Source organism: Salvelinus alpinus, chromosome 22 (assembly GCF_045679555.1).
Source record: "Salvelinus alpinus chromosome 22, SLU_Salpinus.1, whole genome shotgun sequence".
Lineage (NCBI taxonomy): Eukaryota > Metazoa > Chordata > Actinopteri > Salmoniformes > Salmonidae > Salvelinus > Salvelinus alpinus.
Genome location: NC_092107.1, coordinates 20438988 through 20581993, shown reverse-complemented (window position 1 = coordinate 20581993; position 143006 = coordinate 20438988). Strand labels below are relative to the sequence as shown.

The following is a 143006-nucleotide window of genomic DNA, read 5'->3' as shown; positions in this document are numbered from 1 at the left end:
CCTTGTCACAACACTTGTCAGTGTTGTGACAAGGTAGGGGTGGTATACTGAAGATAGCCCTATTTGGTAAAAGACCAAGTCCATATTATGGCAAGAACAGCTCAAATAAGCAAAGAGAAACAACAGTCCATTACATTAAGACAAAGCTCAGTCAATCCAGAAAATTTATTCTAGTGCAGTCGCAAAAACCATCAAGCACTATGTTGAAACTGGCTCTCATGATGACCGCCACAGGAAAGCTAGACCCAGAGTTACCTCTGCTGCAGAGGATAAGTTCATTAGAGTTAACTGCATCTCAAATTGCAGCCCAAATAAATGCTTCACAGAGTTCAAGTAACAGACATCTCAACATCAACTGTTCAAAGGAGACTGCGTGAATCAGGCCTCCATGATCAAGAAACCACTACTAAAGAACACTAAGAAGAAAACTTGTTGGGCCAAGAAACACGAGCAATGGACATTGGACCGGTGGAAATCTGCCCTTTGGTCTGATGAGTCCAAATTTGAGATTTTTGGTTCCAACCGCCGTGTCTTTGTGAGACGCGGAGTAGGTGAACGGATGATCTCTGCCTGTGTGGTTCCCACCATGAAGCATGGAGGAGGTGGTGTGATGGTGTGGAGGTGCTTTGTTGGTGACACTGTCAGTGATTTATTTAGAATTCAGGGCACACTTAACCAGACTGGCTACCACAGCATTCTGCAGCAATACACCATCCAATCTGGTTTGCGCTTAGTGGGACGAGCATTCATTTTTCAACAGGACAATGACCCAAAACACAACTCCAGCCTGTGTAAGGGCTATTTGACCAAGAAGGAGAGGGATGGAGTGCTGCATCAGATGACCTAGTCTCTACAATCACCCGACCTCAACCTAATTGAGATGGTTTGGGATGAGTTGGACCACAGAGTGAAGGAAAAGCAGCCAACAAGCGCTCAGCATGTTCTTGTGGTCCGTCCACACAATGAACGGATGTTCTGCCCCCTCCAACCAGTGTCTCCACTCCTCCAACACCATCTTCACCGCGAGAAGCTCACAATTCCCCACACCGTAGTTCTTCTCCTGGCATTTAGGCGACGGGAGAAGCCACAGGGATGTAACTTGAGGTCCAGGGCAAAATCCTGGGACAGGACAGCCCCCACTCCGACATCCGAAGCATCGGCCTCCACCACAAACTGACGAGACAGGTCAGGATTAACCAATATGGGAACAGTGGTGAAGCGGTGCTTGAGGTCCCAGAATGCCGAGTCAGCAGCTGGGGACCATGTGAACAGAACCTTGGGAGAGGTGAGTGCAGACGGGGGAAGCCAGGGTGCTGTAACCCCGGATAAAGCACACACACTAGTCTCACTAATACAGTACAGCTCTGCTGTTGTTCAGTGTATGCAGCATAGATGGCTAAAGCATTACCTGAGAACATCTCCCCCTGTACTGTGTAGCCCTTGTCCATCACTGTCTGGACTATGGTCTCTATGGAAACACTGAGGGGGCTGTGGCAGGTGATCTGCCATCCATAGATCCACCAGACCACATCTACACGTAAAAACACACACACCTCAGACAGGGGTATGTACCTCAGGAAGTATAACATCACATTTAATGACAAAACTACCAACAAAAGACATCAGCTTAGGGAAGAAATATGAATTCACACGTATTAGATCAGTGATTACTTCAATGGAGGAAGACTCCCTTTTCAAAAGCCGAAATAAAGCTTTACGTGACTTAATGTGGGCCGCCTTGGATGAGGGAAGGCACATAGTTGTTGAACAGCATCCACTGCAGGTCTTTCCTGAAACTACATCAACCAGTAAACAGTCAGCCACACCACAAAACAGACTTTCTTACTGCCACCTGGTGACAAATGAGTTATTGAACAATGGATATATCACAGTAGTCTGTAGCTTGGTCTTGATGGGATAGCTCAGCGTCATCTCTTTTCTTGCATGTGTGTTCTATTTGTAGTGGCAACTCCCACATGATCACCACAGTGCTGCTTTCATGGACAGAAACTGTTCTAAACTGAACGCCCAGGTGCAGAACACCCCCACCCCAGTGCACTGACTATAAAGGTGGAGAGTGTTACCCATTTTGCGACTGAAGACCCCATTCCAATCCATAATCTGTAGGCCCGATTAAAAAAAATAAAAAATTACACACTCACAAGTGTGAACTGTGTAGATATTTTAGTCATTTAGCAGATGTTCTTCTCCAGAGAGAGTGAATTACAGGAGCAATTACAGATTAAGTGCCTTGCTCAAGGGCACATAAGACATATTTTCTCACCTAGTCAGCTTTGGAATTCCAACCAGCCACTTTTCGGTCACTGGCCCAAAGTTCTTAACCGTTAGGCTACCTGCAGAACTCTTCCAGTGGTTTTCCAACCACCATGTTGCAGATCTTGAATAGCTTTAATCTGCAACGCTTGTCTCATAACTTATTTTTATGTAGACAGTTCGCCTCACCTGCTCTCCCTCTGAATGAGCAGCACCGGGCCTCTGCGTGATCCCCCTCGGCAGGGGTCTTTCCTGCCGCTATGGCCTGGTACAGCTTCTTCTTGCTTGGCCTCGAGGCAGCTGTAGGTGGTCCTGGTGGTGAAGGAGGTGGATGCTCCATTGAAATACCCTCTGTCACTGCAGTGCCATTCTGGGTGATAAGAGACAGAGAAGGGAATTGATAAGGGCTCCACACCATGACAGGAAGCTATTGAAATAACACATATCACCCACTGATGGAATAAAGTTGCATTAATGATTAAGTGAAATTTGCTTAATTTGCGTACATACATTTTTTAAACATTACTGTGTAGGCCTATTAATTGAGCTCCTTATTGCTTAACTTACTGTCAGAGCTTCTCCATCTAATGCCTAGATACAGTGCATCCAAAAAGTATTCAGACCCTTTACTCAGTACTTTCTTGAAGCACATTTGGCAGCGATTACAGTCCCGAGTCTTCTTGGGTGTGACACTACAAGCATGGCACACCTATTTGGGGAGTTTCTTCCATTCTTCTCTGCAGATCCTCTCAAACACAGTCAGGTTGGATGGGGAGCGTTGCTGCACAGCTATTTTCAGGTCTCTCCAGAGATGTTCGATCAGGTTCAAGTCAGGGCTCTGGTTGGGCCACTCACGGCCACTCACTCCTGCGTTGTCCTGTTGGAAGGTGAACCTTACAAAAAAACTATATTTTCCTCAATCCTGACTAGTCTCCTATTCTCTGCCGCTGAAAAACATCTCCACAGCATGATGCTGCCACCACCATGCTTCACCGTAGGGATGGTGCCAGGGAGTTCAATCTTGGTTTCACCAGACCAGAGAACCTTGTTTCTCATGGTCTGAGAGTCCTTTAGGTGCCTTTTGCAAACTGCAAGAGTGCTGTCATGTGCCTTTTATTGAGAAGTGGCTTCCGTCTGGCCACTCTACCATAAAAGCCTGATTGGAGGAGTGCTGAAGAGATGGTTGTCCTTCTGGAAGGTTCACCCCACAGAGGAACTCTGGCGCTCTGTCAGTGTGACCATCAGGTTTTTGGTCACCTCCCTGACCAAGGCCATTCTCCCCCGAATGCTCAGTTTGGTAAGGTGGGCAGCTTTAGGAATAGTCTTGTTGGTTCCAAACTGCTTCAATTTTAAAATGTAGGCCACTGTGTTCTTGGGGACCTTCAATACTGCAGAAATGTTTTGGTACCCTTTCCAGATCTGTGCCTCAACACAATCCTGTCTCGGAGCTCTACGGACAATTCTTTCGACCTCATGGCTTGGTTTTTGCTCTGACATGTACTGTCAACTGTGGGACATTATATAGGCAGGTGTGTGCCTTTCCAAATCATGTCCAATCTATTTAATTTACCACAGGTGAACTCCAATCAAGTTGTAGAAACATCTCAAGGATGATCAATGGAAACAGGATTCACCTGAGCCCAATTTCGAGTCTCATAGCAAAGGGTCTGAATACTTATGTAAATAAAGTATTTCTGTTTTTAAAAACCTTTTTTTGCTTAGTCACTATGGGTTATTGTGTGTAGATTGATGACAGAAAATAATAATTAACTTTAGAATAAGGAGTAACGTAATATGTGTAAAAAGGGAAGGGGTCTGAATACTTCCCGAATGCACTGTATGTTACATCATGACTAAAGTTGCAAAAAACATTTCTGAAATATGTGCATATGACATGTAGTTTGATTAACACTGACTTTATTGCATGTCTGGTTTAGTTGAGTTTAGTAATGACACGACTTCAAGTGCAGACCTGAGAGCTATTTTCAAGTTTTTACATGTTAGGACTAGTAGCTGCTAGCTAGGTAGCTGAATAAAGCTTTCATTTAAAGCGGCTACAATGTGGCATTTTCTACAGAAAGGTTACAGAACAGAATAACTACTTAGTTAGCTAGCTATCAATAACAAAATAATGTAAAAGTAGTTCATCTTTTGAACCGAATAATAGCTGTTTGAAACATACGGATGGCTCTCAAACGCAATAGATTGCACGATGATAATATCATAAGGATATGTTAAAGCCTATTTCTTTGGATGTGTAAAAGTAAATCAATATGATTTACAGATTTGATCATCTGCGTAGCATCTTGCTTAGGTTGATTCTCGTGAATGAGCAGCAATAGGCGGGAGCGTCTGAAATGTAGCACATCATATCCAATGATGTTAACGGGGTGATAAATAATCCAATGAAAACCTATTCTGGACAGGATCCGGAAATGACACCAGCCAATCAAAATAGTTGGCTTGTTAGCTATTAAGGCTTTATACGTCCACTACGTTAGCTAGTAGCAAGCTGCAGCAGAGATAATAAAGTGGGTTGTCGTGTAGCTAGTTTCATTCATTTCTTTCGAGGCCGATTATATTGTGCATCCCAGTACTGAAAGGTAAATACAACGTCTTAATTATTACATTTTTCTAATATGCAAGTTCGATAAGTCACCAGTTTGTAAAAATGAGTGGACATTGATGGCGTGCGTCTGCCAACTAACGTTAACTTATTTGTAGTAGCTAACTTAGCCATCAGCTAACATTAGCAAATGGTAGCTAGCTAGTTATCTTTTTTAGTTAACTGTCTACTTTTTAATTGTAAAACACTTGGTTAATGGTTAAAACTAGCTAGCGTTAGCTACCAACTTATTCTACATATAGCTACGTAAGTTAGCTAGCTACTTTAAGGAGGTTATAAGGGGCTAACAGTATCGTTAGTTGACATGTGTTCTAAATGACCAATTTGTTTTATTTCACAGAAGATGGCTGCTCCGGATATGCGTCTCAACCACACCATATACATCAACAACCTAAACGAGAAGATTAAAAAAGATGGTTAGATCTAGCTAGCCCTTCATTTTTGTTACTATTTTTCCCTCATGTCGATTTGTTTACCCATCAACCATGCCAACGGCTCCTTGCCTAAACATGTATTGTTTGTACCCTTTGTCCCCCAGAACTGAAGAAGTCGTTGTACGCCATTTTCTCTCAGTTTGGTCAAATCCTAGACATTTTGGTTGCCCGCTCCCTGAAGATGAGGGGTCAGGCCTTTGTCATCTTCAAGGAGGTCAACAGCGCCTCCAATGCCCTGCGTTCCATGCAGGGGTTCCCATTCTATGACAAACCTATGGTGAGCTACTGCCAATAAACACATGGTACACATCCGCTAGCTTTTGCCTGACACATGTTTAGCTAGAGAATGAAGATTCTCTAGTGTGCAGCCCTGTCCTTTAAATAGTCCTGTTGTCAACCGTACCGCTTTCTCATCACAGCGTATTGGGTACGCCAAAGGGGATTCTGACATCATCGCTAAAATGAAGGGCACCTATGTGGAGCGCGACCGTAAGAAGGAGAAGAGGGCCAAGGTCAAGGGCCCTGAGGCTGCAGGGGCCAAGAAGGGTGTGCCAGGAACCCCTGTAGTACCTATGGGCCCTGGAGTTCCAACACCCATGCCTGTAAGTGATCTACTGTGAGACAGAACCACCTTTGTAGCCACTGTTAGCCATTGTGCTTAACATGTTTTCTTAAAGACAAGTCTATCTAAAATGGCAGATTGTGTTATTCCACGTGTATCGCTAATTGATAATGCGGCTGAGTTCATTGGACATTCTTTTTGTTCTTCTGAAGGGAATGCCACCCATGAGCGGGGCTCCACGTATGATGCAAATGCCCGGGCAGCCCCCTTACATGCCCCCGCCAGGCATGATGCCACCTCCTGGGATGGGCCCTGGGGGGATGCCCCCTGGTGCCATGCCTCCCGGTGGGATGATGCCAGGGCAAATGCCCCACGCCCAGGTATGGATTACGTGTGTTTATCAGTGTTAGTTTATATCTTGTCAGCGCCCTTTTTTATTAACTAAACAGCAGGTTCGTCTTACTGTATAATCTCACTAATTTATTATGTTGATAAATGTGATCTTACCTCCAGGTTGCAGAAAACCCTCCCAACCACATCCTTTTCCTCACCAACCTCCCAGAGGAGACCAACGAGCTCATGCTGTCTATGCTCTTTAACCAGTTAGTACCTCTTCATTTTATTCCCCCCTTCTCATATACTCCTTGGTGCTGTGTGAAAATGTAATGTTTATTCTTCCATGTTCTGTCATTGGAACATATCTGTTCTGTTTTCAGTTTCCAATATTGTGGTTATCTACTTGTGTTTGTGTGTGGTGAGATTGAATATGTTGACAAGTATAGACCCTTCATGTGTGTCTTTTTGACAAGTCTGCCTGAAGTTCTGTCCTGATGTTGACTGTTTTCCCACTTCAGGTTCCCTGGGTTCAAAGAGGTGCGTCTGGTACCTGGTCGCCACGACATCGCCTTTGTAGAGTTTGATAATGACGTGCAGGCTGGAGCGGCCAGGGAGGCACTACAGGGCTTCAAGATCACCCAGACCAACGCCATGAAGATCTCATTCGCCAAGAAATAACACACCAGAGAGCTCTTAAATGGTTTACAATCTCACACACACACACCAGAGAGACCTCACCTTACACTACCAGCACAGAGCTGACTACTAACCTGTCCTTTGCCAAGAAAGCGCAGTGCGTTACTTGTCCACGCAGAATAACTGGAGATGACTTGCCTTGTGTCTGATTGTAGGGTACCTACCAGGTTTAGAGCACAGACACAGACAGGTCAGCATTTTGATGATTGAAATGCTGGCACTAGGCTCAAACGATAACTTGTAAGGAATATATTGGTATAGTGATTTGGTGCCAACATAAAGGACAGTTAGCTGACATTTGTGTATCCATAGCTCTGGTTAAGAAACATTTAAATTCAGTCAGTTTCTGCACCCATTCTTTGAGGATAATATCTGGTGTTTGTATGTAAGTATATTTACATTTTTATGATTTGTCTGTTATAAAGCATTGCACCCAGGGTCTGTTTCACCCAGACATTGTACCTGGAGCTTTTCTGTTTGATTAAAATTTGCCTTTTATAATGACTAATGCTGTGGGTGTTCTCTGCTTTTATGTCTGGGGAGACACCAGGGGATGTATTGCAAACAAAACTATGGAGCAAAACAGGCTGGGTTGGCTTAGATTGTTGACAACTATCTATATTTTGTCTTGTTTATTGAAAACAAATACATTTGTTCAATGAGCACTTCTCTCAAATACGTTGTTGGTTAACTAACAAATTTGTATATTATAAACGCCTCCAGACCAACAAACGAGCCACCTTCGGTTCACCACATGGCAGCGTCTCATTGTTGCAGGCTGACTTCAAAATCATAACGCATGTCTGCCGGCTCCATCGGTGCGCGCATTTTTTTTCTAATGTCAATTAACTTGTCTTATGATTTAAGCCTTTCCTTCTCGAGCACAATTTAATATTACATGGAGAAGAGGGACCTGGGCCGCTATCCACAAAAGCATACGAGTGCTGATCTGGGGTGAGGTTTGCCTTCTAGATCATGACTATGATTATATAGACAGATCCTAGATCAGCACTCCTACTCTAATATGCTTTGTGGATACAGCCCCTGGTCTTAGTTCAGCACACTTATTCTGAGATGTTTGTTTCATATGGCCCCAGATATGGGTTCTTGCACATTAATGTCTCTAGACCAGAGATGTAATTATATCTATAGTGATTCAAACAACCTACTACTGTAACTTCATGAACATCTTACACTGAACCAGTGTTTCAGTATCAAGACCACCACTATGGCTGCAATGATTAACACCCTGATGAGGGCAGTGTTTTCCATGGCGTGTCTAGTGTAACCACATTGAATGATAGTGGACTCCCGTGCCAAAAGCCAGTTTCAGCATGGGCAGTGCCATTGAGGTCTTTCACCATTTTGAAGTAGTGAACTGGGTGGGTCTTCCTATGGGTTAAGGAAGGATAACATTTCATCCAGGTTATCAGGAGGGATCAGCCTATAGAGAATGATCAAGGCCTCTAGTGGCCAAAAAGACTTAACAGCGGCAGCGCCATTGAGGTCTTCCACCGTTTTAATGTAGTCAACTGGGTGGGACTTCCAACTTCATTGGCTGATCCCTCCTGGTGACCCTGTTGGAGTCATGTCCAACTGGGTCATCAGGAGGGGTCAGCCAATTGTGAAGAAGAAAATGGACTACTTCAAAATGAAGATAGGATGTGCAGCGCCTTTGAGGCTGTCACAGACACTATAATGGCACAAATATAAGGCCTCTCCATCTCTATGGATCAGCCAATGAATTATACTTGTGAGCAAACCTTCCATAACTGCAGGTGGCAGTAAATTGCCAACCTTGGCTTTATACCTGTTCAAACAACCCACTCCAGCTGGCAATATGTACCCTTTCAGTTTGTTTACCATCTCATAGAAGTAGTAGTAGAAGAAAATAGACTGCATCAAAATGTCGATGCCCATGCTCTCACAGACACTATAATGGGACAGATACAATGTTGTGTCCTCTAACTATGTGTCTAACTAACTAATGCAGTGAGAAATATTATGCTTTTCCCAACATGTTGCAGTAGGCGGACTGGTGGGACTGTAGTCTAAACTTTGATTTGTCCTCTTGTCTACACTTTTGCAAGAACTTGAGTTTGTGCCATTCCCTTGATAATTCTGCAATCAATTAAAACATTTTGGGATAACGTTTCCATTTGATTATTATAACCTATAAAGTAATGCGATTTCTTTCTTTCTGGAGCATTGTGTCATAATCAAATGACTCTGTGCTGCCACGTAAATCATCATTGCTGACTCACTCTCTGCCCTTTCTGGCCTCAGCCACTGCAGTTTCATCTAATTTCTACCATGAATCAGACAGCAATGCCTGGATAGCCCATTTCATCAATGCTATTTTCCCTTTGTGCTCATTTCATTTAAAGACGTTTTGGAGATTTCATTTAAGACGTTTCCTCTTTGAATGTCTTTAGCATTGATTGTGTCTGAGTAGGTGGGCTGTGAGCCTATAAATCAGCACAATCTACCTTTTCATTTCTTCAAATTGCCGCTGTCTTGGAGCTAGAATTGGGACCATGTATACTGTGCTACTGCCAATATAAAAAAAAAAGAGTAACTGAGAGCATTGTACACTACGGCGAACTTAGCAAATTAGGCATTTGTGATAAATACATGGGGGCTGCCATCTTTATGCACCTTCGCCATTAAGCCTTTTCTTTACTTACCCAGAGTCAGATGAACTCTTGGGTACCATTTTTATGTTTGAAGGAAGTTGAAGGTCGTTTCTACAGCTATTGCTAGCTGTTCTTGTAGACTTCCAGTATTGCGCTAAACACTATTAGCGTTGGCTCCAGAAACTATCTTCAACTTTCTACAAACTGCACGCAGTGACATAAAAATGATATCCATGATTGACGGAATTTATTACAGAATTAAAAGCAGTAGACTGCTCCAGCCAGAGACAACATTACATACATTTAAACATTATCGAGGATAAAAACACAATAAAGCCCAGAGAATTATTTCCATTGTGGTCCTCATCAAGTTCATTTGACTCTGGGTATGTAGAAAAAAGGGCTTAGCTGCCAAAACGTCGTATTATGCCTTTAATGGCCGCTGATCTGAAAGGTCTTGATAGAAGAAAGCAATGAGTGGGGTTCACAGGATGACAGAAAGGACAGAAGAACAGTTGGATAACAAAGCAAATACTTTATCACGTACGGACTATCTTCCTTTATGTGCAATCAGTGAAAGCATGACCGTGTTTATCTCAATTCTACAAGGATAACACAAAGGAAGTTTAGTCCAGTGCTGTTGGTTGGTTATCTTCTAAACACATATACATAAGGTTTACATCCCAAATGTCATGGCCTCATGTCCATCGGTTCACCCCTTATAGCCCTATATAGTGCTGCTACCTTGTGGTGTACCGTGGCCAAATTTGAATGCAACAACTAATCGTTCTCAATTCAGTTTATATACTACATCTGGAGTCAATTTGATTTATGGGTCATGAGAATAGAAAATAAAAAAGTTATTTTAGCATTAGCATATGTGCTAATGTGCATCTATGGGTATACAGCCATGATTGAATGCAGAAAAAAAAAAATGTTTAAACCATGAAAGACAGATGTAATGAGTCTAAATACAGCATCTGGAGTGAATCTGATCTATGGTTCATGAGGAGAAGATGATTGCAGATGATTCTGAGCATTAGCGTTACATATGCAAAGAATGAGTTGTTAATAGTTTCCTTTTTTTTTATATCAATACCTTTATTCAGGGTGGTTGATCATAGGGATGTCCATGATAGCGATTGCAAGTTTCAAGTTGATAGGGCACTGGGAAGTGGATTTACAGTGGTTTCAATGGACATGTGAAATCTGATTTTTGATTTGTCATTCACTCAGCCATCTTTCGACCAATCCCTTAGAGGGAGGGGTGGGGGGGGGGGGGGGGGGGGAGAGAGAGAGAGAGAGAGAGAGAGAGAGAGATAGGAGAATTAGAGGAAGCATACAGTACTTAAGATCACACAGGACACCAGATAAGACAGGAGAATTACACCAGATAGGACAGACTGACCTTAGCCCCCAGCACGTAGACTATTGCAGCGTAGATACTGGAGATATCAACAGACCACCAACTTACTACCTGTGAAAAGGCTGAGTATAGCCCACAAAGATCTTCCTCGCCGCACAAGCCTGAGGGGGTGCAAAACCAGACAGGAAGATCACGTCAGTGACTCTTCCCACTCAAGTCGAGTATAGCGAAAAAAGCCTGTCATGACGTGACGCACACCTCCTAGGGACGGCATGGGAGAGCACTAGTAAGCGCTCATAATAGGGTCAGAGGCAGAGAATCCCAGTGGAGAGATGGGAGCCGGCCAGGCAGAGACAGCAAGGGTGGTTCGAGATGAGTCTTCAGTAAAGACTTAAAGGTCGAGCCCGAGTCTGCGTCTCTCACGTGGATAGGCAGACCATTCCATAGTAATGTAACTCTATAAGAGAAAGCCCTGCCTCCAGCTGTTTGCATAGAAATTCTAGGAGCAATATGGAGGACTGCGTCTTGTGATCATAGCGTACATAGGTAGGAGCAAGGTCATGTAATGCTTTGTAGGTTAGCGGTAAAATCTTGAAATCAGCCCTAGCTTTAACAGGAAGCCAGTGTAGAGAGGGTAGCTCTGGAGTATAATGATCAATTTTTTTGGGTTCTAGTCAAGATTCTAGCAGCCTTATTTAGCACTAACTGAAGTTTATTTAGTGATTTATCCATGTAGCCCGGAGAGTAGACCGTTGCTGTAGCCTAATCTAGAAGTGACAAAAGCATGCCCTTGAAATGTTTTTGGGATGTTCGTCAAAAGAGAGATCAGGGTCAAGAGCAACGCCAAGGTCCTTCACAGTTTTGTTTGGGATGACTGTACAACCATCAAGATTAATTGTCAGATCAAACAACACATCTCTTTGTTTCTTGGGCCCTAGAACTAGCATCTCTGTTTTCTCCGAGTTTAAAATGAAAACATTTATCGCCACCCGCTTCCTTATGTCTGAAACACAGGCTTTCAAGGGAGACAATTTTGGGACTTCACCATGTTTCATCGAAATGTACAGCTGTGTGTCGCCTGCATAGCAGTGAAAGTTGACATAGAATATATAGTGAAAACAATAGTGGCCCTTGACGAATAACAAAACTTACCATTGATTTGTCAGAGGACAAACCATCCACAGAGACAAACTTATATTTTTCCGACAGGTAAGATCTAAACCAGGCAATAACTTGTCCGTGTAGACCAATTAGGGTCTCCAATCTCACCAAAAGAATGTGGTGATCGATGGTGTCAAATGTGGTGGTCGATGGTGTCTCAGTACTATGATGGGGTCTAAAACCAGACTGGAGTGTCTCGTATATATTATTCGTCTCCAGGATGGCAGTGAGTTGCTGTGCAACAGCTTTTTCTCAAATGTTTGAGAGGAATGGGAGATTCAGTGTACTGTAGGACAATTGTTTTTTTAATTTTCCAGGTCAAGGTTTGGCTGTTTCAGGAAAGGCTTTATTACTGCCACTTTTAGTGAGTTTGGTACACATCCGGAGGACAGGGAGCCGTTTATAATGTTCAACGTAGGAGGGCAAAGCACAGGATGTAGCTCTTTCAGTAGTTTAGCTGGAACAGGTTCCAGTAGGCAGCTGGAAGGTTTAGAGGCCATGATTATTTTCGTGAATGTGTGGAGAGATACAGGATATAAAACACTTGAGTGTCTCCATTGATCCTAGGTGCTGGCAGTTCTGTGCAGACTCAGGACAACTGAGTTTTGGAGAAATACGCATATTCAAAGAGGAGTCTGTCATTTGCTTTCTAATGATCATAATCTTTTTGTCAAAGAAGTTCATGAACTCATCACTGCTGAAGTGAAGGCCATCCTCACTTGGGGAATGCTTCTTTCCAGTTAATTTTGCGACAACATCAAAACTAAATGTTGGCCGATCGAGCAGCAGTGAGGGCTTTTCGATATTGCACGATACTGTCTTTCCAAGCTTGTCGTAAGACTTCCAGTTTGGTGGAGTGCCATTTCAGTTCCAATTTTCTGGAAGCTTGCTTTAGAGCTCGGGTGTTTTCTGTTTACCAGGGAGTTTGTTTCTTGTGACAAATGTTTTTTTTTTTTAGAGGTGTGACTGCATCTAGGGTGTTACGCAAGGCAAAGTTTAGATCCTTGGTTAGGTGGTTAACTGATTTTTGTCCTCCAATGTCTTTGGGTAGGTGGATGGAGTCTGGAAGGGCATCAAGGACTTTTTAGGTTGTCCGAGAATTTATAGCGTGACTTTTTGATAATCCTTAGTTGGGGTCTGAGCAGATTATTTGTTGCGATTGCAAACGTAATAAGATGTTGGTCCGATAGTCCAGGATTATGAGGAAAAACATTTAGATCCACAATATTTTTTCTATGGGACAAAACTAGATCTATGTTGGATAGATGTCAAAAGAGGTTACAGAAGATGGAAATGAACAAAGTGCCCCACTTATTCCAAAATCACACTATAGTGTGGCCATCTTTGAATGCATCAACATTATTTTTTTCAAACTCTTTAGGGACTATTGTGTCCGAAGACCACATTTGGAGTGAATCTAACTTTCAGTCCATGAGAAGATGATTCTTTATGATTATTTTAAGCATTAGCGTTACATAGTCAAAAAGTGAATTGCTAATAGTCCCTTTCGGTTCCATTCGTTTTGACCAAGTTGCTCATAGCCTCTAGTTTCTGTGTGCCGAATTAGAAAAAAGGTTACCAATCTATGCTTTGGTTATTTGACCATGTCAAAAAAATTGAAATTTCAGATAATAATAATTGGTGAACCCTTAATTAAACACTATTAATTTCATAGCACTGTGAGCTAGCCAGACAAGGCCTTTTAGGGGTCTTTTTAGCACTCTGGTGGTCACTGGCTTTTTACTGATGTCCTACTGTCAATAAATCCTTTGTTTTCTTTCCAGGACAGCTTTGCTCCCACAAAACTATAAACGTTTCACTGCTCTCTATCTTTAACGGTAGCTGTTCAAAAGTGTGTAGTTCATGAAGCGTCTTAAGTGCTTGTGGTTACATTTTTTGGTCATTCCAAGGCAACATCAACCACACTGTTTTACCTGTGCTATGACACATTTATGTTTCTGAACCATACCAGTTACCCAAGTTTGTTTATTCATGAGTTAGAATTGGTGGACCCATGATTTTCCCCTGGTTTAGCCGGAGCAGGCCCTTAAAAAGATAGTGGAGTGTAATTGCTAGTCAAGAAGGAGCACCTTCCCCTCTCCAAATGGATTTAAGAAGGGAGAGCAGAGCGACTTGTGAATTAAGCTTGAAAGGGTTCATTTAGGCCTGTACCATCAACTGTATCCAGTGCAAACAAGGGCCTACTGTTGTCGACTTCCACTGTTCCCTGAATACAGTAATCCCTCGTTTATCGCGGGGGTTACGTTCCGAAAATGACCCGCGATAAGTGAAATCCGCGAAATAGAAAACTTTTTTTTTTTTTACAATTAGCAACTATTACATGTATACAAATACAGTGACTCACGTGTAGGCCGTTTCGTCGACATTATGGGTTTAGGAGATGTTCGAAATTACAAGATAATTTGGCCAACTTAATGTAAATTTGCCAAGCTGTTTTATGTACGTACACATAACTGCACGAGACGACAAAATTATAGCACAATTCGTAGCATGTTTTGATACAAGAAGCGGGAGTGAGTTTTTAGCGAATCAGAATGCAGAGCACAATGCACCAAAAAAAAAAAAATAATGCATTATGAAAATCCGCGAAATAGCGAATCCGCGATAAGTGAACCGCGAAGTGGCGAGGGATCACTGTAATTGTCTTTAGGTCAGCTCTTCAGTGTACACAAAATGCTTATTCTTCTGCAGTTTCCCAAGCCTTTCCACACTCCCTTATTTTGCCTTGAGAAAGCGCTGACCTTAGCCGATCGGGCACGGTGTGTGTGTGCGTGTGTGCGCGTGTGCGTGTGTGTGTGTGTGTGTGTGCGTGTGCGTGTGCGTGTGCGTGTGCGTGTGCGTGTGTGTGTGTGTGTGTGTGTGTCAGTGTCCCATGCTCTTGGCGACATGCCACTCCCCATTCACTACACTGGGGTCTTTCAGCCGGGGAACTGAGGCAACTTATCCGCCGTCTGCGTGGGGCATCTCCGAGCACATCTACGTATATTAAGATCAGAACATCAATAGCATTCCAAAGACAATAACAGTTTAGGCTAACCCTGAATTAAGTAAATCACCTTTTTATGTTTAAGGGGTGTTTACTGTAGGCTACTCCTGTCCTGTTGAAGGGTCTTTCACACGAAGCCTACTGCTCATCTCTGTAGGACTTGCTGCGTCATTGGGTAGCACTGGTTGGCCATCACTCACTATCCAGAGTAGATCTATCTGTGGCTGTAGCTCTCTTCAAAGCACTCTGGCCGTTCTCATGCTTTGACACTTAACAGTAAACTGGCTACTGTGATTGCTCACATTTGTTATTGCTTTGACGTGAAGTAGCCTATGAGGTTATTGAATGGTCACATAGCGACAACTAGACCTATTATAAGGATGGCCTAGATCCTGTCGAAAACAGCCTCCAATGATGCATGGCCCCTATATATACATCCTTCATTTGTGCCCATCAAATGTCCCAAAACATCATCAGTTAGAACGACTATGCGGTTAAAGTCGTAGATAGTTTGGGGCCCCTTGGTGATCTCTCATTACTTATGTATGTGTCATTAAGACGGTCACCATCAGATGGCACCAACCACCCAACCACTAATGTTGGGTATTCAAAACGATTATTGACCAAGTCACTTTGTACATTCAGCTGGAAGTGTAGATGATAATAACAGGCCCTTCACTCTTCACCAGGTGCCAACATAATGCAGAATCAACCTGCAGGTCGCTTCATTCTGGAGGGAGGGAGAATGATTCAAATTCAGCACATGTCTCGGGGTCACTGCTGCTCTATGCTAATGAGCACAGAGCGCCTCAAGAGCCCTCTGTTCTGTCCACGGGTCGCGGCGCAGCACGTGGCAACGGAGATACTAGGCCTACTGGTTGCCAGGGGCGTCAGCGTAAGCAACATTTCCATCCCTGCTCTCACAGAGAAGGGAGAGAAAGAGAGGGGGAGGACTGGGGTCACTAAAATTGGCTCATTATATTTCAGGCATGAAGCGGACACATTGTCCTGTAGTCTTGGTTCCAACGGACGCGCGGAGAGGAACTAGATGGACAGTGGAAAATATTTACTGGAACTAGTGCCAAAATGCAAAAAGACGCAACCCACACTTCTCATCCATTTGTATAAAATGTATTCAACGTCAAGATGGCTACATACAACGTTACCTTTATGCACATACAGGAAACTGGATACTTTGGGTAGTTGACGTGACACCCCTTTTTATTACCATGATGTCAAACACAAATATAACTAATTAAATTGGCTAAAATTACAATAGCCTATAATACTAAAAGCTTTTTAATTGTTTTACTTGGATCATTTGTAAATTCATGCATTATTTGTTTTCTAGCTATTTTTAACCAAACTTGACAATTGTCCAATGGTGTGACTGTCCCAGGTAAGGTTTTGGAACATTGAACATAAGTAAATTAATAAAAAAATGAATGACATTCCCTCCACCATTTCTTTTAGTTATATTTCAAGAGAGTCTATTCATGTCATTTCCAAATAGTTCTGATTGACAACATTTTGACACTAAAAGCAATGTCCACTTGGTGTGTGACACAACTCTGTGATTTAACAGCAAGTCAGCATTTGGGCACCATTGCACCGGGGAGGGTTCTCTTGCAAAAAGGAAGTACAGAACACATGGCTGGAGCACATGGCACGAACAGGTAGTAAGCTTTATAAGAAATATTTAGCACTTATCTGCCATTGTCATAAAAGGGTACATTTCTTAGTCCTTTGGTGTGACGCTTTTTGAATGTACAGTACCAGTCAAAAGTTTGGACACACCTACTCATTCCAGGGTTTTTCTTTATTTTTACTATTTTATACATTGTAGAATAATAGTGATGACATCAAAACTAAGAAATAACACATATGGAATCATGTAGTTACCAAAAAAGTGTTAAACAAATCAAAATATATTTTATATTTGCGATTCTTCAAATAGCCACCCTTTGCCTTGATGACAGCTTTGCACACTCTTGGCATTCTCTCAACCAGCTTCATGAGGTAGTCACCTGGAATGCAATTCAATTAACAGGTGTGCCTTGTTAAAAGTTCATTTGTGGAATTTCATTCCTTCTTAATGCGTTTTAGCCAATCAGTTGTGATGTGTGAAATTAGGGATGGTATACAGAATATAGCCCTATTTGGTAAAAGACCAAGTCTATATTATGGCAAGAACAGCTGACATAATCAAAGAGAAATGACAGTCCATCATTACTTTAAGACATGAAGGTCAGTCAATCCTGAAAATGTCAAGAACTTTGAAAGTTTCTTGAAGTGCAGTCACAAAAACCATCAAGCACTGTGATGAAACTGGCTCTTATGAGAACCGCCACAGGAAAGGAAGACCCTGAGTTACCTCTGCTGCAGAGGATAAGTTCATTTGAATTACAAGCCTCAGAAATTACAGCCCAAATAAATGCTTCACAGAGTTCAAGTAACAGACACATCTCAACATCGACTGTTCAGAGGAGACAGCGTGAATCAGGCATTCATGGTCAAATTACTGCAAACAAACCACTATTAAAGGACACCAACAATAATTAGAGGCTATCTCGGGCCAGGAAACACGAGCAATGTACATTAGACCGGTGGAAATCTGTCCTTTGGTCTGATGAGTCCAAATGTGAGATTTTTGGTTCCAACCGCCATGTCTTTGTGAGACGCAGAGTAGGTGAAGAGAGGATCTCTGCATGTGTGGTTCCCACCATAACGCATGGAGGAGGAGGTGTGATGGTGTGGGGGCGCTATGCTGGTGACACTGTCAGTGATTTATATAGAATTCAAGGCACACTTAACCAACATGGCTAACACAGCATTCTGCAGCGATATGCCATCCCATCTGGTTTGGCTTAGTAGGACTATCATTTGTTTTTCAACAGGATAATGAGCCAAAACACACCTCCAGGCTGTGTAAGGGCTATTTGACCAAGAAGGAGAGTGATGGAGTGCTAAATAAGATGACCTAGTCTCCACAATCACCTGACCTCAACGCCAATTGAGATGGTTTGGGATGAGTCGGACCGCAGAGTGAAGGAAAAGCAGCCAACAAGTGCTCCGCATATGTGGGAACTCCTTCAAGACTGTTGGAAAAGCATTCCAGGTCAAATCAAAATCCAATTTATTGGTCACATACACGTGTTTAGCAGATGTTGGTGCGGGTGTAGCGAAATGCTTGTGCTTCTAGTTTCGACAGTGCAGCAATATCTAATAAGTAATATCTAACAATTTCACAACATATACCCAATACACACAAATCTAATTAAGGAATGGAATTAAGAATATATAAATATATGGAAGTGCAATGTCAGAGCGGCATAGACTAACACGTGAGTGCGTCCGCGCGCGCCATCGGATGTTTATTTTGTTCACCCACACCAGAAGCGATCAGGACACGCAGGTTGAAATATCAAAACAAACTCTGAACCAACTATATCAATTTGGAGACAGGTCAAAAAGCATTAAACATTTAAGAATACATGTTTGCCTAAAATGACATACCCAAATCTAACTGCCTGTAACTCAGTCCCTGAAGCAAGGATATGCATATTCTTGGTACCATTTGAAAGGAAACACTTTGAAGTTTGTGGAAATGTGAAAGTAATGTAGGAGAATATAACACAAAAGATCTGGTAAAAGATAATACAAAGAAAAAAACAACTGTTCTTTTATATTTGTTTTGTACCATCATCTTTGAAATGCAAGAGAACGGCCATAATGTAGTATTCCAGCCCAGCTGCAATTTAGATTTTGGCCACTAGATGGCATCAGTGTATGTGTACAGTTTTAGACTGATCCAATGAACCATTGCATTTCCGTTCAAAATGTTGTATCAAGACTGCCCAAATGTGCCTAATTTGTTAATTAATAACTTTTCATGTTCAAAACTGTGCACTTTCCTCAAACAATAGCAAGGTATTCTTTCACTGTAATAGCTACTGTAAATTTGACAGTGTAGTTAGATGAACAAGAATTTAAGCTTTCTGCCAATATCAGATGTGTCTATGTCCTGGGAAATGTTCTTGTTACTTACAACCTCATGCTAATCGCATTAGCCTACATTAGCTCAACCATCCCGTTAAACATGTATGGCAATTTAGCTAGCTTGCTATTGCAAGCTAATTTGTCCTGATATATAAACATTGGGTTGTTATTTTACCTGAAATGCACAAGGTCCTCTACTCCGACAATTAATCCACAGATAAAATGATAAACCAAATTTGTTTCTCGTCATCTCTCCTCCTTCCTCCAGGCTTCTTTTTCTTCTTTGGACTTGATATGGCGGTTGGCAAACAACTTTACAGCATTACTACAACCAACCGGAGTGTGGACCAAAGTTAATCTTTCATTCACCCACGTGGGTATATGCTCCTAAAAACCAACGAGGAGATGGGAGAGGCCTGACTCGCAGCGCATTGAGCGTCACAAATAGAACCAATTTCTATTTTAGTGCCTGGCCACGCAGACGCTCGCTGAGGCGTGTGAGCAGTATGGGTACAATGATTGAATAACATGTACAGTTGAAGTCGGAGGTTAGCCAAATACATTTAAACTCAGTTTTTCACAATTCCTGACATTTAATCCTAGTAAAAATTCCCTGTCTTAGGTCAGTTAGGATCACCACTTAATTTTAAGAACGTGAAATGTCAGAATAATAGTAGAGATAATGATTTATTTCAGCTTTTATTTCTTTCATCACATTCCCAGTGGGTCAGAAGTTTACATATACTCAATTCGTATTTGAATGCATTGCCTTTAAATTGTTTAACTTCGGTCAAACGTTTCGGGTAGCCTTCCACAAGCTTCCCACAATAAGTGTGGTGAATTTTGGCCCATTCTTCCTGACAGAGCTGGTATAATGAGTCAGGTTTGTAGGCCTCTTGCTCTCACACACTTTTTCAGTTCTGCCCACAAACTTTCTATAGGATTGAGGGAGGGCTTTGTGATGGCCACTCCAATACTTTGACTTTGTTGTTCTTTAGCCATTTTGCCACAACTCTGGAAGTATGCTTAGGGTCATTGTTCATTTGGAAGACCCATTTGCAACAAAGCTTTAAGTTCCTGACTGATGTCTTGAGATGTTGCTTCAACATATCCACATAATTTTCCTCCCTCATGATGCCATCTATTTTGTGAAGTGCACCAGTCCCTCCTGCAGCAAAGCACCCCCACAACATGATGCTGCCACCCCCGTGCTTCACGGTTGGGATGGTGTTCTTCGGCTTGTAAGCCCTCCCCCTTTTTCCCCCAAACATAACGATGGTCATTATGGCCAAACAGTTCTATTTTTGTTTCATCAGACGAGAGGACATTTCTCCAAAAAGTATGATCTTTGTCCCCAACCGTAGTCTGGCTTTTTTATGGCGGTTTTGGAGCAGTGGCTTCTTCCTTGCTGAGCGAGCCTTTCAGGTTATGTCGATATAGGACTCGTTTCACTGTGACTATAGATGCTTTTGCACCTGTTTCCTCCAGCATCTTCACAAGGTCCTTTGCTGTTGTTCTGGGATTGATTTGCACTTTTCGCACCAAAGTACATCCATCTCTAGGAGACAGAACGCGTCTCCTTCCTGAGCGGTATGACGGCTGCGTGGTCCCATGGTGTTTATACGTGCATACTATTGTTTGTACAGATGATGGTAGATGTGGTACCTTCAGGCATTTGGAAATTGCTCCCAAAGATGGCTTGTGGAGGTCTACCATTTTTTTTCTGAGGTCTACCATTTTTTTCTGAGGTCTTGGCTGATTTCTTTTGATTTTCTCATGATGCAAAGAGGCACTGAGTTTGAAGGTAGGCCTTGAAATACATCCACGGGTGCACCTCCAATTGACTCAAATTATATCAATTAGCCTATCAGAAGCTTCTAAAGCCATGACATCATTTTCTGGAATCTTCCAAGCTGTTTAAAGGCACAGTCAACTTAGTGTATGTAAACTTCTGACCCACTGAAATTGTGATACAGTGAATTATAAGTGAAATAATCTGTCTGTAAACAATTGTTGTAAAAATTACTTGTGTCATGCACAAAGTAGATGTCCTAACCGACTTGCCAAAACTATAGTTTGTTAACAAGAAATTTGTGGAGTGGTTGAAAAACAAGTTTTAATGACTCCAATCTAAGTGTATGTAAACTTCCGACTTTTGCAACTCTTGTGTACGGCACTCGAGCGGTGTGGTCAGCATTGTTAGATATAGTAGAATAGTATAGAATACAGTATATACACACGAGAAGAGTAATGCAAGACATGTAAACATTTTTAAAGTGACAAGTGTTCCATTTATTAAAGTGGCCAAGCTGGTTGAGAGAACGCCAAGAGTGTGCAAAGCTGTCATCATGGCAAAGGGTGGCTACTTTGAAGAATCTCAAATATAAAATATATTTTGATTTGTTTAACACTTTTTTGGTTACTACATGATTCCATATGTGTTATTTCATAGTTTTGATGTCTTCCCTATTATTCTACAATGAAGAAAATAGTAAAAATAAAGAATAACCCTTGAATGAGAAGGTGTGTCCAAACATGTTGTGGATAGCTGTATTGTCAAATGAGTGGCTGTACTGACCCAAAAATGGACCATACTGTCACGCCCTGACCTTAGAGAGCCTTTTTATGTCTGTATTTGGTTTGGTCAGGGTGTGATTTGGGGTGGGCATTCTATTTTTCTGATTTCTATGTTTTTGTATTTCTATGTGTTGGCCGGGTATGGTTCTCAATCAGGGACAGCTGTCTATCGTTGTCTCTGATTGGGAATCATACTTAGGCAGCCGTTTCCTCTTTTGTCATTGTGGGAAGTGGACTTTTGTTAGTGGCACTTAGCCCTTGTGAGCTTCACTGTCGTTTATTTTGTTTCTTGTTTTGTTGGCGACATTTTAAAATAAAAGGAAATGTACGCTCACCACTCTGCACTTTGGTCTTCCTTGAACGACGGCCGTGACACATACAGCCTGAGATTTCCAACAGTGTGACAGCTTTGCTTGCTTGGTGTGAAATGAAGTTGGTGTCACACCAGAGGAAATAGCTGTCAATCCAGGGGACATAACCAATTAATAAAATAAATCTGTATTCTGTTGCAATTTTTATCCTTTTAAGTGGTTATGAGTGCATTATTTATGTATTTATTCGCCCACGCCTGGTTTCTCACTCTTGGCAGGTGAACATTGCTCCGGCGACCTCTGGATCTGTCTCTGCCCTCTGGGTAGGGTCTAGTTATTTTACCTGGCCCCAGTGATGGTGCAGGCAGATATTGGGGGCTGGCTGTGTTGCTCCTATTCCTGGTTCTCACTGCCTGCATTAGAGCATCCATCCCCTTGGTCCCTCTCTGTCTTTCCTACCAGTGCCACTCCTCCTGACCTATTGGCATACGTGATCCACCTTGGGAGGGCCCCCATCAGCTTGCCCCTTGCTCTCCAATATACCCGGCTGGCCTCATTCCGAGCAAGACCCAGTCAACCCGTCTGTCTCATGGTCCTCCGATTGCGTTCAGGTGCGGGGCATGGCACGCCTAGGCCAGCCTAGGCCAGCCCAGGTTTTCTACATTAAATACATGTTTAATCATGTGGACAAGTATCCTGCCTCTATTGGTGTTGTGTTTTGGAGAAAATGGGGGTCATGTTTGCAGTAACTGCATAAGGTTACTGTGAAGCCAAGGTAAATAAAAGCCATTTTTTATATATATATATTTGCTTGGTTGGGCAGTATATTGGTCCGCTAATACAGGACTAGCAAAGGCATAGTGCACTACTTTTGTGAGAGAGAATTCTTTTTAAATATTTTTTTTATTTCTTAAAATAATTTATTTTAGGTGGTACTGCAGCATCTCTCAGCACCCCTACTTCCTGCGGCTTTGCAGACGCGGGTGCTCTCGCTTTTTGGCACAGGCTTATCATTGGAATGTGTGCCTTATCAACTTTAAATGGGAGTTTATGTGCTGATCATGCATAACGGGGAATCAGGGTTAGATTTCGCAGTGGCTACCACGTCCGATGGAGGCAGCAGGCACACAAATGATCCACTCCCGCAGGACACTTTTGTGTCCCTGCAATTGGAATGAGTAGGTTTCACTTCAAATCCTTTAATGAGGATCCATTACGGATGTTTAGAACGGATGTTTTGAAGCATTTTTACAGTGGTCAGAAACTTCTGAAAGTGTCATTAGTTATGTTTAAACAGTACAATTTGACTGCCTGTTGTGTATTGTTCATCGGTGGGACGTAATGTCTTATGCGGTGAAGCCAATAGCCCAAATGAAAGGAAAAAAACTTGTTGTCTAGGACAATTTAAAAAAATAAGTGTTAAGCATGAAGCAGATAACATAATAATACATAAAGTAAGATCATTGCTTTTTTATCAAGGTTTAGTGAAATTACTGTGAATCTTACCCAAAATGTAGTAGCAAGACACTTGGTAATCATCAAGAACATTATTGTCTATTTGGGAATCAATAAACCTTTACATGAACCTAAATTATAATGTAACAGCAGAGGACAAAGTCAAGGCACTAATGCATGAAATGCTTAATTAAATTGGATATAAACTCAAAATTGAAGGTGACCATATAACATTTTGAGTTGTTTTGACATAGTTTATTGTAAGTAGGCTGTATTTTTTTTTTTTTTAACTTGTATTTTAGAAGAAATTATTTGTTCACTTTTGTTATGGCTATATGGCAACTACAGTTGACGGTATAATGAACCCGTGGAATGTGTGTAGTCGTCCAGGCAGGTTTAATTGTAAATGCGCATAAGCAGTCACACACAGAGACACGAGACGGTCAGAGCTGGAAGAAGTTATGTCATGTCCTTTCGTGTACACGCATAATCAAACGATTTAAAACGTCCAATCGTCAGCTGCGGTCCGGCTGTGTAAGAATAGCACAGCATAAACACCACATATTTTGCTCAGCCACCCGTTTGGCCACTCTCAAACTTTAGTGTATTTTCTTCTCTCTCCGGTTTGTTTTGCACATAGGCCTGATTGGATTCTGTTAGTAAATACATTTTCCACTACCATAATAAGTGGTCTCCTAATTGCGCTGAGGTAGTCCCATAGAAACTATATCAGTTTGCCGACCAGTTACTGACAGTGCGGGCTGTGGCCGATAGCCTACTTAATTGGCACCGCGGCGCTTTGATCTATACCGGATTAACCGAGGCCCGAAACGGGGGTTAGGCCCATTATTCTATTACAGAGTCGAGTTGAATTACACAATATCTAATTTCATGGTCAAATAGGCGAGGGAAGTGATTTGAAAAGAGGTTCAATATGCCCATTTTTTTTTAATAGGCTATCAAAAGTCTGCTCATGCAGTTACACTTTTCATACAAGGGTAATTAAAACAGTATCATTTTAATCAATACCTACCTACTCCTTTGTTTAATTTCTCTGTGAGATGGTGAGAGACGGAAAGGAGAGGACAGGCATTTCAGCAACGATGGGAACCCATGGGAACCGTCCAGGGGTGCAAGCGCACAGACCGCGTGCACATAAAAAGAGAAGACGGATATCCCCTGCCCGAGGACACCCCCCCCCCCCCCCCCCCTCCAACACGCGCACACACACACACACACAGCCTCTCGTCACTGGCTGGCATCCTTTTTCGCCGAGTTCTTTCCCACAGCCGATACGCACAGAGCCTTGCCCGGGACCTGGGCGATTCGGATCCGTAGCCCTGAGCGAAGTGACCACACCGGGTTGGAAAGCCTACGGAAAGAGTGAGGGACGCAGTATGCAGTGGATAAACAAGAGAGAGTAGAGTCTGGACTGGAAGAGAGGGAGATCCTATTTCATTTGGGTATCAATTTGAGTCCGTTGCGCAAAGAAGGAAAGGGTGTATGCGTATGGGTTTAGTTTGAAGGGCGAGTGCGTTGCGCAGAGGGAGAGTGTAATTGGGATGAGAGCTCAAGTCAGGGAGCCAGCAGGTCTGACATTCAAAGCCTCTTAACGGCAGGTGGAGGGAAGATCGACCTGGTGGAGTGAGAGTGGTTTTTTTTCTTCTGAGGAGAGACCCACGCTGGACACCGCACCAAGAGAGAGAGAAGCCGGGGAGAGGGGTCGAGGAGGGGCGGGCAGGCAGGAGGAACTCCCCAAGGGGAACAATACAAGTAAGGCAATAATGCTTTCTCTCAAGCCTAGTACGAAACGATGAACTGACGCTTAAAGACAGCTGAGAAAGGGATATTATAGAGAAGAGGGGATACTGCGTCGTTTTTTTGTCCTCGATCCTGTGACGTTGAGATGGAGAGAGAAAGAGCGCACGGACGAAAGCCGGTTGATTGCAGCAGCGGAGGTGCGAGGAGCAGCGCCAGGACGGAGATGAGGAGAGATCGGCGCTGGAGACAGCAGTGGACCGTGATTTGTCTCGTCGCCCTCGCTCTGCAACCGCAGGTAAGCCGCACCGATTAAGCGCTATTTTGGGCCGTTGTTTAAACCTGCCCTGACTTTTACAGTCGGTGTTTTCTTCCCACATAGTCAATAATTTTGCCCACATTCTACTTCCCTGTTTCTCTTGTCAATATGTCTACCATTGCTTCTAATGGCGCGGTGCCCACCTGTTGTTGTGCGTCTTAATTGTCTGGTCATCCACTTGTTGCTCCATGGGCGTGTCCTTTCTTCTATAGGCTACATGATCAAACCTTCACCAAGCATGACCTTTCAGTACACCAATGTTTGTTATTGGGATTCTAAGACTATTACACTGCAATTGATTTGTTTTCCTGTTGAAGAATATGCTAGAAGACCCATCCACGAAGTCCATTGTTTGAACCAGAACTGCAGAGGGAAATGTTCTGAACACAGTCTCCTGTGGGCTCTAATGGTGTAAAAATACATCCTTCATGGGAAATAACAAGCCAAATGTTATGGTGTCTGTGGATGGAGTAAGGCTGTCTTCTATGTGTTTACTACTACAGTACACGCACAAGTCAACCTTGTGAACATTATGAACATGATCACAAGGGGAAAGGGGATTCACGGGAATTGTTGGTCAGTCTGTCCCTGTGTGTGTGTGTGTCTGTGTGTGTGTGTGTGTGTGTGTGTGTGTGTGTGTGTGTGTGTGTGTGTGTGTGTGTGTGTTGCATGGGTGTGCTTGTAATGTGTGTGTGTGTGTATTTATTCACGTGTCTTACAGTCAGTGCCTCCCTTCCTTTCTTCACATAAATGTAGTCCATCCTCTCTCTACAGTATGTAAAAGCTCTGCAGACGACCAGGAATAGTCCAACATAGTATACATCAAAATCAAGTCAAATTTTATTGGCCACATACACGTGTTGACCCGTTCGTCTGGTCTTGTCAGGTCTTACCAGCGTCTTATTAAATTATTGCATCTGAGCTTCTCCTTTCATTTTTCAAGTGTTCTACGCCGCTAGCCAGCACCTCGCCCAAATAGGTGTGCATTTCTTTCGCCTCCACATACACGTGTTTAGCAGATGTTATTGTGGGTGTAGCGAAATGCGTGTGTTTTTAGCTCCAACAGTGCAGTAATATCTAAAAAGTAATATCTAACAATTTCACAACAATACACACACATCTAAGTAAAATAATGGAATTTAGAATACATAAATATATGGACGAGCAATGTCAGAGCGGCATAGACTAAGACACAGTAGAATAGAATACAGTATATACATATGAGATGAGTAATGCAAAATATGTAAACATTATTAAAGTGACTAGTGTTTAATTTATTAAAGTGGCCAGTGATTTCCAGCCTATGTATATAGGCAGCTGCCTCTAATGTGCTAGTGACGGCTATTTAACAGTCTGATGGCCTTGAGATAGAAGCTGGTCACAGCTTTGATGCACCTGTATTGACCTCGCCTTCTGGATGATAGCGGGGTGCAGGCAGTGGCTCGAGTGGTCCTTGATGATCTTTTTGGCCTTCCTGTGACATCGGGTGCTGAAGGTGTCCTGGAGGGCAGGTAGTTTGCCCCCGGTGATGCGTTGGGCAGACTACACCACCTGCTGGAGAGCCCTGTGGTTGCGGGAGGTGCAGTTGCCATACCAGCTGGTGATACCGCCCAACAGGATGCTCTCAATTGTGCATCTGTAAAAGTTTATGAGGGTTTTAGGTGCCAAGCCAAATTTCTTCAGCTCCCTGCTGTTGAAGAGGCGCCGTTGCGCCTTCTTCACCACACTGTCTGTGTGGGTGAACCATTTCAGTTTGTCACTGATGTGTACGCCGAGGAACTACCTTATAGGCTACCTTATAATTGTAATAACTATGTAATAATGAGTTTGATTCAAAAATACCACACTCAAACCACTATGACCACATAGAAAACCAATTCACATTCAGTCAAATTGGACATAGGCCTGTCACATTCAAGTTCAAGTTCACACAGACCAAGAGGGAAAGCCTGGCGGTAGAGCGCTGGCTGAATGTGTTCTCTACTCTTCCCCTCCCAGACACACCCCCAGGCTATGGTTGTTGGCCTAAAAGGGCCCCCCACTGGCGGAGTGACACAGCCCTCAGTGCAGGGGCAAGATCAGGACGTTCTGTGTGTGTATGTCTGTGTGTGTGTGCATTTATGTGAAATGAGAAGCGTGTGTGTGTGTGTGTGTGTGTGTGTGTGTGTGTGTGTGTGTGTGTGTGTGTGTGTGTACTGGACTGGGGTGTGTGGACTGGACTGGGGTGTGTGGACTGGGGTGTGTGTGTTGGGCCAGCGGCCACAGCCGTGTAGCACTGGGGCATGTGAATGTACAGAAAGATCCACATGGATCTCTGCACCCAGCTCTGAAGCTCTTCACTAATATAACACTCCCTTCCCCTACTGCAGTACGATGCAGACCTTTCTACTGTGCTGTGAGACATTTATAATGTAGGATTAGCACAGGAGAGTTGATATACTGCATCCATTTCAGCATTGAAGATACTATAACATGTAACAGTAGAGGTCTGGGGATGTGTCAAATTCAGTGCAATGCAGATAAGAGCATTCAAGATGATATATTCATGTTGTTTGATACAGTTTATAATGTTGTCCTGATATTACTCTGTTATTACAGAACAGTCAAGATAGTGCCATTTTTAACAGTATTAAAAGGTAAGTGTTTAAAGCCTCTTAAACCCCCTATTTGATTTTTTGTTTTATTCAATTCAGTCTGGTATGAGAACGGTAGCCCCTATCTGCAAAATCAGGGTGTCTGCGGAAAGCTGAGTATGTTGGCTATTGATCTGTGCCTTAAAATCTTTGGTGTGACTTACTACCATATATGGGCATACAAATGTATAAGGGCAGGCCGAGCCAAAGACCTAATTTAAAGATGGCTGTTACCTACATTCGGGTTAGCTTTGTGAAGCATAAACGAAATAAAGACCTAATACGTTGATTCACACCGGAAGACTCCACAGATCATGAGGATGTCTTATTTGTCTACCTGTGACCTACCGTTTTTGATCACCATCCCCGAGAGTACATTTATTTATTTTACTCAACGTTTTCACCAAACAGCCATCCTTTTATACGGTAAGCTTCCATTTGGTCTGTGCTTGAGCTATAGCTACAAAGGTGGTATGACATGAATCCTTAGGTTGGTAGGAACAAATCTAGCCTGTTTCCAATGTTACCTGATGATGTGTGACTTAATGGCAACGAATATCGAACATCGACCGAGTGACTATATCTTTGCGCATGAAAAATATGATGAAAAGACTTGGATATCCCCTGTATGTCCACCGACACCGCCACAATGTTTGAGAGAGGTTGGTGTTGTAGAAATGTAGTTTTTTATAGTGAACAATAACTTTTTTAGGCATATCCAGTGCGTGCACAAACAGTGTAATTACCACATTTGGAGACTTTGGAGAGGTTGAAAGGACACTTGAATGTACCCCGGATACCTCATAACACCACAATGTTTGAGTGAGGTTGATATGGTAGAAATTGTGTTTTTATACTGATCAAATAGCATTTAGGGATTGCAAATATGTGATAGCACTGGAATTATCTCATTTACAGACATATGCCACTTTGGAGAGGTTTAGGGACACTTGGAAACGTCCCGTGTCCACACCTGACACCCCTTACTAAAACATCTGTCCATTTCTAGTTGTTAGGTCGATCAATCCCATTTTTTTTCTCTGATATTGCTCACATTTTGTGGAAGCCGTCTGATGTGCATCCAGCCCTGGGCATCAATAATTCACTTAAAGCTTGTCAATGAAAGATTACTTTAAAATGAAGGGGAAAAAACGGTTATTTTGTGTGTGCTTGATCTTGTGTATTCTGAACTATGTAACTATTATCTATCTTCTGATCATTTCCTCATCTCCCAGATGTCTTCTTAAAAATATGTTTTGGCACGTCAGAATCATGTAATTACACATGAATAGCAGTCAGTTTTGGGTATGTCTATTTAGGCGGAAGTCTACATTTTGCCATTACATCTAAGAGGTTTTAACAATAGTGTTAGTCAGTGTACAATCCAACCGGGTTCATCCAGGGTCAGGTTGTGGTCCTGGTCTCACCTTGTTTTTGGGTTCATTGGGGACTTAATTACCACAGCTCTCCATGGTGATGCTCGAGGCTGAGCGCTTGGAGCGGTCAGATGGAGCGCTGAAACCCAGGTATGCCCGGAATGGCTGAGAGAGGGGGGGAAAGAAGAGAGGAAGAAAGGATGATGCAGAGTGATGAGTGGGCCTGTATCTCCACAGGCTGTTTGATGTAGGAGAGTTTAGCATCTTAGCCCAGGTACAGGGGCAGGTGAGGGACAGAATACCACAGCACAATGGGCTGACTTACCAGCTATTCTTCTTACTGGCTTTAGTCAGGTTGTCAAGACTATTACACCGTTATTCGTTATTGCATAACTTCATTGTGTGTGACGTGTGTGTGTGTGACGTGTGTGTGTGTGACGTGTGTGTATGTGACATGTGTTTGATGTGTGTGGTTTGTGCTTTATTAGTGGTTAGAAATCCTAACCATTATTTCCTTGCTATATAACACACCAACATACACAAACACACACCTGTCCCTCTGGGGGGCTTGTTAGCTCTACCAGCTTGTCTGTCCCCATCTGCAACCAGCTGAGAAGAATATGCTTTATAGGCTCTGGGAAAAGAGAGAGGGAGAGACAGAGAACGAGAGAGACAGAGAGAGGGAGAAAGAGGGAGAAAGAGAAATGAAAAGAAGAATTGCAGAGAAGAAGAGCTGGTACAGAGAGAAAGAGAGAGGGCAAGAGTTACAGCTTGTTCCCAGATAGAGGAGGAAGGGAGGAGGAGGACAGAGAAACCGGGGCCAGGTTCCCAGTGTCTGAGTCCCACTGGGGAGAGAGGGAGAGAAAAGAAGGGAGGGGTACTGATACAGGAGAAGAAAGAAAAGAAAGGCGCTAGATGGAGAGGTGTAGGAAGTGCATGACACAGGGGAGGGGAGAGGTGAAAGAGGAAGATAAAGAGAGCGAGGGAGGGAGGAGGGTAAATAAGCTAGGAGGGAAAGATGGAGACAGATAGAGGGAGATAAATGGACAGATATGGAGAGAGAGAGAGAGAGAGAGAGAGAGAGAGAGAGAGAGAGAGAGAGAGAGAGATTGCTGGAGTGGGGGCGTGTCTCTCCATTGGGATGAAGGGATTAGATTTTTCTTCCGCTGTGGGGAGGAAGGGGTGTGAATCAATGTTGTTTTTCCTTTCTGAATCACCCTCTCTTTATCTACCACTTAGAATAGGATGACGGTAGTCTGGTAACCTTAATGAAGCAGACGATACAGAGAGAGAGAGAGAGAATGAGAGAGGGAATGCTATCCATATATTTCCATTGCTGGAAAGCACTGGGATGAAATGCGATACTCCACCCATTGATCAGGTGTATTCATCACATTCATTCATGTTTTTTCAACAAATATGACATCGGGAACCATATGTTTTTGTTCCCGTAGATTCACCCTCTCTTTGGGTGGTGTATATGATTCTCTGTGTGTGTGTCTGTGTGTGTGTGTGTGTGTGAGTTATACCTCATCCTAACTCTCCTGTCTCCCTCTCTCTCCAGGCTGTGTGTGCAGTGGGGATGTTTGAGCTGCAGATCCGTCACTTCCAGAACCCCCAAGGTGTGCTGCAGAGTGGGGAGTGCTGTGACCTCCAGGCCACCGGGGGGCAGCGCTGCTCTCTCAGGGACCAGTGTGACACCTTCTTCAAGGCCTGCCTCAAGGAGTACCAGGCCCGGGTCGTCCCCACCGGAGCCTGCACCTTCGGGGTGGGCAGCACCACCGTCCTGGGAGGCAACACCCAGTCCCTCCGTCATCGAGGTCACGACGGAGGAGGGGGAGGAGGAGGAGGAGGGGATGTCACTACAGGACACATTGTCATTCCCTTCAAATACGCCTGGCCGGTGAGTACAGAAGTGTAGCTACAATGTGGTTACCATGGTAACACGTCGCGGTTCAAGTAGGCAAACACTCACAGAGACCTGCGACAGTGTTGACACTAGCTCTTAGCATTCAGTCAAGAGGCTTTGCTACTATTTGCACAAACTAGTAGCAGTTTTCTACTTGTCTAAACACGGGCATTGGGTGCGATGCTGAGGTGATGCTCTTTCTCCCTCCTCTCTCTCCTCTCTCCTCTCTCCCTCATTCTCCCCCTGTCTCTCTTTATCCATCCCTTCTCTCTCTCTCCTCCTTAACTCTTCCCTGTTGCGTTTTTGCGCCGTTAAAGTCCCTGATATCGCTCCTCTCTGTCTGACTTCGTGTATCGACTTGCCTGTGTCTGTATCAGATATGGAGTCCAGGCTGGGGGCTACGACTCGTGCATTCATTAAAGAGCAGGCCTATTAATCGCACATTAGACCCATCGATAATCCAATTCTCTCTCTCTTGTCTTCCGTCCCCCATAAGGAGGACCCAAACAATACAGGAAGAGGGGAAAATAGAAACAGCAAATAAAATGAAAGAGGAATTTGAGGTTGAGTGGAGGGCTTGAGGGGGGATAGAAAAGCCCCCTGACTAAAGACTGTCCAAGTCTGTTGGTTCTGGCTCACATAGGTTTGTATATTGCTGCTGCTCACAAATATGTTGTTCTATTTGACTGTTACTAAGCCCTGAGATGTTCGCTAGGGGGGTGAGGGGGGGGGTGGGAGGTTTGGAAGGGGACTGGAAAGACATCTGGAGGGGGGTGAAAGCTTTTAGCTGGTGGTAGAGAGGGACACTAATGTTCTCAACGAGCAGTTCACCCCCCCCATTTCCATCCTTTCATTCCCTCCTTCCATCCCTTCATCCACGCCCATTAGAAGTAGTTTCCTGTTTTTTTTACTAGAATCAATGTCTGTTTGCCCGAGTCGTTTCAGGGCCAGAGCCACAGCGAGTATCCCTTTTAAATGACTTGGCACACTCAGGACGACTGATCCACATTGTCTTCCTTCCTGAGACGGGAGCGCTTGTTTATTTCAACGTTCGATGTCTCAATGCGAGCGGCCTATATTTGATTAAGGTCTGGAATGCTTCGTTTCGGACCTCCTCCGTGAGGTTGAATGGTTATTCATAATGAAAGTATTATAATAATGGGGAGCGAGAGCTGACGGTATGGTTGTAATTATATTCATATTGCCTAGTAATAATGTTTTTAATATTGTGCAAAGCCCTGGTGGAGATTTAGAGGCGGACTGGGAATAAGGCTGGTCATGCTCACCAGCTGGTCTGGTGTTGGAGCGCACAGGTCTGTGTCCTGGCTTCAAGCATCTGGAACACACACATGCGCGCTCACGCACGCACGCACGCACGCATCACTTCCGCGTTTATCCGCCTCCCGTTAATCGGTATCAGTCCATTCGCCTGTGGAAGTGGGTCTTTATACACTGTCGGTGTCAGTGACTCTCCTCCATGTCGGGGAGGCGTGTGAGTGGCAGGTATGAGTGTGAGAAAATTCTCCCCAGCAGAAAGTCTTGTCTGGATCAGTTTCAGGACCAGGCCGTGGGGCTGGCTGGGCTGCAGGGGAGAGGATAGGGACACCCCGAGGCAGGCCAGAATTTCTATGGGGATAGCTGCGGCTGAAAGACTCACATTATCTGGCCATCTCTGGGAGGTAGGGGAGAGGCCGGGGGGGGGGGGAGACGGGGGGGGGGAGACGGGGGGCTCAGGCAGTATTCTGATCCCTCTTCCCCAGGTGAGGGGATGAACAGGTGAGCACAGTCATTATGAGGAAAGGTGAGCTCCCTTTATCTCCCGCCCTCGCTCTTTCTCTCCACTCATCTATTCAGGGAAATGCGTGTGTGTGTGTGTGTGTGTGTTTGTGTGCGCACATGTGTCTCCCAGCCCCTCACTGTCTAATCATATGGACTGAAGTATTTGGCTGCAGTTTGACTCCCAAGTCCAGGGACAGCTAGAGGCCTGGTCTGGGACGTTTTAGCGAAGGCGTTTCCGTTCAGATATAAAATATCAAAGCATTTCAGAACCGTGAGGTCGTCCCTCAAGTCGCACGGTCTGCTGTTGTTTCCAATCTGATATCTGATTGGCGGAAGAGGGGGGGGGAGGGGGCTGTGGGGTTTGTCTTTTTGTTGTTGTCTATGTGGCAGAGGAAACTTACACTGTTTCTGAATGAATGGAAGGAGTGAATAGGTGGTACACCAGAAGGAGTTGCCAGGTAGCTCTTAGACAAAGGTGCATTATAATCTCTCTAAAGTCTTGTTCCTCTCAAATGTATTTTGATTTGTATTTAAACCTTTATTTAACTAGGCAAGTCAGTTAAGAATCATGACTCTAGATCTGCTGTGCCTGACTTGAGCTTCCGGGCTCCCGTTGACCATCAATGTTACAGTATGATTTACACTGAACTGTTTAAGTGTCCTGCTCTGCTTTCTACTCCAACAACTTTTCCCATCGTACTGTTGTTGCCTTGGGCTAGCTTTAGAGGAAGGGTTTGGGCTTAGTCTTTTGTTAAGAGTCCTGTGACAAATGACTTTGTGACAGGCACTAAACAAACACCATTAAAAAGAACGGAAAGGGCTGTGGTCCCCCATCTCTTGATCTTAGGTCAATCTTAGGCCAATCATTCATAATCCTGACCTCAAGTGTTAAAGCCCCTAAATCTGATTCCAGGTCAGGTTCACTGCCAGCGGGAGAGAGCTCTCAACTGGCGGGACTCACGTTCAGCTGACTGTGTGCGTGCGTGCGTGTATGTGTGTGTGGTGTGTGTGTGTGTTTCGGTAACCATATCATCTGTAATAATACATTTTTTTTTCACTCTCTCTCTTTCTTTTCTTTCGTCCTTCGCTTCCACCACTTGCCTTATTTGTTCATGAAGGTTACTTAAAAAGACATGCTCGTACAGTATTGTGTTGCATGTTCGGGTTGTAGAGTGAAAAACCTTCCGTGCCGCACATACTGTTTACAAGACTAACCTCGTGAATGTGGACCAGTCTTGTGAGGGCTGTAGCACCAGGGAACCGTCAGCAGTCAAAGGTCAGAGTTGAAATATGTCTCATAATTCCCAAACTAGGGTTCTCAGGGTTGTCACTAGATGACCACGCTAGAATGGACAAAAGAGGCATGTTTCCACAGAACTGTTGAGGAAGGACCACTATTTGTTAACTAAGGGTTTGCGAGAGTTAATGGTTAAAACGTCGAAATATATCAAACTAAAAATGGCCCTGCTGTCAAACACGCAAAGTAGAGGAATTACGCACATGACATTCAGCCAGTACTCTACTGTGTTCTAGGTTGGTTCTGATATGCTCGGACGCACACACACACACACACACACACACCGTGGGTTTACCTGTGCATTGGCATTGTGTGGGTAGTCAGGCTGACCCAGTCACCAAGGGGTTATGAGAGGAGAGAGGAGGACAGAGAGCTCAGTTAGAACGTTCTTTCATTTGGGTCGCTCCCTCTTTCACTCGCTTTTCTCTACTCCTCCTTTGTGCTTTCCTCTCCTTTGTCCGTCGCTGACTCTCCCATACACGCTCACCTGTGGGCTGACATTGGACACACACACACACACACACACACACACACACACACACACACACACACACACACACACACACACACACACACACACACACACACACACACACACACACACACACACACACACACACACACACACACACACACACACACACACACACACACACACACACACACACACACACACACACACACAATCCTCTCTCGCCCTCTCATACTCCCCTACGGTATATGCTTCTATAGCCACACAGCACAGGAGCGCAGGCACAAATCGACTGACATGCATGCTGTCAATTAGCACCCATGCTCACACAGTGTATCATGACACACAAAGAAAGTGGATTCCGTCAGGGATTGAGCCTTATGTTTTTTAGAGATAAGTTAATAACCTGGAGGACACAAGTCTCTCTAGGGAGGCAGCCTTTTAATGGTTTCATTTGTGTGCAAATTGGATTGAAACGGGAGTTTCTATATTAGGAGTGGAAAGCAGATTTACACAATCACCTTGGAGTTCCTGGAGGGACTGTGTGTGTGTGTGTGTCCGTGTGCGTGCGTTCATCTGAGTATGCTGTGTTTGAAGAAGTGCGTGGGCACACAGCTTTGTAAGTAGTTGAGCAGGTGTAATTACAGAAGTCTATTGACTCCTCACCCAGCTCCCTCTAGCACCCCCCCATTTTTCTGTTTCTCTACCTTTACTACTCTATCCTCCATCCCCTGTGTCCACCCCCTCCGAAGTCACTCATCTGTCAACACTCCCACTCTCTCTCTCTCTCTCTCTCTCTCTCTCTCTCTCTCTCTCTCTCTCTCTCTCTCTCTCTCTCTCTCTCTCTCTCTCTCTCTCTCTCTCTCTCTCTCTCTCTCTCTCTCTCTCTCTCTCTCTGTATCTCTCTCTCTGTATCTCTCTGTATCTCTGTATCTCTCTCTCTCTGTATCTCTCTCTCTCTCTCTCTCTCTCTCTCTCTCTCTCTCTCTCTCTCTCTCTCTCTCTCTCTCTCTCTCTCTGTCTCTCTGTCTCTCTGTCTCTCTCTCTCTCTGTCTCTCTCTCTCTCTCTCTGTCTCTCTCTCTCTCTCTCTCTCTGTGTCTCCCCCTCTCTCTCTCTCTGTCTCTCTGTCTCCCTCTCCCTCTCTCTCTGTCTCTCTCTCTCTCTCCTACTCTTTCTGTCTCTCTCCTACTCTCTCTCTCTCTCTCTGTTCTTTATCCCCATGGAAACCCATTCCTTTGCTTCTTACTGCTCTTGCTCTCACTTCTGTCCCTCTGGTGATGTTAAATCACATACAGTGAGCTCCAAAAGTAATGGCACAGTGAAAAATGTTTTGTTGTGTTGGCTCTGTACTCCAGCATATTCATTTGAAGTGATACAATGACTACGATAGTCCTGAATGAATCGTGAGAACTGATGAGTAAGAGAGTTACGGACGCACAAATTTCATACCCATAAGACATACTAACATCTCACCATTACAACAACAGGGGAGGTTAGCATTTTTGGGGTGGTATGACATTTGTGTTTCTGTTACATTCTCACTCATCATTAATCACGATTCATTCATGACTATCCGTAATCATGGTAGCATCCACATGAAGTGTTTAGAAACATATTCTATTCTTATTTACAAAAAAAGTAACTCCAAAAGGACACAATACATTATTTTCTAAAACACTTCCAAAACTAATTTTGTAGAGTCACAAACTTGATGTAATCATTGCGTGCTAGGAATATGGGACCAAATACGAAACATTTGACTACTTTAATACACATATAAGTGAATTTGTCCCATTACTTTTGGTCCCCTAAATGGGTGGACTATATCCAAAAAGTGTTGTAAGTTCACCCGATATGGATGAAAAAACCTTCAAATTAAAGCTGGCAATCTGCCCTTTAACCTAACCTCAAAGCTATTGTATCATTTCAAATCCAAAATCCAAAGTACTAGAGTACAGAACCAAAAACAGCAAAACAAAAGTCACTGTCCCAATACTTTTGGAGCTCACTGTAGCTTCTTTTGCGGTGGGAATTAGATGTAGCAGGGAACAATAGTCACACTATTAACGGTGTCCCTGGGGGTATCCTGTTCAGGGACACAGCGAGTGCAACGTAGTGAATTGGATAAACCCCTAGGTCCCAATTGTAGTTCCCTGTCCTTTCTATGTCATCTTCCAAGTCCCTTTCCTTCTTTTTAATCTCTCTATGGCGTCTTGGAAGCCACAGTCTCCAACTTTGGTATTTGGTATTTTATTAGGATCCCCATTAGCTGTTGCAAAAGCAGTAACTACTCTTCCTGGGGTCCACACAAAACAGGAAACGTAATACAGAATGACATAATACAGAACATCATTAGACAAGAACAGCTCAAGGACAGAACTACATACCTTTTTTAAAAAGGAGTGGCCCACATATCAATGCATACACACAAACTATCTAGGTCAAAAAGGGGAGAGGCGTTGTACTGTGAGGTGTTGCTTTAACTGTTTTTTCTTAAACCAGGTTTGCTGTTTATTTGAGCAATGTGAGTTTGAAGGAAGTTCCATGCAATAAGGGCTCTATATAATACTGTATGCTTTCTTGAATTTGTTCTGGATTTGGGGACTATGAAAAGACCCCTGGTGGCATGTCTGGTGGGATAAGTGCGTCTGTCACGATCGTCGCAAGAAGCGGACCAAAGCGCAGCGTGGTTTGAATACATTCTTCTATATTTAATGAAGAACACTTAAACAAAAACAACAAAACGAATAAGACGAACGTGACCGCTATATAAACACTGTGCTAACATGCAACATAACATAGACAATAACCCAGAACCCACAATACAAAACAGGCTACCTAAATATGGTTCCCAATCAGAGACAACGCAAAACACCTGTCTCTGATTGAGAACCATATCAGGCCAAACACATAGAAATAGACAACATAGAAATACAAACATAGACTGCCCACCCCAACTCACGCCCTGACCATACAAAACAAAAGACAAAACAAAGGAACTAAGGTCAGAACGTGACAGTGTCAGAGCTGTGTGTAAGTTCACTATGCAAACAATTTGGGATTTTCAACACTTTGTTTCTTATAAAAAAGAAGTGATGCAGTCAGTCTCTCCTTAACTCTTAGCCAAGAGAGACTGGTATGCATAGTATTTATATTAGCCCTCTGATTACAATGAAGAGCAAGACGTGCCGCTCTGTTCTGGGCCAGCTGCAGCTTAACTAGGTCCTTCCTTGCAGCACTGGACCACACGACTGGACAATAATCAAGATTAGACAAAACTAGAGCCTGCAGGACTTGCTTTTTGGAGTGTGGTATCAAAAAAGCAGAGCATCTCTTTATTACGGCCAGACCTCTCCCTATCTTTGCAACCACAGAATCTATATGTTTTGACCATGACAGTTTACAATCTAAGGTGACGCCAAGTAATTTAGTCTCCTCAACTTGTTCAACAGCCTCACCATTCATTACCAGATTCAGCTGAGGTCTAGCACTTAAGGAATGAATTGTACCAAATACAATGCTCTTAGTTTTAGAGAGGTTCAGGACCAGTTTATTACTGGCCACACAATCCACAACAGACTGCAACGCTTTGTTAAGGGTTTCAGTGACTTCATTAGCTGTGGTTGTGTAACGATTGTCGTCGGGAGAAGGAGAAGAGGACCAAGGTGCAGCGTGGTAAGTATTCATAAATACGTTTATTTAATAAATATGAACACTAACAAAACAACAACACGACAAACGAACAGTTCTGAAAGGTGACGACAAACACTAAACAGAAAATAATCACCCACAACTCAAAGTGGGAAAACAGGCTACCTAAATATGGTTCTCAATCAGAGACAACGATAGACAGCTGCCTCTGATTGAGAACCACACACGGCCAAACACAAACAAATAGACAACATAGAACACCAGACATAGAATGCCCACCCAAACTCACGCCCTGACCAACCAAAATAGAGACATAAAAAGGATCTCTATGGTCAGGGCGTGACAGGTTGCTGATGTGTATATGGTTGAATCATCTGCATACATGGACACACATGCTTTGTTTAATGCCAGTGGCAGGTCATTGGTAAAAATAGAAAAGAGTAGAGGGCATAGAGAGCTGCCCTGCGGTACACCCCACTTTACATGTTTGACATTAGAGAAGCTTCCATTAAACGAAACCCTTTGAGTTCTATTAGGTAGATAGCTCTGAATCCACAATATGGCAGAGGTTGAAAAGCCATAGCACTTAAGTTTTTTCAACAACAGGTTATGGTCAATAATATCAAAGGCTGCACTGAAATCTAACAGTACAGCTCCCACAATCTTCTTATTATCAATTTCTCTCAACCATTCATCAGTCATTTGTGTCAGTGCAGTACATGTTGAGTTCCCTTCTCTATAAGCATGCTGAAAGTCTGTTGTTAATTTGTTTACAGAGAAATAGCATTGTATTTGGTCAAACACAATTTCTCCCAACAGTTTGTTAAGAGCTGGCAGAAAGCTTATAGGTCTGCTGTTAGAACCAGTAAAAGCCGCTTTACCACTCTTGGGGAGCGGAATTACTTTGTCTTCCCTCCAGGCCTGAGGACAAAGACTTTCCTCTAGGCTAAGATTAAAGATATGACAGATAGGAGTGACTATATACTGAGTGACTACCATCCTCAGTAGCTTTCCATCTAAGTTGTCAATGCCAGGATGTTTGTGGATGATCTTGTTCCTGTAGTGTTTGTAAACACCCTGATCGTTAACAATAATTTTTCCACCTCTCCCACACTAACTTTACAAAATTCAAAACTTGCACTGCTTTTCTATCATTCTCAGTTTTTTTATACATGAATATAATTGCTCAATGTTTGTCGTGGGCATTTCCTGTCTAAGTTTGCCCACTTTGCCAATGAAATAATCATTAAAATAATTGCCAACATCAAATGGTTTTGTGATGAATAAGCCATCTGATTTGATGAAATTTGAAGTTTAATTTGTCTTTCTGCCCCTAATTTCATTTAAAGTACTCCAAAGTTTTTTTCCATCATTCTTTATATCATTGATCTTGGCTTCGTAATAACGTTTCTTTTTCTTTTTGGTGAGTTTAGTCACATCATTTCTCAATTTGCAGTAAGTAAGCCAGTCAGATGTGCAGCCAGACTTATTAGCCACTCCTTTTGCCCCATCTCTTTCAACCATACAGTTTTTCAATTCCTCATCAATCCATGGAGCCTTAACAGTTCTAACAGTCAGTTTCTTAAAAGGTGCATGTTTATCAATAATTGGAAGAAGCAATTTCATAAATTCATCAAGTCCAGCGTCTGGATGCTCCTCATTAATCATATCAGACCAACAAATATTTTTAACATCATCCACATAAGAGTCGCAGCAAAATCTTTTGTATGATCTCTTACACACTATTTTAGGTCCAGCTCCTGGAACTTTGTCTTTCCTGGATATAGCCACTATATTGTGATCACTGCATCCAATGGGTACAGATACAGCTTTAGAACAAAGTTCTACAGTATTAGTAAAAATATGATCAATACATGTGGATGATCTTGTTCCTGTAGTGTTTGTAAACATCCTGGTAGGTTGATTAATAACCTGAACCAGATTACAGGCACTGGTTACAGTAAAAGCTTCCTCTTGAGCGGACAGCTTGATGAAAACCAGTCAATGTTCAGGTCCCCAAGAAAGTAGACCTCTCTGTTTACATCACATACACTATCAAGCATTTCACACGTACTACTCATTATTAACACACGAACACTGCTCTCATTCTGTTCTGCTGTCGGTCTGTGGGTGATTGACTCACCAACCTGACATCTCATCTCTGGGAAAAGAGAGTGTGTACCTGTCTGGGGTGTGTACTTGCGAGTAGTTGTCTATATTTTTGGGATGAACAGATTTTTTCTCTCCACAACCTTGAAACCAGTTTACTGAGAAAGTAGAAACTGGAGAACTTTTGAAAGCCCATCCAATGACCACACACACACACACGCACACACACACACACACACACACACACACACACACACACACACACACACACACACACACACACACACACACACACACACACACACACACACACACACACACACACACACACACACACACACACACACACACACACACACACACACACACACACACACCCATCCCCATACCTACTTTCTCACTCGCCGTGCCTCACACTGGCTGCTAAAAATCACACAAGTGTGGATTTTTAGCAGCCAGTGACCAGACAAGGTAATTTCCTGCGGAAGCCGGAGGGGGCGTCTCGCTGTGGGCCGGGGAGGCGAGGCGAGGGGCACACGATGGGGAGATGAGGGGAGAGAGAGGGGGAGTCAGGGAGAGAACATGCCATGCCGCGAGGGCTCTGTTGTTTCAGAGCGTTTGAAGTAGCCTGGAATCACATACCTTTGTCAAGCCAATTAACCTGCTAAGAATGTTACTCAAAGACAGAGAGAGAGGAGGAGGGGTGGAATGGGGGGATGAAGAGTCTCATACTAATCTTTTCCTGAATGAAAGAAAAACAAAAAGATGGAAAGCATAAAGGAACAGAGAGGCGTAATTATATGGACAGGGTCACGATGCCCCCCCCCCCCTCTCTATATATATACAGTTGAAGTCAGAAGTTTACATGCACTTAGGTTGGACCCAAGGATGAACCAGACTTGGCTGATTTCTTTAGATTTTCCCATGATGTCAAGCTAAGAGGCACTGAGTTTGAAGTTAGGCCTTGAAATACATCCACAGGTACACCTCCAATTGACTCAAATGATGTCAACTAGCCTATCAGAAGCTTCTAAAGCCATGACGTCATTTTCTGGAATCTTCCAAGCTGTTTAAAGGCACAGTCAACTTAGTGAATGTACACTTCTGACCCACTGGAATTGTGATACTGTGAATTATAAATGAAATAATCTGTCTGTAAACAATTGTTGAAAAAATTACTTGTCTCATGCACAAAGTTTATGTCCTAACCGACTTGCCAAAACTATAGTTTGTTAACAAGAAATTTGTGGAGTGGTTGAAAAATTTGTTTTAATGACTCCAACCTAAGTGTATGTAAACTTCTGACTTCAACTGTATACACTACCGTTCAAAAGTTTGGGGTCACTTAGAAATGTCTTTGTTTTTTAAAAGAAAAGCTACATTTTTGTCCATTAAAACTTCTTAGAGTGGAGATCCCGCTAGCGGGATCAAATTCGACAACATCCGGTGAAATCGGAGCGCGCCAAATTCAAATACAAAATCATAATATTAAACATTCATGAAAATACAAGTGTCATACATGATTCTTTAGCTTAGAATCTTGGTAATCGAACTGCGATGTCAGATTTCAAAAAGGCTTTACGGCGAAAGCATAGCATTCGATTGTCTGAAGACATCGCCTCACATTAGCATATTTTCCAAACCAGCACAGGCGTCACGAAATAACAAATAGCGACAAAATAAATCACTTACTTTTGAAGATCTTCCTCTGTATGCAATCCCAAGGGTCCCAGCTACACAATGAATGGTCGTTTTGTTCGATAAAGTCCATCTTTATATCACAAGAACGCTGTGTAGTTGGCGCCATTGAATTCAATAATCCAGTCCTTCAACATGCATACAAAGGATTCCAAAAAGTTACCAGCAAAGTTCGTCCAAACGAGTCAAATGATGTTTTTTATTAATCCCCAGGTTGTCTAATATCTAAATAAACGATAATATTTCAGACGGAGATTACTATGCTCAATAGCAAAGGAAAAGAAAGAAGAGCGCCCATGGTTACACGCACAAAAAGACAACTTTTGCCCTGGCGCTCAACTTGGAACGACTACAAATACTTCTTCATTTAAAAAAACAAAACAAGCCTAAAACCTTGTATAAAGACTTTTGGCATCTACCCGAAACCATAGGTACTGCAATCTGGGAGGCGGAAATTAGATCTTTCAATAGCATTGCATCGGAAGTCATTCTGAGCTCCAAAAAAAATCTCTACGGGTCGATTTTCCTCGGGTTTTCACCTGCTATACCAGTTCTGTTATACTCACAGACATTATTGTAACAGTTTTAGAGACTTCAGAGTGTTTTCTATCCAACTCTACCAATTATATGCATATCCTAGCTTCTGGGCCTGAGTAGCAGGCAGTTTACTTTGGGCACGTCAGACTGGAGGAAATTCAGGAAACTAGCCTTACTCGCAGAGAGGTTAAAATAACATCAATTTGATCAGAAATACAGTGTAGACATTGCTAATGTTGTACTTGACTATTGTAGCTGGAAACGGCAGATTTTTTTATGGAATATCTACATAGGCGTGCAAAGGCCCATTATCAGCAACCATCAGTCCTGTGTTCCAATGGCACGTTGTATTAGCTAATCCATGTTTATAATTTAAAAGGCTAATTGACCATTAGAAAACCCTTTTGCAATTATGTTAGCACAGCTGAAAACTGTTGTGCTCATTAAAGAAGCAATACAACTGGCCTTCTTTAAACTTGTTGAGTACCTGGAGCATCAGCATTTGTGGGTTCGATTACACGCTCAAAATGGCCAGAAACAAAGAGCTTTCTTCTGAAACTCGTCAGACTATTCTTGTTCTGAGAAATTAAGGCTATTCCATGCGAGAAATTGCCAAGAAACTGAAGATCTCGTACAACGCTGTGTACTACTCCCTTCACAGAACAACACAAACTGGCTCTAACCAGAATAGAAAGAGGAGTGGGAGGCCCCGGTGCACAACTGAGCAAGAGGATAAGTACATTAGCGTGTCTAGTTTGAGAAACAGATGCCTCACATGTCCTCAACTGGCAGCTTCATTACATAGTACCCACAAAACACAATTCTCAACGTCAACAGTGAAGAGGCAACTCCGGGATACTGGCCTTCTAGGCTGAGTTGCAAAGAAAAAGCCAAATCTCAGACTGGCCAATAAAAATAAAAGATTAAGATGGGCAAAGGAACACAGACACTGGACAGAGGAAGATTGGAAAAAAGTGTTATGGACAGACACATCTAAGTTTGAGTTGTTCGGATCACAAAGAAGAACATTCGTGAGATGCAGAAAAAATTAAAAGATGCTGGAGGAGTGCTTGACGCCATCTGTCAAGCATGGTGGAGGCAATGTGATGGTCTGGGGTGCTTTGGTGGTGGTAAAGTGGGAGATTTGTACAGGGTAAAAGGGATCTTAAAGAAGGAAGGCTATCACTCCATTTTGCAACTCCATGCCATACCCTGTGGACAGCGCTTAATTAGAGCCAATTTCCTCCTACAACAGGACAATGACCCAAAGCACAGCTCCAGCTTTGCAATAACTATTTAGGGAAGAAGCAGTCAGCTGGTATTCTGTCTATAATGGAGTGGCCAGCACAGTCACCCGATCTCAACCCTTTTGAGCTGTTGTGGGAGCAGCTTGACCGTATGGTACGTAAGAAGAGCCCATAAAGCCAATCCAACTTGTGGAAGGTGCTTCAGGAAGCATGGGGTGAAATCTCTTCAGATTACCTCAAAAAATTGACAACTAGAATGCCAAAGGTCTGCAAGGCTGTAATTGCTGAAAATGGAGGATTCTTTGACGAAAGCAAAGTTTGGAGGACACAATTATTATTTCAATTAGAAATCATTGTTTATAACCATGTCAACATCTTGACTATATTTCCTATTCATTTTGCAACTCATTTCATGTATGTTTTCATGGAAAACAAGGACATTTCTAAGTGACCCCAAACTTTTGAAACGTAGTGTATATGTATTGCTGCTCTCTTTGTATTTTTCTCTCTGTATGTGTCTCCTCCAATTCCATCCATCCTCTGTTTGAGAGACAGATAACAATGTGTAAAGAAAGAGGTAGTGCGAGAGAAGTCACAAAGAGAGGCATTTAATTTTTTTACCATTTTTATTTAACCTTTATTTAACCAGGTAGGCTAGTTGAGAACAAGTTCTCATTTACAACTGTGACCTGGCCAAGATAAAGCAAAGCATTTCGACACATACAGCAACACCGAGTTACACATGGAATAAACAAACATATAATAATTCAGTAGAAAAAATCAAATTACAGTGTGTGCAAATGAGGTAAGATAAAGGAGGTAAGGCAATAAATAGGCCATGGTGGCGAAGTAATTACAATATAGCAATTAAACACTGGAGTAATAGATGTGCAGAAGATGAATGTGCAAGTAGAGATACTGGGGTGCAAAGGAGCAAGATAAATAAATAAATACACTGAACTCAATTTGTTGAGTAGAGTGTTGGAGGCTATTTTGTAAATGACATCGCCGAAATTGAGGATCGGTAGGATGGTCAGTTTTCCGAGGGTATGTTTGGCAGCATGAGTGAAGGTGTCACGACTTCTGACGAAGTCGGTTCCTCTCCTTGTTCGGGCGGTGTTCGGCGGTCGACGACACTGGTCTTCTAGCCATCGCCGATCCATTTTTCATTTGTTTTGTCTTGTTTTCACACACACCTGGTTTCAATTCCCTAATTCCATGTTGTATATTTTCCCTCTGTTTTCCCCATGTCCTTGTCGGGAATTGTTTATTTGTAAGTACTCGTGCTATGTGTTACTGGTGCGCTACGGGTTTTGTACCCATGTGTTTGTTGTTTTGTATGCCGTTAGTTTTATATATTAACCTGCTCCGGCTATTCACCAAGTTCTGCTCTCCTGCGTTTGACTTCCCTGCCAACAGATACGCACCCCTTACAGAAGGATGCTTTGTTGCGAAATAGGAAGCCAATTCTAGATTTAATTTTGGATTGGAAATGCTTAATGTGAGTCTGGAAGGAGAGTTTACAGTCTTACCAGTTGGCTGTAAACTCGTAGTTTATTTGTAGTTGTAGTTGTCCACATATTCTAAGTCAGAACAGGGCAGGTCTGGGCAGTGATCGGTTAAAGAGCATGCATTTCGTTTTACTTGCATTTAAGAGCAGTTGGAGGCCACGGAAGGAGAGTTGTATGGCATTGAAGCTCGTCTGGAGGTTAGTTAACACAGTGTCCAAAGAAGGGCCAGAAGTATACAGAATGGTGTCGTCTGCGTAGAGGTGGATCAGAGAATCACCAGCAGCAAGAGCGACATCATTGATGTATACAGAGAAGAGAGTCGGCCCGAGAATTGAACCCTGTGGCACCCCCATAGAGACTGCCAGAGGTCCAGGCAACAGGCCCTCCGATTTGACACACTGAACTCTATCAGAGAAGTAGTTGGTGAACCAGGCGAGGCAGTCATTTGAGAAACCAAGGCTTTTGAGTCTGCCGATAAGAATGTGGTGATTAACAGAGTCGAAAGCCTTGGCCAGGTCGATAAATACGGCTGCACAGTATTGTCTCTTATCAATGGCGGTTATGATATCGTTTAAGACCTTGAGCGTGGCTGAGGTGCACCCATGACCAGCTCTGAAACCAGATTGCATAGCGGAGAAGGTATAGTGGGATTTGAAATGGTCGGTAATCTGTTTGTTAACTTGGCTTTCGAAGACCTTAGAACGGCAGGGTAGGATAGATATAGGTCTGTAGCAGTTTGGGTCTAGAGTGTCTCCCCCTTTGAAGAGGGGGATGACCACGGCAGCTTTCCAATCTTTGGGAATCTCAGACGATACGAAAGAGAGGTTGAACAGGCTAGTTATAGGGGTTGCAACAATTTCGGCAGATAATTTTAGAAAGAGAGGGTCCAGATTGTCTAGCCCGGCTGATTTGTAGGGGTCCAGATTTTGCAGCTCTTTCAGAACATCAGCTATCTGGATTTGGGTGAAGGAGAAATGGGGGAGGCTTGGGCGAGTTGCTGTGGGGGCTGCAGGGCTGTTGACCGGGGTAGGGGTAGCCAGATGGAAAGCATGGCCAGCCGTAGAACAATGCTTATTGAAACTCTCAGTTATAGTGGATTTATCTGTGGTGACAGTGTTTCCTAGCCTCAGTGCAGTGGGCAGCTGGGAGGAGGTGCTCTTATTCTCCATGGACTTTACAGTGTCCCAGAACTTTTTTGAGTTTGTGCTACAGGATGCACATTTCTGTTTGAAAAAGCTAGCCTTAGCTTTCCTAACTGCCTGTGTATATCGGTTCCTAACTTCCCTGAAAAGTTGCGTATCTCGGTACGTAATGAGGAAGAGAAGAGATAGAGGGAAAAGGAACAGGTAGAGTAAGAGAGCAATAGATGTGCTTGTAATAGAGGGAGAGGGATGTCCCTTTCCACACACCCGGCATAGATTTCTTTCCTCTGTTATTGTAAGGCTTGATCAAGTATTATGATGTTGATAGCACTAATATGGTTCTTCCCTGAGCCCTCTTCCTCTAGTTGTAAATGAGAACTTGTTCTCTACTGGCCTACCTGGTTAAATAAAGGTGAAATATATATATATTTTTTAAACATACATAATCTGTGTCTCAATTGTCTCAAGGCTTAAAAATCATTTTTGAACCGGTCTCCTCCCCTTCATATACACTGATTTGAAGTGACATCAATAAGGGGTCATAGCTTTCAGCTGGATTCACCTGGTCAGTCTATGTCATGGAAAGAGCAGGTGTTCTTAATGTTTTGTACACTCAGTGTTGGTTCTCTCTCTTATAGAAATGGTCGGAGTAGAATTCATTCTAATTCTATGCTCTAAATTATTTAGAAAGCAGCCAGTGTTCCGGAGTGTTCCTGTATCAGTCATTATAAATTCCTATCAAAGCTGTGCCAGAATCAATTCCCCAGAATGTACTCTCATTGGCGAATCCATATTCTTACTACTATTTAACATAACCCCTTCTATTCATGTACCTGTAGTAAATTCACACTAGCGGGCGGGTAGGTCTGTCTTGGAAAGGTAAAACTGTCTGTGTCTCAAATGGCACCCTATTTTCCATATGTAGTGCACTACTTTTGACCAGGGCCCATAGGGTGTAGTGCACTATATAAGGAATAGGGTGCCATTTGGGATGGACACACTGTTGCTGTGATTCCATTCGGGTGTTGCTGGTGTGGTGCAAGCCATCGTATCCAGCTTCAAGCACCGCTGTCATGACAACACTGTTACTGAGGCGACGTGTGTGTGTGTGTGTGTATGTGTATGTGTGTCTATAATTACAGTTGGGCTATTGATACTTCAGGAGAGTGGTGCCATCTGTATGAGAGAGGGGTTTTGATGGTAATGGGCCTGGTAGCAGAATGATTGGTGTGCTGCTCATGTAGAATGTAGAAAATGCGGTGATGGAGAGAGGTAGAGGGAGAGAGAGAGAGAGAGAGAGAGAGAGAGAGAGAATACTGTTATAGTCGATAGTTTTGACTATCATATTTCTCATGTGCACTTTTGTATGTGTGTGTGCGTGTGTGCGTGTGTGCGGGTGCGTGTGCGTGTGCGCGTGTGCGTGTGCGTGTGCGCGTGTGCGTGTGCGTGCGTGTGCGTGTGCGTGTGCGTGTGCGTGTGTGTGTGTGTGTGTGTGTGTGTGTGTGTGTGTGTGTGTGTGTGTGTGTGTGTGTGTGGAAGGGAAATTCCTCTCTCAGGGCTGGGAGTCCTTCCTGTCGTAGAGCTGTGTTTGTACAGCCTGGCTCAGCCGGGATATCCTTCCCTGCCCATGTCTGAGAGAGAGGTGGGGAGTGACTGGAGGGGGGTGTCATGGTGCCCATCATAAATGGAGTGAGAGGAATTAAAGAGACAACAGAGAGAGAGAGAAAGGAAGAGAGAATGAACATCAGGGAGAAATGGAGAGAGAGGGGCACACCTGGCTCCATGAGCTTTGAGGAAAAGGAATGTGGAGGGGTAGGATTGTGGGCACTAATGGGGATCTGTCTGGGCATAGTTAACTTAGGCCTTCTTTTATTTATGGTAGACTGGATGGGAAGGGAGGGAGAAACAATCAGACAGTTTCCAGCGATTTATGTCTGTTTAATTTCCTTGTTGTTATTGCGTCTTGTTTTGGGAACTCCCTCTCGTTCTCTCTCCATGCTAACACAGCCTGTTAAGAAGAGTGGTCAACGAGGGCATAGCATGAGAGCCGTGGAACTGTGGAGCTGTGGTATGTCCAAATGGAAAAAGGCCCCATCCTCCCTCCAGTCCACAGCAACATCAACCCCAGACTTGTTGTGGATGGAGAGGTTACGAGGGGTAACATTTGTAAAATGTTTCCAGAACAGTGGTTTTAAGAGAAGATGAAATGCATGACAGTTTTGCAAGAGATGATAGACATTCCATGGATGTTTTCTGGGGGAAATAGTGGGGTTATGAAAGCCTAGTCCTCTTGAACGAATCATCTTACATTTTAAAGTGTTTCAATGTTTTTTTTACAGCCTCTCAACTCACTGCCGTGACACACTTTGAGCCCTCCCCTCAGCTTTAGACGACACACACGCACACACACACGCACACACACACGCTCACACACACGCCCACACACAGTGAACAATGAAATGACACACACAAACGCACTGTGGTAGTCCATGCACACACACCAGACAACACTGCACTCCCACACACACTCCCACAACGACATTGCACCCTGACAAACACACACACCATGCTCTCAGACATAAACAACACACACGTCACTCCCCGGCTCTGTCATCCCTTCTGCTATTATTGTCCCAAATAGCTCAAATATCACAATGTTGTTGTTTTGGTGACTAAAGGTAGAAATATCCCTGCATTATTGTCATTGTCGCTGATATCATCAGTGACCCTGTGTCTCATTACTGTTGTTTACACACGTAGGCACGGACACGCACACGCACACACTGTGTACTCAGTCAGGCCTGTTTTTTTTCCCTTAGCGACCTTAGCAACGTATCTGTGTATTTCTAACCTGACTTGTAAGAGAGCGAGTGGAACCAGACTGCTGTGGTGGAACTGCAAGGTTGAGTGACAAGGAGAAGAAGAACGGCGGGGGGGGCCTGAACGAACTTCATTTGACTCTATGTAAACTAAAAACCACATATCCTGAGACTGCATTCATTGTAGCTGGGGATTTTAACAAGGCCAATCTGAAAACAAGACTCCCTAAATTCTATCAGCATATCGATTGTGCAACCAGGGCTGGTAAAATCCTGGATCATTGTTATTCTAACTTCCGCGACGCATATAAGGCCCTCCCCCGCCCTCCCTTCGGAAAAGCTGACCACGACTCCATTTTGTTGCTTCCAGCCTATAGACAGAACCTAAAACAGGAAGCTCCCGCGCTCAGGTCTGTTCAACGCTGGTCCGACCAATCTGATTCCACACTTCAAGATTGCTTCGATCACGTGGACGGATATGTTCCGCATTGCGTCAAACAACAACATTGACGAATACGCTGATTCGGTGAGCGAGTTTATTAGCAAGTGCATCGGCGATGTCGTACCCACAGCAACTATTAAAACATTCCAGAACCAGAAACCGTGGATTGATGGCAGCATTCGCACGGAACTGAAAACGTGAACCACTGCTTTTAATCAGGGCAAGGTGACCGGAAACATGACCGAATACAAACAGTGTAGCTATTCCCTCCGCAAGGCAATCAAACAAGCTAAGCGTCAGTATAGAGACAAAGTAGAGTCGCAATTCAACGGCTCAGACACAAGAGGTATGTGGCAGGGTCTACAGTCAATCACGGATTACAAAAAGAAAACCAGCCCCGTCGCGGACCAGGATGTCTTGCTCCCAGACAGACTAAACAACTTCTTTGCCCGCTTTGAGGACAATACAGTGCCACTGACACGGCCCGCTACCAAAACCTGCGTACTCTCCTTCACTGCAGCCGACATGAGTAAAACATTTAAACGTGTTAACCCTCGCAAGGCTGCAGGCCCAGACGGCATCCCCAGCCGCTTCCTCAGAGCATGCGCAGACCAGCTGGCTGGTGTGTTTACGGACATATTCAACCAATCCTTATCCCAGTCTGCTGTCCCCACATGCTTCAAGAGGGCCACTATTGTTCCTGTTCCCAAGAAAGCTAAGGTAACTGTGCTAAATGACTACCGCCCCGTAGCACTCACTTCCGTCATCATGAAGTGCTTTGAGAGACTAGTCAAGGACCATATCACCTCCACCCTACCTGACACCCTAGACCCACTCCAATTTGCCTACCGCCCCAATAGGTCCACAGACGACGCAATCGCAACCACACTGCACACTGCCCTAACCCATCTGGACTCTGGGTCTCGACCCCGCCCTGTGCAACTGGGTACTGGACTTCCTGACGGGCCGCCCCCAGGTGGTGAGGGTAGGTAACAACATCTCCACTTCGCTGATCCTCAACAAGGGTGCGTTCTGAGCCCTCTCCTGTACTCCCTGTTCACCCACGACTGCGTGGCCATGCACGCCTCCAACTCAATCATCAAGTTTGCAGACGACACTACAGTGGTAGGCTTGATTACCAACAACGACGAGACGGCCTACAGGGAGGAGGTGAGGGACCTCGGAGTATGGTGTCAGGAAAATTACCTCACACTCAACATCAACAAAACGAAGGAGATGATCGTGGACTTCAGGAAACAGCAGAGGGAGCACCCCCCTATCCACATCGATGGGACCGTAGTGGAGAGGGTAGTAAGTCTTAAGTTCCTCGGCGTACACATCACGGACAAACTGAATTGGTCCACCCACACAGACAGCGTGGTGAAGAAGGCGCAGCAGCGCCTCTTCAACCTCAGGAGGCTGAAGAAATTCGGCTTGTCACCAAAAGCACTCACAAACTTTTACAGATGCACAATCGAGAGCATCCTGTCGGGCTGTATCACTGCCTGGTATGGCAACTGCTCCGCCCACAACCGTAAGGCTCTCCAGAGGGTAGTGAGGTCTGCACAACGCATTACCGGGGGCAAACTACCTGCCCTCCAGGACACCTACACCACCCGATGTCACAGGAAGGCCATAAAGATCATCAAGGACAACAACCACCTGAGCCACTGCCTGTTCACCCCGCTATCATCCAGAAGGCGAGGTCAGTACAGGTGCATCAAAGCAGGGACTGAGAGACTGAAAAACAGCTTCTATCTCAAGGCCATCAGACTGTTAAACAGCCACCACTAACATTGAGTGGCTGCTGGCAACATACTGACTCAACTCCAGCCACTTTAACAATGTAAAAATGTATGTAAAAATGTATCACTAGCCACTTTAAACAATGCCACTTCATATAATGTTTACATACCCTACATTACTCATCTCATATGTATATACTGTACTCTATACCATCTACTGCATCTTGCCATCTTGATGTAATACATGTATCACTAGCCACTTTAACTTCTCTGCGCTACGGATCCCTTTAGCGGGATAATTTTCCTAAACAACCGCTGAATTGCAGGGCGCAAAATATTACAAAAAATATTTATAATCATGCAATCACAAGTGAAATATACCAAAACACAGTTTAGCTTGTTGTTAATCCACCTATCGTGTCAGATCTTGAAAATATGCTTTGCAGCGAAAGCAATCCAAGCTTTTGTGAGTGTATCAATCAATGCTACAACAGCTAGCCCCAAATTAGCATGGTCACGAAAGTCAGAAAAGCAATAAAATCAATCGCTTACCTTTGATAATCTTCGGATGTTTGCACTCACGAGACTCCCAGTTACACAACAAATGTTATTTTTGTTCGATAAATATTACTTTTATAACAAAAAAACACCATTTGGGTTGCGCGTTATGTTCAGAAACCAAAGCCTCGTTCCGTTCGACGAAAATTCCAAAAACTATCCGTAATGTTCGTAGAAACATGTCAAATGTTTTTTATAATCAATCCTTAGGTTGTTTTTAACATACATAATTGATAATATTTCAACCGGACGGTAACCTATTCAATAAAAGAGAGAAAGAAAATGTCGAGCTACCCCTCTCGCGTGCAGGAACTAATCAGAGGACACCTGACTAGTTTTGAAAAATCTCGCTCATTTTTCAAAATAAAAGCCTGAAACTATGTCTAAAGCCTGGTCACAGCCTGAGGAAGCCATTGGATAGGGAATATGGTTGATACCCCTTTAAATGGAAGAAAGACGGGCCAGGAAACACAGATAAAAAATAAAGAAACACTTCCGGGTTGGATTTCCTCAGGTTTTCGCCTGCAGAATCAGTTTTGTTATACTCACAGACGATATTTTGACAGTTTTGGAAACTTTGGAGTATTTTCTATCCTAATCTGTAAATGATATGCATATTCTACAATCTGGGCCTGAGAAATAGTCCGTTTACGTTGGGAACGTTATTTAAAAAAAAATTCTGTCCCCTAGCGTCAAGAACTTAAAAGTTCATTTGTGGAATTTCTTTCCTTCTTAATGCGTTTGAGCCAATTACTTGTGTTGTGACAAGGTATACAGAAGATAGCCCTATTTGGTAAAAGACCAAGTCCATATTATGGGAAATAAGCTCAAATAAGCAAAGAGAAACGACAGTTCATCATTACTTTAAGACATGAAGCTCAGTCATACGGAAAATTTCAGGACTTTGAAAGTTTCTTCAAGTGCAGTCACAAAAACAATCAAGCGCTATGATGAAACTGGCTCTCATGAGGACCGCCACAGGAAAGGAAGACCCAGAGGTACCTCTGCTGCAAGGGATAAGTTCATTAGAGTTACCAGCCTCAGATATTGCAGCCCAAATAAATGCTTCACAGAGTTCAAGTAACAGACACATCTCCACATCAACTGTTCAGAGGAGACAGTGTGAATCAGGCCTTCATGGTCGAATTGCTGCAAGAAACCACTACTAAAGGACACCAATAATAAGAAGAGACTTGCTTGGGCCAAGAAACACGAGCAATGGACATTAGACCAGTGGAAATTTGTCCTTTGGTCTGGAGTCCAAATTGGAGATGTTTGGTTCCAACCGCCGTGTCTTTGTGAGACGCTGTGTGGGTGAACAGATGATCTCTGCATGTGTATTTCCCACTGTAAAGCATGGGGGAGGAGGTGTTATGTGTGGGGGTGCTTTGCTGGTGACACTGCCTGTGATTTCTTTAGAATTCAAGGCACACTTAAAGAGCATGGCTACCACAGCATTCTGCAGCGATACGCCATCCCATCTGATTTGGTCTTAGTGGGACTATCGTTTGTTTTTCAACAGGACAATAACCCAACACACCTCCAGGCTGTGTAAGGGCTATTTGACCAAGAAGGAGAGTGATGGAGTGCTGCATCAGATGACCTGGCATCCACAATCCCCTGACCTCAACCAAATTGAGATGGTTTGGGATGAGTCGGACCTCAGAGTGAAAGAAAAGCAGCCAACAAGTGCTCAGCGTATGTGGGACCTCCTTCAAGACTGTTGGAAAAGCATTCCTCGTGAAGCAGGTTGAGAGAATGCCAAGAGTGTGCAAAGCTGTCATCAATGCAAAGGGTGGCAGTTTGAAGAATCTCAAATATAAAATATATTTTGATTTGTTTAACACTTTTTTGGTTACTATATGATTCCATATGTGTTATTTCATGGTTTTGATGTCTTCACTATTATTCTACAATGTAGAAAATATTAAAAATAAAGAAAAACTATTGGATGAGGAGGTGTTCTAAAACTTTTGACCTGTAGTTTATATTTCACAAGTTTGGACATCAAAGTAGAGCACAGTAGAGCTCAGTAGAGTAGAGTACAGTTCAGTACAGTAGAGTTCAGTACAGTACAGTGGAGTTCAGTACAGTACGGTAGAGTAGGGTACGGTAGAGTACAGTAGAGTAGAGTATAGTTCAGTAGAGTTCAGTACAGTAGAGTTCAGTACAGTAGAGTTCAGTAGAGGGAGAGAATTTAGAAAATATCTTAAAGATATTTGTGTTTTGGTAAGGCTTACAGAAAGCAGAAAAATGTCTCCAAAACAAAATATAAGTGTTGATATTATTTGGCAGGGGTCTTCAACATTATTGTGTTTTTATGTATTTCTAATTCCTTTTAATACTTTTTATGTTAGATGTTGTCTTAGACCCCTTTTCCATCTGTTTGCCCAGAAATCAAAGCCTTTGCTTAGTCCAAATTTTTCAGATGGGAAAATGATTGAAAAATCTATACCTTCATTTAAAAAAAATATAGACTCTTAGTTTAAATTTGACACCGAATTTGACATGCTCCTATGAACTTCACATGTTGGTGCTCATTGATCCTTTTCCATGAAAATGACCAGTAGCAGTAAAATAGCAATTAATTTAATAGCAGGGCTAAAATATTGCACAACAAAGAAATGACAGTGTACAGATGTCATGATGAGTAACCATGGTTACTCTGGTCCCCTGGGTGTGATCCCAGCCTTAGTAACAGGTCTGGTCACAGGTACACCCTTCCTGAGTGTGTGTGTCACCTGGCTGTGTGTGTGTGTGTGACCCGGGCTCTGCGTGCATGTGTGTGTGTTTGTGTGTCACATGGGCCTCCCTTAGGTCGTAGCCTGCTGCTGGCATGGGAGCAGGTACAGGGTGGGGGAGAATGGGGGAGGGTTGGGGGAAGGGTGGAGCAGCGGTTGGAGAACAGAGGGAGAGAAAGAGATAAGGAGAGAAATTGGATGGGAAAGGTGTCCTTAGCTAGTAGCCAGGGAGCAGGCCAACACTGAGGTAATGGTGTGTGTGTGTGTGTGTGTGTGTGTGTGTGTGTGTGTGTGTGTGTGTGTGTGTGTGTGTGTGTGTGTGTGTGTGTGTGTGTGTGTGTGTGTGTGTGTGTGTGTGTGTGTGTGTGTGTGTGTGTGTGTGTGTGTGTGTGTGTGTGTGTGTGTGTGTTGGACACTGCATCATTTCCTACCCAGAAGTTTTCTGACAGGATGTCCAAACCAATGATGACTTTTGCCCATAATCACCCCTCCCTAGTCCCCTCTCACATAGAAATAGAATAGGAGGCCTCCCGGGTGGCGCAGTGGTCTTCAGAGCACTGCATCGCAGTCGCTATGCTGCGCCACCAGAGTCTGGGTTACGCGCCCAGAGCTGCTGTCGACAGCCGGCCGCGAACGCGGGAGGTCCGTGGGGCCGACGCCACAATTGGCTTAGCGTCGTCACGGGTCTAGGGAGGGTTTGGCCGGTAGGGATATCCTTGTCTCATCAGCGCTCCAGCGACTCCTGTGGCGGGCCGGGCGCAGTGCGCGCTAACTGAGTGGGGGCGGGTGCACGTGTGTTTCCTCCGACACATGTGTGTGCGTGCTGTGCTGTCCGGGTGTGTGAGTGCGCGCTGTGTGTAAGAAGCAGTGCGTGCTGTGTGTGTGGGTGTGTGCTTCGGAGGACGCATGACTTTCGACCTTCGTCTCTCCCGAGCCCGTACGGGAGTTGTAGCGATGAGACAAGATAGTCCAATTACTAGCGATTGGACTTTTACCACGAAAATTGGGGAGAAAAGGGGATAAAATTTAAAAAAAAAAAAAGAAAAAAAAAAAAAAAGAAATAGAATAGGTAGAACGGTCACTGTTCTTCAAACCTGATTTGTCACTATTCTATAAGATTTTTTTTATGTTCTAAGAGATGATATGATAAACATCAATGAATGCAAGTGGTCCATCACCCCGAGCCACAAACACCCTGCTTGCACTCTGGGGGGTTTCAATGGCTCTCATTAGCACTCTGACTGATGTGGGCTACCACTGTGTGTGTGTGTGTGTGTGTGTGTGTGTGTGTGTGTGTGTGTGTGTGTGTGTGTGTGTGTGTGTGTGTGTGTGTGTGTGTGTGTGTGTGTGTGTGTGTGTGTGTGTGTGTGTGTGTGTGTGTGTGTGTGTGTGAATGGGGGTGGATTGTAAACACCACAGGTAAAATAGTGGACTGAAGAAAACTCCGATAGACAGAGGGATGTCTTACTCTTCTCTAATCCGGTGTGTGTGCGCACGCGCGTGTCTCGGCACTGCTCTCCACATCCACACACCCCCCCCCCGCCTCCCCACCTCTTCTTTACCGCTCCTCTATGCTGTCATCCATTGTTCTAGCACTTTCTTCTCCGCACCTTCTTTATCTAACATCTCCCCGACCTTCAACTCCTCACTTTCCATGCTCTTTTCCTCTACCATGCTAGAGTTCCATCCTCCCGTTCTCTTCCTCCTGTATCTGTTTTCTGTCTTGTTTCCTGTTCTCCTGAATGTCTGGTCAGTCTAAGACCCACCAACCTATTTATTCAATGCCCATGTTCTCTGTCCTCCCTCACCTCGGATCACACACGCATGGGCGAAAGCACGCACGCACAGACACGCACGCACAGACACACACGCACAGACACACACGCACAGACACACACGCTCGCGCGCCCTCAGCGTCTACACTCCAGTGCACCTTCCCCTCACTTCATCCTTCCCTCCCCACTCCTGAATGTTTTTTTTCCGACCTCTAATTAACTACCCTCTACACATTTTTATACCCGCTCCCTTTCCCCTCCATCCTGCCATCATTCTTCTACATGTAATTTACTCTCCGCTCACGCACTGTCTTTTAACTTATATTCCGCCCTCTTTTCTTCCATCTAAACTCACCTTTCGTCGTCCACCTCTCTCTCCCTCCCTCCCTCCCTCCCTCCCTCCCTCCCTCCCTCCCTCCCTCCCTCCCTCCCTCCCTCGCTCCACTCATCCCCTCGGCGGTGGGCCCTTAGAGCAGAGGCGTGACTGCACATCCATCCAGCCCTTTAGGAGGACACCCGGCCCACAATGCACGGCGGGGTGATTTGCATGGCAGCCACTGGTGTTTCGGAGAGAGGGAGAGAGGACGGATGGAGAAAGGGGGGACATGGGTCTGAATTATTCATTGCTGATCTGCACCAAAGACAGAATGAGCGAAATAATTTAAGTATCTTTGTAAATCCTAAATTGTAAGATATCTGCTGTTTGTCCCTGTCTTCTGTACAGGCCCTTTTGTAGCCAGATGTAGTAGTCTATACAGTACCCTCTCTGTCTCTCTGTGTGTCTCTATGTCTGTGTGTCTCTCTCTGTGTTGCTGCTCTTTTAAGGTGCTGAATTCCGAATGGTTCACCCCACTCTGTCGTATCATGCGAGCATACTGTACCTGGGCCGGTGTCCACAAACGTCTCAGAGTAGGAGTGCTGATCGAGGATCTGTTTATGTAATCTTATTCATTATGATCTAAAAGGCAAAACTGATCCTAGATCTGCACTCCTACTCTCAGACGCTTCGTGGATATGGGACCAGTCCTATTAAATCTATGATCTGGGAAAGAGGAAAAAACGCTAGCCACCTCCCGGCCCTTAAGGGCCTGGCAGAGTTGGAAGAGTGCTCCGTAGATGTGGGTAGCACGGGTTCCTCGAGGTAGCCTAGCTTGGCATATCACATCATTGCTGCTTTGCAGGGCTGGCACAATTACCGTATAACCGTGTAAACAATGGTTATGGATGAAGACCGTCATGACAATAAAATAACCGTCATAACCGTATTAAAATATATATATATATACCGGTTTGAGTGGGTCAAGAACTGCAACGCTGCTGGGGTTTCCACGCTCAACAGTTTCCCACGTGTTAAGAATAGTCCACCAGCCAAAGGACATCCAGCCGACTTGACACAACTGTGGGAAGCATTGGAGTCAACATGTACCAGCATCCCTGTGGAACGCTTTCGACACCTTGTAGTCCACGCCCCGATGAATTGAGGCTGTTCTGAGGGCAAAACTAGGTGCACCTCAATATTAGGAAGGTGTTGCAAATTTTTGTACAAAAAAAACTCAGTGTGTGTATGTACAGTGGGGAGAACAAGTATTTGATACACTGCCGATTTTGCAGGTTTTCCTACTTACAAAGCATGTAGAGGTCTGTCATTTTTATCATAGGTACACTTCAACTGTGAGAGACGGAATCTAAAACAAAAATCCAGAAAATCACATTGTATGATTTTTAAGTAATTCATTTGCATTTTATTGCATGACATAAGTATTTGATCACCTACCAACCAGTAAGAATTCCGGCTCTCACAGACCTGTTAGTTTTTCTTTAAGAAGCCCTCCTGTTCTCCACTCATTACCTGTATTAACTGCACCTGTTTGAACTCGTTACCTGTATAAAAGACACCTGTCCACACACTCAATCAAACAGACTCCAACCTCTCCACAATGGCCAAGACCAGAGAGCTGTGTAAGGACATCAGGGATAAATTGTAGACCTGTACAAGGCTGGGATGGGCTACAGGACAATAGCCAAGCAGCTTGGTGAGAAGGCAACAACTGTTGGCACAATTATTAGAAAATGGAAGAAGTTCAAGATGACGGTCAATCACCCTCGGTCTGGGGCTCCATGCAAGATCTCACCTCGTGGGGCATCAATGATCATGAGGAATGTGAGGGATCAGCCCAGAACTACACGGCAGGACCTGGTCAATGACCTGAAGAGAGCTGGGACCACAGTCTCAAAGAAAACCATTAGTAACACACTACGCCGTCATGGATTAAAATCCTGCAGCGCACGCAAGGTCCCCCTGCTCAAGCCAGCGCATGTCCAGGCCCGTCTGAAGTTTGCCAATGACCATCTGGATGATCCAGAGGAGGAATGGGAGAAGGTCATGTGGTCTGATGAGACAAAAATAGAGCTTTTTGCTCTAAACTCCACTCGCCGTGTTTGGAGGAATAGAAGGATGAGTACAACCCCAAGAACACCATCCCAACCGTGAAGCATGGAGGTGGAAACATCATTCTTTGGGGATGCTTTTCTGCAAAGGGGACAGGACGACTGCACCGTATTGAAGGGAGGATGGATGGGGCCATGTATCGCGAGATCTTGACCAACAACCTCCTTCCCTCAGTAAGAGCATTGAAGATGGGTCGTGGCTGGGTCTTCCAGCATGACAACGACCCGAAACACACAGCCAGGGCAACTAAGGAGTGGCTCCGTAAGAAGCATCTCAAGGTCCTGGAGTGGCCTAGCCAGTCTCCAGACCTGAACCCAATAGAAAATCTTTGGAAGGAGCCGAAAGTCCGTATTGCCCAGCGACAGCCCCGAAACCTGAAGGATCTGGAGAAGGTCTGTATGGAGGAGTGGGCCAAAATCCCTGCTGCAGTGTGTGCAAACCTGGTCAAGAACTACAGGAAACGTATGATCTCTGTAATTGCAAACTAAGGTTTCTGTACCAAATATTCAGTTCTGCTTTTCTGATGTATCAAATACTTATGTCATGCAATAAAATGCAAATTAATTAATTAAAAATCATACAATGTGATTTTCTGGATTTTTGTTTTAGATTCCTTCTCTCACAGTTGAAGTGTACCTATGATAAAAATTACAGACCTCTACATGCTTTGTAAGTAGGAAAACCTGCAAAATTGTCAGTGTATCAAATACTTGTTCTCCCCACTGTATATGTATTTATGGATGTCCTTTGGCTGGTGGACTATTCTTAACACGTGGGAAACTGTTGAGCGTGGAAACCCCAGCAGCATTGCAGTTCTTGACCCACTCAAACCGGTGCGCCTGGCAACTACTACCATACCCCGTTCAAAGGCACTTCAATATTTTGTCTTGCTCATTCACCCTCTGAATGGCACACATACACAATCCACGTCTCAATTTTCTCAAGGCCTAAAAAGATTTATTGAACTCGTCTCCTCCCCTTCTACTCTGATTGAAGTTGATTTAACAATATGGATGCTACCATGATTACGGATAATCCTGAATGAATCGTGAATAATGATGAGCGAGAAAGTTACAGAAAAGTTTGTGGTCGTACAAGAAGGGCCGCACACTGTTAAAGCTCCCAATTCACCGCGACATCTCACTGAGAAAGTTACAGACGCACAAATATCATACCCCCCCCCAAAAATGCTAACCTCTCCTGCTACTGTAATGTTAGTATGTCTTATGGGTATGATATTTGTGTGTCTGTAACTTTCTCACTCATCATTATTCACTATTCATTCAGGATTATCCGTAGTCATGGTAACATCCACATTACTGTAGAATTGTTAATAAACATATTATATTCTTATTTACAATAAAACGGACTCCGAAAGGACACAACACATTATTTACTATTAATTTCCATTGGGCACAAAATAATCTGAAACACAACCAAGACAAACAGCAAAACAGCATCCAACTAATGTGTTTAGTCACAAGCTTGATGTAGTCATTGCATGCTAGGAATATGAGACCAAATACTTCACTTTTTACTACTTTAATACACATACATTGACTCCGAAATGTATTCAGACCCCTTGACTTTTTCCACATTTTGTTACATTACAGCCTTATTCTAAAACTGAATAAATAGTTTTTTTCCTCTCATCAATCTACACACAATACCCACAATGACAAAGCAAAAACTGTTTTTTAGAAATTTTTCCATATTTATTACAGTTTAAAGCTGTAATATCACAATTACATAAGTATTCAGACCCTTTACTCAGTACTTTGTTGAAGCACCTTTTGCAGCGATTATTTTCTCCAGAGACGTCTCCAGAGATGTTCGATCGGGTTCAAGTCTGGGCGCTGGCTGGGCAACTCAAGGATATTCAGAGTCTTGTCCCGAAGCCACTCTTGCGTTGTCTTGGCTGTGTACTTAGGGGCGTTGTCCTGTTGGAAGGTGAACCTTCGCCCCAGTCTGTGGTTCTGAGCGTTCTGGAGCAGGTTTTCATCAAGGATCTCTCTGTACTTTGCTCCGTTCATCTTTCCCTCGATCCTGTCTAGTCTCCAAGTCCCTGCCGCTGAAAAACATCCCTACAGCATGATGCTGCCACCACCATGCATCACCGGTACCAGGTTTCCTCCAGACATGACGCTTGGCATTCAGGCCAGAGAATCAAGTTTCTCATATCCTGAATGTCCTTTAGGTGACTTTTGGCAAACTCCAAGCGGGCTGTTGTGTACCTTTTACTGAGGAGTGGCTTACGTCTGGCCACTATCATAAAGGCCTGATTGATAGAGTGCTGCAGAGATGGTTGTCCTTCTGGAAGGTTCTCCCATCTCCACAGAGGAGCTCTGTCAGAGTGACCATTGGGTTCTTAGTCACCTCCCTGACCAAGGCTCTTCTCCCCCGATTGCTCAGTTTGGCCGGGCGGCCAGCTCTAGGATGAGTCTTGTTGGTTCCAATCTTCTTCCACTTAAAAATGATGGAAGCCACTGTGTTCTTGGGTTCCCTCAATGCTGCAGACATTTTTTGGTACCCTTCCCAAGATCTGTGCCTCGACACAATCCTGTCTCAGAGCTCTACGGACAATTCTTTCGACCTCATGGCTTGGTTTTTGCTCTGACATGCACTGTCAACTGAGGTACCTTATATAGACAGGTGTGTGCCTTTCCAAATCATGTCGAATCAATTGAATTTACCACAGGAGGACTCCAATGAAGTTGGAGAAACATTTCAAGGAAACCTGTTTTCGCTTTGTGTGTAGATCGATGGGGGAAATGTTTAGGCTGTAACGCAACAAAATGTCAAAAACGTCAAGGGATATGAATACATTCCGAATGAACTGTATAAGTGAATTTGTCCCAAAAGCTTTTGGTGTCCTAAAATGTGGGGACTATGTACAAAAAGTGCTGTAATTTCTAAACAGTTCACCCGATATGGATGAAAATATCCTCAAATTAAACCTCAAATTAAAGTAGTCTGCACTTTAACCTCATAGTCACTGTTGGATTTAAAATACAAACTTTTTGAGTATAGAGTCAAAAGATGAAAAAATGCTTCACTGTCCCAATAATTATTGAGCACATGGGATACATGTACAGTACCAGTCAAATGTTTGGACACATCTACTCTTTCCAGGGTTTTTCTTAATTTTTACTATTTTCTACATTGTAGAATAATAGTGAAGACCTCAAAACTATGAAGTAACACATGTGGAATCATGTAATAACCAAAAACCAAAAAAAAGTGTTATATTTTGGGATGTGAGCACTCAGTTTGTTTTTCGTGAGGTTGAGTCTGTTTCAGCGGTAACATGGTCTCTTAACAATGTGAGGAAACTTTGCTGCTCCTTGCTGAAATGTAGAATGTTCATTCAAAGGATGTTAACCGATGTGGCGCCTGTTTTTCTTGCAATGTCAGTTGAGTCTAATCAACAAATCACAGCACATAGTGATGGGTACACTTCCTGCTTTTACTTCCTGCTTTGCTCCTATGGCCAAAGATGGTGGATAAATGAAGACTCTGTTTACCATAAAAAAGATAATGGTCAGTACCGGTGTCCTTAAGGTTCTGGCTCTCCAGTGCAATAGCAGCTTTGTGTGGTCTACTTTGTTCATTGACTGTAATATAACCAGAAAAAATGCTCTGTCCATCTTCTGCAATCGGTACACTCGCAATGGTAGCCAGTCCACCTATTATGCCATCATTGACTAGAATGAAAACGCCTGTTCTATTCATTCTATTTATATGGCGGCACATGCGGTCAGGAGCAGAGGAGAGGAGAAAATGTTTGTCAGGATTTATTTAATTGGATTATTATTTAAATTTCAAAAAAAAAAATGCTATTCGAACTGTTATTACGGTGACCACGGTCATTTGGCTGGCCAATTTACCATCATCCAAAATTCCGTGACCATCACAGCCCAACTGCTGTATGGCCTTTATGGACGTTTCTGAAGTGAGTCAAAAATGACCTTGTTCTTCACACTGTGAGGTTGCCAGGTTGTATTTGTTCATTTCATCAGTAGGACTACTGCGAGCTGCTACATGTTCTTGGCTAGCTCTTTTGGGTGTTTCACGTCAGATTGCCACTTTGTGACAAATCAATTTGAATCAGAACTACATACGTAGATAAAACTGAATTGATTGAACCTTGTTGTCTCTCTTTGTCGTCCACAGAAATCCTTCTCCTTGGTGTTAGAGGCTCTGGACCATGACAACGACACATCAGAATCAGGTAAGGCTGGAAAGAGAATTTCCTGTGTGTGTGTGTGTGTGTGTGTGTGTGTGTGTGTGTGTGTGTGTGTGTGTGTGTGTGTGTGTGTGTGTGTGTGTGTGTGTGTGTGTGTGTGTGTGTGTGTGTGTGTGTGTGTGTGTGTGTGTGTGTGTGTGTGTGTGTGTGTGAGAGCGAATCAGTGAAAGAGACAGACAGACTAAATTGCCTTATTTCTTTGAGCACAGCCAGACTCTCATACTTTCCCACACACGTTAAAAGCAAAATAAGCAGTGACACAGACAGGGAGGGAGGGAGAGGGACATGTGGCCCCTCCCCCTTCCTGTTTGTGACCCAGGGCTATGGTTCCCCCCTGTCCTCACTGGGTCCCCTTGCTGTCTTGAGAAGGAGGCACAGCCAGTATGTGTGTCTGTTTTGAATGTGTATCAGTTTGCACTTGCAGTGTAGGAAATGTGTTTGCCTTTGTGGTTGTGCGTACAGGGTGGATGTTGATAGTGTGTGTGTGTGTGTGTGCGTGTGCGCGTGCGTCTGCATGTGCTTCTAGTTGTGCCTGTAGGTGTGCTGGTGTGTGTGTGTCAGTGTTACAGTGTAAGGGTCTCCCAGTCAGACCTCTTAATTTCACACTCCGCTTCTTGTTTCTGCTCATAATCAGAGATAGGGAATGTGAGCAGCGTTCTCTAAAAACAGACAGATATAGACGACACACACACACACACAAAAATCAACACTTCAATACTCATTACATACACACTAAGACACACAAACACAAAGATGCGACTGTCCTTCCTCATTCCTCTCGTTCCCCAGCCTTTCCCGTTCATCCTCTCCCCCTGTCTCCCTTGTTCCTCTGCCCCCTCCTGCCCAGTAAAAGTCTGCAGACAGACTCAGCCAAAAGATGAGTGGAGAGATAATGAGAGACTGGGAACCAAACCCCAGAACTCTTCCTCCTTCTCTCTCTCTTTTTTCCCCTTCCCTCCATCTCTCTTTCCCTCTGCCCTCCACAGCTCTCGTCGTACGTCTTGTTTGCGCCATCCCTCGTTCTCCTGAGCTCCTGAAATATTCTCTCTTTTTACCACATTGGGTTTAAAGCCTCTCTCCTGGCTCCCGGCTTAGCTCAGCTAAATAAATAAAAAACAGACATCCTAGAGGAGTCGGGGCCAACTTACAGGCCCACAGCTCTAATCAGGATGGATTACAACACTGTAATGGAGCTGTCTAACACAGAGCCACAGAGTCCTTGGACAGAGACGGAGAACATAGTGACAACGCTGTAAAACATTAATGACCTTCATCGACTCTCCAGAATGGAGCTAGTTGTGTTCCCCCCGGTGATTTTCTCCCTCTTTTTTTTATGTGAGCAATACGTTTTCGTTGGATCACACGAAAGGCAATACAATCAATAAAAAACAATACAACCTCCCCCACTTTTTTGAACAACCAATCGCACCCCACTTTCTCTCTGTCCCTCTCTCTTTCTCTCACTTTCTCTCTCTCTCTCTCTCTCTCTCTCTCTCTCTCTCTCTCTCTTTCTCTCTCTCTCTCTCTCTCTCTCTCTCTCTCTCTCTCTCTCTCTCTCTCTCTCTCTCTCTCTCTCTCTCTCTCTCTCTCTCTCTCTCTCTCTCTCTCTCTCTCTCTCTCTCTCTCTCTCTCTCTCTCTCTCTCTCTCTCTCTCTCTCTCTCTCTCTCTCTCTCTCTCTCTCTCTCTCTCTCTCTCTCTCTCTCTCTTTGTCTTTCTCACCCTACCCTATTTAATGTGTGTTTGGAGACAGGTATGAAAGGTGCTTGTGTGTTGATCTATTGACTGAGATCGGGATCATTGATTTGTAGGCCCAGGTGATTTGAGAGAATCCCCCCCCCCACACACACACACACACACACACACACATACACACACACACACACACACACACACACACACACACACACACACACACACACACACACACACACACACACACACACACACACACACACACACACACACACACACACACACACACACACACACACACACACACACCGTCAAGGGCAAACACTTCAGATCCAATACAGAGCAGTGGGACACAATCACAAGGGATTAGAGATTAGATGCCCGCTGGCATGGTCCTTGTCCTTGTGGGCTCTCGCCCATTGAGACCTCTCTCTCCGTCTGTCCCTGTCTTAACTGTGCCCAACTCACCACAACGGAACAGTCATACTGTACACTCTCTCACACACTCCGTCTCTGACTCTGTCTCTCTGGTGGAGCACTTTTACTGTGGGCGTTGAAGTGAGCTGTTGGACTCATCAGAGGCGTCAAAGTAAGGGAAGGAACATGTGCTGCTGTAGCTGCAAGTTCAAGAGCTTTAACAAAACACACGCACACACACACACGGCCGCACGTGTGGAGAATGGGGGGGGGTGTAGCTGGGATAACAACACCCTTAGTGTCCGCTGTGTTCCCTCTCCCCTTCCAACCCCCCAGCCAATATGTGCCCCTGTTTTCATTCTTTTGTTTCAAACCCAGATGATCTCATCCCTCCATCAGGACTTTTGCTATGTGTGTTATTAGCTCTCCCTCCCTGTCTCTCTCTCTCTCCTCCCCTCTCTCTCTAATGCTCTCTCTCTCTCTCCCACTCACTTACAGACCCCCCCTTTCTCTCTGTCTCTATCTCTTGCTCCATCTCCCCGTCTCTTAAATACACATTCACACAGTACACTGTTTCGCCACTCACATTCTCTGCCTCGCTCTCTCGTATACACACATTCTCTCTCTCTCTCGTACTCACGCACGCATGCACACACAAACATCTCCCTCTCACACACACACTCGCACACATGCACACACACACACATTCTCTCTCCTTTTCTCACACACACGCAAACGCACGCACGCACGCACGCGCACGCACACACACACACACACACACAGTGCTTTGTGTGGGTTAATACCCTGTCAGGGGGGATTATAACTGAGGTGGAGATGACAGCCTCTCTGGGAAATCCCCCTGGGGTCAGCAGCTCTCTCACCATGTCACCACCCAAACTCTGTGCCTCTCCTACCCATCTGTGCCCTCTCTACCCTCTGTACCCTCTGCACTCTCACCCTGTCCCCTGTCTGCCACCTCTGCCCTCACCCTGTCCTCTCCTCCTTATCAGCAGCTCTCACAACATGTCACCACCGTGCAGGGTGGAGCAAGACTCTGTCCCTTCTCGTTCTCTCTCTTTCAGGGCAGCCACACCGACCCTGTGCCCTTTAGCTGCTCTCTTTACCTAAACGCTGTCTCTCTGTCTCTTCTCTACTGTCTTTCTCTCAGGGCAAATCTAACTCTCTCTCTCTCTCTCTCTCTCTCTCTGTCTGTCTCTTCTCTACTGTCTTTCTCTCAGGGCAAATCTAACTCTCTCTCTCTCTCTGTCTCTTCTCTACTGTCTTTCTCTCAGGGCAAATCTAACTCTCTCTCTCTCTCTCTCTCTCTCTCTCTCTCTGTCTGTCTCTTCTCTACTGTCTTTCTCTCAGGGCAAATCTAACTCTCTCTCTCTCTCTGTCTCTTCTCTACTGTCTTTCTCTCAGGGCAAATCTACTCTCTCTCTCTCTCTCTCTCTCTCTCTGTCTGTCTCTTCTCTACTGTCTTTCTCTCAGGGCAAATCTAACTCTCTCTCTCTCTCTGTCTCTTCTCTACTGTCTTTCTCTCAGGGCAAATCTAACTCTCTCTCTCTCTGTCTGTCTCTTCTCTACTGTCTTTCTCTCAGGGCAAATCTAACTCTCTCTCTCTCTGTCTGTCTCTTCTCTACTGTCTTTCTCTCAGGGCAAATCTAACTCTCTCTCTTTATCCCTGTGTCTCCTCTCTCTATATATATATCCCTCTCTCTCTCTCTCTCTCTCTCTCTCTCTCTCTCTCTCTGTCTCTCTCTCCTTCAGGTCAGGCTGGTCTGATCGAGCGTGTCCTCCTGTCCTCCATGTTGAATCCTGGCGAGCAGTGGCAGACGTACCGTCACCACGGGCGCGCACTCAGCCTGGAGTACCGTCTGCGGTACCGCTGTGACTCCAACTACTACGGCCCCTTCTGCAACAAGCTCTGCCGGCCCCGGGACGACTTCTTCGGACACTTTGACTGTGACGTCAGTGGCATCAAGGTCTGCAAGGAGGGCTGGACCGGACCGGAGTGTCGAGAAGGTGAGCGAGGGCTACCTGGTGCTGGACACGGGTTGGTTTTGTGTCTGATATTCTGTTGGACTTCCAGGAGTGAAGAGGACCTTCAGCAGCTCTTAGAGGACAGTGGAAGTTGATAGAAAACGCTTCTTTATTGAGGAAACCAACGCTTTTCGGGCTTAGCTTGCATTAGGGACTTGGTGTTATAGACTACAGACATATTAGGGTCAGCACAAATGATTGGATGGAATCCAAGTGATGGCTCCTCCTTGCTCGTGACTCGTGGCTCTTTGTATGTCAATTCCTATTCTTAGTATGTTATGCCAAGGTAATAACCATCAAGCCTGGAAAATCCCCTTAGAACCTCAAATCTCCTGACAGTTTTTTCAAAGTCACTTTATGATTCCGGCTTGTGAGTCATCATTAAAGGCGACCTCACACTCTGACCTGAAGCGGCAGTGTTGCTGAGGTGAGACTAAATCAAGGAAATGATGGCGGAAACCATGGAGGATACGAGCCTGGAGTAATGACATCCTGTGGCCCTCCCTCCCGCTACCGCCCTCCTCTGGCTCATCTCACTTCCTCCTCAGCAGGGCGCTGATTGGACTGGAGAGACACAGGAAGGGAGACATCATTTGTCGAGAGTCGTTAGAGACGTAGAGGGTGGAGAGCACTGAACATTACCATAAATGGAACGACCCCACCCGGCGTCGATGAGGCTGTGTACTGTTCTGTGTGCTGTGTTTCTCTGACGACAGTGTTGTTCTGTACTCTTGGTCGGTACGTAGGGACTGTGTTGATTTGGCGTCTGTCGTGTCTATAGGTCCCCAGTGTCCGTGGACTGTCTCTGACCTGACAGACGGTGATGTAATGTCGTGTGTGTGTGTGTTGTGTTACAGCGGTGTGCAGACAGGGGTGTCACCAGATCCATGGCTCCTGCGCTGTGCCTGGAGAATGCAAGTGAGTCTGCACCACCTTGCTGTCGAAAAATAACGTTTGTTCTCAAAGACTTCCATGTATCTTACCATGTAGCCCCCCCCCCCCCCCCCCCCTCTGTGTTTGTAGGTGTCACTATGGCTATGAGGGTGCTCTGTGTGACCGGTGTATGACGTTCCCAGGCTGCGTCTATGGCAGCTGCGTTGAACCCTGGCAGTGTGTGTGTGACGTCAACTGGGGAGGCCTGCTGTGTGACAAAGGTCAGTTTTGTGTTTGTGTCCATGTAGGACTAACTTTGGAACAAAGAAGAGTAGACTATCGATCAGAAGAAAGTCATGCTTTGAGAGTGCTTGTGCATCGGTCTGTTTTCGACTGTGTGTGAGTAAATGGGTGACATTCCCGAAACATTGTACAAACATTTCCCCAATGTTGCCCTCCTGTGCCCCAGTGTGGGAACCTCCGGGAGCCACATGAGCCACATGAGGGGCCAGCAGCTGAGCATTGTGAGGGGAAAGGCGATAGCCTTGGGTAAAGTGAATGTGAGCTGGGCTGGGTTGGGTCCTGCTTAGCTAGGTGGGGTACTGAGCCTCTTCCTGTCCCTCCATTCAGGTCGTCTGTGAAGAGGCTCAGTCACAAAGAGAGCTGAACACGGCAGAGAGAGGGATCTTTAGAAAGTAGGGCTTTATTCTGGCTGCCTTCTTCCGTGCACAGGGCCCACGCCCGGGCCCCAGGCAGGCAGCCACTCGCCAGTACCACACTGACGTGGATTCACTCACTCTGGGGGGGGGGGGGGGGGGGTTTGTGGTTTATATAAAACTTTATCAGTTATGTTGTGTATCTAATGAGGACGCCTCAGTGTCAACTGCCGCAGAACGCTTTGTTGCGTGTGTGTTTGCGCTAATGTAGTTCTGAGACCAGACGGATCGAGGACACGGGAAAAGATAAAGGGTGGAGATTAATCCTTTTCTTTTGTTCTCCCTCTTCCTCCCACGTTCCCTCTCCGTCACTTTTTCAAACTGCCCTCCACTCTACCTATTCTCACTCCCCCCCCCCCCCCACCCCCCTTGCCATCTCCCCCATCTCCATTTACCTCTCAGATCTGAACTACTGCGGTACCCACCAGCCCTGTAAGAACGGGGGCACCTGTTCCAACACAGAGCCTAACGAGTACCAGTGTGAGTGCCAAGAGGGCTTCCGCGGGCGCAACTGTGATATCGGTGAGTTCATTACTGCTGCAGTATTTCTGCATAGAATCTTGACAATAATACCAGCGTGAATGAACTTCTAGCACATGGGCAGTTAGTGACCAGATTCATGACTGAATTTGCCTTGTTCTGAGTTTGACTTCTCTCTCTCTCTCCTTCTCCCGTCCCCCGTCTCTCCCGCTCTCCTGCCGTTCCTCAGTGGAGCATGCGTGCCTCTCCTCCCCCTGTGTGAACGGGGCCACCTGTGAGGAGGACCTGTCGGGTTTCAGCTGTGTCTGTGCGGACAACTGGACCGGACACACCTGCGCAGACGGTAATTAGCGCCAATCAGCACGGCTGAGATTACCCGTGATTGGAGCCGAAACCAGTGCCAAGATTCTAATCAGTGTCCATTATGAGACTAATTTACACAGAACACAAGCAACACAGTAATCAGATACAGATAGAAGTCATTACACCACTGGCACAAACACATTAGCGACATGGAGTCGGCCATGTCCCCCCCCCCCCACCCCCCCCCAGTTGTTATGTGTGTCAGAGAAAGAGAGTGTTCTTACATAAATAGCCCACAAAAAGCAATCGGCACAGTCACATGCACCCGTTACCCATTCTGTGAGACTCGTATGCGCGTGTCCCTGTCCGTGTCTCTTCAAAACAGGTAGAGCTTGCTAAGCTGTGCAGGTTAAACATGGGGTGTGTTTGGGGTATATGAGGGCCCGAGGGGATGTATTTTGATCTTTGCCGATTAGCCGATTAGCTAACAGGCTTAAGCATTTAAGTTAAGATGAGTGCTTGGTCTTTAGTTAGAATACCAATCACCCTTGTCTACCCTCCCCCTTCTTCCCACAAGTTAACAGGGGCCCACACAGCTTGGAGAATGTTCCACTTCACCATTACGGGGGGGGGGGGGAGGGGGCATTGAGGTCACAAGTGTTTAGGTGGATTACAGGGTCACAATCAAAAGATCTAGTGATCTCACGTGTGTGTGTGTGTTAGTTTGTTTGTTTGTGTGCGCGTGTGCACGGCGCAGACACAGCGTAACGTAATATATATAATATATCATAAGAATAATAATCAAATATTTGCCATTTAGCAGATGCTTTTATCCTAAGTGACTTGGTCATGCATTCATAAATGTGACATCAGGATATCTAAGAGGTATCTGTATAAACATGCAGGGTTCCACTTCATCTCTTTTTACCCCCGTGACAGGTACAGCAGATACACACACTGGAAATAATGACTGTGTCACAGGTGCTCTCCCTTCCTCAGTGAGGACAGAGGGGAGCCATAGCCCCAGGTCACAAACTCTCCCTCCCTCCCTCCTTCCCTCCCTGTCTGTGTCACTGCTTATTTGCTTTTAACGTGTGTGGGAAAGTATGAGTCTGGCTGTGCGCAAAGAAAGAAGGCAATTTAGTCTGTCTGTCTCTTTCTCTGCTTCTCTCTCTCGCTCTCTCTCTCTTTCAATGGACACCATGTTTACAAGAACATTCTCCCTCTCTACCTCCCTGTCTCCCTCTCTCTCTCTTTCGTTATTTATTCCTCTCTCGCTCGCTCTCCCACTCCCTCTCTCTCAAGCAATTTCTCCCTCTCTCTCCCTCTCCACAAAATTTCTCAAGGCAATTACATTGTAGTAATGATGCCAATTAGAATGTTATTATTCATTGAGCGTTTGTTGACAACATGGCAAACAGCTGAACTATCTGTCTACTGTTTGTCACTGGGTGGGAGCACGAAGTGACACACACACACACACACACACACACACACACACACACACACACACACACACACACACACACACACACACACACACACACACACACACACACACACACACACACACACACACACACACACACACACACACACACACACTCTGGGGGACAGACTGTCGGTTCGGGTTCTAGGACATGGATGTCGGAACCACAACACAGCTCAGTTTTTCGCCGTGATTTATATATTGGACATTAATTAAAGGGTACTTTGCTTGTTATTGACTCTCCCCCTGGGCTGCGGTGGCTTTGAATGGGTTATTGTGCAGGGTTAAGGGTCAGGATCATGGAAACTGGTATGACTGTAGGGTTAGGTACATGGGAAGGGTTATGAGAGAGGTGCTGACAGATGAGAAATGTACGCCACAGTGGCTCTGCATGGACAGGAAAAAACCGATGACCGCATTACTGACCAAATATGCCTATTTGCCTATGGGTTCACCCTACCTACCTCCTTCCTAGCCTGTTTCTACCCGTTCCCTCTCTCTCTTTTTGTCGTTTTTTTATTTATTCCCCCATTCTCTCTCCATATATTTCTCCCTTTTTCTCTGTTTTTAATTACTCTCCAGAGAAGTGGAACGAGGCGTGGTTGCTCCCTCCTCTACCCCTATCCCCCTTCCCCCCCCCTCTCTCTCTCTCTCGCTGTCACGTTCCTGACCTGTTTTCTATTGTTTTGTATGTGTTTAGTTGGTCAGGGCGTGAGTTGGGATGGGCAGTCTGTGTTGTTTGTTCTATGTGGGAGTGTGTTGGTTAATTAGCCTTATATGGTTCTCAATCAGGGACAGGTGTTATTCATTTCCTCTGATTGAGAATCATATATAGGTTGGCTGTTCTCACTGTTTGTTTGTGGGTGATTGTCTTCCGTGTCTGTCTGTGTCTGTGCACCACACGGGACTGTTTTCGGTTTGTTAGTTTTATGTAGTCTGTTCCTGTTCATGCGTTCTTCACGTTATATGTAAGTTCGTGTTCAGGTCTGTCTGCATCGTTTATTTGTTTTGTTAGTTTATTCAAGTATAGTTTGTTTTTCGTCGTGTTCTAATAAATCATTATGTATTCACAACCCGCTGCGCCTTGGTCGAATCACTACTCCTCCTCTTTGTATGAAGAGAGAGAGGAACTCCGTTACACTCGCTCCCTATCTCTCACTCCCCTATCCCTGGATGGGAAAGCGAGCTTAGGAGATCCGGTGAGGTGTGAACGATGCGCAGCAGATGATTTTATGTATCAGTGTTTGCTCAGGAACCAGAGCAAGAGAATAGGGGAATGAAAACCCGGCCCACGAGCATCCACATAACAACGCGACGGTTAGGAACACACGTATGCATCGCTAACGCGCATACAACTGCACACACATTTGCATATTTACATTTATATTCAAGTCCTTTTTCGCAGATACTCTAATCTAGAAAGACTCACTGTGCGCGCGAATGAGAAAGCTGAGGGAAAAAACACATAAAACGAGCAATAATAGGACAAACGTTCCTAACAGAAGAAGGGTAAGTAAGAATCACGTTGAACACACCAATTGGTTGGTCGATTAATTGGTCGGTTGTCAGGCGGATTCATATTTTCCATCTCTCCTCAGTGACGTTGAGGTGTAAGTCACTGGTTGTTTTATTGTTTTGCTGTATAATCAACTAATGTTCTTGATTAGTTGGTTCAATTCACTGAGTCCTCGCTCTCCTCTTAGTGGCGCGGCGGTGTGACTCAAACCCGTGTGGGCGCGGGGCGACGTGCCAGGAGTCTCCAGAGCGGTTCCGGTGCCTCTGCCCCCCCGGCTGGACTGGCAGAACCTGCCAACTAGGTCAGTAAGATGGACGCAATGGAACACTAGTCGTCTACAAGAGCGACCTCTTCGGTGTCGACACGTAGTACATCCACATCAAGCACTTCAAGCTAGAGAATCCAGACATCAGATCGAACTCAGTATGCGTACAATGTTACACTGTGTCCATTAGACCCAAGTACTCTGGTATTGAGAAGAAATTCCCCAAAGCCCTGATGCATATTAGTTTTAATGACAGATGATACTTCAGTAGGGGGTAGGCACGCAAACACACACACACACACACACACACACACACACACACACACACACACACACACACACACACACACACACACACACACACACACACAGACAGGCTTGGGGCTCATAAGGTCCGTGGAGACATATTTCAGGATGACAGTCTCCTTATAGACCTCTGTGTTGTAGTGATATGTCACACTGACACCTGATCCCCTACAGTTCCACTTCATAGCGCGCGGTACATTGCTCACATTCACTTGTTTGCGCTCAACACGCACGCACGCACGCACAGCCCAGGCTTTAGCTCCGACCCACAGGATAGGTTCCCAAAAATCCTGACCCTCAATCTGGGAAAAACAGACTCAGTACACACACTATACTTGAGAATATACTTGACATAGTTCCCTCTCTGTCTCTGAGTCCTTCCCAGTCTTCACTGTCTGAATCAGTGACAATCCCCTGCTTTCAGGCTGTTCCTACGGAGGTCAACGCTCCCGGTCTCTCTGCTCTTTCTCACCCCTGGTGGTACAATCCTTATGGGTCTGACAGCAGCAGGGTTTCTATTACCTGACTGCTTCCTGTCTCCTGATTGATGGTGTCACACCCTCACCCCCCCTGCTGTCAGAGACCTCTCTCAGCTCCAACACTCTGGAGTCTGGTAGAGGTGACAGAGACACAAGTACTTCTATAGCCACACTGGGAGTGGTTCAGGTCCCTGGGGTCTCGTGTAGGAGATGAGACGTCCATACACAGACACACGTAGAGACACACGTAGAGACACACACGTAGAGACACACACACACACACACACAGATATACACACACACGTAGAGACACAGACACACACACACACACACACACACACGTAGAGACACACGTAGAGACACACACGTAGAGACACACACACGTAGAGACACACACATAGAGACACATACACACATAGAGACACACACATAGAGACACACACATAGAGACACACGTAGAGACACACACACATAGAGACACACACATAGAGACACACAAAGAGACACACACATAGAGACACACACGTAGAGACACACACACATAGAGACACACACATAGAGACACACGTAGAGACACACACACATAGAGACACACTCATAGAGACACACTCATAGAGACACACTCATAGAGACACACACATAGAGACACACACACATAGAGACACACACGTAGAGACACACGTAGAGACACACGTAGAGACACACGTAGAGACACACATAGAGACACACACATAGAGACACACACACATAGAGACACACACATAGAGACACACACATAGAGACACACACATAGAGACACACACATAGAGACACACACACATAGAGACACACACACATAGAGACACACACACATAGAGACACACACATAGAGACACACACATAGAGACACACACATAGAGACACACACATAGAGACACACACACATAGAGACACACGTAGAGACACACATAGAGACACACACACATAGACACACACGTAGAGACACACACATAGAGACACACACATAGAGACACACACACATAGAGACACACGTAGAGACACACATAGAGACACACACATAGAGACACACACACATAGAGACACACGTAGAGACACACACGTAGAGACACACACACACACACACACATACACACAGATATACACACACACGTAGAGACACAGACACACACACACACACACACACACACACACGTAGAGACACACAAACGTAGAGACACACACACGTAGAGACACACACATAGAGACACATACACACATAGAGACACACACATAGAGACACACACATAGAGACACACGTAGAGACACACACACATAGAGACACACACATAGAGACACACAAAGAGACACACACATAGAGACACACACGTAGAGACACACACACATAGAGACACACACATAGAGACACACGTAGAGACACACACACATAGAGACACACTCGTAGAGACACACACATAGAGACACACACACATAGAGACACACACACGTAGAGACACACATAGAGACACACGTAGAGACACACATAGAGACACACACATAGAGACACACACACATAGACACACACGTAGAGACACACACGTAGAGACACACACACACACACACACAGATATACACACACACGTAGAGACACAGACACACACACACACACACACACACGTAGAGACACACGTAGAGACACACACGTAGAGACACACACACACACACACACACACACACACAGATATACACACACACGTAGAGACACAGACACACACACACACACACACACACGTAGAGACACACAAACGTAGAGACACACACACGTAGAGACACACACACGTAGAGACACACACATAGAGACACATACACACATAGAGACACACACATAGAGACACACACATAGAGACACACGTAGAGACACACACACACATAGAGACACACACATAGAGACACACAAAGAGACACACACATAGAGACACACACGTAGAGACACACACACATAGAGACACACACATAGAGACACACGTAGAGACACACACACATAGAGACACACTCATAGAGACACACACATAGAGACACACACACATAGAGACACACACGTAGAGACACACATAGAGACACACGTAGAGACACACATAGAGACACACATAGAGACACACGTAGAGACACACATAGAGACACACACATAGAGACACACACACATAGAGACACACACATAGAGACACACACATAGAGACACACACATATAGACACACACATAGAGACACACACACATAGAGACACACACACATAGAGACACACACACATAGAGACACACATAGAGACACACACATAGAGACACACACATAGAGACACACACATAGAGACACACGTAGAGACACACGTAGAGACACACGTAGAGACACACATAGAGACACACACATAGAGACACACACACATAGACACACACGTAGAGACACACATAGAGACACACACATAGAGACACACACACATAGAGACACACACACATAGACACACACACATAGACACACACATAGAGACACACACACATAGAGACACACATAGAGACACACGTAGAGACACACACATAGAGACACACACGTAGAGACACACGTAGAGACACACACATAGAGACACACACATAGAGACACACACATAGAGACACACGTAGAGACATACATAGAGACACACATAGAGACACACACACATAGAGACACACGTAGAGACACACATAGAGACACACACACATAGAGACACACATAGAGACACACACACATAGAGACACACATAGAGACACACATAGAGACACACATTGAGACACACATAGAGACACACACACATAGAGACACACATAGAGACACACATAGAGACACACACACATAGAGACACACATAGAGACACACGTAGAGACACACGTAGAGACACACGTAGAGACACACGTAGAGACACACGTAGAGACACACATAGACACACACATAGAGACACACACACATAGAGACACACACACATAGAGACACACACACATAGAGACACACATAGAGACACACACACATAGAGACACACACACACGTAGAGACACACACACATAGAGACACACACACATAGAGACACACACACGTAGAGACACACACACATAGAGACACACACACGTAGAGACACACACATAGAGACACACACATAGAGACACACGTAGAGAAACACACACATAGAGACACACACACGTAGAGACACACACGTAGAGACACACACGTAGAGACACACACATAGAGACACACATAGAGACACACATAGAGACACACACACACGTAGAGACACACATAGAGACACACATAGAGACACACATAGAGACACACGTAGAGACACACACACATAGAGACACATGTAGAGTCACACACATAGAGACACACACATAGAGACACACGTAGAGACACACACACATAGAGACTCACGTAGAGACACACACGTAGAGACACACACATAGAGACACACACACGTAGAGACACACACACACGTAGAGACACACACACATAGAGACACATGTAGAGTCACACACACGTAGAGACACACACACATAGAGACACACACACATAGAGACACACACATATAGAGACACACACATAGAGACACACACATAGAGACACACGTAGAGACACACACGTAGCGACACACACATAGAGACACACACATAGAGACACACACATAGAGACACACACACATAGAGACACACACATAGAGACACACGTAGAGACACACACACATAGAGACTCACGTAGAGACACACACGTAGAGACACACACATAGAGACACACACACGTAGAGAGACACACACACGTAGAGACACACACACACGTAGAGACACACACACATAGAGACACATGTAGAGTCACACACACGTAGAGTCACACACACGTAGAGACACACACGTAGAGACACACACATAGAGACACACACATAGAGACACACACGTAGAGACACACACGTAGAGACACACACATAGAGACACACACACATAGAGACACACACGTAGAGACACACACACATAGAGACACACACACGTAGAGACACACACACGTAGAGACACACACACATAGAGACACACACACATAGAGACACACACACATAGAGACACACATAGAGACACACACATAGAGACACACACATAGAGACACACGTAGAGACACACACACACATAGAGACACACACATAGAGACACACAAAGAGACACACACATAGAGACACACACGTAGAGACACACACACATAGAGACACACACATAGAGACACACGTAGAGACACACACACATAGAGACACACTCATAGAGACACACACATAGAGACACACACACATAGAGACACACACATAGAGACACACGTAGAGACACACGTAGAGACACACGTAGAGACACACATAGAGACACACACATAGAGACACACACACATAGACACACACGTAGAGACACACATAGAGACACACACATAGAGACACACACACATAGAGACACACACACATAGACACACACACATAGACACACACATAGAGACACACACACATAGAGACACACATAGAGACACACGTAGAGACACACACGTAGAGACACACACGTAGAGACACACACGTAGAGACACACGTAGAGACACACACATAGAGACACACACATAGAGACACACGTAGAGACATACATAGAGACACACATAGAGACACACACACATAGAGACACACGTAGAGACACACATAGAGACACACACACATAGAGACACACATAGAGACACACACACATAGAGACACACATAGAGACACACATAGAGACACACATTGAGACACACATAGAGACACACACACATAGAGACACACATAGAGACACACATAGAGACACACACACATAGAGACACACATAGAGACACACGTAGAGACACACGTAGAGACACACGTAGAGACACACGTAGAGACACACGTAGAGACACACATAGAGACACACATAGAGACACACACATAGAGACACACACACATAGAGACACACACACATAGAGACACACATAGAGACACACACACATAGAGACACACACACACGTAGAGACACACACACATAGAGACACACACACATAGAGACACACACACGTAGAGACACACACACATAGAGACACACGTAGAGACACACACATAGAGACACACACATAGAGACACACGTAGAGAAACACACACATAGAGACACACACACGTAGAGACACACACGTAGAGACACACACGTAGAGACACACACATAGAGACACACATAGAGACACACATAGAGACACACACACACGTAGAGACACACATAGAGACACACATAGAGACACACATAGAGACACACGTAGAGACACACACACATAGAGACACATGTAGAGTCACACACATAGAGACACACACATAGAGACACACGTAGAGACACACACACATAGAGACTCACGTAGAGACACACACGTAGAGACACACACATAGAGACACACACACGTAGAGACACACACACACGTAGAGACACACACACATAGAGACACATGTAGAGTCACACACACGTAGAGACACACACACATAGAGACACACACACATAGAGACACACACATATAGAGACACACACATAGAGACACACACATAGAGACACACGTAGAGACACACACACATAGAGACTCACGTAGAGACACACACGTAGAGACACACACATAGAGACACACACACGTAGAGAGACACACACACGTAGAGACACACACACACGTAGAGACACACACACATAGAGACACATGTAGAGTCACACACACGTAGAGTCACACACACGTAGAGACACACACGTAGAGACACACACATAGAGACACACACGTAGAGACACACACGTAGAGACACACACATAGAGACACACACATAGAGACACACACACATAGAGACACACACGTAGAGACACACACACATAGAGACACACACACGTAGAGACACACACACGTAGAGACACACACACATAGAGACACACACACATAGAGACACACACACATAGAGACACACATAGAGACACACACATAGAGACACACGTAGAGACACACACACACATAGAGACACACACATAGAGACACACAAAGAGACACACACATAGAGACACACACGTAGAGACACACACACATAGAGACACACACATAGAGACACACGTAGAGACACACACACATAGAGACACACTCATAGAGACACACACATAGAGACACACACACATAGAGACACACACGTAGAGACACACATAGAGACACACGTAGAGACACACATAGAGACACACATAGAGACACACATAGAGACACACGTAGAGACACACATAGAGACACACACATAGAGACACACACACATAGAGACACACACATAGAGACACACACATAGAGACACACACATATAGACACACACATAGAGACACACACACATAGAGACACACACACATAGAGACACACACACATAGAGACACACATAGAGACACACACATAGAGACACACACATAGAGACACACACATAGAGACACACGTAGAGACACACGTAGAGACACACGTAGAGACACACATAGAGACACACACATAGAGACACACACACATAGACACACACGTAGAGACACACATAGAGACACACACATAGAGACACACACACATAGAGACACACACACATAGACACACACACATAGACACACACATAGAGACACACACACATAGAGACACACATAGAGACACACGTAGAGACACACACATAGAGACACACACGTAGAGACACACGTAGAGACACACATAGAGACACACACATAGAGACACACACATAGAGACACACGTAGAGACATACATAGAGACACACATAGAGACACACACACATAGAGACACACGTAGAGACACACATAGATACACACACACATAGAGACACACATAGAGACACACACACATAGAGACACACATAGAGACACACATAGAGACACACATAGAGACACACATTGAGACACACATAGAGACACACACACATAGAGACACACATAGAGACACACATAGAGACACACACACATAGAGACACACATAGAGACACACGTAGAGACACACGTAGAGACACACGTAGAGACACACGTAGAGACACACATAGAGACACACATAGAGACACACACATAGAGACACACACACATAGAGACACACACACATAGAGACACACATAGAGACACACACACATAGAGACACACACACACGTAGAGACACACACACATAGAGACACACACACATAGAGACACACACACGTAGAGACACACACACATAGAGACACACGTAGAGACACACACATAGAGACACACACATAGAGACACACGTAGAGAAACACACACATAGAGACACACACACGTAGAGACACACACGTAGAGACACACACGTAGAGACACACACATAGAGACACACATAGAGACACACATAGAGACACACACACACGTAGAGACACACATAGAGACACACATAGAGACACACATAGAGACACACGTAGAGACACACACACATAGAGACACATGTAGAGTCACACACATAGAGACACACACATAGAGACACACGTAGAGACACACACACATAGAGACTCACGTAGAGACACACACGTAGAGACACACACATAGAGACACACACACGTAGAGACACACACACACGTAGAGACACACACACATAGAGACACATGTAGAGTCACACACACGTAGAGACACACACACATAGAGACACACACACATAGAGACACACACATATAGAGACACACACATAGAGACACACACATAGAGACACACGTAGAGACACACACGTAGAGACACACACATAGAGACACACACATAGAGACACACACATAGAGACACACACACATAGAGACACACACATAGAGACACACGTAGAGACACACACACATAGAGACTCACGTAGAGACACACACGTAGAGACACACACATAGACACACACACGTAGAGAGACACACACACGTAGAGACACACACACACGTAGAGACACACACACATAGAGACACATGTAGAGTCACACACACGTAGAGTCACACACACGTAGAGACACACACGTAGAGACACACACATAGAGACACACACGTAGAGACACACACGTAGAGACACACACGTAGAGACACACACATAGAGACACACACACATAGAGACACACACGTAGAGACACACACACATAGAGACACACACACGTAGAGACACACACACGTAGAGACACACACACATAGAGACACACACACATAGAGACACACACACATAGAGACACACATAGAGACACACACATAGAGACACACACGTAGAGACACACACACGTAGAGACACACACACACGTAGAGACACACACATAGAGACACACACGTAGAGACACACACGTAGAGACACACACATACACACACACAGATATACACACACACGTAGAGACACAGACACACACACACACACACACACACGTAGAGACACACGTAGAGACACACACGTAGAGACACACACACACACACACACACACACACAGATATACACACACACGTAGAGACACAGACACACACACACACATAGACACACACGTAGAGACACACAAACGTAGAGACACACACACGTAGAGACACACACACAGTAGAGACACACACATAGAGACACATACACACATAGAGACACACACATAGAGACACACACATAGAGACACACGTAGAGACACACACACACATAGAGACACACACATAGAGACACACGTAGAGACATACATAGAGACACACATAGAGACACACACACATAGAGACACACGTAGAGACACACATAGAGACACACACACATAGAGACACACATAGAGACACACACACATAGAGACACACATAGAGACACACATAGAGACACACATGGAGACACACATAGAGACACACACACATAGAGACACACATAGAGACACACATAGAGACACACACACATAGAGACACACATAGAGACACACGTAGAGACACACGTAGAGACACACGTAGAGACACACGTAGAGACACACGTAGAGACACACATAGAGACACACATAGAGACACACACATAGAGACACACACACATAGAGACACACACACATAGAGACACACATAGAGACACACACACATAGAGACACACACACACGTAGAGACACACACACATAGAGACACACACACATAGAGACACACACACGTAGAGACACACACACATAGAGACACACGTAGAGACACACACATAGAGACACACACATAGAGACACACGTAGAGAAACACACACATAGAGACACACACACGTAGAGACACACACGTAGAGACACACACGTAGAGACACACACATAGAGACACACATAGAGACACACATAGAGACACACACACACGTAGAGACACACATAGAGACACACATAGAGACACACATAGACACACGTAGAGACACACACACATAGAGACACATGTAGAGTCACACACATAGAGACACACACATAGAGACACACGTAGAGACACACACACATAGAGACTCACGTAGAGACACACACGTAGAGACACACACATAGAGACACACACACGTAGAGACACACACACACGTAGAGACACACACACATAGAGACACATGTAGAGTCACACACACGTAGAGACACACACACATAGAGACACACACACATAGAGACACACACATATAGAGACACACACATAGAGACACACACATAGAGACACACGTAGAGACACACACACATAGAGACACTACACGTAGAGACACACACGTAGAGACACACACATAGAGACACACACACGTAGAGAGACACACACACGTAGAGACACACACACACGTAGAGACACACACACATAGAGACACATGTAGAGTCACACACACGTAGAGTCACACACACGTAGAGACACACACGTAGAGACACACACATAGAGACACACACGTAGAGACACACACGTAGAGACACACACGTAGAGACACACACATAGAGACACACACACATAGAGACACACACGTAGAGACACACACACATAGAGACACACACACGTAGAGACACACACACGTAGAGACACACACACATAGAGACACACACACATAGAGACACACACACATAGAGACACACATAGAGACACACACATAGAGACACACGTAGAGACACACACACACATAGAGACACACACATAGAGACACACAAAGAGACACACACATAGAGACACACACGTAGAGACACACACACATAGAGACACACACATAGAGACACACGTAGAGACACACACACATAGAGACACACTCATAGAGACACACACATAGAGACACACACACATAGAGACACACACGTAGAGACACACATAGAGACACACGTAGAGACACACATAGAGACACACATAGAGACACACATAGAGACACACATAGAGACACACACATAGAGACACACACACATAGAGACACACACATAGAGACACACACATAGAGACACACACATAGAGACACACACATAGAGACACACACACATAGAGACACACACACATAGAGACACACACACATAGAGACACACACACATAGAGACACACACATAGAGACACACACATAGAGACACACACATAGAGACACACACATAGAGACACACGTAGAGACACACGTAGAGACACACATAGAGACACACACATAGAGACACACACACATAGACACACACGTAGAGACACACATAGAGACACACACATAGAGACACACACACATAGAGACACACACACATAGACACACACACATAGACACACACATAGAGACACACACACATAGAGACACACATAGAGACACACGTAGAGACACACACATAGAGACACACACGTAGAGACACACGTAGAGACACACATAGAGACACACACATAGAGACACACACATAGAGACACACGTAGAGACATACATAGAGACACACATAGAGACACACACACATAGAGACACACGTAGAGACACACATAGAGACACACACACATAGAGACACACATAGAGACACACACAGCATAGAGACACACATAGAGACACACATAGAGACACACATTGAGACACACATAGAGACACACACACATAGAGACACACATAGAGACACACATAGAGACACACACACATAGAGACACACATAGAGACACACGTAGAGACACACGTAGAGACACACGTAGAGACACACGTAGAGACACACATAGAGACACACATAGAGACACACACATAGAGACACACACACATAGAGACACACACACATAGAGACACACATAGAGACACACACACATAGAGACACACACACACGTAGAGACACACACACATAGAGACACACACACATAGAGACACACACACGTAGAGACACACACACATAGAGACACACGTAGAGACACACACATAGAGACACACACATAGAGACACACGTAGAGAAACACACACATAGAGACACACACACGTAGAGACACACACGTAGAGACACACACGTAGAGACACACACATAGAGACACACATAGAGACACACATAGAGACACACACACACGTAGAGACACACATAGAGACACACATAGAGACACACATAGAGACACACGTAGAGACACACACACATAGAGACACATGTAGAGTCACACACATAGAGACACACACATAGAGACACACGTAGAGACACACACACATAGAGACTCACGTAGAGACACACACATAGAGACACACACATAGAGACACACACACGTAGAGACACACACACACGTAGAGACACACACACATAGAGACACATGTAGAGTCACACACACGTAGAGACACACACACATAGAGACACACACACATAGAGACACACACATATAGAGACACACACATAGAGACACACACATAGAGACACACGTAGAGACACACACGTAGAGACACACACATAGAGACACACACATAGAGACACACACATAGAGACACACACACATAGAGACACACACATAGAGACACAAGTAGAGACACACACACATAGAGACTCACGTAGAGACACACACGTAGAGACACACACATAGACACACACACGTAGAGAGACACACACACGTAGAGACACACACACACGTAGAGACACACACACATAGAGACACATGTAGAGTCACACACACGTAGAGTCACACACACGTAGAGACACACACGTAGAGACACACACATAGAGACACACACGTAGAGACACACACGTAGAGACACACACGTAGAGACACACACATAGAGACACACACACATAGAGACACACACGTAGAGACACACACACATAGAGACACACACACGTAGAGACACACACACGTAGAGACACACACACATAGAGACACACACACATAGAGACACACACACATAGAGACACACATAGAGACACACACATAGAGACACACACGTAGAGACACACACACGTAGAGACACACACACACGTAGAGACACACACATAGAGACACACACGTAGAGACACACACGTAGAGACACACACATACACACACACAGATATACACACACACGTAGAGACACAGACACACACACACACACACACACACACACGTAGAGACACACGTAGAGACACACACGTAGAGACACACACACACACACACACACACACACAGATATACACACACACGTAGAGACACAGACACACACACACACACACACACACGTAGAGACACACAAACGTAGAGACACACACACGTAGAGACACACACACGTAGAGACACACACATAGAGACACATACACACATAGAGACACACACATAGAGACACACACATAGAGACACACGTAGAGACACACACACACATAGAGACACACACATAGAGACACACAAAGAGACACACACATAGAGACACACACGTAGAGACACACACACATAGAGACACACACATAGAGACACACGTAGAGACACACACACATAGAGACACACTCATAGAGACACACACATATAGACACACACACATAGAGACACACACGTAGAGACACACATAGAGACACACGTAGAGACACACATAGAGACACACGTAGAGACACACACATAGAGACACACACATAGAGACACACACACATAGAGACACACACATAGAGACACACACATAGAGACACACACATATAGACACACACATAGAGACACACACACATAGAGACACACACACATAGAGACACACACACATAGAGACACACATAGAGACACACACATAGAGACACACACATAGAGACACACACATAGAGACACACGTAGAGACACACGTAGAGACACACGTAGAGACACACGTAGAGACACACATAGAGACACACACATAGAGACACACACACGTAGACACACACGTAGAGACACACACATAGAGACACACACACATAGAGACACACACACATAGACACACACACATAGACACACACATAGAGACACACACACATAGAGACACACGTAGAGACACACACGTAGAGACACACACATAGAGACACACACGTAGAGACACACGTAGAGACACACATAGAGACACACACATAGAGACACACACATAGAGACACACGTAGAGACATACATAGAGACACACATAGAGACACACACACATAGAGACACACGTAGAGACACACATAGAGACACACACACATAGAGACACACATAGAGACACACACACATAGAGACACACATAGAGACACACATAGAGACACACATTGAAACACACATAGAGACACACACACATAGAGACACACATAGAGACACACATAGAGACACACACACATAGAGACACACGTAGAGACACACGTAGAGACACACGTAGAGACACACGTAGAGACACACGTAGAGACACACATAGAGACACACATAGAGACACACACATAGAGACACACACACATAGAGACACACACACATAGAGACACACATAGAGACACACACACATAGAGACACACACACACGTAGAGACACACACACATAGAGACACACACACATAGAGACACACACACGTAGAGACACACACACATAGAGACACACGTAGAGACACACACATAGAGACACACACATAGAGACACACGTAGAGAAACACACACATAGAGACACACACACGTAGAGACACACACGTAGAGACACACACGTAGAGACACACACATAGAGACACACATAGAGACACACATAGAGACACACACACACACGTAGAGACACACATAGAGACACACATAGAGACACACATAGAGACACACGTAGAGACACACACACATAGAGACACATGTAGAGTCACACACATAGAGACACACACATAGAGACACACGTAGAGACACACACACATAGAGACTCACGTAGAGACACACACGTAGAGACACACACATAGAGACACACACACGTAGAGACACACACACACGTAGAGACACACACACATAGAGACACATGTAGAGTCACACACACGTAGAGACACATGTAGAGTCACACACACGTAGAGACACACACACATAGAGACACACACACATAGAGACACACACACATAGAGACACACACATAGAGACACACGTAGAGACACACACGTAGAGACACACACATAGAGACACACACATAGAGACACACACATAGAGACACACACACATAGAGACACACACATAGAGACACACGTAGAGACACACACACATAGAGACTCACGTAGAGACACACACGTAGAGACACACACATAGAGACACACACACGTAGAGAGACACACACACGTAGAGACACACACACACGTAGAGACACACACACATAGAGACACATGTAGAGTCACACACACGTAGAGTCACACACACGTAGAGTCACACACACGTAGAGACACACACATAGAGACACACACGTAGAGACACACACGTAGAGACACACACGTAGAGACACACACATAGAGACACACACACATAGAGACACACACACATAGAGACACACACACATAGAGACACACACACATAGAGACACACACACGTAGAGACACACACACGTAGAGACACACACACATAGAGACACACACACATAGAGACACACATAGAGACACACACATAGAGACACACACGTAGAGACACACACACGTAGAGACACACACACACGTAGAGACACACACATAGAGAGACACACACACAGAGAGACACACACATAGAGACACACACGTAGAGACACACACGTAGAGACACACACGTAGAGACACACACGTAGAGACACACACGTAGAGACACACACATAGAGACACACACGTAGAGACACACACGTAGACACACACACACGTAGACACACACACATAGAGACACACACACATAGAGACACACACATAGAGACACACACACGTAGAGACACACACATAGAGACACACACGTAGAGACACACACACGTAGAGACACACACACACGTAGAGACACACACACAGAGAGACACACACATAGAGACACACACATAGAGACACACACGTAGAGACACACACGTAGAGACACACACACATAGAGACACACACATAGACACACACACATAGAGACACACACGTAGAGACACACACGTAGAGACACACACGTAGAGACACACACATAGAGACACACACACATAGAGACACACACATAGAGACATTTACATTTTACATTTAAGTCATTTAGCAGACGCTCTTATCCAGAGCGACTTACAAATTGGTGCATTCACCTTATGACATCCAGTGGAACAGCCACTTTACAATAGTGCATCTAAATCTTTTAAGGGGGGGGGGGGGTGAGAAGGATTACTTTATCCTATCCTAGGTATTCCTTAAAGAGGTGGGGTTTCAGGTGTCTCCGGAAGGTGGTGATTGACTCCGCTGTCCTGGCGTCGTGAGGGAGTTTGTTCCACCATTGGGGGGCCAGAGAGACACACACACATAGAGACACACGTAGAGACACACACACATAGAGACACACAGGTAGAGACACACACACATAGAGACACACACACGTAGAGACACACACACATAGAGACACACACGTAGAGACACACACACATAGAGACACACACATAGAGACACACACGTAGAGTCACACACGTAGAGTCACACACGTAGAGTCACACACACGTAGAGTCACACACACGTAGAGACACACACACAGAGAGACACACACAAAGAGACACACACATAGAGAGACACACACACGTAGAGACACACATATAGAGACACACACACATAGAGACACACACACATAGAGACACACACACGTAGAGACACACACACATAGAGACACACACACGTAGAGACACACACACGTAGAGACACACACATAGAGACACACACGTAGAGACACACACACATGTAGAGACACAAACACACATAGAGACACACACGTGTAGACACACACGCGCGCGCACACACAGCCTCTGGCTCAATTGAATTTAATTGCTCTGACATTTCAGTTACCACAGCCTTTGTCATTGTTGCCTAGCATGTTTGCTGTTTCTCTTTTTAGAGGTTTATTGCTCTCTGTATGTGTGAGTTGTGCCAGGCTCTTACAAAAGGACTGCTGCTGTACATTTGTGCAAGCTTAAAGATTGTCCTGAGACCCCACCAGTGATTTTTATTGATGTGTTCTCTCTCTCTACTTCCCATCTCTCTCCACAGACACCAACGAGTGTGACATGGGTGTGTGTGTCCATGCCCGCTCCTGCCGTAATCTGATTGGTGGATACCTGTGCGATTGCCTGCCAGGCTGGGCGGTGCCTAACTGTGACGTCAGTGAGTATGAGGTCAAGGATGGAGCAAGATGGTCCTGTGTGTTCACGTGTGCATGTGCTCATGTGCGCATGTGCGTGTGTGCGAGTGTGCGTGTGTGGCAGTGTGCATGTGTGTGTGTGTGCGTGTGTGTGTACTGATCTGTATTTATCTCTGTTCTGTAGGGAACAGCAGCTGCCAGGGTTTGTGTCTAAACGGAGGTCACTGTGAGGACTCTGTGTCAGGCTCACACTGCCTGTGTGTACCTGGTTTCTCTGGGAAGCACTGCCAGACTGGCCCCAGTCCCTGTGATAGCACCCCCTGTCAGCACGGAGGCCAGTGTGTGGACAAGGAGGGCAGGGCGGAGCTGTGTAGCTGTCCCATGGGCTACTCAGGGACGTACTGCGAGGTCAGACTCCATCCTCAGATTCATCATCTTCCCATTGGTTTTCTGAATCCTCCTCACATATTTTGATCTTGTTAATATTTTCCAGATGGTGGTGGATCTGTGCAATCCCAACCCATGTCAGCAGGGGGTGCCCTGTCAGAGCGCCGACGGGGGGTACACGTGTGCCTGCCCCGAGGGTTACTATGGTAATGAGTGCACGAGCCTTAAGGACCCTTGTCATGGCCAACACTGTCCAGGTGAGTCGTAGTGGGACTACGGAGATTAGATTTTTTTCCCTTCACATTATGTGTGTGTACAGGTGTGTTTGTTAACTAACTAACATGCCTCCCTCTCTGTCTCTCTCTCTCTCTCTGTCTCTCACTAGGTGCCATGTCAGACCCGGGTCATGGAGTGGTCAATCTCTACATGGTGTTGGTGGGTATGTCAGCGTTAGTAACGGCGTGCGGCTGCGCAGCCTGCGCCCTCCTCCTCTCCCGCCTCCACCGACGACGGAAAAAGACGCAGGGCGGGCCCCGGGAGGAGGGCATCAACAACCAGAGGGAGTTCGTCACCCTCGTCCGAAACCTGGACCGCCCCGCGCCCCTCCTGCCCCCTCTCACCCCCAACACCACCGTCCACACCCCTGTCCCTGTACCGCGCTTCTGCGAAGAGATCGAGCTCACTCTGCCCCCCTCCCCGGCCCCCTCACACCCCTCCCCTGCACTCAAACCATTAAACCACGCCCCCAAACAGGACATCTCCAACCGTGAGAGGGAGAAGCTCAACCGCTTCCACTACTCAGACAAACAGGAACTGGAGGTGTGACCTTTGGACCTTTCAACTGTCTAGAGGCTTTTATTATTTTGCGCCCGTTTCTCTCTGACCGGGCCCTGGCCCTGGCCCCCGGCGCCATGCCATGTTGCACAGGTTCCTGTGGTGATGCCCTCACCCCGACCCATCCCTCTGTGAGTTGACTCCTCATCTTTTGTGAGCTGATATTGTCATCTGCTAAATGGCATAAATTATTGTTGTAGAATGCTGGGCCTACGAGGTAGCTAAGCAGATCTATTTTGGGGCCCGACCTTGCCAACATCAAGAAACAGCATGGCAGGGAACTTTTTACATCGTGCCCTTCTGAACTGCTGACCCCGGAGCTAATCTTATGAGGGTTGGCCTTTGAGTTAGTCTGGCCTGTGTCTGAGTATCTCTGTGTTGTATGGGGACTCATGTAGACGGGAACAACTGTGAAGAGCCCTGTGAGCCATTCCCCAGGTTTTAATGTCCCTTTGTAGGCACCCCACTGCCCTGGCTGCCCTGGCTGCCCTGGAAGGCCTGTCACCGACATCTGTAACTGGATCTCTACAGGAACTGCAGCCCTGCGCTGTTGCCTTCTGGGCGGCAGCAACCGACAGGGGACGGAAGGGCAAAGTGGTTTTAATTCCAATTAGTCCATTTCCACATTAATTATTGAAGGATAAACGGTGGTATAATTATTGTGTGTGTGTGTGTCTGCGTGTGTCTGTGTGAGGTGTGTGTCACTGTGAGGTGTGTGTTGGTCTCTGTGTGTCAGTCTGAGGTGTGTGTGTGTGATAAGCATTACAGAGCGTCATGCCTGTTGCCAGGAGAAAGAGAGAAAATGACTGAAGGAGCAAAAGAGAAAAAAAAGAATCAATAAATTCAACCTTTAGATTAAAAAGAGGGAAAGGTTAGACAAGAGAGTAGAGCCTGACCCCAATCCATTTGAACCATGAGAGAACTGAGTTAAAACACGACACTGTTGCCTGTGCGGTCTCTGTTAACACACTGCGGTTGTCGAAGATGTAAGATGTTTTTTTATACCTGTGTGTAAAATAGCTCTGTTGTATATATGTTGTACATATTGATATTGTTTTTTTTGTACTGTGGTTTGCCTCTGAATGTCGCTGTTTTACTTCGCTCTATTTGTCCTTTCTCTCCTTCCATTCGTCTGGGGCTGCCAGCAGGTGTGGATCGTAATTAAAGTGCATTTACCTTCCAAATCCATGTTTGTGTCGCAGAGTTATTTGTACGTCTCAGATCCAACACAAATGGATCGGTGAATGGGTAGCGTTCAACAATCCTGTCGCGGTAGATCCGTGAGTTCATCAAGGGAGGTAGAAAGGAAAGACATTTTCAAAGTGTTTGAATGGGTCAGTTCTATGGCTAGTAGCGCCATTCTATTCCACCAGTACTGGGAGTACAGAGAGGATATTCCATCATGAAGAGCATGGCTCTAAGCCACCATGACCGTGTCATGAGGTCACACAACACACAAACACCTGACCGGCTTTGATTTAATTGCCTGTGAGGGACTTTGTTAGTGTGTAAGTCCCTGTATGTTTATGTTAGAGAGCAAGAGATACTGTAAGTGGGTTCACAATACAGTGAGAATGAATATGTGATTTATATGTGTGTATGTTGTGAGAAAGAGAAAGTGAGTGAGAGGTCAGAGCAGTTAGTGAGCAGGCTTATGGCTATGACGAATGTGACATTTGCCCTTCTCAGACAGGCTAAAGGGTGGAAATGACCATGGGCTTCCCGTCCCCACCCTGGCCACAAGGAAATGTAGGAAATAGAGTTTCTACCCAACACGCATGCACGCACACACACACACACACACACACACAAAATCACTGCATTGTAAAGACCTCTTCACATCTGCTGTGCAGCTCAGGATGACTCCATAGCCCACCCATCATCAACCAAGCAAAGGTCAAAGTTCCTCATTGTACAAAGTTTTAAGTTCCTCGTTCATCAATCATCCATTGATTTTGCTATCATACTAATGCAGGGTATATATCACACATTCTATTTATGGTGATGTATCCTATTGTGTGTACTGGTACTCGAGTGTGAGTTTGTCCACTTGTCGTCTCATTGGTGCCTGTATGTCCGCCCCTGCAGCTTTGAATCCATGAACTGGGGGTCAAGGTTAAAATCACAGAGGGTGGTTGTAATGTTTCTGCTAGTTCCTCTAGGTCTATTTTGAGGAGCCAGAGACCACTAGCTGTTGGAAACCTGCAGTTTCCATTCTGACCTCTCGATATTCTTGTCAGAAATTCGCTTTGGAGTGGTTGAAAGTAGTGATAAAATGCTAACGTTCCTCGTGGTTCTATTTCAATTCATCTTCTACTCTTTTTGGCCATTTTCTGGTGTTTTGTGGTGGGTAACGGTGAGGTTCGAGAATAATAAGTCAACGATGTAACTGATAGATGTTAGGCTGGAAATGTTTGAACAATTATATTTTTTTTGTGAAGCTTGCATTCAAATGCCACTCCCTGTTGCACACAAGCTTCCTGTCACAAGGGGATTTATGGTTGATTTAAGAACCATGTTACTTTATTTGGCACTGAATAGGAACTTACTATAGTCATTTTATTTTACCTGTTGAAATGGGAAAATTTGTTTTTTATCAAGTTGAAAATGTTTTCTTCATGCAGAAGGTTAAAATTAGGTGAATTCAAACTTAAATTTTAAAAACATGTTAGCTACACTTCTCAAAAGGCACAGAATCGGCGGAACAACCCCCTTTCAATATCAACATAACTCACAAGTGTGGAATAGGTATGATAAATATAAACCATTTGTCCCTCAAAGGTGGGAGATATTTTTGGGAGATATTTCTGTTCTTCAATATGTGGCACCTCCAACTGAATATGAACACTACAGATCTCACTTTCTTCATATTACCATTCAAAGCAGCAGGGCAGGTAGAATCATATCAAAAGGGTACTCAATGAGCTTTGCTGCAGCTTCATCATCTGGCTATGACTTCAGAGGAATGAGAGAATGATTAGGTAAATGAACCACGAAGGACAAGTTATGTAGCGCCATCTGGTGGCCAATAAAGGTAGTCATTATGTTAGCGGGAAAAAACGTTTGCTTTTATATTAGTTTGCAACACTAACTATTCATCTGTGGCTTAGTGCCAGTAAATTCATTGTTCATATAAGTTTTACTTTATTAAATATTTGTTTAAATACAGAACATTTGCCAATCAATCAATCAATAGTAAGCTTCACTTGACTTTATCTGCAGATTTTCAATACAAGTCTAAACACCGGGCTTGTAAAAAAAGGCTGTCCTACTCCCCTCCTCTCTACCTAACTTCCCCTCGCAGTCCCCTTGGTTTCTCTTAAGTCACATTAGTTTGGCTGCGCAGTCTAACTTAGTTGTCACTCATCCATTATAGCGGCGCCATTCCATTCATCATGGATGTCAATATTTCCATAAGAAATATTGGGGCGGCTGTAAAAAAGGCCTTCCTGCTCCCCTCCTCTCTATCTAACTTCCCCTCACAGTCCCCTTGGTTTCCCTTAAGTCCCGTTAGTTTGGCTGCGCAATTTAACTTAGTTGTCACTCACCCATCATAGCGCTGCTATTCCCAACCAATCAGAGCGCTTGGAAATGTGCATCTGGACACTGTTAATTATTATTAATTATAATTACAATTAATTATGTTTAATTGTTACCCGATTAAATTAATAATGTAACAATTAACTCATTAGGATTTGGGGCACCACGAGAGCGGTTCTTTAAAGAGTTACCATCTCCCGAATGAAACTCTAAAAGGTCTTTACCTATCACATCTATAAACAGTCAACATATTAATCATAACCTCTTATCATATCATCATTCTGAACAGTCGTAACCTCCTTGCATCTGCAAAAGTCCAAGCCTTACTTATGATTCAGTACTACACAAATTGGTTTAATTATTTATTTACTAGCTAATTAAATGGGAACACAGGATAAACATACAGTCATGGCCAAAAGTTTTGAGAATGACACAAATATTAATTTCCACAAAGTTTGCTGCTTCAGTGTCTTTAGATATTTTTGTCAGATGTTACTATGGAATACTGAAGTATAATTACAAGCATTTCATAAGTGTCAATATTTGCAGTGATGACCTTTCTTTTTCAAGACCTCTGCAATCCGCCCTGGCATGCTGTCAATTAACTTCTGGGCCACATGGCAGCCCATTCTTGCATAATCAATGCTTGGAGTTTGTCAGAATTTGTGCGGTTTTGTTGGTCCACCCGCCTCCTGAGGATTGACCACAAGTTCTCAATGGGATTAAGGTCTGGGGAGTTTCCTGGCCATGGACCCAAACTATCGATGTTTTGTTCCCCGAGCCACTTAGTTATCACTTTTGACTTATGGCGAGGTACTCCATCATGCTGGGAAAGGCATTGTTCGTCACCAAACTGTTCCTGGATGGTTGGGAGAAGTTGCTCTCGGAGGATGTGTTGGTACCATTCTTTATTCATGGCTGTGTTCTTACGCATAATTGTGAGAGAGCCCACTCCCTTGGCTGAGAAGCAACCCCACACATGAATGGTCTCAGGATGCTTTACTGTTGGCATGACACAGGACTGATGGTAGCGCTCACCTTGTCTTCTCCGGACAAGCTTTTTTCCGGATGCCCCAAACAATTGGAAAGGGGATTCATCAGAGAAAATGACTTTACCCCAGTCCTCAGCAGTCCAATCCCTGTACCTTTTGCAGAATATCAGTCTGTCCCTGATGTTTTTCCTGGAGAGAAGTGGCTTCTTTGCTGCCCTTCTTGACACCAGGCCATCCTCCAAAAGTCTTCGCCTCACTGTGCGTGCAGATGCACTCACACCTGCCTGCTGCCATTCCTGATCAAGCTCTGTACTGGTGGTGCCCCGATCCCGCAGCTGAATCAACTTTAGGAGATGGTCCTGGCGCTTGCTGGACTTTCTTGGGCGCCCTGAAGCCTTCTTCACAACAATTGAATCGCTCTCCTTGAAGTTCTTGATGATCCGATAAATGGTTGATTTAGGTGCAATCTTACTGGAAGCAATATCCTTGCCTGTGAAGCCCTTTTTGTGCATAGCAGTGATGACAGCACCTGTTTCCTTTCAGGCAACCATGGTTGACAGAGGGAGAACAATGATTCCAAGCACCACCCTCCTTTTGAAGCTTCCAGTCTGTTATTCGAACTCAATCAGCATGACAGAGTAATCTCCAGCCTTGTCCTTGTCAACACTCACACCTGTGTTAACGAGAGAATCATTGACATGATGTCAGCTGGTCCTTTTGTGGCAGGGCTGAAATGCAGTGGAAATGTTTTTTTGAGATTCAGTTCATTTGCATGGCAAAGAGGGACTTTTCAATTAATTGCAATTCATCTGATCACTCTTCATAACATTCTGGAGTATATGCAAACTGCCATCATACAAACTGAGGTAGCAGACTTTGTGAAAATTAATATTTGTGTCATTCTCAAAACTTTTGGCCACGACTGTACACACTCTGCACCGGTTATTGACTGGACTTAATACGCTGAAAGCAGGTCCCTAGCAGAAATACAATAACATGGATGCTTGTTAAAGAAGAGATGGAGAGGGAAAGAGAGGGACAGAGACCCTTAACATTGCCACATTCATAAACTACTTTAAACTACAGTAACCATATACTTTGCACACAAACCACCTCCCGCTTTGAGTAAGAAATCATGAATGTATTTACGTGAAATGCCTGGGTTCGCCGGGGATCTCTCTGTGAACAGGGCAGCCTTGGAAAGGGTGGTGGGCCTTTTCGTGGCATGCTTGTCAGGCTCTGATTGTCCGAAATGGTTCCAACAATTCTTCTACTGTTGTCCTTCTTTGTAGTTGTCCGGTACCCGGTAACTTGTCACGTAGTCCTGGACAAAACTACAGGAGTGATTTTTCTCCCATTTGCTCTTGAAGATGCTTTTTTGAAGATAGGCTAGCCAGCCGTATCGATGGTTCCCCAATGGGGGGGATGAGAGTAGCGTAATACGATGGTTTGAGCAGAGTAACAGGATGGTCCTACTTAAATTCGCTTTTGAAGATGCTTTACTTGGGACAGCTAATCAGCCGTACCAGTGTTTGTCCTGGAGGTGAGTTTATCATCTCCACCTCGTGTTGAGATTCAAAGTTCAAACCGTTTTAAACGTGTAGCTGCCACTTCATGCTTTTCTGGTCCAATGTGTTTGTTTCTTAATCCTTCGTTTATACCTTTTGCTAGAAAGTGGCGGTTCCGGCAGGCTGACACACTCTCTAACCTCACTTTGGGGCAGTGACTACTCCTGGTGCAAAGTTATGTAAAACAATTATCTCGTATAGCTTCTCAAATCTCATCCCTCTCTTAACAAAAACACTTTCATCATGTTTCATATTACATGCACAACACATGGTATGAAAACTTCATATATGTTGTGGGTATGCTTTCCAAGTTACAGTATTTCCTTTATAAAAAATTTTATGACATCGCAAAATAACAAACAAAATGACATTAGTGTTCTATAGTTCGCCTCTGACCATTCCTCACGTTCTACGTTAGAAATACTGTTCCAGTAGTTGCTTTCGAATGTGTTCGAGTTTCACCAGGAAAAAGGTCTGCTGAGACAATGCACATTCCTTTGGTGAATTTGGAGAGGGAGAGCCTGGATCTTCTCCCTTGATTTACACAGGACGTGAGTTGTTAATAATCCCCACTAGTTATTTCCATCCCCCTTTACGGGTGAGAGGGGGTCTAATTGAAGTTATTCATTGCAAACCTGATCTGACCTATTTGGATTCTAGTGAACAGTCATGACATACCAAAGAAGAAGAAAAATAACTTACACACCATTTTGACAACATCCCGCTAACGCAGAGTGAGGAGATGGGATTAGCAGAAGGTGATTCCGACAACGGAGAAGATGGCGGAGGGAGATGCTGAGTTCGAATCAAGCAGCGCGTCGAGTAAAGGTGGTGAAGATGAATGTTCTGAATGTACAACAGTTGTATCAAAAACTGGAACAAAAAGGAAATTGTCTAAAATTGGAGTGGAGGATACATGTGCGAATGATAATGAATCGCTTCTTGTTGGGATGCGTTTGTTGAGTAAGCATGCGTATGTGGGAGACCCGTTTGAGGTGTCAAAAATTGTGAAGAATGCGCTTGGAAAAGTGGAGTCTGTCAGAGTGACCAGGAGTGGTCTTATTTTGATTAATTGTATTTCTGAAGAACAGAGGAAGATTGCAGTGGGCTTCAAAAGAACAGCAGTTTTGTGTTTTGAACTTCGGAGTAGAGCACCCGTCAAAGGAGTGCATCTCAGGAGTGACGACGGGTGTTCAGGTTGAATACCTGAAGAGAATTCCTGGGGCGGTTGGTGCCCGGCGTGAATAGGGAAAAAGAAGAAAGCCTTTCGTCCTGTTGTTTTTTTATGAATCGCAAATACCAACGCATGCGGTTGGTTATGTAAGATATGCTGTAAGAGCATTCATCCTCAAACCACTGCAGTGTAAGAATTGTAAAGGATATGTCCATGTTTCAACAGACGGACAGAGTACACTGAAGAACGGTGTGTAGAAGGGCAAAGGTGTTGCAATTGTGGTGGGAATCATGATATTGAGTTCCTGGAGTGCCCTATAAGGGTAAAGGAGATTGAGGTGGCAAAAGATAGAGCGGTCAATCTAATCTCCTATGTGGAGGCGATTAAAACAATTAAGAAAACAAATGATGCTGGTGAAGATATAGTAGTGGATGCACCACAGCCTGTAGTAAATGTTTGCTTCCAGACAAAAGATACCCTGTTTGTTAAAAAATTAGATTTTTGGGGGGTTCATTGCCACAGTTATACACTGTAAGGCACGAGTCTCAAAGATGTCTAAGAAACTGGACATTATTATGGCTGCGGCCATCCTTGGGACTTAAGGATTTTACATCTGAAGACTTGCAAGGTGTACTGGCTCCGGAAGGCCCTCCCAGGTTCCCCTTGAGCCTGTGTAGGGATCAGATCTATTTAAAATGTGTTTTTTAAAACGTTGTGGTTTTATTTATCGTTTTTTAGTAGTTTGTTCAGTTTTTTGGGAATCCTGTTTCCATCCCGAACAGTAGGTGGCGGGATGCACATTAAATTGTGTGATAGTCAATATACCATAGAACAACTCAGAGTGAGCTTCCGGTCTGAAAGGAGGTGTAACTGTGACGAGATGACTTCGGCTGCTATCGCTCAGCCGAACAATCTGGAGAAATAATTCAAGTGTGTGTTGGAGAACTACAAAAACAGGTATGCCAATACGTGCCTAAAATCAACTAAATTAATGATTGCATGTATTGTATTCATACAATCTTTCGTGTGCATTATTCCAACCACACATGGAGCCCCCCCATTGCTAGCTAACATTAGCTAAAAGGCTGGCTAGCTAACACGTTAGTGGGCCAGAAGTCATTACGTTTAGTAGCTAGCAATTTGTGGCAAATTCAGGAAGCTAAAACCTATTTTCTGCAGACATGGTATTTTAAGTCTCCAAAACAAATATTGCTTTACTAGTATACCTAGGTAACGTTAACTTGCTAGTGTGCTACTTTTGTACCTTTTGTGACGAAAACGGTGTTTACCATGTTGTTTTGGTCGCGCCACGGTGCGCTGTAGCGGCAGGGCTAATATAATTGGAAATGTCACATACTTTGTAAACAATAGGTGTAGACTAACAGTGAAATGCTTACTTACGGGCCATTCCCAATAATTTAGAGAAATAATAACAGGAGGGATAAATACACAACGAGTAACGATAACGTGGCTATGTACACGGGGTACACGTACCGAGTCGATGTGGAAGTGTACGAGATGATCAAATCAAATGTTATTTGTCACATGCGCCGAATACAACAGGTGTAGACCTTACAGTGAAATGCTTACTTTACAAGCCCTTAACCAACAATGCAGTTTTAAGAAAAAAAGATTTAAAAAAATAAGATTTAAAGTAACAACTAAATAAAGAGCAGCAGTAAAATAACAATAGCGAGGCTATATACAGGGGGTACCGCTTAGTCGATGTAATTGAGGTAATATATACGTGTGGGTAGAGTTAATCAAATGACTTATACATAGTTAATAGTAGAGAGTAACAGCAGTGTAAAGGAGGGTGGCGGGCAATGCAAGTAGTCTGGGTGGCCATTTGATTAGATGTTAAGTTGTCTTATGGCTTGGGGGTAGAAGCTGTTTAGAAGCCTCTTGGACCTAGACTTGGCACTCCGTAGCAGAGGGAATAGTCCATAAACTAGGGTAGCTGGAGTCTTTGACAATTTTTAGGGCCTTCCTCTGACACCCCCTGGTATAGAGTTCCTGGATGGCAGGAAGCTTGGCCCCAGGGATGTACTGGGCCGTACGCACTAACCTCTGTTGCCGAGCAGTTGCCATACCAGGGAGTGATGCAACCAGTTAGGATGCTCTCAATGGTGCAGCTGTAGAACTTTTTGAGGATCTGAGGACCCATGCAAAATATTTTCAGTCTCCTACCACTGTTGTGTCATCGGCAAACTTAATGATGGTGTTGGGGTCGTGCCTGGCCGTGCAGTCATGAGTGAACAGGGAGTACAGGAGGGAACTGAGCAGAGAGAACCGTCTACGACTTGTCTGGCTGGAGTCGTTGTAAATTTTAGGGCCTTCCTCTGACACCGCCTGGTATAGAGGTCCTGAATGGTAGGGAGCTTGGCCCCAGTGATGTACTTGGCCGTATATACTACCCTCTGTAGCACCTTGCAGTCAGATGCCAAGCACTGTCCATACCATGCGGGCGGTCAAGATGCTCTCAATGGCGCAGCTGTAGAACTTTTTGAGGATATGTGGGCCCATGCCAAATCTATTCAGCCTCCTGAGTGGGAAAAGGAGTTGTTGTGCCTTCTTCACGACTGTGTTGGTGTGTGTGGACCATTGGTCATTCCGTGTAATTGTTCAGTAAACCATGACACCCACCATCTCAAATTTTTTCGGAAATTGTTTCTGTAGTTTAGAACAGATAAAATTAGCATTCCTGAAACATTATGTTGTAATCTAATTTGATCTCTGAGAAATTGAGCTGATTGATTGAACCAAAATTGGCCCTTTTTAATTTATAGGATTCACATAATATACAACAAGTATACTACCCAACATCCGATTAAGACCAAACTTCTTCCTACCATTAAGACGTGAGGAATGTAATAAAAGTATCAAAAATTGAGAAATGAATTTTGACAACCCTAATAAAATAATACAGTTAGAGAACATAACATTAGGTGTGCTTGTTCGCCTGGAATTGTCTAACTAATCCATTCCTTTCTTTAATGGGAAAAAACCCACGGGCCGTTTCCTGGACTCAAATTAAGCTTAAGAGAAGGACTAACTGAATTGCTTTCATGGACGACTGGCTTGAACTGTGAGGATGACCGCAAAATGTATTTTCATCATGAGCAAAAGCTATTGGTTCTCTACCCAATGTTTCAAATAAAATGTTGTGATCCATGGGCTGGGTTTTACAAAAGCATCGCAGCACTAAGATAGTCTTTCGTTCATCGTTTTGATGTAATGATCTTAGTGTTATGATGCTTTTGGGAAACACAAAATGGATAAAAGTTGCGAAACAGTGGCATCTAGTGGGAAAAACATAGAACTTTCTCACATTTATGGTAAATAATGCAAGTGACTGAAATGGCTCATTTCTCTGAACTGGGAAAAAATCTATCACCTGATTCGCATGGAATAAATTACATAGTATGGAGAAGCATTACTCCAAGCAGCAGCTCCATACTACTTGTCAGACATGGAGAACTGATACTGTATATTGGTTGTTGCGGCGGGTGATCTATGGGTGGCTTTTGATACATTTTATTGGATTCCTGGTGTCTTACTCATTGTTAGGAAGAATTATGGTCCAAATCAGATGTCGGGTACTATATTTATTGAAGATGATATAAATCCTATAAATTAATGGCCAATTTCAAATAAAATTTTATTGGTTAGCAGATGTTATTGCGAGTGCTAATGCTTCTAGATCCGACAGTGCAGCAATATCTAACAATTCCACAACAAAACCTAATACACACAATCGAGTAAAGGAATGGGATAAGAATATTTAAGTATAAAATATATGGATGAGCAGTGACAGAGTGAACGATACATTATATACAGTTCAGAAATTTACATACACTTAGGTTGGAGTCATTAAACTTGTTTTTCAACCACTCTACAAATTTCTTGTTAACAAACTAGTTTTGGCAAGTTGGTTAGGACATCTACTTTGTGCATGACACAAGTCATTTTTCCAACAATTGTTTACAGACAGAGTATTTAAATTATAATTCACTGTATCACAATTCCACTGGGTCAGAAGTTTACATACACTAAGTTGACTGTGCCTTTAAACAGCTTGGAAAATTCCAGAAAATTGTCATGGCTTTAGAAGCTTCAACAGCAAAGGACCTTGTGAAGATGCTTGAGTAAACGGGTACAAAAGTATCCTAATCCACAGTAAGACGAGTCCTATATCGACATAACCTGAAAGGCCGCTCAGCATAGAAAAAGCCACTGCTCCAAAACCGCCTTAAAAAAGCCAGACTACGGTTTGCAACTGCACATGGGGACAAAGATCATACTTTTTGGAGAAATGTCCTCTGGTCTGATGAAACAAAAATAGAACTGTTTGGCCATAATGACCATCGTTGGAAAAGGAAAAGAGGGATGCTTGCAAGCAGAAGAACACCATCCTAGCCGTGAAGCACGGGGGTGGCAGCATCATGCTGTGGTGGTGCTTTGTTGCAGGAGGGACTGGTGCACTTCACAAAATAAATGGCATCATGAGGCAGAAAAATTATGTGAATATATTGAAGCAACATCTCAAGACATCAGTCAGGAAGTTAAAGCTTGGTCACAAATTGGTCTTCCAAATGGGCAATGACCGCAAGCATACTTCCAAAGTTGTAGCAAAATGGCTTAAGGACAACCAAGTCAAGGTATTGGAGTGGCCATCACAAAGCCCTGACCTCAATCCTAGAAAATTTGTGGGAAGATCTGAAAAAGCTTGTACGAGCAAGGAGGCCTAAACCTGTCTCGGTTACACCAGCTCTGTCAGGAGGAATGGGCCAAAATTCACCCAACTTTTTGTGGGAATCTTGTGGAAGGCTACCCGAAACGTTTGACCCAAGTTAAACAATTTAAAGGCAATGCTACCAAATACTAATTGAGTGTATGTAAACTTCTGAACCACTGGGAATGTGATGAAAGAAATAAAAGCTGAAATTAATCATTCTCTCCACTATTATTCTGACATTTCACATTCTTAAAATAACGTGGTGATCCTAACTGACCTAAGACAGGTAATTTTTTACTATGATTAAATGTCATGAATTGTGAAACTGAGTTTAAATGTATTTGGCTAAGGTGTATGTAAACTTCAGACTTCAACTCTAAGTATGAGATGATTAATGCGAGATATGTAAACATTCTTAGTGGCATTATTAAAGTGACTAGTGTTCCATTTATTAAAGTGGCCAGTGATTTCAAGTCTGTATGTATGTGTGTGTTAGTGATAGCTTTTTAACAGTCTGATGGCCTTGAGATAGAAGCTGTTTTTCAATCTCTCTGTCCCAGCTTTGATGCACCTGTACTGACCTCGCCTTCTGGATGGAAGCGGGATGAACAGGCAGTGGCTCGGATAGTTATTGTCCTTCATCTTTTTTGCCTTCCTGTGACATTGGGTGTTGTAGGTGTCCTGGAGGGCAGGTAGTTTGCCCCCGGTGATGTGATTTGCAGACCGCAACACCCTCTGGAGAGCCTTTGCGGTTGTGGGCGGTGCAGTTGCCATACCAGGCGGTGACAGCCCGACAGGATGCTCTTGTGCACTTGTGAAAGTTAGTGAGTTTTTTCGGTGTCAAGGCAAAATCTGAGGTTGAAGAGGCGCTGTTGCTGTCTGTGTGCGTGGACCAATTCAGTTTGTCGGTGATATGTACACCGAGGAACTTAAAACTTTCCACCTTCTCCACTGCTGTCCCATCGATGTGGATAGGGGGGTGCTCCCTTTGCTTTTTCTTGAAGTCCACGATCATCTCTTTTGTTTTGCTGATATTGAGGTTATTTTCCTGTCACCACACTCCGAGGTCCCTCACCTCCTCCCTGTAGGCTGTCTCGTCGTTGTTGGTGATCAAGCCCACTACTGTTGTGTTGTGTGCAAACTTGATGATTGAGTTGGAGGCGTGCATGGCCACGCAGTCACGAGTGAACAGGGGGTACAGGAGGGGGCTGAGAACTCACCCTTGTGGGGCCCCAGTGTTGAGGATCAGCGGAGGGGAGATGTTTCCTACCTTCACCACCTGGGTGCAGCCCGTCAGGAAGTCCAGGACCCAGTTGCACAGGGCGGGGTCGAGACCCAGTGTCTCAAGCTTAATGATGAGTTTGCAGGGTACTATGGTGTAAAATGCTGAGTTGTAGTCAATGAACAGCATTCTTACATGGGTATTCCTCTTGTCCAGATGGGATAGGGCAGTGTGATGGTGACTGCATCGTCTGTGGACCTATTAAGCAAATTGAAGTGGGTCTAGGGTGACAGGTAGGGTGGAGGTGATATGATCCTTGACTAGTCTCTCAACCCAGTTCATGATGATAGAAGTGAGTGCTACGGGGCGATAGTCAGTTAGTTCAGTTACCTTAGCTTTCTTGGGAACAGGAACAATGGTGGCCATCTTGAAGCATGTGGGAACAGCAGGCTGGGATAGGGATTGATTATGTCCGTAAACACACCAGCCAGCTTGTCTGCCTATGCTCCAAGGACGCGGCTAGGGATGCCGTCTGGGCCGGCAGCCTTGCGAGGGTTAACACGTTTAAATGTTTTACTCACATCGGCCACGGAGAAGGAGAGGCCACAGTCTTTGGTATCAAGCCATGTCGATGGCACTGTATAGTCCTCAAAGCGCGCAAAGTTGTTTAATTTGTCTGGAAGCAAGACGTCGATGTCCGCGACAGGGCTGGTTTTCTTTTTGTAATCCGCGATTGTCTGTAGACCCTGCGACATACGTCTTGTGTTTGAGCTGTTGAATTGCGACTCCACTTTGTCTCTATACTGATTTTGCTTGTTTGATTGCCTTACGGAGGAAATTACTACACTGTTTGTATTCGGCCATATTTCCAGTCGCCTTGCCATGATTAAATGCGGTGGTACGTGCTTTCAGTTTAGCGTGAATGCTGCCATTAATCCACGGTTTCTGGTGAGGGATGGTTCACACGATGAGGGATGGTTTTAATGGTCAGTGGGTACAATATACACTTATAAACTCCCTCACCGAGTCAGCGTATACGTCAATGTTATCTGAGGCTACCCGGAACATATCCCATTTCACGTGATCGACGCAATCTTGAAGCGTGGAATCCGATTGGTCAGACCAGCGTTGGATGGACCTAAGCACAGGCGCATGAAACTGTGGGTTTGCACAACCAAAGAATTTCTGCACCAAACTGTCAGAAGCCGCCTCGGAGAAGCTCATCTGCGTGCTCCTTGTCCTCATCAGAGTCTTGACCTGACTGCAGTTTAGTGTCGTAACCGACTTCAATGGGAAAATGCTAACCTTCGATGGCCACTTGCATGCTGGAGAAGTGTGTTCTTCACAGATGAATCGTGGTTTCAACTGTACCGGGCAGACTGCGTGGGTGAGTGTTGTGAACAGAGTGCCCACATGGTCTGGTTATGGCATGGGCAGACACAATGTAATTTTCAATGCACAGAGATATCGTGACGAGATCCTGAGGCCCATTGTCGTGCTATTCATCTGCCGACATCACCTCATGTTTCAGTATGATCATGCACGGCCTCATGTCGCAAGGATCTGTACATAATTCCTGGAAGCTGAAAATGTCTGTTCTTCCATGGCCTGCATACTCACCAGACATGTCAACCATTGAGATGCTTGGAATGCTCTGGATCGACAGCATGTTCCTTTTCCCGCCAATATCCAGCAACTTCGCACAGCCATTGAAGAGGAGTGGGATAACATTCCACAGGCCACAATCAACAGCCTGATCAATTATGCGAAGAAGATGCGTCACCCTGCCTGAGGCAAATGGTGGTCACACCAGATGCTGATTGGTTATCTGATCCACACCCCATACCTTTTTTTTAAGGTATCTGTGACCAACAGATGTATTCCTAGTCATGTGAAATCCATAGATTAGGGCCTAATGAATTTATTTAAATGGACTGATTTCCTTATATAAACTTTAACTCTGACGTCTTTATTGCTGCGTTTTATATTTTTATTCGGTGTAATATGGTATTGGTTCTGTCCTGTCTCCTCACAGCCACCGTGCCCCGCCGCGCCCCCACACCCAGCGGAGCCGTCATGTGGCAGGAGGCCCGCAAACATGAGCGCAAGCTGCGCGGCATGATGGTGGACTACAAACGCCGCGGCGAGCGCCGGCGAGAGTACTACGAGAAGATCGTAAGTCGCCCCGGCGCGCTGTTTTGTTTTTGCTTTTCTTGTGCATAGCTCATTACACTGATCGTCCAGATCTGCACAACTTCATATAATCTGGTGTTTTAGTGCTGGGCTGGAACGAAAGCCTTCACAGCATGTAGCTCTCCAGGACCAGAGTTGGTGATTTTTACTGAATGACGATTCACCTACTCTGGTCTCCTCCCCTGTCCTTCCTTTCACCCTTTCCTCTCCTCTACAGAAAAAGGACCCGGCTCAGTTCCTTCAGGTTCACGGCCGGGCCTATAAGATCCATCTGGACTCGGCCGTGGCGCTCGCCGCAGAAAGCCCCATCAACATGTGAGGAGAGAAACACGCATGAGTGCAAGACATGCATGTGCATACATGCCACCGTGTCTTACTCTTACATACGCATGATATAATACTGCCACACAAATACTCTTTCTGCACATCACACACTCATGCCGCCTGAGAGTACTAATCAGGATGTTATATTCTCTGTTGCAGGATGCCCTGGCAGGGAGACGCCAACAACATGATTGACAGGTTTGACGTGAGGGCACACCTGGACTTCATACTCACCTACACCCCTCCGCTCCTCAACACAGCGTAAGTGTGACTGGGGTCTCTCCTTCAGACTTCCTACCTTATTACGCCACTCTAGTAAGATAAGATGTCCTCACTGAAATTGATTATAGTCATACACACACACAGGTTGATTTGTTGCGGTTGTTTGATGAAATGTGATATGAAAGGTCAAATGTGTTATGTGGGACCACCACCGTTTTTCGTCAGACATATTGAAGTGTTCCGTTTGGGTTGCAGCACCCCAGAACAGGAGTCGGAGGAGAGGAAGTGCAACTACGAGCGTTTCAGAGGCCTAGTGCAGAACGACTTTGCCAGCAGTGAGTATCCGCCGCTGTTGGTAACGCCACGTCTCTTGTGCCTCCCTCCCAGTGGGTATATTGTGTTTCTCAGTGTTCTCTAACCTCCTGCTGTCCCTCTGCAGTCTCTGAGGAGCAGTGTTTGTACCAGATCCAAATGGACGAGCTCTATGGTGGCCTGCAGAGGCCAAATGAGGACGAGAAGAAAAAGTTAGTCCTGTCCCATCTTTTCACAATCTCCACGTTCTCTATTTATGGCTTATAGAAGTATACTCGTATTTAGATTATTTGTATTGATTATGAATACCTTTTTTGTTTAGGCTTGCCAAGGAGAAGGCCACCATTGGCTACACGTACGAGGACAGTACTGTTACGAAGCCTGGGGAGGAAGAAGAGAAAGGGGAGGAGGATGACTCTGACAACAGCGAATCAGAGGAGGACGAGGGTATTCCAGACATTGGTGAGTTCCCGTACCTTCTTACCCACATACTGTAAGTATGAGTGGTTGGGTTGAATGGACATTGGGCTTGTTTGACATTGCAGCCGACTGACTGATCTAGAAGTGACGTTACGTCAAAAATAAATTATTATTTGTAGGTCAGTCGGTCACAATTTACCCATAATGCATCATGTTGACTGCAATGTTGAACAAGCCCAGAAAATGGACATGTATGTGGAATTTCAGATACCATTTTGTCTTGTGTGTGTGTGTTTCAGACGTAGAGGTGGACGTTGACGAGCTCAACACGGAGCAGGAGTTGGATCTGAACAAGATGGCCACTCCATATGGAATGGCAGAGGGAGATTTTGTCAGGTCAGTCTACCTGCTCCCGTTTATCGGCTATGCGTTTCGCTACAATTGTATTCGTCGCCATTACATTATCGCTGCAAATGCCTGTCATAAAAACAAAAATAAATGTCGCTCTTTTTTTGTGTGCATTTTATGCTTCTAGTAAATGACCAGTTCCTTTCGTAGTGTATTTGAACAAAGGTTAAGGAGTAAAAAGTCTGCTGTTATATACACTGTGTTAACTGGCTGACTGTTTGACAGGATGCTGAGGAAAGACAAGGATGAGCTGGAGGCCATTAAACATGCCAAGGCTCTGGAGGCAGAGAAGGCCATGTACTCGGTAAGAAAGAATCAGTGTGTGTGTGTGTTCCCAGTGTGTTGCTGTTATGTCAATGATTGTTGGTAGGCCTTTCCCCTGATGATGTCACTGACTGTGTGTGTGTGTGTGAGACCCTCAGGGCCGTCGCTCTCGCAGACAGAGGAGGGAGTTTAGAGAGAAGAGACTGAAGGGCAGACAGATCAGCCCACCCAGGTAAACAGAAGTTTATACCAGGGTTGGGGTCAATTCAGGAAGTACACAGAAATTCCAATTCTGTTTGTTGCTTTTGTTGTTTGAATTTGGTTTGCTTTCTGAATTTACTTGGAATGGACAACCAGCCCTGATTTTTGTACGATATGGGGTAACTCACCTCATCCACTACCAATGTGTAGCACACACATGGTACGAGACACACTGTCACACCTCTTTTAAACCCTTTCTCTGTTTATGATCTCCAGCTATGCCAGGAGAGACAGCCCAACCTACGATCCCTACAAACGGTGAGCGGGAGGCCAACCATTTAACTTTCTGTTGAAGTTTTTCACTTTAAAAGTCCATCTAAATAGTATGTTTTGACTAGGAAAGTAATGGCACAGTCATCCTTTTGTCAGTGCTAACAACTCAAGATGAACTGCTTGCTAGTGAGGTTTGAGGTCACCCTTTTAATCAGTAGAGAGAACACTGATGATTCTCCCTTCCCGGGCAGCGCGGTAGGTAGCTTAGTGGTTAGAGCTAGTTCGAATCCCCGAGCCGACTAGGTAGGAGCATCTGCCCTTTGCACATGATGCCGAAATGCATCATACTGTGACACTTTGTGTATTTTGAAAGTTCTATATCTTGAAAACGTGATTGCTGGCATGCAAGCCAGTTTGGGACTGTATCAACGGTGGACTAGTGAAACAAATACCAAAACAGATTGTGAGTGGAATTTTCCTTTACCCCGTATTTAGTCCAGCATCGCCGTAAATAATGACTGATCCCTGGCCTTGAGCCCCCCCCCCCCCCCCGGAGAGTGGGCTCAATTTCACACCACACACTTTTACAGGTTACACGCTTGTACATATGTGAAACAGGACAAATATAAGCAGCCCTATTTTTATTTATTTGACCTCCTTCCTCTCTCCCTCAGGCCCCAGTCGGAGTCCAGTTCGGAGTCGCGGTCCCGCTCCCGTTCCCCGGGCCCAGAGAAGATCACCTTCATCACCAGCTTCGGAGGCAGTGACGAGGAGGCTGCCGCTGCAACTCAAGCTCCACCCCCTGTCCACACCCCCGCCAACTCGCTGCACCACCCCGCAGGTCATAGCAGGGGCTCCCGGTCGGTAGCTTTCCCCTTCTGCTTTCCATTGGTTGTTTACTCCTGTCAGTCATGTTGCTGTCCATTGACTACAGCTGTAGAGATTTGGGCTTTAGAGATTTGGTAGGTGAAGTGGAGCTCAGATTTAGGTTAGTAAGTTTGACCTGAACAGTTTACAATCCTAGTAGTGACATTTTAAAGATGTGTGTTAGTTTGTGCATCCCAAACAGCAAATTCTGCATGTTGTTCTTTATGGTAAATCAATTGGATAGGGTACTTCTTCACATTAAAAGCTGCCCTAGACAACTTAGTACCACTTTTAAAGGCACCATGGGGTATGGGGTAAGGGAAAAAGTATATGGCATGTACGCCATGTGTCAATGTTCAGTATGGTTCACAAAGTAGCAGAAATGCTTAAGTCCTGAGCTCTGGTCTACCTGTTGTGGTTACATGATTTTACAAAAAACGTGCAGCACTATCAGTCCAATGTAGATCAAAACCTGAAATAAAAATGAGTCCAAGCAGACATTAGGATTAGAGCAGCTAGTGGGTCATTGCTAATACCTCAGTGTGTCTCTCTGTTCAGCAGACGCCGCTCTTCCTCCAGCCCTTCCTCCTCTTCCACCCACTCTTCCACTCATCGCTCCTCCTCTCATTCCTCCTCTCACTCACGCCGCGACAGACGCCGTGGAGGAGGGAGGGACAGACGACATTCCCGCTCCCGGTCGAGGCGGCGCTCCGACTCGCGGTCCCGGGGTAGAGGAGCCAACGGAGGAGGAAGAGGGGGGTCACGGAGGAGATACGACCGGACACAGTCCCGCTCCAATGACCGAGATGGAGACCGGGAGCGAGACAGGGACGTGGGACGTCGCTTCGCAGCACGCAGACACACACGGTAAGGCAGCCTAGACCACCATATTTATTTATATTTTTTGGGCCCCTTTTTCTCCCCAATTCTGTGATATCCAATTGGTAGTTAGTTTTGTCCCATCGCTGCAACTTCCGTACGGGGGTCTCCCGGTCACGGCCGGCTGCGACACAGCCTGGGATCGAACCCGGGTTTTGTAGTGGCGCCTCTAGCGCTGCGATGCAGTGCTTTAGACAGCTGCGCCTCTTGGGAGGCCCCTCTATACGACTTTTCTAACCTAAGTAAATCCTGAACGTAATGTCTCTTAAAAATCCTACCACTTACATGAACCGGTGAGCTTTTCGATGTTGTGCTGATCACATCTGTCTGCTCGACTTCCAGGTCCCGCTCTAACTCTCGGCAGGGGGACCGTGCCAGGCGGGGGGGTGGGGGGCAGACTTCAGGAGGCCATCAGAGGGGGGTTGGCAGCAGCAGTCCTAGCCCCTCCCAATCCCCCCAGCCCAGCTGCACCCCTTCCCCCTCACACAGAGGAGGCCTGCCCTCTGCCACTGCACTCTGTGACAAGCTGAGAAAGTGAGTCCACTGACACCTACATGCATAAACACACTAGAGATCTTTCACGGGTTCAAAAAAGTTGGATCCGTGCCGAAATAGACCTGGGGCTTTCCCACCCAGACCCGATATGCATAAATACAATTTTAAAATGTAAAGACCTGTTCTAAAAGTACCCAAGAACAACTAGACCCGTTCCATATAGACCTGGTCGGATCCAGACCCGGTCCGACTTAGGGAATCAGCCGAAAAGTCAATTTTAAGCTACTTTATTAACCGGAGCTGATAAGCAAGGGGAAGAGTGGGGTGCCGCTGTAGCAGGGGCCGTGCTGTGCGTGTACTCTGAGTGTGTGAGCGAGTGACACAGGGAGGCGGGAGTGAAAGATGAGACGGCAACCAACCAAGCCGAAGGAAGGCGGGAGGGAGAGACCGGAGGGAGGGACTGCAACCAACCAAGCCGACTTGCGTTATAGTAGATAGCTGCCATAGCTAGGTTATTCATCATTCAATATGATTACAAATCAAATGTTATTTGTCAAATGCTTTGGAAACCAACAGGTGTAGCCTAACAGTGAAATGCCTACTTTACCTTCCATTGATTAGATATCTCCTCACTTTTGCCACACATGGAGGCTCTATGACTGTAGCCTATTGCCGCTTTAACTTATGATTGGCCAGCAAGCTGCACGTGCCACTCTCGTGAAAAGCAAGAGCAGCAGCATAAATTATTACATTTCTCTCTCTCTACTGCAGCAGTCGTCGTTCGGATCTGTACGCGTCATGTGCAAACTCAGTTAAAATGACACGTACCCGAGACCTGTGACAATCGGATCCGACCCAGACGCCGTGATATTTAGAATTCTGGGTCCCGGATTGGGTCTGGTAATCGGGTATAGGTAGATCGGCGAAGACCTCTAAAGCACACACACATTAATACTCACATATGTATATACACACACCCAGCCTCCCTCTCACATGCCGTTTAAAACAAACCGCAGCAATAAGTAGCTAATATTTGCCCTAGTCTGTCCCATGGAGGAGCTCTCTGATGGGAAATGGTGACATTTTCAGCCCTACTTTTCTTCCTCTTTCTCCCCCTCTCTCTTTCTCTCCCTCCAGGCCTGATACTCCGGGTGGTAAAGAGACGGGAGCTGCCAAAGTCAGTAAGAATTTGATCTAGCTGGGTTTGTTGCAAAAGTCTACGCCTCCCTGACAGGCTGAACTGGTTATCCATCAGGCCGGGGGACCCCCCCCCCCCCCCCAAAGGCCACTGTGCACACAGAGAATGGAAATCATATGAAATGTCTTTTGACTGCCCCTCTCTGTGGAGCTCCCATTTTAAATGGTGGCCTTACCTCCCCCCTGAATGTAGTGTAGAGTTAAACCCTTCTCTACTCCGTTTAGAGTGGGGTTACAGGGTTAGCCTGCCTCCAAATGGCACAACCTACATTGCAGAGTGTTGTGACAGACTTTTTCTGAGCCTTCTTTCTCCTTATCCCTGAATGAACTGGTGTTCCCAGCACCCTTTCTGTCACTTATGTATCGGTCTATATTATGGATGTTGCGGTATTCTGCGGCGTCTGCTGAGCTATGCAGGGTGGTGCGGTCAGACCAGAGAAGGGAGTGTGTCCCTCAATCTCAATGCAGAGATGTTTCACTCTACAGACTCCCATTTTTAAAGCTCGCGCCCTAAGACTGAGGGGAAAGCACTGATGTCATTGTCAGAAGCTCTTAAATGGCTTCCTTGTCTCCTTTCCTTGTCTCCTCTCACCATTGATCTTGGGGCGGTAGGGTAGCCTAGTGGTTAGAACGTTGGACTAGTAACCGAAAGGTTGCAATCCCCGAGCTGACAAGGTACAAATCTGTCGTTCTGCCCCTGAACAGGCAGTTAACCCACTGTTCCTAGGCCGTCATTGAAAATAAGAATTTGTTCTTAACTGACTTGCCTAGTTAAATAAAGGTAAAATATAACAAATCTTAAGGGACTAGGTAAGTAAAAGCAAAGGAGTAGTGAAGGAAGCCATATAAGAGAATAGGGGGGAGAGTAGTCTAGAGTCTGGGTGCGTTCCAATAGTCTTTAAGTGGCTTCCTCGTCTCCATTCTACCATCTGCACTGACGGTAAAGAACTAGACCGGTGAAGGCAATGCACTGGTAGCCATACTCTATATTCTTTTACGTTACGTTTCAGAACAGCGAAAGTGAAGGAGACTCAGGAGAGGAGGCCATTTTAGGCTGTTAAGCACATCCCTGCTATGTAGTGAGGTCTGAGCTCTCAGGTGTATGCAGCTGTTGTGGACAGCAGAGCGGTGAGGGGGCCTGGGCTTGTCTGAGCAGGCAGGAGAAATACACCACCACGCCTCTCCACCCAGGACTAACAGCACACACTGTTACCTGCTGCTTTCCCCTTAGAGACACACCACTAGACATGGCTAGTAACCGCTCCAGCACAGGGGATTCACAGGGAAAGGGATGTATCGGAGTTACTGTATAGAAGGAGAGCGATAGAGGAAGGGTCATTTAACACAGTAGGTTGCCATGTTAGCCTGTAGTGTGTGTGTGTGTGTGTGCTTGTTTATCCTCAAGCTGAATTCCTACCTGGCCAGGGAGTGTCAGCCGGGAATGTACAGGGGAGGGGAGGGCCGCTGGCGCTACTTGTGACCAAAATTTGCCAGACTGTTCTTTCCCTGTTCGACTCTCTTACCCTTAGCTGTCCTCACAACATTCACACGTACGTACCAATGCATAAGACGCATACACTTAGAGTCCAGTTCCATGTAATGTGATCCTGTCCTGCTACAGTGTACAACAGCTGCAGGCAACGGGCACGGGGTTCGCCTCTCCTCCCCTCACGTAGCCGGCTCTTCCAGTCCAGCAGAGAACAGGACGTGACAAACGGCTCACGTGATTTACGACTGTATACCCCCATATGACTAACCGTGGCCTTACCAGCTGCTATATGAGGCAATGGTGGTCCAAAACGTGCCCCTGTCCCCATAGTTCCACACACACACCCTGCGCTCCTGCCCTGCGAGTGTGTGTGCTGATGCCTGCGTGTCTCTTACAGCCCAGGATGACCCCGCAGGAGAAGCTGAAGATACGCATGCAGAAGGCCCTCAACAGGCAGTGTGAGTAGACAAGACTGGACTCTGTTTGGTCCGTCTCACAGTTACAGCTAGTTTATACTGTGTTTGTATATACATATTCATCCTACCTCTGCTCTTTTTCTCCCACAGCCAAGGCGGATAAGAAAGCAGCCCAGGCGAAAGTCACTCAGCAGGAAAATAAACGAGCGGTGCGTGGATTCGTGTTTGTGAACTGCTAGCCAGCCAGCCCCCCCCTTATAGCATATTGTGTGACGTTTCCTCTAGAAACAGACAGTGTCCCCCTAAGACAGTCCTTTGATACATGTTGTCGTCTGCCATTGGCCCTCATGGCTGTGTTTACTTTACAGGAGCGCGAGGGAGAGCTCAGAGCCATGGCACGCAAGATCCGCATGAAGTAAGACCGTGTGTGTGTGATGCTGCATTGTGGTGCCGTATGACTCTGGTTAAACGGTGGTGTGTGTGTGTTCCAGGGAGCGTGAGCGTCGGGAGAAAGAGAGGGACGAGTGGGAGAGACAGTACGGACGACAAAGCCACTCGCCCTCCCCATCTAAATATAGTGAGTCTGGTGAGTCACCCCTTAACTGTTATCGTTGTTAAATCCTTGACGGGAAGTGTTCAATTGCAGACTTTTTGAAATGGGCGTGGAATTGGGATGCAGCTCATAAGCCTGTAACAGTGGCTCGGTACTAGTTGTCAAATCAAATTGTATTTGTCACACGTGCCGAATACAAAAGGTGTAGACTTTGCCGTGAATTGCTTACTTACAAGCCCTCTCCCAACAATGCAGAGTTAAAAGTAAGAATTTGCAAATTTCAACTTTTTTTGTCAATGTGTGTGACATTGGCTCAGTACTAGTTCTGAGTGTTGTCAGTTAACTTTCTGGCACGCTGTTGTTGGTCGTCATTCTTTCATCAGTGTGTCTTTTCCTCTGTCTGTCCCTCAGGTCGTGACCACAGCTCATCCAGAAGGTATGTGAGCAACCACAAGAATCTCTACTGTTGAGGAAGGATGTTGACTCTGGCGCATGTTATCTCAATAGCGCATCATAGTCTCCGTCTGCGATCTGTCACAGCTCTTTCTCACACTGTGATGGGGAAGTTATGATCACTGAAGTTCATATTCCGTTTAGAGTGATTAACACAATGTCGAGCATATTTCTGTAATGCTCAAGATTTCCAGTGTTCTATTTGTGACACACGACAGACACACACTCTCACACTCTTTGTTCCTTTCTCTCCCCCCCCCCCCACACTCTTATTCAAATGTGTTCTCTCTCGCTCACACGCACCCACATTGGGACAAAGAGTTTGAATCAAAAGCCTGCATACTCTCACAGAGGGCTGTCAGTACTGATGTTAGGCTCTCTCATCCCTGGTCCTCCCTGGGGAGTGTGGGGCCGGCTGTGGTATTGGGGAGTGTGGGGCCGGCTGTGGTATTGGGTAGTGGGGGCCACTGTGAACCTGGAGTCTCGGGTACATCAGAAACAGATGAGGCTTAACACTGTCAGTCTCAATACGCTACAGCAGTTCTGCACTTAGACCATCCATGTGTGCTCGACAGACCAATGGTAGTTTAGTCAAAGATGTTACAAGCTAGCAAGTACCAGCAAATACTGGAGGGCAACTGTTTACACCAGGAAGTATCCAAATATTTTAAAGAAAGTTATGTCTTGTGTAATAACTGGCTAGTCATGTCCAGTTTGACATACAGCATTATATATGGGGGTAATGAATATACTGTGGGGTCCAAATGTAGCACTGTGTCACCTGAGACTCACACTCACTCTTTTCTCGAGTTTCCAGGAGGTCCCGTTCCCGGTCGAGGAGTCCATATTACCGCTACTAAACATCCCGATTGGACCCACTAACCCCCACAACCCTCCTCATCCCCCTCTGCCTACTCTTCCAGTGAAGAGATTTGAGAAAAGGAGAGAAGTGAGGGACAGTGTGCTGAATGGAAGAGAAGTGGTAGAGAGACTGGACGAGAGTGAGGTGTAGAGATGGATGGGGAGAGGGAAATGGAAGAGCTGAATTGGAGGCCGGAGATTGAGATTTGGTAGTTATTGCATCTGGCCACATTTTAGTATCTCAGTAAACCTGCATACATTATCTCCTTTATGATGGCCTTAACTAGCTTTTTCCCCATCTCTGGGTGCTCTTTCTATCTTTCCCCATGCCCCATCCCCTCAATCTCTCGCTGAGAAGAGTATGTTGCCATCACTGAATAACACATGAATAGGATGTAAAAGAATCGGATTTAAATTTTACCGTCATCTGTGTACATAGTTTTCTTCAATTACAAGTGAGTGAACATTGACGAAATCCTGAGGCGGTGTATAGCTCCATGTGAATATGAAAAATAATTGATCGCTAATGATTTGAATCTTTTTGTATGGCATGCCCCCAACCACTCACCCTGTGAATTGAGAATTGATTGTACTCTTCTGAGAAACAGATTGTCTTTTTATTTTATTTTTTATGGTCAGTTATCAAACTGAGAAATCCAAATAAAATGCACAAAAGTATCTGATCTAATGGTTTTGTGTCTTTACTTGAACGTTCTCATCTCTCATACATGCATTATAAATGTCCCCAGGTCATAACTGCAACACTTCACTAGTGAGGCTTTGCTGAGTCAAGAAGCTAAGTGTCTTGTCCAACACTTCATTAAAGTTGTTTGGAGTTATAAATGCATATTTTTTTATTTTCCCAGGCAAGTCAGTTAAGAACAAATGCATATTTTCAATGACGGCCTAGGAACAGCCTTGTTCAGGGGCAGAACAACCTTGTTAGCTCGGGGATTTGAACTTGCAACCTTTTGGTTACTAGTCCAACGCTCTAACTACTAGGCTACCCTGCCGCTCTAAGATGCATTACTGTTTAGCAGTTACAATTGTACAGTAATGCATTTGTCGAAATGATTGCGCTTTAGCCTACTGGTAAGATCAACTCACTAAGTGATGAGTGTGAATGCTGACACCTTATGTTGTCAGCATTTATAGTCTACCCTACTTATAAGGTGAAGTTCTCGTTAAACAGGCCACTTTTAGCCACCTGGTGGCGCCAAACATCGTGTAATAACCTACCTTCTACACACATTATTCAGCATGTGTTACATTGTTACAGCTAGCCATTTACAATGTTTCACAACATACTTTATAGCTATATTGTCTCCTAATCCGTCTGAATCATTTGCCAACCAAGATAGGCTATCGCCTAGGCTGCTTAGTTTAACTTTGTAAAAGTTTAAGGTCAGGCCCATGTTTCCCCCCCCCCCCCCCCTCCCCACTGTATTTTATGTGCCGTCTGGTGAGTAACAAAAGGAGAAACGAACAGACCGTTTACTTCGGTTTCGAAATCAGCCGGACAGCAAAACACCTGTCTTCAGCGACCTTGTTAAAGCCACTTCCGCCTCACCCACATCCTTAGCAAGCAGCTATAACCAGTAGACTGCATGTAGGCTAGGGGTGCAAGGGGGAAGTGGCTGTGCAGCTGTAAGTCCTATGGCTGCCTCCCATCATCCCATATATTCTGCAACGTGCATTTTAATATAATTGCGTGAGATAGTTCCTGAAATAAACGGCCCACTAATATTGATTGCTTATACAAGCCAAACCAGTCTAGGCTGTGATGACACTATCGCATGAGGATTCTGTGTGTGTATTATGTTTTGGGTTTTACTATCCTTGTGTGTGTTATGTTTTTGGTTTTACTATCCTTGTGGGTATTATTATGTTTTGGGTTTTACTATCCTTGTGGGCACCAGAAGTAAAACAAGGAACATTAGGATAAGTGGACATTTTGCTGGTCCCCATAAGAAAAAAAAGGCTATTAGGGTTAGAATTAGGGTTAGGGGAAAATATGATTTGGAATGGGAATCAATTGTTTGGTCCCCACAAGTGAGAGTAAAACAAGGTATGTGTGTAACATTGTGTAGAGGGCGGGGTCGGGGTCGGAGTAGTATAGTGGCGGGCGGCGCCTAACATGTTGCCCCTTCTTTCCTCCGCTGCGGGGCTGGTAGCCTGAACTTGAACACTGGCTGGTACACAGCGAGCCACGACCCGTCCGTGCCATTGAACTACCCAGTATTCTATTCAACTTGATCAATTAAGTTAGATTCCGATCAGGAGTGTGGATACACCGGACAAACCTTGCCTTGTCAAACAGAATGTCCAGACGCAAACAAGGCAGCCGACCGCAACACCTGAGTGCAATTCAAGGTAAACTGAGATGAGGCTATGGCCATAGTTTACTAATAAGAGGATGGCTATATGCATGTTATGTATTTCATATACGATGTATTCATGTTAAACTTCGCTTTTTGGGGGGGTTGTATCAGTCAGGCTTTGTGGGGTATGCGCACCTTGACATTAACTTTTATCAATGATTTAACTTTATCAAATATATTTTTCTAAAGAGCCGATTTATATATAGGCTACACTCAGCTGTGCAACAAATGAAGTTAAAATCAATTAAATGTGTTCATAAACTACACATAAAAGGTGGCTTTAAGCATGGGTAATGCTTTTTTAAAATCTGGGTTCTTTACTGGCCTGTCTTTTTTTTCTAGTTTTTCTTTCTGTCTTGTCTGTGGGGGCTGTTTTGAATTATCTCATATTTTTGCTAACATGAACGCTTCCTTGTGGGGCAGACCGCGTGTTCTAGACACTGTATCCGTGTGACAAGGCGAGAGAGGATAGGATATAGTCTGCCCTCACAACAACTCCACTGACCTCTACCACTTTATAGCCGTTTCGTCAAAATATATCCTAGATACCCCATACACTTGACTTGTGTATAGGCCTATGTAGGTTATCATAAATATATAGTTTTATATCAAAATAACAGGCTCTGCTTAAACCACGGGTTCGTTGATGATATCGTGTTTCTTCCCCCGGTCACGGAGGGCAGACCTTTGACAAAAACACTGAAAAATGCTCTGAAACAACATATTTTTCTCTGTTCCCCCAACGAAGACCAGTAGAGCGTGCCTAGTTTGACCACAAGCCTTGACTCTTCAATGGTGTGCGTGCAACCGCGCCTAGCTTGTCTGCACAAACATTGAGCAGCACTGAAACAGGAAAGGTTACATTTTTGAGTAACCACCGGTGAGCTACTCAGCGCGACTGTACTGTCTGTACCTGTCCTGTACTCGGCCTAGTCCGGGCAAGTGAATCCGGTCCAAGCTTTAAGGTGTGTACATGACCATATTGACTCACTCCCTGCCTCAACTCTCACAAGTGGATAAAAGATTGGTGAGGGCCAGTCCAACAACTCAAACCTGACCAACGGCAATTAACCGTCCTTGTCTTTGACTGTCTACTTGGGTCATATATGAGTCATGGGCATTTTTCTTTTGTAGCCTACATTTATGGCACTGATGAGAGACTGACATTGGAAACCAGACTACATCCCCGAGAGGCGCTTAAATCTAAAGCTCACATTTCATTTGAGTAATCTCCTGTTAGACTCAACTCTCTTGGTGATAAATGAGTCATTTGGCCTCAAACCCTGAGTGACTCTGAACATCTTAAAGTCATGGCCCCTCACTTTCTCGCTGATAAACGGGTCAGTTCCTTGCCTAGTTGCTGCTCTCACTTGAGTAGTTGATGATTGAGAATGTATTGACAGGTGTTTGTTTTTTGTTTTTTTCTCCCAGGCCTTGGGAATGGTATAATTAAAAATAGATATATTTCTACTCACAGCACCAATAGAGACAGGAAGCAATGGTGTCAGTGAAGACATACCACTATGCAGCCTGCCATCTCAGTGAAAGGAGCTGTCAAAGGGTTAGTTAGGGGGAAGTGGTCAGTATCAGCTGACCGGAATAGCCTGACTGCCTCTGTAGCCCTGGTGGAGCGTGTGGGGTGGAGTGGCTCAGCATCGAAAGTAGCGCTTTTTTTTAAAACAGGGAGGGGTTGTTTTTCCTCTGAAGGCCATATCAGCAGTTGCCCAATCTACATGGTGTCTGACCACCCACTGCCTCCCTGTTGCTGTAAGATCTTACATGATGGACAGAATATACAAGTTTCTATTTTCTTAAATGTTCCTCTTGACTCTCTTCATTTTCCTCTCACTGTCTTCGCTGCCTTTCCCGTATCACTCCCCTGCCCTAATTTTCTTTTTCACTTTCCCCCTCTTCTTTCTCTGACTCTCCCTCACTTGTCTCTCATCTTCTCTCAGATGCCCCTGAGCCCTTGGACGCTGTCACTCCATCATTGGAGGAGAGGGGGTCCCTTCCCCGGGTCAGGGGTATTGAGGAGGGTCGTGACCTGCTGACCTGTGGGCAGTGCAGCCAGGCCTTCCCTCTCGCCCACATCCTGGCCTTCATCCAGCACAAACAGGGGGGCTGCCGCTCCCGGAATCACGCCCCCAACACCCACACCCCTCCCTCCCCAGCCAACCGGACACAGCGACGCGGTGATGTCACTCAGGTAGAGGCTGGGTTCGTGGAGCTGAGGAGAGTGACAGACACGTCCAGAGGGGAGGAGCATAGTGTGAAGGTGAAGATGGAGCCTAACAGAACAGGTGAGTGCCGGCAGGTCGCTAATTAGTGACTTTTTTGTTATGTTGTTTTCTCCCCCCCCCCCCACTTCTAACGACTGTCCCCCCTAGTCCAGCTCATTAGCTGGGCGTTGCTGTGCTGAGGAGGCCTCTGAGTTAGCGACGCGCTGGGTAATTGTGTGGAAAGGATAGGCAGCAGTGTTTTGAGGCCCCAGGGGGCCCCTGAGGGCTCCAGTGCACCTGAGCTCCCCTCCATCTCCTTGACTCTGTCTCTCTCAGGTGAAGTGGCCAGGTAAACACGTAGGGCAAGGCACTGTGCTCTCTGGCCACGCAATAACATGGCTTGCACACACTTGAGGACTGGCTGTGCTAAGCTGAGAGGTGACACCATCTCATTGTCACAACAGGCTGCGGTGTGGTCGTACTTCGTTACGACATGTTTAAAAGGATAATGTCACCATCGTTCTGATGTGTTTTGCATGGCTTCTCAGTGCAGGTGTGTGGTGTCCATCAGATGGGCATCCCAATCTGCATTTTGATAGTAAATAGTTGAGTGATACTTCCTCCCCTTGTCTCCTCACCAACATCTTTACAGAGATGGGAGGAATGGAGACAAGTGAAGAACAGTGACATGACTATTGAAATGCACCCATGGTCTCCTTCCTTGTCTCTCCTACCTAAGACACTTTCTACTAGGCATCTGAAGCAGGACTATGTAGGCAGTAAGAGGGGGCCTAAACTCTCACAGTATGTAAAGGTCATGTATTTAGAAGTGAAAAAAGCAAGTTCTCATTGTGTGTCTGAACCATAGAAATAGAATCTCTAGATTCTATTTACAGTATATGGTCTGAATGACTCTGGTTAGAATAGCTTTAGGGCGGCAGGTAGCCTAGCTGTGAGAGCGTTGAGCCAGTAACCGAACCGTCGCTTGTTCAAATACTCATGCCTATCAGGTGAAAAATCGGTCGATGGGCACATGAGCAAAGTACTTAACGCTCATTCGCACCAGGGGCGCGCCATCCTTCTATGGCTTATCCTGTAAAACAGCACATGTCAGTGCACCTATCCAGTGTATGTGACAATAAAACATATTTTTTTAAGTGTTTTGTTCATATGCATATTTTTGGAACTGAGACCCTTAGACATACATGCGCACTCTTTCTCTCACACAGCCACTTGCACTTCCTTCCTTTGTGTAGCGCTCAGGGGACTGCTGCATGCTCTGTTTCCGTCTGTCCACGTTTTTCTCTTTCGGTCTCTTCTCTTGCTGCCTGTTTTTTATGTTTTCTCTCTATCTCTCGGTCTCTCGCTGCCTGTTTTACATGTTCTCTCTCTGTTCTTTCACTCTCAACCGCTTTATCACTTTCTAGCTGCTTTTAAAAAAAACATTCTGTCTGTGTGTAAGTTCTCTTCTCCGTGCCCAAAGGCTTACACAACAGAGCTACCCACGTGCACTACACAAGAGCCGTACCGTATCTCCAACCAAGCAAAGCAAGATAACTTTTAATTCAACTTTTTAATAACGAAATTAGTCACTGGTGCATGAAAACGTGTATCTAATGTCGATCAACCGTTTTTAGAATTTAGATTTGTTGTTTAAAATGTTCACTTTTTTGTCCATTTAAAATAACATCAAATTGATCAGAAATACAGTGTAGACATTGTTAATGTTGTAAATGACTATTGGAGCTGGAAATGGCAGATTTTTTATGGAATATCTACATAGGCGTACAGAAGCCCATTATCAGCAACCATCACTCCTGTGTCCCAATGGCACGTTATATTAGCTAATCCAAGTTTATCTTTTTAAAAGGCTAATTAATCATTAGAAAACCCTTTTGCAATTGTTAGCACAGCTGAAAACTGTTGTTCATTTACATTTAAGTCATTTAGCAGACGCTCTTATCCAGAGCGACTTACAAGTTGGTGCATTCACCTTATGATATCCAGTGGAACAACCACTTTACAATAGTGCATCTAACTCTTTTAAGGGGGGGGGGGGGGGGGGGGGTTAGAAGGATTACTTTATCCTATCCTAGGTATTCCTTAAAGAGGTGGGGTTTCAGGTATTTCCGGAAGGTGGTGATTGACTCCGCTGACCTGGCGTCGTGGGGGAGTTTGTTCCACCATTGGGGTGCCAGAGCAGCGAACAGTTTTGACTGGGCTGAGCGGGAGCTGTACTTCCTCAGAGGTAGGGAGGCGAGCAGGCCAGAGGTGGATGAACGCAGTGCCCTTGTTTGGGTGTAGGGCCTGAACAGAGCCTGAAGGTACGGAGGTGCCGTTCCCCTCACAGCTCCGTAGGCAAGCACCATGGTCTTGTAGCGGATGCGAGCTTCAACTGGAAGCCAGTGGAGAGAGCGGAGGAGCGGGGTGATGTGAGAGAACTTGGGAAGGTTGAACACCAGACGGGCTGCGGCGTTCTGGATGAGTTGTAGGGGTTTAATGGCACAGGCAGGGAGCCCAGCCAACAGCGAGTTGCAGTAATCCAGACGGGAGATGACAAGTGCCTGGATTAGGACCTGCGCCGCTTCCTGTGTGAGGCAGGGTCGTACTCTGCGAATGTTGTAGAGCATGAACCTACAGGAACGGGTCACCGCCTACCGCCTTGTTCAGATTAAAGAAGCAATAAAACTGGCCTTCTTTAGACTAGTTGAGCATCAGCATTTGTGGGTTTGATTACAGGATCAAAATGGCCAGAAACAAAGAACTTTCTTCAAACTCGTCAGTCTATTCTTGTTCTGAGAAATGAAGGCTATTCCATGTGAGAAATTGCCAAGAAACTGAAGACCCCGTACAACGCTGGGAACTACTCCCTTCATAGAACAGAGCAAACTGTCTCTAACCAGAATAGATAGAGTGGGAGGCCCCGGTGCACAACTGAGCAAGAGGATAAGTACATTAGATTGTCTAGTTTGAGAAACCGACACCTCACAAGTCCTCAACTGGCAGCTTCATTAAATAGTACCTGCAAAACACCAGTCTCAATTTCAACAGTGCTTGGGCGACTCTGGGATGCTGGCCTTCTAGGCAGAGTTGCAAAGAAAAGCCATATCTCAGACTGCCCAATAAAAAATAAGATTAAGATGGGCAAAAGAATACAGACACTGGACAGAGGAACTCTGCCTAGAAGGCCAGCATCCTGGAGTCGCCGCTTCACTGTTGACGTTGAGACTGGTGTTTTGCGGGTACTATTTAATTGTTTTCTTTACTAAAGTAGTATTGCTAAAGGTACTGCATAGGTGTAAACATACTATTCTTTTGTTGTTGCAAGAGATGGCACTTGTATAGCCTAAGAAAGTAGCAAAAATGTGCAGAAAGTCGTTTTGAATGCATTTTATTGAAGGGAAGCAATGTCTTGAGCTTTTTTGGCAACATAGTGATATATTCTTATATACTGTACAATGAGGAATTCAACTACAAGGTATTAGTCTTCTCCCAATTTTTTAACCATTGCCCCCACCCACAAGGTGTATAAACAACAACAATAAATACGAATAAGATAATAGATACAAAACAAAAACGTGAAGAACATAAATCAATCAACTCTAATTAGCACATGTAGGACAGTATTCAAGTGTGTGTGGATGGACTTTGCAGATGTATTTCTCACATGTGCAGCACACAGTATTTGTTTTACAGTCCTTCTTTGGGGGGGCAGAATTGGCATCTCATCCTCTTGCCTGCTGCAGCCTCAGGTGGATCAGAACAAGATTCAGCCCCCTGAACAGCTTTCACAAGCGCTGCTGTCTTTGAATGTGTGGGCTTACAAGGGCCTTTCCCAGCTCCTCCAGGAACACTTATCAGGCACCCAGGTAGGGGTTGATCTTGTTCCATATCACGAAGGCATTGTACAAGGACGCATCAATGATGTTATGGAAGATGACCAGTCGTCCTCCTGCAGCTGTAAGTTCCAGTCACCTTGTCCAGGTTGTCCACGCCTCCTTTGTTGTGGTTGTGGTCCAGGATGATGGCTGGCTTCCTGTCCTCACGATCACTGATCTCAGCCGTTTTGTGCCGTGTGCTCAGGAGGACCACATTTTTGTTCCTCTTTGGGAGGTAAGATACTACAGTGGTGGTGTTTTTCATATTTTAAATGTTATTTGACCTTTATTTAACTAGGCAAGTCAGTTAAGAACAAATTCTTATTTTCAATGAGGGAACAGAGGGGTCAGAACATTTTTTTTTTTACCTTGTCGGCTCGGGGATTCGATCTTGCAACCTTTCGGTTACTAGGTAAACTTTGATGAGAAGGCCTCTCTCCCCCTTGTTGTGAGAAGTGCAGGGGGGAGCTCAGGCTTGTTCTTTCTACCTCTGCCAACCATGGTGATCTTCCTCTTCAGGAGCTGCTGGCTGAGTTCAATCAGTAGCACACACAATCTAAATTTCTCATTGTGTGTGTGTTTTTGTGGTGTGTAAATTATTTTATAACTGCTGGGTCAAAAATGACCCTAAGACAATCTTTGTACCCTGGTGGTGTACAGCTTTCATGGAAATATGAACAAAGGCGACGTTTCACTTTTTCTAATGTTGGGGTCACTCTAGGAAAAGTCATAAAATTGAAAAAATGTCTCTGCTGTTAAACAGTGGCGGGTCATTTTTTTTTTCCCCCTTAAGACAACACAAGGGTTAAGTAACTCAAGTTAAATGTTTCGTATGATTTGATACAGTACTGTATGCGCTACGTGTTAAAATCCCTGGTGATGCCAAGCCCATTTAATTTTCATATTACAACCTGTGTGTTGTGATAATTGCGTTGTTTGCTCTATAACCTGTTTGTTCATATGCCTTGCGACTGTGATATATGCGCCAAGACAGTGGCAGAATAAATTCAACCACACCTTTGTTTCATCGTAAATCCAGAAAGCAACCTCTGTCCGGTGAAGTCCACAAAGCATATTGCATGTGAAACAGTTACATTGCCTACAGCATGGTCAAGGAAGTTGATGTTTACAACATTTTCAGACTACTAAACAACTATTGATTTAGAACCACGGAGAGTTAGCCCAAGTCCCAAAGAAAACAGGAGCTGCCTTCACCATTTCAACATCATCAAATCACCTATGCTATGACAACTAAAATATACCATAAAACAATTTAGTCCAATCAACGTAAGCTAAATATCATGTGGCTGTCCATGGCTCGCTCTCTTGCTGTGTGCGTGCGTTCAAGTAGAGAACATATTGACTCACCCTACATGTAGAGAAACACCAATGCCATCCTCTCTTTCATGTTGACGAAATGGTCTATGACTCTGTCATACCGTACACACTTCATTTTTTGTTGACCTAGGCTACTTGGCTAAAGTGCTTGCTCACTAGCCTAACGCCCTTTTCATGGGAATCAATGTGCCAAGCCAGCTAGTTAACATTAGCCTACTACATCTAGCTACATATTGAACTTCCATCCTCTCAGGCCAGGGGAAAAATGTATGAATTTATGGTTGGATCAGAATCACCGTTATAATCATTTGCCAGTACGGAGAATTAAGTAAAACCACAAGTCCAAATCCCTATCTCCATTCATGGATAATTTAGGAAAGGGCCAATTTTAGCTAGCTAGCCAGCCAACTAACTGAGGAAAACAACACCAATATATTTTTTTCTGTCTATGTTTTGCTCTCGATGTGATTGGCGTGAAGCCCAATCCAAACTGGCTTCCCTTTTTTTACGCACCAGGACAATTCACAGTTGAGCTCACTCAGTTTAGCTCAACGCTGATTGGCTTTTATTTTATACCTTTATTTATACCTTTATTTATAAAGGGAGGCTAAATGATCGCAATACTATGGGCGGCAACAATGTCATACTATTTTTGACCAGACAGCATCAGATAGATGGGCTACACACAGAGACAGAGGGGTGCTGTTTCGCTCGCTCGGATGCTTTCTCCGGTGCGATACTGTACATTCGATTTTGAAGGAAAATATGAAACGGACCAAAGATAAATTATTGTATATTTTTCTTGGTAGATGTGTTGGGGAAACCTGGCTTCCCTTGGCATGTGAATATGTCTGCTTGAGGAAGATGACTCAAATTGAAAGAGCAATTATACCCACAACGGATAGGTGTCCCTTCACACTAGAATGTGTGTGTATGTGATGGAGAATGGAAGAACGTGATGGATTATAATAACGTGTGCGTCGGTCTCATTTATTTTTATTTATTTGACTTGTTTGTTTTTTCTCATCTCTAACATTATTCCCCCCCCCCCCCCCCATTTCAACAGACTCTCGCTTGCCCTATTTCAATCTCCCCCCACACTCTTTTCTCCTCCCTCTTTCTCCCTCGGGAGAGGAGATTCTGCCTACTGCTCGTTAGTGCTCCTAGCCAATCTGCATTTTTAATTAGCAGTTATTGCTTCTGCTTAATATTCAAGTGCTACCCCGGGCCAAATGGGAATCCTTACAAAAAAAGATGGAGAGGGAAAGAAAGAGCGAATGAGAAACCGGCTGGGTATTGTGTTTCACTCCAGGAGCCCAAGACAAAAGCCCCCCCTCGGGGAGAGATTTGGAGGGTTAGGGGGGGTGAGGGGTAGGAGGATGGGTCTGAAGTACAATCCAAGGGGTGACACATTTTTGTGGTGTTTCTCGACCCGCACGGCTACATCCTCCTTTTTGATCTTTCTCCCGCTTTCCTTATAATTTTTTTTTGTTGCGCTCTCATTCACCCCACTTTTCATAAATATACCAACTTCTCTCCTGCTCTGCTCATCTCTTCAGGCTAAGTTAAAGGATGTGTCCACCACATCTCCTATCCTCTCCAGGCAGAGCGTGCGAGAGAGAGAGTTGCTTTCTTTTTCATCTTTTCTCTCCTCCCCCTCCAGTAAAATACAGAAGGATTTTGACTTCAGGAAACATGAAAGAGGCTTATACCAGAGTCGGCTTTGAACCTTTACAAAAAATAGAACTGTTTTCCCCCTCAATTTGAGGATCTTCTTTCCAATTTAGATTTATGCAGAAAGGCCTCATTTGTCAAGCAGGCTGAGTCAGTCCCTGATTTACATAAAGCCTTCGTTTTCTCGGTTCCGCTAATTAGCAATTTGCAGCTTAATTGGAGAGTGGCTCTCGGTTAAGAGACAATGCTAACCACATTTAAAACATTTCTCCAGATGTACTTGACTATCCGTCTCCCCTTTCTGCTGGCCTCAGTCTCTGTCGTTCATCTCTCACCTGCTTCTGGTCCCATCAACAGCCTTCGCTATCTCTGAGTCCCTCTCTCCTTGGCTTCTGTCTCAAAAAGGAAGAGAGGCAGGAACAATGTTTTTTTTTAAAGTAACTCAGACTACCTCGTCCTGTAGACCTGAACCAGAGAATGTTAAGCATCTTCCCTCTTGCTGTAGTCACTCACTCTTCACTGACTTAACAGGCTTAGTGTCTCTGCACCTATGTACTTCCCTAACCAGAGTGCCTTTTTGTGCTGTGTTCCTTTTATATTCTGCTATCACTGCCTAGCTATCCACAATAGTTTCTACTGTCTGATATGTGCTGTTTTAATAAAAACCTATTGAGATCCCTTACATTTTTCAGATCAAGAAAATGTTTCTGCTAATGTCGTTTTGGCTTGCTTACTAACTGTGTTTTTTTTTCTGTGGCAGAAGAGCCGTCCTACTTTACCTGCCAACTGTGTGAGTGTGTGATGCCCTCTGCCTGGGCCCTGCTCCAACACGCCCAGCACACACACTCCTTCAGCATCTACCAGGAGGACGGTGAGCAGGAGAAGGATGACGAGGAGAAGATGGGAAGATGGGGTCACCAGCACTCCAAACCTGCAGCTACCCTGGATCCCTGTCAACTGAGCCACACCCTGGCCACTGCCTTCCACCCTTCCATTCTGCGTCTGCCCCGCATCTTCAGTCCTCGTCAGAACCGCAGGCCAGCTTCTCAGGCCAGCTCTATCCCTTCCTCCAGAGAACGACAGGCCCTCAACTTCTGTCTGAGAGAGCTGGCTGAGGGCGGTAACAACACCACCATCCTCACCACTGCTGGAGATCTGGTCACCTCTCCGTCGCCATCCCCCCCGGCCGCCTCTTCCTACCCCCAGTGCGGACCCGCCCAGGCGGGGTTTCCCTGTGAGCTGTGTGGCCAGGGTTTCCAGTCCCTACGCAGCCTGTCAGCCCACCGGAGGACCCACGCATGTGAGCAGCCCTACCACTGTGGCTTGTGTGACCAGGCCTTTGCCCAGAGTGGTCAGCTGGCTCGCCACATGAGGAGTCACCGCGGAGAGACAGGAGGGGGCTACGAGGGGGTGGAGGTGGGGCTGGTAGGGGAGGATGAGGGGGGTCGGCAGGGGATGAGAGGGAGATTTGTAATGCAGGGGGCAGGAGAGAGGGTGTTGAGTGGAGGACCAGGGGAGAGGGAGACCTCTGAGTTGGACCTATCCCAGTCCAAGCCTCACTCCCCAGGCTCTGGACTGATCCTGCTCTCTTCCCAGCCTGGAGGTCCAGACATGAGCCTGCTCAGGCTGTTCCAACCCCAGGGAGAGGTGGTGGAGGGTCAAGAGGAGCCCCAGCATGCGTCCCCCTACGCCAGCCCTTCAGGGGGGTCACTTGAAAGCGGAGAGACGGGGGGCAGCGGGGAGAGTGGCATCGCCAGCGGAAATTGCACCCCCAAACGTCCGGAGAGGGAGGAGAGGGCTCAGGTAGGGGGGGAGTGGGTGAGCGAGAGGGATGGAGAGATGGCGGGTGGAGAGAAGGAGTGGCTTGCAGGCGGGAACATCGAGGTGGTCCAGGAGTGGCAGAGGGAGAGCGAACGGAGAGGAGGAAACGGCGTCATCAGCAGTAACAGTGGTAACAACGACGGGGGGTCAGGGAAGAAGAAGAAGGAGGAGGCCTGTGAGTACTGTGGGAAACAGTTCCGGAACAGCAGCAACCTGACGGTGCACCGGCGCAGCCACACGGGAGAACGGCCCTACCAGTGTGGCCTGTGCAGCTACGCATGCGCCCAGAGCTCCAAACTCACACGCCACATGAAGACCCACGGCGCCCACGGGGCCCGTGCCCCGTTCCTGTGCCAGCTGTGCGGGGTACCCTTCACTGTGTACGCTACCCTGGAGAAACACCTGAAGAAGGTGCATGGGCTGAGCCATTCCAGCGTCGGGGCCTACACCCAGGCCAGTGCAGCTGATGCCAACTGGGCCCTTGTCAAAATGGAGGACGGGTTGGTCATCAAGATGGAGGATGAAGCCAGCACGGACCAGACAGAAAGCAACATGGCTGCCATCGATGTGGGAGTGGAGGCTGAGGAGAACCAGAAAGGGGAGGTGGATGGTACTGTTAGCCCAGCCATAGTGGAGGATAGTGTGGGTGAGCTTCCTACTGAAGGCAGTGTGGATGTGGGCTTGGTGTAAACTACGGGTCCAGCATATCCATCATTTCACACTTTTGTACACTGACTAAGACATTCTAAAGCACTGGTTTGGACTCTCAATCATACCAACCACTTTGGCCAACATAAATATCCATATAAATGTAATGAACCTTTCCTAGCACTCAACTGGGGATTAATTCAAACTGGAATCTAGGTACCATCCTGCTCTCCTCTGAATTCCCTATCTGTGCAATGCTGAGGTACATCACGTCTCGCCAGAGCTGACAATTAGCATATGCAAATCCACCTACTTAGACCACAGCACAAAACCCAGACATGCAATGGAAAGGTGGAGGGCAAACAGGACTTGAGAACAGGAAGTCAACCACCACAGTCCACCAGAACACAGGACGTTGATCACCATGCTCCAGCAGAATATAGGAAGTGGACACCAGTGGTCAATTGATTGGTTCACTCACTCAACATAGTGATGATTACCAATCAGAACTGTCAAATGTAGAAAGTAAAAAAAGGTTTAATTATTTTTATTTTTTATATATCGAGTGGCAAGAGATTGCGACAATAGTGAGGCTTTCATATCCTGTTCCGTTGCTTTGGTGACAACTGGGTTGGTGGTCGTCTCACTCTGTGGACGAATTAAAGACTAGTAGTTTGGACGGAGACTGGGTCAAAGGGGAAACGAACCCAAACATAGATTGCCTGTAGTTTGTTTGTCTCATTCCTTTTAAATGTGCTTCTTTGTCACGACACTTGCCACTTAATGTAAAGTTTATGAGGCTCACGAGGCCCAGCAAGATTGTGTTGTTCCTCTCTGTGTCGATGTTATTTTTATATATGTGTATAAGTCTCATCTGCTGATTTCCTTAGCTCCTATGCATAAAAAAAACTGCAATTTAACTTCATATGAAACGTGTGAATGTATTTCCTTTCGTGCTTGATAATGGGGGGGGGGGTCTTGTTCTTTCCTTTGTTTACATTTATTTTATTTTATTACGCTGAACTGCTTGAAGCTTACATATGCATGTTTTGCTGCCATTTGAAAATGTTTTCTTTTGCCTGTTTTTTTTTTAGAATTTGTCCTTATTTATGAACACTGCATGTTAGTGGTTAGCAAACGAAAAGTCTATCTACTGCTGTACTACAGGGTAGAGAGCTACAGTAAATGGCTTGTTGATAGGTGGGAGAGTTTTGTGGGTAACACCGAATGAGCACTTGTGTCTGTATGTTTACTGTGTGTGTGTATACAGGGGAATTTTTTGGTAACACTTGACTTGAACCTTCGGTCAAATGCCTAACTAACTACATCCGAACCATGACGTAACAAGTCATAAGCAAGCTGTTTTATGTGCATGGAAAGTGAGCCTATGCCAACGACAATGATGCAGCTAACCTTTGGCTACGTTTGCCGTTGTGGCTGAGAACATGGTTTGAGTGAAGTGTCACCAACGTTTTGCTGACTACTGTGATTTACATGATCATTATTGATGTCTATATACACTGATGGCAGGGAACCCTTCTTTTCGGACACTTTGAAAAAACAATTCTATGCTTTGTGTATGAAATGTAGTGATAGGGTAAAATGTGAATGATTGATGGACATGAGTGGAGTATACTTGTTCAGGGACCAATGTTATGTACGTAAAATGGCACTCCTACATGTAGATGTCGTTGCCATCGTTATCATCAATTGACTGTATGCTGTATGCCTCAAACTCATTTTCCCCAGCATTCCTGGTTTCTCTGTCTGTGCTGACTGCAATGAGGCGAACTATGCCACTGTGTTTTTGTAAACTTGATACCATTTTGTCATTGACCTGGTTATGAGAAGTCTCATTAAAACAATTGAGGCAAAGCGATCTCTGTGTGTGTTTTGGTCTCAGTGTAGGAATGGCGAACCGGCTCCTGAAAGTCAAAGGCAGCACATCAGACGGATGTGAACAAGCACAGAGGGTCCTTCATCCAGTGCTGTGACATTACACATTCATAACTCGGGATGACAGGAGTCAGTCCACAGAGAAACGACCCACACAGATCAAACGCACACCGGAGGGAGTTTCTAAAAGGAAGTGACGTGACTCAATCTGTAGACCAGTTGAACTTTCTGTAGAAGGTTACATAGCCAGGGAATTGGGGACGTGTATGAAGGCTACATATCCAGGGGAATTGGGATGGGACGGGCAAGCTGTAAGGTTTTGAGGGGTAGGGGGTACTGGGTGCCAGGGGTTTGCGCTCACGTAATTGCGGACTGCATTTTGGGGGCACAGAAATCCCTGCGCCAACATCCTATGGCCATAGCCCTGCCCCCTCTAATGAGAAGGCAGCTCTATGATCCCTATAGCTCATTAACAGCAAGCCTTTTTAATGAGCTTTCAGCAGGGCGGATGGGAGGGGTGGGCACCAGATGCGCACACGCCCCCCACTACCAATTTCTATTGTGTAGGGGAGAATAAGGAGGGAATGAAGAGAACCAAAGCCGTTCACTGGACCAGACCCAGAGGAGTTGGTCTGCTCTTCTCCCCAAAGAGGGCGAGAGGGCAGGTACCACACAGGTGTGGGACAGGTAACCTCCTGCACTTCTCCCCTTGGACCCAGGGCAGGTACGCTACGTGGGCACTCCTGCACCATTTGGTGTCCGCATGGACCAAATTACGCAAGGTAAGGTGATACACAGCAGTGCAGTAGCCTCCACGGCAAATGCTTACCTTCCCACCCCCAACTGGTCTTTGTTTTCCTGCCAGCCACCTCCAGTCCGCAACAATGACCAACCCCGACCCTGCTCCATTCACACTGGGTCAGCCAATCACCTCTCTGGACTTTATCAGACACAGGCCGTCCGCCAATAAAGCAGGGTGCGGGGGAAATCATCAGCTGACCGTGTGTGTGTTTCTGACCAGGGCCCAGCCCTGGGGCGGCGGTGGCATGGACTTTGAGATCTAATAGCCGTGTCTCAGCTCGACAGAGAAGGCTTTTGTTGGGCCAGGACAGGGAGAGGGGTTATAGGAGAACGGGCTCATTGTAATGGCTGGAATGGAATTAATGGAACGGAGTCAAACACATCAAAACATGGATACCTCGTGTTTGACTCCGTTCCATTTACTCCAGCCATTACGATGAGCCTGTCCTCCTATAACTCTTCCCGCCAGCCTCCTCTGGTTGGAAACTTTTGGAACGTTTCATGTCTTTCCTGCAGTAAAAGGGCCAGAAAGCCATCAGGGTTGTGCAAGAGCTTCCTGTGTGTATGTGTGTACAAAACACTAACAGCTGAACCAATTGAATTGTTTATAGAGCTAGCAGCACCGTCATGTTTACCTTCCCTGCCTTATGGCCATGCAGTCATGGGATTCATTCATGATATTGTCTTTGACTCTTGTTATTAGTATAATCTCAAGGGGTAAACAGGGACACTCTGTCGTGTTGATAAGACATCCAATTATGAAAGTTACAACAAATAGCCCAGACAGACATGCAGGTCTGTGATACACTGTGGTATTGTATGGGGCAGGCCTGGAGCTACAAAAATGTCTCTACCTTATATTAGAACTAAGGTCAGGCTTTCTCATGTAAAAAGCCAATTAACTTCTCTTAATTACATTTCTTAACGTATGCCATCCAATCCTCCTCCCCCATGACTCCCCTTTTGCCTCCCAGAACGGAAAAGGGGATACAGTTTAGAAGGCAAGGCAGGGGTGAGGGTTCACACCAAAGGGGTGAGGAGAAAGGGGAGAGATGCGTTTGGGAATGAATAGGCTAAGCCTTCGTTCCCACCACCTCAATCTCCCTCCCCCAACAAAGACCACAACGTGAAACCTAAACCCTGGAATTACACTCCCCCACCCTCTGCCCTCCCCTCCATCACCTAACTCTCCCAGTGAGAGTGTGAGAGGATGGGTGAGAGGCGACACGGTCCCAGCCGTCGAATCCAGTCTGTGCCATTCAACACCTCCACATAATGAGCAGGGGGAACAATGCATTCAGATGGTGTCCATTCTTCAGGGGTTATATAATGATATTGAATGGCTGGGGAGGACCGTATGAGAGTGGCCTTGCCGGGCTTCTATGGGGAATAATCATGACAAGGTGGGAACGCTGTGATTCAAGGTTATGATAAAAACAGGGCAGGAAGTCTATTGATGTCTGTCATTTAGGTGGTGTAAACAGCAAACCTCTGGTCTAGGATCTACAGGATTTCAATGGAACCAACTGCCGTTACACTGAAGCCTGAAGTTCACCATAATGGCTAATATTACAAGGTGTATGTTTAGTAGTGTGTTCCTAAAGATGAGGCATGTCCTCGAGTACAGTTTCAGTGAATAGCCTAACTGAAAATCTGTATCTGCCTGATTCTCTTCAGTGAATTGTAGCCCAATACACTGATCGTATGTCAAATGTTTCCACTGTCTCCATCTCTCCATTCATGGTTTGCGTCTCGTACTCTTTGTCAGGACCCACAGTGGTCCAAACCTTGCTTAAAACATGGAGCGTTTAAAACTTCTTCTTTATTTTCACTCTATTCATCACGCCTGAAACGTGTCGTATCTTTTTTTTGCTCTATTGACACTGAACATATTTGCTGAAATTCTCTTTTCGGAGTGCTGTCATTTCAGTGGACATTCTCATTTGGACCTCTTCCACCCACCTCAATACACCCTTATGACCAGCGTAGAGAAAGAAAGAACGGGATATTCTAACATGCACCTTCACTGTCTCATTCCTCCACTAGCTACCTCATTAATAAAACCTCCACTGCCACCTCCACCTACGCAATAACAAGCAGTCTGTTAACACTTCCAGCACTTGACACACACATGAACATGTTCCCTCTGCACCTGGTTATAAACCTCTCTCTCTCTCTCTCTCTCTCTCTCTCTCTCTCTCTCTCTCTCTCTCTGTCTCGCTCTCTCGCTCTCCACACCTGAGGGCCAGTCACAGGGTCATTCTAGCCCCCCAGCAACACGAGAGAACTGGAAGAACTAGCTTCTCTGACCCCAGATCCATCCTTTCAGGGTTCCGTGAAAGACATAAACGCACGCGCACACACACACACACACATAGCCTAACTGCCATGACCTGGCATTACCTGGATGGCTAGCTAAGCCAGCTCTAAGGAAAGTAGGCCCTGATTCGTGCCAGGATAAGGAGGAGTTAGCGGTGGTTGTGGATAACTGCTGTCGACCGTTCGTCTGAGCGTGTCAAAACACACTGTTTTTTAAATTAATATTCTATGGATTTTCAGACGCAAAGACGTCATGTACCGGCGGCGTAGGCGGTGTCGGAAGGTTCATATTCTTGATAATTTCCTAACGTCTGTGCTTTGCGTATGGATAAGCGCATGAAAATGCATACAAGACTGTCCCTCGCCCTCCCTTTGGCAAATCTGACCATAACTCTATCCTCCTGATTCCTGCTTACAAGCAAAAACTCAAAACAGGAAGTACCAGTGACATGCTCAATACGGAAGTGGTCCAATGAAGCGGATACTAAGCTAAAGGACTGTTTCGCTAGCACAAACTGGAATATGTTCCTCAGATCCTCAAAAAGTTCTACAGCTGCACCATTGAGAGCATCTTGACTGGCTGCATCACCGCTTGGCACGTCAACTTCTTGGCATCTGACTGCAAGGCGCTACAGAGGGTAGTACATACGGCCAGAACATCACTGGGGCCGAACTCCCTGCCATCCAGGACCCCTATACCAGGCGTTGTCAGAGGAAGGCCCTATAAATTGTCAAAGACTCCAGCCACCCAAGTCATAAACTGTTTTCTCTGCTACCGCACAGCAAGCGGTACCAAGTCTGGAATCAACAGGACCCTGAACAGCTTCTACCCCCAAGTCATGACTACTAAACAGGACTCGGTACTGGTACCCCATGTACTGGTACCCCCTTCCAAAAGTATTCACACCCCTTGACTTTTTCCACCTTTTGCTACGTTACATCCTGAACTTAAAATGGATTAAATTGTGAGAAAAGAAATTCACTGGCCTACACACTTTGAATAATGTCAAAGTGGAATTATGTTTTTTATATGTTTACAAATTAAATATAAATGAAAAGATGAACATGACTTGAGTCAGTAAGTATTCAACCCCTTTGTTATGGTACGCCTAAATAAGTTCAGGAGTAAAAATGTGCTTAACAAGTCACATAATAAGTTGCATGGACTCACTGTGTGCAATAATAGTGGTTAACATGTTTTTTAAATAACTACCTCATCTCTGTACCCCCACACATACAATTATCTGTAAGGTCCCTCAGTCGAGCAGTGAATTTCAAACACAGATTCAACCACAAAGACCAGGGAGGTTTTCCAATGCCTCGCAAAGAAGGGCACCTATTGGTAGATGGGAAGAAAAAAACTAAACAGAGATTGAATATCCCTTTGAGAATGGTGAAGTTGTTAATTACACTTTGGATGGTGTATCAATACACCCGGTCACTACAAAGATACAGTCATCCTCCTTCCTAACTCATTTGCAGGAGAGGAAGGAAACCACTCAGGGATTTGGTGACTTTAAAACAGTTACAGGGTTGAATGGCTGTGATTGAAGAAAACTGAGGATGGATCAACAACATTGTAGTTACTCCACAATACTAACCTAATGGATAGAGTGAAAAGAAGGAACCCTGTAAAGAAGAAATATCCAAAACAGGCATCCTGTTTGCAACAAGGCACTAAAGTAATACTGCAAAGAATGTGGCAAAGCAATTACATTTTTCTCCTGAATACAAAGGGTTATGTTTGGGGCAAATCCAATACAACACATTACTGAGTACCACTCCATATTTTCAAGCATAGTGGTGGCTGCATCATGTTATGGGTATGCTTGTAATCATTAAAAACTGGGGAGTTTTTCAAGATAAAAATGAAACGGAATGGAGCTAAGCACAAAGTAATAGAGGCAAACCTGGCTCAGTCTGCTTTCCACCAGACACTGGGAGATTAATTCACCTTTCAGCAGGACAATAACCTAAAACACAAGGCCAAATCTACACTGGAGTTGCTTACCAAGCAGACAGTGAATTGTCCTGAGTGGCCGAGTTACAGTTTTGACTTAAATCTACTTGAAAATCTATGGCAAGACCTGAAAATGGTTGTCTAGCAATGATCAACAACCAATTTTTAGAGGTTGAATAATTCTTTTTATGGGCAAATGTTGCACAATCAAGGTGTGGAAATTTCTTAGAGACTTACCCAGAAAGACTCACAGGTGTAATCGCTGCCAAAGGTGCTTCTACAAATATCGACTCATGAGTGTAAACACTTATGTAAATGAGATATTTCTGTATTTCATTTTCAATAAATACACAAACATTTATAAAAACATGTTTTCACTTTGTCATTATGGGATGTTTTGTGTAGATGGGTGAGAAACATAAATATTTAATCCATTTTGAATTCAGGCTGTATCACAACAAAATGTGGACTAAATCAAGGGGTATGACTACTTTCTGAAGGCACTGTATATACAGTGGCAAGAAAAAGTATGTAAACCCTTTGGAATTACCTGGATTTCTGCATAAATTGGTCACAATAGACAAGCACAGTCTGCTTAAATGAATAACACACAAACAATTATACATTTGTATGTCTTTATTGAACACACCGTAAAAATAATGCACAGTGCAGGGTGGAAAAAGTATGTGAACCCTTGGATTTAATAACTTGTTGACCCTCCTTTGGCAGCAAAAACCTCAACCAAACATTTTCTGTTGTTGCGGATCAGACCTGCACGATAGTCAGGTGGAATTTTGGACTATTCCTCTTTACAAACTATTTCAGTTCAGCAATATTCTTGGGATATCTGGTGTGAACCGCTCTCGAGGTCATGCCACAGCATTTCAATCTGGTTGAGGTCAGGACTCTGACTAAGCCACTCCAGAAGGCATACGTTCTTCTGTTGAAGCCATTCTGTTGTTGATTTATTTCTGTGTTTTGGGTCGTTGTCCTGTTGTATCACCCAACTTCTGTTGACCTTCAATTGGGGGACAGATAGCCTTACATTCTCCTGCAATATGTCTTTATAAATTTGGCAATTCATTATTCTGTCGATGATAGCAAGCTGTCCAGGCCCTGAGGCAGCAAAGCAGTCCCAAACAATGATGCTCCCTCCACCATACTTTACAGTTGGGATGTGGTTTTGATGTTGGAGTGCTGTGCCTTTTCTTCTCCACACATAGTGTTGGGTGTTCCTTCCAAACAACTCAACTTTAGTTTAATCTGTCCACAGAATATTTAGCCAGTAGCGCTGTGGAACATCCAGGTGCTCTTTTGTGAACTTCAGACGTGTTTTCAATGTTTTTTTTGGACAGCATTGGGTTCTTCCGTGGTGTTCTCCCATGAACACCATTCTTGTTTAGTGTTTTACGTATCGTAGACTCGTAAACAGAGATGTTATCATGTTCCAGAGAGTTCTGTAAGTCTTCAGCTGACACTAGGATTCTTCTTAACCTCATTGAGCATTCTGCGCTGTGTTCTTGCAGTCATCTTTGCAGGACGGCCACTCCTAGGGAGAGTAGCAACATGTGATTTAATTTGGGTGTACTTTTCGTATCGATGCCAATAATCTGTATGATTGGGAGCTCCAGTCAAAGCTAACAAGCTAACTAGCTACCTTCCTGAGCGGAGCTTGTTCTGATAGGTAAGCTTTGCATCTCTTCAGCTGTTGATGACACTTATAAATAATAGAAATCCTGCTAGCTAGTTTTTACAACACTGTTATTGTACATAATGATAGGGAACTGTACAACTACTAACGTAGCTAAAGTAAGTTAATAGTAATCTAACTCTATGTCTTACTATCTAATTGTGTGTTGCCTTGAATTATGCAAGTATTTGCTGTGGATTGCAGTGATTAGAAACTACCCAGGGACCATAGTCCGTCTCAACTATTCCTGTGACCCATTTGGACTGCAAGGTAGCTAGTTAGCTAAGTAAAGATGACTAAAACTACCCATTTCATATACCCACTTGATCTACTGTTACCTGTGTGTTTTCTCTATTGCATCCCTCCGCCTCCCGTTCTACTCCCCACTTCCGGGTTACTCTGTTCTAGTTCTACAGAATCTACAGAGGCGCCAGACAGCAGGTACCTCCAGGGCTCCTTTCCCAACATCCAAAGTCCTCCCTCCTGATCTACCCAACATCACACAACCAACCTTCATCAAGATGCGTCATACTCCTAAATTGAATCTACCGCAATAACATTCTGGTTAAGTATTTTCTCAGTAAATCTTCCCTAAACGTATTTCAGTTGTAGGTGTGTGTGGTGTGTGTTAACGTGTGAAACGGTTTTAAAATGTTTTTTGTATGTTACTGTTTCAGTTATGAATGTGAGATGTCACAGGGATTTATTTTAATTACACAATGATTTTTGAACTGCCATTTTCATGTAGTATCTATGATTTACCTTTATTGTCCCTTATGCTTGAGACTCTCATTGCCTTCAGATATCAAGTAGGGTGTTCATCACAACCCACTGTCGTTTTCATGTAGTATTTATGATTTACCTTTACTTTTTAGCCCAAAGTACTAGTACTAGACAGCATACAGTAACACTACCACACACCCTTAAGGAGATCACAAATATCATGGACACATTTTCTTATTTTATTTAACCTTTATTTAACTAGGCAAGTCAGTTAAGAACAAATTCTTATTTACAATGACGGCCTAACGGGGAACAGTGGGTTAACTTCCTTGTTCAAGGGCAGAACGACAGATTTTTACCTTGTCAGCTCGGGGTTCAATGCAGCAAACTTTCGGTTACTGGCCCAACACTCTAACCACTAGGCTAAATACCGCCCCACGTTAGTACTAGTGGATATATGGAGGCAAAAAAAACGGACCTAGTGAGATATACATGGAGGAGACTTAATCAAGCTAGCCATCTTGAATAATTTATTGTGTTATTCTCTCTGGCACCAAAAGTTTTTAAAAGTATTGATAGGAGACAGAATGCGATCGGACCACCATCTAATTAGCCTCCACATAACTCTTACAGAATTTCCATGTGGACGGGGGTAATGGAAATGTATCAAGGCCTACTGGATGACAATTTGTTCTTAACTAAGACAAAATAATTTATTACAGAATTTTTCACCCACAATATACAGGTACAGCAGATCCCCTTACTGTATGGTACCCTTCCAAATGTGTCTTGCAATGCTCATCTTTAAAACAAACCAGTTTTGGTCAAAAGAGTTTAGACTGCCTCCCAAGTGGTGCAGCGGTCTAAGGCTCTGCTTTGCAGTGCTTGAGGCATCACTACAGAACCGGCTTCAATCCCAAGCTGTGCCATAGCCGGCCACGACCGGGAGACCAATGAGGCGGCGCACAATTGGTCCAGCATCGTCCAGGTTAGGGGAGTGTTTGGCCGGATGGGATTTCCTTGTCCTATCGTGCTCTAGCGACTCCTTGTGGCGTTCCGGGTCCTTGTGGCTGACTTCGGTCGCCAGCTGGATGGTGTTTCCTCCGACACATTGGTACGCCTGGCTTCCGGGTTAAGCGAGGAGTGTGTCAACAAGCAATATGGCTTGACAGGGTTGTGTTTCGGAGGACACATGGCTCTCGTCCTTCGCTTCTCCCGAGTCCATAGGGGAGTTGCAGCGTTGGGACAAGACTGTATCTACCAATTGGATATCATGAAATTGGGGAGAAAAAGTGGTAAAAATATATATATAAAACAATATATAAAAGTTTAGACTTACAAAGGAAATAGAGGAACTAACTGCAATACAAACAGCAATACAAACAGTACTATAGAGGTCAGAGGAAAAACAAAAAGAACTTGAGGAACTTATTCATGAACGATCCAGTGTAATTTATTACAAAAATAAAGAGAACTGGATGGAAAATGGGGACAAATTCACAACATTTTTCTTGAATCTTCAACATCGAAATGCTACCAAAAAGAAGTTACAGAAACCCATTACCAATGACAGAGGCATCCATGATCCACCAAATTATATTTTGAAAAAGGAAGCAAAATATTTTAAGCATATGTTTTCTTTCCATTCTCCTCCATCTCCACTGAATGATGTTAACTGTAAGGATTTTTCCCCTAATAATAATGTAAAATTAACAAATGTACAGAAAGACATGTGTGAAGGCCAACTTACAGAGGAGGAACTTCTTGAGGCAATTAAATACTTTCGGTCTGGGAAAAACCTCAGGACTTGATGGCATACCAGTAGAGATATATCAAACCTTTTTTTATGTACTTAAAGATACACTATTAGCATGTTCTAACTACTCCTATAAAAATAGTCAACTACTCAACAAGGAGGTCTGATTTCACTATTACTGAAACAGGAGAGATAATATACAATAATTACTTTAAACAATAACAACAATGAAACCTCAAATAAACCAGGCCTGATCTTTATAGCAGATTTTGAAAAGGCTTTTAATAAAGTATCACTAGAATTTATACATAATTGCCTGGACTATTTTAATTTAGGTGAATCTCTTATACACTGGATTAAAGTCATGTATAGCAACCCCAGGTATACAATAGTAAATAATAGTTACATCTCAGAAAGTATCGAACTGTCAAGAGGAGTAAAACAAGGCTGTCTGCTGTCTCCATATCTATTTGTTATGGTTATTGAAATGCTAGCTATTAAAATCAGATCCATCAAGAACATCTCAAGGGGTTAGAAATCCAGGGCTTTAAAACAAAAGTGTCGATGTATGCAATCTGGACCCCTGCCCGGTCTCATTGAAGATCACTTCTCTAGCCTCTCTGTACTAAAATCCAATTATAATAAGTGCACCATATTACATGTTGGATCTATAAAAGATACAACTCTTACATTACCATGTAGTTTAGCAATAAAATGGGCTGATGGCGAAGTATACATACTTGGTATTCATATTCCTAAAGATAGAAATGAACTTACCA

At 44.9% G+C, this 143006-nt stretch overlaps 4 protein-coding genes across 10 annotated transcripts; all 4 read left to right on the top strand.

Annotated features, from left to right (window-relative positions):
• The first annotated feature begins 4740 nt into the window (after positions 1-4740).
• Positions 4741-7432, top strand: LOC139549216 (U1 small nuclear ribonucleoprotein A-like). The gene is made up of 7 exons (XM_071359438.1): positions 4741-4877; positions 5241-5316; positions 5439-5611; positions 5754-5936; positions 6109-6276; positions 6410-6498; positions 6751-7432. The coding sequence occupies exons 2-7, from the start codon at positions 5244-5246 to the stop codon at positions 6908-6910; spliced, it is 846 nt and encodes a 281-aa protein (XP_071215539.1). The 5' UTR covers positions 4741-4877; positions 5241-5243; the 3' UTR covers positions 6911-7432.
• A 17262-nt stretch (positions 7433-24694) lies between these two features.
• LOC139549213 (protein jagged-1b-like) lies at positions 24695-93250 on the top strand. Its single transcript, XM_071359436.1, has 13 exons — positions 24695-25496; positions 31091-31429; positions 63582-63639; positions 67535-67789; positions 68665-68725; positions 68831-68961; positions 69799-69918; positions 70106-70219; positions 73372-73485; positions 90751-90864; positions 91026-91249; positions 91335-91485; positions 91614-93250. Exons 1-13 carry the CDS (start codon positions 25347-25349, stop codon positions 92051-92053), a joined length of 2271 nt encoding a protein of 756 aa, XP_071215537.1. The 5' UTR covers positions 24695-25346; the 3' UTR covers positions 92054-93250.
• Positions 93251-100165: 6915 nt separating this feature from the next.
• On the top strand, positions 100166-117806 carry LOC139549212 (CLK4-associating serine/arginine rich protein-like). Of its 6 annotated transcripts, none has more exons than XR_011669846.1 (21): positions 100166-100293; positions 107332-107471; positions 107707-107804; positions 107973-108074; positions 108291-108370; positions 108475-108559; positions 108670-108809; positions 109067-109163; positions 109401-109479; positions 109598-109671; positions 109917-109958; positions 110588-110773; positions 111339-111647; positions 112002-112193; positions 113292-113335; positions 115238-115298; positions 115407-115465; positions 115625-115671; positions 115748-115842; positions 116221-116245; positions 117080-117806. XR_011669846.1 is itself a non-coding variant. In XM_071359435.1 (21 exons), the coding sequence occupies exons 2-21, from the start codon at positions 107373-107375 to the stop codon at positions 117120-117122; spliced, it is 1941 nt and encodes a 646-aa protein (XP_071215536.1). In that variant the 5' UTR covers positions 100166-100293; positions 107332-107372; the 3' UTR covers positions 117123-117806. The 6 variants fall into 6 exon arrangements, 4 of the variants coding, with proteins under 4 accessions (XP_071215536.1, XP_071215534.1, XP_071215535.1 ...); XM_071359435.1 differs by having other exon boundaries at positions 111342-111647; positions 113292-113331; positions 115748-115833; XM_071359433.1 differs by having other exon boundaries at positions 111342-111647; positions 113292-113331.
• Positions 117807-119256: 1450 nt separating this feature from the next.
• On the top strand, positions 119257-132961 carry LOC139549211 (B-cell lymphoma/leukemia 11A-like). 2 transcript variants are annotated; one of them, XM_071359431.1, is made up of 3 exons: positions 119257-119496; positions 121460-121804; positions 129377-132961. In XM_071359431.1, exons 1-3 carry the CDS (start codon positions 119445-119447, stop codon positions 131122-131124), a joined length of 2145 nt encoding a protein of 714 aa, XP_071215532.1. In that variant the 5' UTR covers positions 119257-119444; the 3' UTR covers positions 131125-132961. The 2 variants fall into 2 exon arrangements, with proteins under 2 accessions (XP_071215532.1, XP_071215531.1); XM_071359430.1 differs by having other exon boundaries at positions 119259-119496; positions 129374-132961.
• The last annotated feature ends 10045 nt before the right edge of the window (positions 132962-143006 follow it).

Coding starts and splice junctions, on each gene's coding strand:
- LOC139549211 (XM_071359430.1), top strand. CDS start 119,445: ATGTCCAGACGCAAACAAGGCAGCCGACCGCAACACCTGAGTGCAATT. Junction 119,497..121,459: donor ACACCTGAGTGCAATTCAAG/GTAAACTGAGAT, acceptor ATCTTCTCTCAG/ATGCCCCTGAGCCCTTGGAC. Junction 121,805..129,373: donor GATGGAGCCTAACAGAACAG/GTGAGTGCCGGC, acceptor TTTCTGTGGCAG/AAGAGCCGTCCTACTTTACC.
- LOC139549213 (XM_071359436.1), top strand. CDS start 25,347: ATGGAGAGAGAAAGAGCGCACGGACGAAAGCCGGTTGATTGCAGCAGC. Junction 25,497..31,090: donor CCCTCGCTCTGCAACCGCAG/GTAAGCCGCACC, acceptor CTCTCTCTCCAG/GCTGTGTGTGCAGTGGGGAT. Junction 31,430..63,581: donor CCTTCAAATACGCCTGGCCG/GTGAGTACAGAA, acceptor TGTCGTCCACAG/AAATCCTTCTCCTTGGTGTT.
- LOC139549212 (XM_071359432.1), top strand. CDS start 107,373: ATGTGGCAGGAGGCCCGCAAACATGAGCGCAAGCTGCGCGGCATGATG. Junction 109,164..109,400: donor GCAGAGGGAGATTTTGTCAG/GTCAGTCTACCT, acceptor ACTGTTTGACAG/GATGCTGAGGAAAGACAAGG. Junction 115,466..115,624: donor AGCAGGAAAATAAACGAGCG/GTGCGTGGATTC, acceptor TTTACTTTACAG/GAGCGCGAGGGAGAGCTCAG.
- LOC139549216 (XM_071359438.1), top strand. CDS start 5,244: ATGGCTGCTCCGGATATGCGTCTCAACCACACCATATACATCAACAAC. Junction 5,937..6,108: donor GAGTTCCAACACCCATGCCT/GTAAGTGATCTA, acceptor GTTCTTCTGAAG/GGAATGCCACCCATGAGCGG. Junction 6,499..6,750: donor CTGTCTATGCTCTTTAACCA/GTTAGTACCTCT, acceptor TTCCCACTTCAG/GTTCCCTGGGTTCAAAGAGG.